Genomic DNA, 144179 nt, shown 5'->3' with positions numbered 1-144179 from the left:
CCATCACTCTGGTCTCCACAGATTCTCATTGGGATTAATGTCTGCCTGGACTCCGGCTGGGCCGCTCTCTATGTATGTAGCTCTGCGTTTCACATCATAGTATTGTTGGAAGGTCCAATGCAGCCCAAGGACACATTTTTCTGCAGACTGATATTTTCCTCCACGGTCTTAACGTCATCCTCTTTTGTCAGAATGCTGTTTACTTTGCTGGAGCTGCCTGATCCATCAGCTGCAAAACACCTGCAAAGTCTTACATTCTCACCACAATGAATGACTGTGGGGATGGTGCTTTTGGGGTTGGTAGTGCTTCTCCTTTCTTTTGTCAAATGAAAACCACATCTGTGTCCACACATTTCCATTTTTGTCACATCCAACCACAAAACAGGACTGATGCCCAAAAAAGTTAGTTGGCTATGTGAGCTTTTGTGCGTCAGTCTTGGAGAAGTGGAGTCTAGACTTGTTCAGTGTCTGCTATAGTGTCCATATTGAGATATTGGTGAACAGAACTGCTCAGACTCATAACAATGGTCTTGGTGGTGATTCTTGGATTTTCCTTGACCTCTCATACATCTATTCTGAGGTCACATTTGTCTTCCTAACCTGTTCTATCAGTGTTTTCTCAGTGTGGAACTCTTTGTCCTTTTTGATGATGCTTAGCACTGTGGCCACTGGCACTAGAAATCACCTGGATGTTACTTTAGAGCCTTTTGTGGTCTTGCAAGCTGTCACAATGTTCCACACTGTCTCAATACCTGTTTTATATTTACTACTACTGCATAAAAAAACAGCTGGTGTCACTAATTCTTCTTTCCGGTGCTCCAAACATTTACAGATGAAGGCTCAACCACATGACATCAGTCATTTATTAACTCAGACTTTGTTGTTCTTTATTTTCATGCCAATGTTGTCTTATGGAGTTGTCATGGTGATACTCATCAAAATATACTGTTATCCTTAAGTCTTAACAAATGGTAATTGTTTTCATATGAGATTTTAAAAATACTTTCTAAATCGTGCATTGTTTACATCCATGTTAACTGGCTAGCATGCATGTTTTTTACTGTCCTTATTTGTCCATTGTGTTATAGTGTGTTACCACCTTGACTGGTGTTACAGCATTAAACCAATGGCAGGTCTACATGCATTCTTCAACATGACAGAAGCAAAATGGAGAACCACTTATAAAAACACCATAGAGGTACTATAGCGACCAGAAACTGCTTTAGGACGTAGGGCTGGAAAACACTCTGCTTGCCACAAATCTGTATGTCTGATTTGGAAAAAAGGCAGAGAAACCAATCAGATAAAGGATATTATGTTTGGCCAAAAACATGTTTCACCGTGTTACTGTGGATAAACGTGCTCGAGTTAAAAGTGGACTCCTGACATGATGACAGCATCAGCCTACAAGCAATATATTGGTGCAGCTAAAGCAACATCTCAGACACTTATTATGTGTCCAGAGTGGAACAAGGTGTTGAGGTCTAGTTCTTCTTACCTCGGCTTCAACACAGTCAGCCAGAGCAGCTCTTTTTGTGCATTCATATTTAAATATATCACACGTAGTCATTTTTGATTGCTGAAGCGTTGAATGACTGTGTGCAGTATATGCACTGGTAAAGCGCTGAGCTTATGTTCTACACAGAGGTTTGGGGTAGTGTTAAGTTTTGATGACCTGCTGGCTGGATGAGTAATGGCCAGTGTAACGTTACACTCACAGAACATACAGCACATTGTGTTCTAATGCGTTCTTTTTCTTTCTGTCAATCTAATAGTTCGAGCTAATGCGTCCCCAATGACATAACAATATTAGCGTTATATTGTCTCCTCCAGGGACTTGTTAGCTCTCCAGTTAATATCTCTGGAAAACATTTACACAATGTTTCATGGGGTATCAGGTGACGAGAGGATTTCAGTCATATGTTGAATCAAGGTGGGCTCCAAAGTTGTGTATCTTATTAAAAACAACAACATACCAGATGGGTGAAGTCAGCTTACAAAAAAGCTTGTAGTTCTTTTGTTTTTTTACATTTCAAAGAGAGAACGTGAGCTCATTTCATGTTCGCCATCCATATGTGGTAATATATTTTCATCATTAGGACTTCTACAAATATAAACAAATGATCTGAGGGTACAGTGAGTGTGCAGCCAAATACTGTTCTTCTGTTTTCTTACCTCTGCAATTCCTCACTGTGATGCTGGAAGAGTCCAGAATAGAATCTGTTCTGTTTTTTATTTATTTCAGATGTTTAAACTACATCCAAAACAACAGGAACCCTGAACAGACTCTTACTGCACATTCTCTCTTAATTCAATCCAATAAATAAAAAAATAAAAACTACCCTACCTTGCTTTTCTCCTAGACATCCAGAATAACATCAAAACATTACGCTTCATTTAAGCTTCTCAATTCATTTTTTTCATGAGTACAGAGTAAATGTTTTCTTAAGGCTGTGAAGTGATGAAATGACATAATGTCTTGTTGTAATTTTACCCATTAAGAAACTAAATGTGTCCAAGCTAGCAAGACTGTTATATTAGCTTCACAGACTAACATTTGTTTAATGTTAACAAGCAGTTAGCATTCCCCGGTTGAGTTGGCTTTGTTAGCCTGAAGTAATGTGTATAGTATTAGCAATAGTATAGGCTGTAAGTCAAAGGATGCTTAAAATAAGAAGATAAAAATAATATTTAATGTGTGATTTTCAGAGACAGTTTTGCTACTTCATTGGTCATTCCACAACTGGAGGACATTTCACGTCCCACCCATCAAATTTCAAATAATCCATGTACAAAATACTAAAGCATGCAGTTGTTGTGTAAATGTTCTTGTCCTGAGACCAAATCTAAAAAAATTTAAAAAACTAGGAGAAAAAAATGTTTGAAGATGTTTTTAAAAATACAAAATAAGTCTGGAGTTCCTCCTAAAATGTCATTTTTCTCTTGTCCCACCCCCCTGATGACTAAACAGAATCTCAAATAAAACAGTCAACTTTAAATTTAAATCCCCCCTTTTTTGTATTATTTTTTCATTGATGTTTCTTCTAATTTTGAATAATAATTATTATGCATGGAATGTGTGTCCCACAACCCTGTTAGCATAACCTTTTTATCTGGTAGAAGAGAAGGTTGATTTTTCAAAAAATATGCAGCCCAAATGTCCTCCAATTCAGGACTGACCCTCATTTTGATTTTAGTTTTTGACACTGAGTATAAACAGTAATCTTCTGTATCTCTTATGGGGTGTCCACATTGTATTTCAAGCTGTATTTCATATGTTTAGCCAGGAATACCATACAAAATATTTTATTTGCTTTAAAATAAGACAGTCATGCTAGCACCAAACACTATTGTTGGCATGCTAAGTTTGCAAATTATTCATAAAAACTCGCATGAATTTTTCATATGGGGCCCATTAGGTGTTCATGCCATTCTGTCTAATACTTTCTGAGATATTTCAGTCGGGGCAGACTGACACAACAACAACCTTGTTGCTACCATGGCTAAAAGCTTTGCAGTTTTACTTGAATGTGTTGCCAAAAGTAATCTTTTGACCATTCATGGAGTGCTCTTCTCGTCTGCCTCAGAAAAGTTTTAGATTCTAACTGGTCGGGACACAGTAGCTACTTGACAGTTACACAACACATGAATGCCACAGTATGAGCAGCATGAAACCTAACAGGACCTCTCAGGGCAGCAGACTAAACATGTTGAGGCCCATGTTGCCTCATCATCCACAGAGTAGATCGGCCTGAAGGCAAACGACGCTTGTGTGTCTGCCTCATGTGTACTCAGGTAACCTACAAGGAGTTGTGCAGATTGAAAGTACTTTGTAAACTAGCAGTTTTAGAAGATATCTGCACTGTACTCAATAAGTCAACATGTGCAGTTTTTGAAAATGCTTGAGTAAAGTTTTGTTGTTGTTTGGAAGAGACCACACAGTGGGCCTGACTCAGTTTCTTCATCAGCGGTTTACAGTGGCATTACATTTCATTTCAAAGTACCTGTTTTTATTTCATTCAAAACAGTAGCTGTTTGTTTTCATGTCATTTATGTTTGTTGCAGCTCTTTGACATATGGCCATTATGTAACAGCAGCACTGACGTGCTTGTTTTACTTCACTGCTTATCACTTATCACTGCCTTGCTTAGAGACTGTCCAGATCTCGTCATCCTCTGGTCGGCTTCTTTCCTATTGAGGAAAACAGAGGTCTTCAGTAGCAGTAATGGGTGTCCAAATACACTGCTTAGATTTAGACCTTTAGGCAGGTCAGTATAGTTGCTCTGAAGATGATCGGTTGGTCTGTCAGTTGGTCCCCCACTTTGACCCAGTTTGTTCAGTTAAACATTAATTTCCCCCATGTGATGAATGAACAGGATAACAAGGATAATCTGTCCCAGGACTGTTTTATAGTGCCATCATCATAGCAAAATTTCGACATCATTGTTTATGACTTCTCTGCCACCAATTATTGATAAACAATCTCAGAAAAACATTGTTCCATAGCACTCCTAGAGGTCAAAACTCTACCAGCTATCTTAAAGGCCAGTTTGTGTGGCCTTTAAAAGTGGACAACAGACACGTATGCACTTCATCAACCAGCACAAAAAAGAAACCAAGATCTAACTAGAAAAGCACTCAGGAGAGCGCAGTACTCTGCCAAGGCTGAACAGTCATTGGATCATTTCTGACAGCTGAAATCTTTAAAAAAATTTGTGGATCCTTACTATAAGCCAAATCACTGTCAAAATCTAATCACTTGGTCCTTGTGTCATTTCTGATCTTCACTGAAATTCTTATCCAAATCTGTTCGACCATTTTTGAGTAATGTTACTAACAGATAGACAGACAAACCAACGCCAGTCCTCACATAACTCCACTGTGTTCCTTGGTGGAGTAATAAGCAGTTTGTCAAGGAATGTATTTATCACATTCATCCTCCTTTTCCCCTTTGGGACACTTCACCCCAGCCGGTCTTTAGTAAGATGTTCTAATAAGCAAACAAACATTTGCACAACACATTTATGATCCTAATGAGTCAGCCCTTTTAGATTTAATCAAATCCTGTGTGTTCTTGATTGCTAACTTCAGAGCAGCCCTCTGTGATTCACAACCAGGCTTAAAAGACTCATCAACAACAAGAAGACACAAAACAATCTTAAATAGAAGCACAACTACAAAGTCACACAAAATGGCAAGAAAGAGATGTCAAACTACTGTAAAAGACACAAAAAAACACAGACTTAAAACTATAAAAGCACTCAGAGAGCGCAGTACTTCGCCAAGACTGCTCAGTTGTATGATTTACGACAGATGAAATCATGTGATCGTCAGCAGGCAGCTGACTTAGTGTCCACTTGTTGTCCTAGTTACAGTGACACCTTGCCGCTATCTTGCAATGAAAAAGAAATTTTTCACAAATCCATGGATCCAGACTTTAAGCCGCATCACTACCAAAATCTAATCACTTGGTCCTTGTGTCATTTCTGACCTTCCCTGAAAATTTCATCCAAATCTGTTGGTCCGTTTTTGAGTCATGTTGCGAACAGACAGACTAACCAGCGCCGATCATCACATAACTCCGCCGCATTCCTTGGTGAAGTAACAGCTACAAACACGCACAGTGTTAAGAAGCAGATGTAAAACTACAGCATAAAGACAAAGCAAACACAACCTCAGAAAATGGCCAGAAGATGTAAAATTACTACAGAAAGACAGAAAACACTCTCTAGAAGGCACAAAACAACCTCAGAATGACATAACAACTACAGGGAAACACAAAGAAATCACAAAAGATACAAAACATAAACAGACACATATAAAACTACAAAAAGACACAAGCTGGCCACAAAGAGAAGCAAATACAACTGCACACATCTCTTAGTCTTTTGTCTCTGAGTGTGTGAGAGTAAGATGGGGATGAAAGAGACATAAATATGTCGTTTGAGGGACATTTTACATCTCTATGTCCAGGAGATCATTGTCACAATCTGTCCATACTGTGGTGTGTCCAAAACAAATGCAGGGCTCACTGACAGGAGGTCAGCCCTGATAGAGGGATAAGATCTCTGCAGTGGATGATGAGGTGATGTGAGGAAACTTCTTGGAGCTCTGCATCATCTCTGGTTTTGTTCAGTGATGTGACAGACCTTGAAAGCTCTCATGGAAAGAGAAGACACTGCAGATTCATATGGATAGATATCCTGCACTTTTTACAACTGTGTTTGATTCTATGAGCAATGGGAGATAGTGTGACATGAAATTACCTATTTCACAGTCCACTGCATGCATTGCACAATAGTTTCGGTGACTCTGAGCTCGTGGGCAAAAACAGAGAGATGAGTGAAAACCTTAGAATCACAGAAAAATACTGTAATTTCCTTTGGTATGACATCGCCAGGCGCCCGGATTGTTTCCCCTCTGAAGCTGTGAGTAAGTGGGCAGGTGAGTGCATGCATATGTGTGAACGGTTGATGTCCTGCACATATTGAATTCCCTGCAGCCCCCAGCCCTCCCCACCTCCTCCACCCGACAGTATCTGTCAGCAGACAGAGCCCTGTTCTCTGCCAGGCCTGCAGTCATCAGTACCCCCATGGTGGGTTACCATGGTACTGAGATACACTGGAGAGAAACACCGTTGTCGTTCCTACAGAGTCTGTGCTGTCTAGTGTTTGCACATTCCACATAGAACTTCATCTCAGGCTCAGGGTATTAACTGAGTCAATAGTGAAGAGAGGAAAAAAAAAACTAAACATCACATCTTGTTCTCACTAAGCTTTATTTGGTTTAAATTTCATCCCAAGGTAGTTCTTTGTCAAACAATACTCCTTTTACGGTTTTACTAGCATTACGTCAATGATGAAAATGCACAGGGGGTGAAATGTTGCACTAGGGGATACATGTGCAGGGCTTTTCTCCACTGTTCTCCTTTGATGGTAGTTAGCAAGGTAGTTATCAAATATTTGCACAGGCATTTTCTTCTAGGAAGTTCATTTTCTTAATGGGCTTTGGGCAGTCATTTAAAGTGCAGCAGGCCAGCTTCTACAGACACCACTACAACATGAGCACACATTGATATCATGCCACGAGGAAAGCTACATGAAAACAGCTTTGGAGATTTTTTTTTTTTCATTGATGCCATAAAATGTATGAAGTCCTGATTGGATCAAATGATGAGGGCGGCAGTTCTTGATGGTCACAGACAGTTTTTGACATTTGGTATATTTTAGTGATGATGTAAAGCTGTTTAAGTCTCTTTAAATGCACATGGTTGCTGGTCATCTACACAGTACCTTTAGATACAAGTAAATAGTTTTATTTAATGTTTTGCTGTGTGGATTAGGTTCTTTAGCAAGGTGTTTCCCAGTCCAGTCCGGTTCTTGTCTACAAACTGGTGCTTTGTTGGACTTCACAGATGTCATACAGGGGTGGGGGGGATACAGGTGTCTGTGTCCCATATCCTATCCAAATACAGACTTGTCTTGTGTCACTGTTAGTAGCATTAAATGTTTTTTTAAATGCTCATAATTTAGGAAACCCATACATATAACTGTGGCTACAGATAACAAGTGGCTATAATCATATGATGATTAGTATTCTGCCATTAGATCACATCAACCCAGGTTTGAAACCAGCTCCCAGCATGCCCTGCTGCTATGTTGCTGCTGAATGTGCTCCAGCCTCTGCTTCATTTTAAAATGACTGAAACTGAAGTCATATTGAACATATTTCCTGTGTGAGCCTCCTTATTTTCTGACTCAGCCAGTCAATCACTTTCTCAGCACTTGTTTAATAGCTTCAAGATCATAACTATTGTAGTACAATACTGTAAAAACAACGCTGTCACCTCAGTAGAGGATGTATAGAGCAAATAGTACAATGGATAACATATATGACTACAGATCAGAATGCTGTGGGTTTGACTCCTGGCTATCCTAAAATACGTACACCAAGTGCTGCATTACCAGTATTCCTTCTTTAATTAATGTTTATCTCCAGACAATAACACACATAAAAACAGCTTCTTCAAAATGTGTTAAAAAGTGCATGATCCCACCACCTTTCACCTTGCAGCTAGAAGATCCCCAGTTCATGTTCCAGCCTTCCCAGGAGTCTGTATGTTCTCCATGTGACTGTGTGGGTTTTCTCCAGGTTCTCCTGCTTCCTCCTGCAGTCCAAAAACATGCTGAGGTTAATTGGTGATTCTAAATTGTTCGTAGGTGTGAATGTGAGTGTGATTGTTTTTCCCTATATGTAGCCCTGTGATAGACTGGTGACCAGTCAGCTGGGATAGACTCCAGCCCCCCACGACCCTAATGTATCATATTATACCTACGGTAGTGTTAAATCAGCCATTCCTGAAGCTGGGCTGTCTTTTGTCACAGCTCATTTAGGAAACCAATGCGGACAATGGTATAAGTTTGATATTCAGAGTTCATAATTTGCCATCTCAACAACAAAGTGTTGAGTAAAACAAGGGGCCATATAGTGTAGTCGTTAGTACTGTGTGTTCTGCCCGCAGCAACCTTGGTTTGAACCAAGGCCTATAAAAATAACAGTTTCTTCTCAGCACATTGCTCTTCGTGACCAGCCGTTCTCAGTTGTAGATAATACAGAATTTCATCACCTTCCCAGCTTACTAGAGACCAAGTATGAGATTCCCAGCCACCACCGTATCACAGAACCTGTATTATCAAAGCTGCATGACTTCATCAAAAAGCACATCAACATCTTGTTGCAGGACATTTCAGCTCCATTATTTGGTATGTGGACTGACAGTGCCAGACTAACTCATTAGTTTAACTGTGTAGTGGACTGGTGATGGTTTTACTGTGCAGAGTTCTACATTGAAAGCAGCTTCAAAATTCCCATTAGCTGTAGCTAGTGATCACAGAACACCTCACTGTCACAACTGTGATGTTATAATTACGTTCTGAAATTGGTACTTGGTATCGACAAGTACCCAAATGTAAGTACTTGTGCATGGTCTGACAGGAAGTGGTATTAGTGCTGCCCTAAATGCTCAGCAGCTCGTCTCTGTCTGAGCTTAATGTCAAAAAATATTGTTTGTTTTTGCAGGAGGCCCCACAGAAAGGCTTCAGGCCAGAAAAGCAATGTGCTGAAAGAGGTTAACAAGCTGTTTACATTTCAGGGAAACCAAAAAGTTTTGTGATAGCAACCCTAACACCAAAGCCTAACCCCACGTCTTTGTAAATTACACATAATGATTTGGAACCCTGTTTAGCCTTGATTATACTCCCATGTGGATGTTCATATGCACAGCTGTTATTAAACTACATTCTAGTTCCCTTCAGGGCTTCTGAGAGGACTCAGAGCCATACATGTGTAGTAGGTTGCCTTTGTATATATTCTGTGCAAGTAAACTACTGCCTAGCAGGAGTACTACTGCCCTTGGAGAGCAGTCACTGTGCTAACAGTCTATGCTGCAGCAAATGTTGGGTTTCACACTGATTCCCCTGGATGGGTTCATGCAGACCCTCTCAGATTTGAGCAGATGACAAATATTACACAGACCCTAGTGAAATCTTTGAGTGCTTATGAATGCAGAGTAAAACAGTGGCAATAATGAGGCACCTGGCTCAGGTGATAGAAGAGATATCTCCTATTTGGATGCTTTGTTCCTCCTCAAGTGTTCTTGGGAAACAAACTGAACCCCAAGTTTCTCCTAGTGACAGGTGTGTGCCTTCTATACTGTGAGAGTATGTTTTTCTTTTTGTTATTATTTAGCATTTACTTAACCAGGTTAGTACCACTGGGATCAGAGATCTCCTTTACAAGGGAGGTCTGGCCAGGAGCAGCAGCATAGTCACATTAAAAACAGTAAACAGCACATAAAATTAACAATATTAAAACTTGCTCACATATAATACACAGACCAGGTAGACTGTGATGATTTCACCAGAGCTTTAAACTCATTCAGTTTAACAAGGGCTTGAAGTTCAGGTTGAGATTATAATTTATTCCAAGCATTAGCGGCAGAAAACATAAATGCTTTCTTGCTCAGTTCAGATCGTACTTTAGGGACAACAAATTGCAGAGTGTCCATAGATCGGAGATCGTGACTTCCATGTTTCCTTGTTAAAAGAGAAGATAAATAGGAAGGAACAACAAACAGGTGGTTCTGTATGTGTGAATGGGAATGTGAAAGATTGTAAAGTGCCTGTAAAGCGTAATAGTTTAAAAGATGCTATATAAAGTGAAGTCATCTAGTGCAAATTAGTGCAGTTTTAACTGGGATGATGATCGTTCCTTAACCTTTACAAAGAGCTTTGACATTAACAATGGAACTTCAATCTTGATGTAAATGCCATGAGTAATTATTGTTGGGAAATCAAATGAAATACTTTATAAATTATGTCACAAAATCATGTGTCTTCCAGTTAGTTAAATATATGTGTACATTTCAGGAAGCAGGCCTGTTGCTGGGGAGGATTTGTCCACTTTGGGTGTGTTGGCTCTCTTACTGAACACAGCCCTAGAGATGTGTCACCACCAAAAAATGCTCTTCCGTTTGCTGTGTTGCATACCTCTGGAATCCTACTGAGGAAGAAAAAAATGCACATAACTCAAAAGCATGCCTTTGTGCCAAAACAAAATATCAATCATTAATTACTGTCTGTCCTGGGGCATAGTAAGATATGACTGACTGTGAATTCTTCAATGCAAAGATATTGCTTTGTTCTTGATGTATTATGCCTGGGTGCCAAAAAAAAAAAGAAGAAAAGATTTGGACTAGGAGGGAGAACAGTTCAGAGCTGCCAGAAGGTGAAAAATGAGATATTTTGGAATACATTAAAGAGAACACACTCAACAGTTTGGCTGCATCTGTGCAAAGTTTAGCACTTTAATACTCATGTATGCCTGGACGCAATCGAACACACTGTCCATTTAACTCGTTCAGTGTTTGTAACACATCAACAAGTCCTTGTGCACTACTTGAATTAGTTTAAACAGCTTAAATGGAGCAATGAGGTGATGTTTCCTGAGTGATCAGCACAGAGTCGTGTAGAACAGCTGTAGCCTGATAGAGAGCGGAGAGGCAGCATCTGTAGCACGTATAACAGCACACTGCATCAGCCACATTCATGGTTTCAATTCAGCCATGAGAGTGGACTAAAGGAAATGATAATAAAACAAGACACAGAATGGTAGATCATCCAAACTAGCATCTAACATAACTTGCTTATGAAAATGAGTTTGCATTTATGTTGTGTATTTATTTCATGTAGTGGTGATATTTATATGAATACTTTCACTCACAAATTTATCATGCTTAGTACATTTTATTTTTATTATTAATAATGTCTAATGAAATGGATTAGATTGGAATGGAGTCAACTGATATCAGCTCATCACAGAGGAGATATAGAGGCATTGCCTTTACTGTATGAGGTCATTTGGTAACACCAAACTAATGTGATAAACTCAGCAAACATCACCATCAGAACATCAGAGAGAACAGTAAAATGTATTTTGGTCACATTTGCTTAAAGCTGCACTGATCAATGTTTTGATATTCGTATTTGATCAAATAATGTAATGTAATATCTGTACTAACGTCAAACACACATTTAGTGTCTAGCTGATGAAAATAGTGAAGCATTTAGAGCCAGATATTTTTCTCTGGTGTTGGTGGAGAGCAAAGCAGAAGTAGAAAGACAAAACATTATAGAAAAACAAAAAATTACACACAAATTTCTGGTTTGCTTCTGGAAAAGGTCAAATAAAACAGCAAGGAGTGGGAGTTTTTCATTCTAAAAGGAGACTGGACTTGTATTTGTCAAGTGAACATGTAAGTAACCACACATTAAAGATAATGTTGTTTAGTTTGTGCTGGAATTTTAAAGTAGTTTCATATGTTTTTCACTCATATGTAACAAATTCCTGTCACAATGTGTGTATTTATTTTTTTAATTTAACCTTTATTTAACCAGGTAAGTTAGTTGAGAACTGATTCTCATTTTCAATAACAACCTGGCCAAGAGGCGGCACACAAACAAGATGAGCAACAAAAACAGACTACATGTACAGCAAATCACACAATATTACAAAACAAATTCCTCAGTGACTTGTAATGTCTAACACTTCACATTGTGTTCAAAACTTGTTCTGCTTCCCCCGAGTTGCCAAAAATTATGCTGCTGCTTTAAGGAGTCAGCAAATATTTTGACTAAAATCTATTCACAACATCTATCTCACATAAAGAACCTGAAGAATAAATATATAAATCCTTCATTTTGGTTTCTAATTGACAGGAGCCCATGACTTGGAGAGGTTTGTGGATTTTGTTGTGACACATTGACTCATAACATGATTGTCAGCTGTTTTTCCCTACTTAAAGGTACTTACTACAACAACATTTGGACACCATCTAGAACAATATGTTCCAGTGCATGCTGACACAACAGCAAGTGTCATAAGCGGTTATATTAATACACACTGCAAGCACACAGAGACTGAATTCAATAATAAAGAGTATTGGCCTTGACAGGAATTGGCTCCTCTAGTCTGTAGAAGATGGATGATGTAATAGTCAAGCAGTTAACTGCTTCCTTATCACTTGTTTAGATGGTGTTATTCTGCATAAGATGAACAACTCATTAGGGAGCATCAAAAGCCAACAGACCTACATGGTCTGTACTTTTGACCCTGTGACCTGCTAATCAGCTTTTTATCCTCAGTACTAATAACTCAACTCCTCTCAAATCAGGAGGCAGCTCTCCTAAAGCAATCTTGTCTTAGTTTCCTTAGATCTACAGTCTTTGCTTTGTCTTTGTTCATTACCAGATGCATGTGATGTTCCACACCCAGGAATTATGGATAGTCTTCACTGTGCCCTCCGTCTGGGTGGGTCCAATTCTGCATCACATTTTGCACGTAAGATACACAATGCCCACTGGGAAACGAGACATGCTATAATACACAATAGGGGTTGCGTGGCACGCTAATGGTTAGTAATGGATGAAGCAAAGAGGAGTCATGATTCAGGTCTTTATTGTGGGAACATCACGAGGTCGTATGACCTGCGATCGTGCCTGGACATAATTCTCCTCTCATTTATGACTGTTTGAACTGTCAAGTTCAGCTTGGAAGAAACTTTGAGTAGCGTTCATCTGGCCAGTGTTGGGAGAAGGCAAATGCAAGCTTGACATTAAACCAACTAAAATGTAAAACATTTGGTTTATTATTTGTCAGAGGGCACAAGATTAACAGCACTTCAAAAAGATTCTTCTGGTATATATACACTAGCAATCAAAAGTTAGGACACATCTTCTCATTCAATGTTTTTTCTTTATTTTTACTACTTTCTACATTGTAGATTATTACTGAAGACATTAAAACTATGAAGCAAGATATATGGAATTATGTAGTAAACAAACAATTGTGAAATAAATCGAAATATGTTTTATATTTTAGATGCCTCAAAATAGCCACCCTTTGCTTTGATTACTGCTTTGCACACTCTTGGCATTCTCTGGATGAGCTTCATGAGGTAGTCACCTGAAATGGTTTTCACTTCACAGGTGTGGCTTGTCAAGGTTCATTTGTGGAATTTCTTGCCTTCTTAATGGGGTTGTGACCATCAGTTGTGTTGTGCAGAAGTGAGGTTGGTACACAGTTGACAGCCATATTTTATAACTGTTAGAATCCATATTATGGCAAAATTTTGACAGGTAGTGTACATATATATACACTCACTGGCCACTTTATAAGGTACACCTCACTAGTAAAAGGTTGGACCCCCTTTTGCCTTCAGAAGTGGCTTAATTCTTCATGGCATCAAGGTGTTGGAAACATTCCTCAGAGATTTTGGTCCATATTGACATGATAGCCTCACACAGTTGCTTTGTCAGCTACACAACAATGATGCAAAGCTCCCATTCCACCACATCCCAAAGGTTCTATTGGATTGAGATCTGGTGACTGTGGAGGCCATTGGAGTCCAGTGAACTCACTGTCATGTTCAAGAAACCAGTTTGAGATGATTTGAGCTTTGTGACATGGAGCATTATCCTGCTGGAAGTAGCATCAGAAGATAATACACTGTGGTCATGAAGGGATGGACGTGGTTAGCAACAGTACTCAGGAAGGCTGTGGTATTTAAACCATGCTCGGTTGGTACTAAGGGGCCCTAAGTGTGGCAAGAAAATATCCCCCACACCATTACACCAGCAGCAGCCTGAACCGCTGATGCAAGGCAGGATGGATCCATGCTCTCATGTTGTTTACACCAAGTTCTGACCATCTGAATGTTGCAGCTGGAGACTCATCAGACCAGGAAACATTTTCCAGTCTTCTATTGACTAGTTTTATTGAGTCTGTGTGAATTTTAGCCTCAGTTTCCTGTTCTTAGCTGACAGAAATGGCACCTGGTGTGGTCTTCTGCTGCTGTAGCCCATCTTCTCCAAGGTTGGACGTGTTGTGGTTCAGAGATGCTATTCTGCATTTCTTGGTTGTAACCAGTGGTTATTTGAGTTACTGTTGTCTTTCTATCATCTCCAACCAGTCTGCCCATTCTCCTCTGAACCTCTCACATCAAAAGACATTTTCGTTCACACAACTGCAGCTCCCTAGATATTTTCTCTTTTGCAAACCGTTCTCTGTAAACCCTGGAGATGGTTGAGTGTGAAAATCCCAGCAGATCAGCAGTTTCTGAAATACTCAGACCAGACCATCTGGCACCAACAACCATGCCACGTTCAAAGTCACTTAAATCCCCTTTTTACCCCATTGGGATGTTCGGTTTGAACTTCAGCAAGTTGTCTTGACCTTGTATGCATGCCTATATGCATCGAGCTGCGGCCATGTCATTCACTGATTAGACATTTGTGTTAACAAGCAAATGAGCAATTGTACATAATAAAGTGGCCAGTGAGAGTACACACACACACACACACACACACACACACACACACACACACACACATATAGCTATCAAGGGGTGCATCTGGCTGACAGCTCGAGGACAGCGATGTGACACAGCCGATATGTCAATCACAGGATTACCCTACCTTAAAACATAACCTACTTTACTATCAATTTTCCATTACACTTTTATACAATAAGACATCTTTAGCAACTGGATAAGTCGCCCCAATTAGAAATTTAGATTTAAAGTCTGCCATATTTGGCATCACTTTACAGACCCGTAACTGTCTGCAGAGAAATATTTTAACATATGCTTGTGTTTTAATAAAATGTAACAGTCCACGCAGACTCATACATACATAATGACAGATCAAGGCCTCCAGTTTCACCATGAGCTTGTCAATTTCACTAAGCAATTGTATGGCTGGTGACCATGACAAAGAAAGAAAAAACAATAAATACATCTTTTCTTCCTGTATACCACTCATGGAGCTTACTTGAAGAATTTGTTTTTGCTAAGATCTGCTGTCTCTCTGTACAACTTAAGACCCTGAAAACATTCTTTTTGCTATTTGAATTTATGAATTTATATCAAACCTGATGGTTTAAATTGCAGTAATACACAGGGTCATGTTTGTGGTGCTTGGTAAATTTTCATCACTCAACCATTTCTTTAGTAATAATTGCATTAGGGGGAAAAAGCATCCCTGACTTTTCCCTGATTAGTTCTGATCAGTGTATATTTTTATGTGAGTGTATCCAAAGCAAGCACAGAAAAAGGAATATTGCATCGGGCCAATTTGGATCTGATCTCAGCTGGCAGTGTGTGCTGCTGGACACAGTTGATTCAGGTAATAAAACAAGAGTTTGGATCTCAGGATCTTCTTGAGTTCTGCTCTGGGTTCATTCTGCTATTTTCTTGCAACAAAAGTCACTCAATCATTACATTCTACAACATCTCATATTATGTCCCTGCCAGTGATACAGAAAGTTTCCATTTTTTGTGGTTTAAATGTTTCAGCTGTTGAATGGATGGCCATAAACTTTGGTACACACATTAATGTCAAAATGAACTGTAATAACAGGTGATGTACTGTATGCCCTTTGTGTAGTACATTGGTTTATGACCAAATACATGCTAAGGGTTTGACATTCAGATGTGCTATAGCACGTTTCATGCTAATTACCAATGTTAGCATGCCAAAAGAGTTAAATGCAGGTGGCAAACAGTGTAAACATCATCTGCTCAAACACATCATGCCACTGTGAGCATTAGCATGCTGATGTTCACATTTAGTTCTACGCACTGCAGTGCTTCACAGGGCTGCTGGCATGACTGACGACTCTTGTACTGGGTTTGGACTATGAGGTATTTTTGCCTGATAAGATGAATAGATAATTATAAAGTCAGACATTTTTGCTGCGTCTCGGCCAAGAGACACATCAGTCACTGATCAACCATAGCCTGTTATCTTTCATGATTTGTGTGATGAATAGAAAGAGAAGGGGACAGCTTCTCAATACAAAAATGTAAAAGCAGCAGTATCCAAAGTCATGTGTAAGATACTGACTTGTTTTGAGAAAGCCTAAAAGAGAAGGAAAAAAAATGACAGTGGTCCCATCTTTGGGCTGCACAAAGAGGCCAGTATGTGTTTCCTATGTGTTAGCCTGCCATCTGCTTTACAATCTGGTATGGAGGAGTGCTCTGTGCTATTGGACAGCACCACCAACTTATCATCAACACACACTCACAAGTTCACATTTGTGTCTGGACATTGCAAGTTGTCCAAAATACAGTTTTGGTTTGCTGTGACACACAACCTGAAATGAAATTGTCAATTTTATGTATGGGCTGATATCATATAGTCTTAATCCAGTCCGCTGTAGCTCGTCTTTAGATACACTTTTGTCATATTGCAGTCTGTGAATCTATTTTGTATCTTAAAGTGAAATGTAGTAATTGTGATTGTAGTCTGACATTCTTTGCTTGTTACTAGTTTTTGCTTCCGTCACATTTTTCCTCACTGTGGGCTCATTTTCACTGCAAAATAAAATCCTTCACCTCAGTGGCACAACAGCACAAAAATGGCTAGAAGGAAAGAGAACTCAAAGATGTGCTTGTGCAATATAACAAATGTCAGAAAGTTGAAAATCCAATCATTCTGTGTGTACAATTTCTGGCTTATGAATGGTATAATTTTGGTAATTTATTTTAAGAAAGATGGCATGCCTTTCAAACCTGCTGGGAGGCTTTGGGGTTCAGAAGGTTAATGTTCTGCCTCCAACAGCTTTGAAAACTGAAGGAACCCTTCATCTCAAAAAGGCAATGCCAGACAAACAAGGTCATTAAAGTGAAAAATCAAACCTTCTCCAAATAAGGACAAGCTTGGCAGTTGGCAAAATGCTGGGTTTTAACATTTACACATTTTGTAGAGAGCACATGTCCTTACCACACATCTGATTTAGCGGGACATTTTGGATATGTGCTACTTGACACACACTAAAAAAGCACTTAGCTAAAGTTACATTCTCAGTTTTGGCAGATCATGCATCTTGATCATAGTAATAGTGGTCAGACTACTTGATATGGTAACTAAAGTGACATGTTCAAAAATAGTAACAGGAGAGGCAGATTCATCACTTACAGATGAGCAAAAAATTCTAGCACAGGCACTCTTTTATTTCCTCTGATGTGTAGTTACAAATTATTCAACGTGTCAATGAGCCCTCCAACTTTGGGCTTCATGCCACTGTAAATCAGAAAAAAAAAAGATCTACTTGGTGGATATGAAATCATAATCAGATTTACACGTGCCATATCATACAGTATTTGGTTGACTTTCAAAGCTTTGGTTATGCAATAACTGTTCCAGTGAGTCATTGAGCTGGCAGGAGATTATATTAGGGACTTTTTGGAATGGAAATCATCCCACTAGCTCAGAGAAAAGGTGATTAAACAAGTCCAGTTTACTTGAAGGCATATATTTACTCTCTACTATATGTTTATGGGTTGTTATGTGCTTCAATTAATCCTTTAGGATACGGCTAAATTGATGAGTTGCCAAATCCGTTCAGACTTAATTAGCACCAGATGTACTTACTGTAATCTGATGTCACATATAAACCAGTGGGTACACTGTAGAGGAATTTGTAGGTAAAGTGCAGGGCTGCTTTTGATTTTTAATGTTTACATGTGTGAATTAGTAGACACAGAACATGTGTGTAAATGTACAGTGTGTATATGTATCATGTAGCGTGCCGCTACACAAGCATACTACCTCATTTCTCCTATTTATGGAGGAATGTCGAGTGCCTGGCTTGGCAGCACCGAGGCATCATCTACTGCAGCTGTGAAAGTCTGTGCCAGTGGCTCTGCTACCCATCAGTCATGGAGTCAAAGCAGGCCAACAGCTGACCGAGCACCACACAAAGCACCATGGAGCTTATTCTCAACTACACGCACTTTAAAAAACTGACAAAACAGTGATGTCATTGTTTCTGACAGGACATAACAGCAGAACTAACCTGGTCATTCTCTGTGACTTATGGAAAATAATCCCAGCTATATAGAATCAGTAAATCCATGAGCCCCCACTTCCCCAGTCCACATGTTCTCTGGATGTTCTTTAGTTGGGACCAAATTTTACATGCATTTGATTAAATTCAGTTTCATTTATAGCACTAATTTACAACAAAGTTCAAACCAGGGCACATCACATAGTGAGGTGAAGACCTTACAACTTTATATTATAGAGAGAATCCCTACAAATCCAAATGATTCCCTTTGAGCAGCTCTTTGGCACTAATGAGAGGAAAACAGGAAGTGTGGACATCTGCCTCAATCAGTTAGTGTAAGAGTAAGGCCAGTGTTAAACTTTGTGCATCCAGAAGTACGCAAGGGTCTGCTTGTGTCCACATAAATCCCTTTACACACATATGCATACAGCCCACAAGTTGTGTCAGTATGGACAGTACATGCAGAGGCTACGAGGGTAGTAGTGTGCATGGAAGAAATACCTAGACATGAACTACTGCACATGTATGTAATGGAGTCTTCCAAGGGAATTTTTGCAGACTATAAAAGTAGGTTCATGGGTGTCTGCAACTGTCTGTGTGTGTCTCTGCAAGGGAGTGTAATGAAGGCTTAAAGGGAGAGAAAAACGGTTCGCATGCGTGTTTATGTGAAATCTAATTTAGTCAGGAGGCGATAAGAGAGAGAGAAGAAGTCAAGTGAGTGAGACAGATGCAACTCAGAAAAGCATAAGAAAGAATAAAACAGCACATCTTTTATGTAGTGAAGAACTAAGTGTGAGTTTTTGAGAACTTCTAATGTGTAGTGGGATATGAATATAAATGAATGTGTGGGTTTTCTCCGGCTTCCTCCCACAGTCCAAAAGCATTCTCAGGTGTGAAAGTGAGTGTGATTGTTTGTCTCTATATGTAGTCCTGTGATAGATTGGTGACTTGTCCAGGTGTCTCCTGCCTTCACCCTAAGTCAGCCGGAATAGACTCCAGCCCCCCATGACCCTAATGAGGATTAAACGGTGTATAGATGATGGATGGAGGGACTTAAAAGCATCTGCACTTCCAACAGATTTCTTTGTTTTTCTGTTACTGTTCAGTCCCTGCTGAACACACCAAGTCTTTCCCAATCTGACTGGTGTTGTTGTAGATGTAAGTCTACAGAGCTAACAAGTTGTCACTGGAAGGGCAACCCAATGGTTAAGTGGTTAGAGTGTTTACCACAAGGCTCAAAATGTCTTCATTCACGAGCTGAGACCGTGGTTTGACTCCCAGTCAGTCTTTACTTCATGTAATTTCCCTGCTCTCTTTGTCACATTTCCTGTCTGTCTTTACCCCAGCTGTCCACAGAGGTCAAAAAAATCCCTCACAAAAAAATATTTGGGTGTTATCAGCAGCTCACTTCTGAGTATTGCCTTTGGACCTACAGTCAGCTGCTACAGGCTCGTAAACCATCAGACTCTCAGCTCACAGGCACAGCAGCACTCTTCACTTTCCGAGCTTGTTGCAACTTACCCGATATACCACAGCTCAGACTGAGGTGATCAACAGGAACTGAGTTTCCATAAAGATGTCAAACAGCTCTGAAACGAACTTTTAAAATGCTCAAAAAATAAAAATTGTCCAAGTTTCACGCTGTCTGGAGGCCAAGACAATGAAAGAAGTGGAAACAGCTGGTCAGTCATGTGAGTTAAATGTTTGCTATGTAAGAACTTATTCGAAGAAAGGTGATTTTAAAATTCTCGAAATTTTTTCAAATTTTGGTGCATTAATGCCCGTAAGGCTCCAAACTAACATGGCCATTCAGGTCGTTTGATGCCCACGGGCACAGCAATTTTTTGCCATAGAAATGTTAAGTGCATTTTTCAGTATCCAATTTTTTAATACACCCATTACCTACAAATGCAAACTAACATAATGGCAATCATATAGTAAGAGTCTAAAAGTGAAGAAACATTCCATAAGTCATAGTCACCTCTAGCACTAATTCCTGTCTATTGATACTTACTGACATAATGCATTCCCTTGTCCACTATCTGTCCTATTGTCCTTAACCTTAATCACAACTCAATCCACAACCAAAACCTAACCAAGGTGATGGAATGTAACTTATTATATTTCTTCAAGTACTCTACACTGAATACAGTTGTGAGGCTTTTGTACTTTACTTTTTATTTTATGCCAGTTTCAACTTCCACTTGACTCAGTTTCTATTTCTATTTTACTTCTAATCCTATTTCATGTGTAAATATCCCAGTATGTCCTATGGTGTTTACTGGAAAGTAAAGATGGACTACATTTTCAAATGATGCAATGGCTGATTGGACATGCATGACTCTTAGAAAGGAGGACAGTACTCATTCACTGGAAAGCAAGGAAATTGGCTCAATAAAAAAGTGGTCACAGACCACATTACACAGTAAACTTAAAAGGTCCCTGAACTTCATTCAGGTCGTCTTGAACACGTCATATTTCTTTAAGATGTGCAATCTTATGGAGGTTTTTCTTACACTTTTTTTTGCTGTTTTTTTTGTTTTGGTTTTTTGTTCCTAAAGTATGCAGAATGATGGATTGATTGTCTTTGCTCTGTATGCTGTACGCTGGAACTACATGGAAATGATTTTGTATTGAAATGACAGTTGTCTGTTGGTAATACAACCTAAACTGTCAGTTGTAACTAGGCTTGCTCTGTGTTCTTTACTGAAAAGTATGTGCAGAATGGGGATAAGCTTGTGTGGGGTTCCCACATGTTTACCCCTCCTTTATAGCATGCACACTATGGAAAAAAACACACGATAAATCAATCCAAGGATGTGAAATTGTAAGAAAGTGAAATAAGTGTTATTAAATTTGCAGTGGCATTTCAAACTAGAATTGAAAGGATAATTCCTACACTGACAGGAAATATGCAAAGTTGAATTATCTTATTATCCTTTAAGTGTCCTGGCCTGTGAAAAGTAGCTCTCAACTGCAAAATGTCTTTCATATGACACAGAAAAGTTACTGCATTAAAATAATCGATTCAAAATGATTAAAAAGTAAACAAAAAAAAAAACATAACACTGCTGGCAGCTGTATGTTCCAGATGGGAGTTGTTCCTCAAACTTTGTGTACAGTACAGGTTGTGATGTAGCTTCATGTGCTTTCAGTTATATGTTTTGTGTACATGGAAAGACAGTGGATCTAGGCCAGTCTAGGCACATGTAACTTTTATTACTTTATTATTTCTCCAGCAGATTGTTTTGTTTGGAAGTGTCTTTAGCTTGAAAAGCAGGCAGGAAATGTAAAAGAATAGATGTGCTCACTGGTAACATGCACGCTGTGTGAACTCCAAATAAACTGTTCACCACATGAGAATCTTTACAGGGGCGATAACACAATGGCAATCACACACACACACACACACACACACACACACACACACACACACACACACACACACACACAGTTGTTAATATGGCTGGTAGTGCTAATGCATTCCAGTGCTGATGAAGACATCTTGATAGAAGCTCAGAGCACTTTTGTGACACTCGAGAGGAAAGGCCAATGAAACATCACTTGGAACTCGCTAAATGATTTTTTCAGATCCAGTGAAGAATCTTGATGACCAGCTCATCTCTTGGATGATCTGATGATGGTGTCAGTGTGCCGTGCCGGCCAGCTTCACTGACGTCAGTGTTTTCCACAGTTCTGCTCTGCAGTGAACTGACATCACATCAATTTCACCAGCGTAGAAGGTGCAGAAAGATTGCACCTACCTTTCCCACAGCTCATGTCCCTCCAGGACATCATTCTTCACCCTCACCTATCATTTATGAAGAGGATAGTTGCATGGTTTTAAAGTGACAAAGTGAAATGATGTGCTGTGGTTTTGATGGCACCCTCCTACTCAGGTAACCAATAGACTTGCTCTTGCCAGGGCCCTCATGTACAAAATGTTTGCTGATGCCAAATACCTCAGATTTATCTCTTCCTCTTTGGCAATGAGTCCTATGTGCTATGCATTTGTGTCTAACTGGTGATGTCATTACCTTCACACTCAACAAGCTGGCCAACACATTTTTTAAAAATTCAAAGGTAGTAGAAATGACACAGCTGTGAACAAAAGTTTACAAACTCTTGTAAAGACCATGCATATCATGGCAATCTTGAATTTCCAATGACTATTATAACACTGACTGATGTAAGTAAATGATTACAATTGACTACAGCTGTTGATTCCTCCGAACCAATTTCAAAAGGACCCATTTGATGCACTTTTTAAACTGTGCCACAAACACTACAATGGGGAAATCTAATCAGTGACTTGAACAAGTCAGGAAAGTCACTTGGAACCATTTCAAAGATGCTTCAGATCCCTAAAATCAACTGTGCAAACCATTGTTTTGTTGTGTCACCACCACAGTCAGGAAGAAAACACAAACTATCACCTGCTGCTGAGAGACAATGGGTCGGGATGGTCAAGAATCACCAAAAAGCAGGTCTGAATGAATTAAAAGCTGCTACAACACCGGTGTCAGTGCCCACAGTCAAGTGTGTTTTACATCACCATGAGCTGAGAGGCTGCCCTGTCAGAAGGAAGCCTTTATTGTAGAAGCTGCACCTTAAGATTCTACTGAAGTTTGCTGCTGATCACATCGACAAAGAAAAGGTCTTCTGGAGGAAATTTCTGTGGTCAGATGAAACAAAAATGTATCTATTTGGACACAATGACCAGACAGATGTTTGGAGGAGAGAAGGTGAGGCCTTTAACCCCAAGAACAGAAACCTACTGTCAAGCATGGTAGTGGTGGTATTATGCTGCGGGGCTGTTTTCCTGACAGTGGAACTGGTGTTTCACAGAAAGTAAATGTAATAATGTAGAAGAAGGATTAGCTCCACATCTTCAGGAAAGCATAAAATTATCAGCCAGATGGTTGGGTAGGATGTAGTCGGGTGTTCCAGCAAGACAGTGATTGTAAACACATGAACAGTGGCAAGGAAATGATTCAATCAGGCTGGAATGACGTTTTTAGACTGATCTCCCCAAAGTCCTTACTCTAACCCCACTGAGAACCTGTGAACTGTGATGAAGAAGCAGTTCTGTATCAGAAAGGAAACAAATTTAGTTGAATTGTACCAGTGCTATGGATAGGATAAGATGTGATGACAAGCTTGCAGATGGCTACCGAAAGCACCTAAATGAGGTAAAAATGGCCAAAGAAGATTCAACCCAAATGTATATTTTTGACCCAGCTGATTTTGTCATATTTTCAGAAACTTTGTAACATCTTTGAAGAACCAAAACAAATAATTGTTTTTTTTGTGTGTGACAAGATGCATCATTGAAAATGAAGAGTTGTATAACTGCCATGATATACATGGACTTCAGAAATGTGTGTAAACTTTTGTTCTTGACTGTAGATATGTACACTGAGATTTTTCTTTTCAGCACCAAAGTATCATAATTAAAAGGTGGCGTTCTATGTTTTTCTGATGGCCAACAAATCCAAAGAAAAGACAGAAGCATGAATTTATTAAATTACAAAGTATTGACCATTAAAGCTAAATCCCAATAGCACTTAGACATGCATTAAGGAATAACTGTACTGATCCCTGACATTGTGGTCCTGCTTGTAGCAGTGTATTAGTTTTTAAAGTCAATGGAGCTTTAGTAGTGATCCTTTTAATAAATATAAGCTGGTCTATATGGACAGTGCAGTTTGGCCACTGGAGCATTTTTAAACATGGCAACAAAGGACCTATTTATTTGCACCTATTTACCTTTTTATGGGCTGCAGAACAAGCTGTAAGAAGATTAAAGGTGCAGACCCTAAAACGAAAACAATCAGCTGAAGTGCTCCATGGTGCTAATGGTGACTGTAAACTTATGTACCATTTTTCTGTGAGGTTGTCGTCCCTATGAGTGGCACATTCCACATTATGCATTGTTATTTGGTTCGTTATTAATGTAAAATGATGAAGAGAGCAGCATTAAAGTTGGCACCCGAATCTCTAAGCAGGTATCTCTCTCTACATTTACGTCACTGTAGAGAGTGAAAGAAAGTCCTGGGCATAAATGTAAACTACAAATACATCAAGGTCAATAGTCCACTTCTCTATGATATGCAATGTTGCATATTAATCTGCACCAGATTTTATGGGTTCTTCGTTTGCCTATACTCAACCTCTTGGATGATAGTTTTGGCATAATACTGATGACAGACAGACAGACTTGAAGAAATAATAAGACCTGACAGTCATCAAACTGCCCCCTTAGTACATTTCTGTTACGGACCCATCTAGGGGGAAGGTGCGTAGCATAATATTTGTTAAAAAAGTAGAATATTTTCCCAGTCCCCAAAACAACTAACAGGATCTAAGAAAATTACAAAAGGTTTATTTACAGTATTTTAAAAATAAAACAGGCCACTCCATGGGCTATACATTCAAACAAAAAAACCCCCAAAAAACTGGACTCTCATCAGTCTGCGGTTGCTGTTGCCCATCTGTGCCAGGAACAGGAGGGGATTGTGTTCAGTAAAGACCAGAACGGACAGCGCGCTACACCCAACGTACACTTCAAAATGTTGCATGGCGAGCAACAACGACAGTGCCTCCTGTTTAGTGGTGCTATACTGGACTTGGTGTTTGATGAACTTTTTTGAAAAGTACGCAACAGGATGGTCAACACCTTTTTCATTCTCCTGCAGCAGCACTGCACCAGCACCATGAGCGCTGGCGTCGACCTCCAGTTTGAAGGGGTGCGCAAAATCAGGAACAGAGAGGACAGGTGTGCTGCAGAGGAGCGCTTTAGCGGACTCAAAAGATTTCTGGTTGTGAGACACTTGTCAGGCTAGTCAGAGGAGCAACAATGTCAGCAAAGTTCCTACAAAAACCTCGGTATTAGCCTGCCATTCCGAGGAAACGGCGGAGCTGGTGCCGGGTCTGAGGCACAGGGTAATCAAGGATGGCCTGGATTTTTGAGGAGAGAGCATGCACATGCCCCTGGCCTACTTCCTTCCCTAAATACATAACGGTGGCCCTACCAATTTCATATTTGGCCAGATTGAGGGTGAGATATGCTTTCTGCAGCCTGTCCAGGATAGCGTGAAGAGTTTTCACATGCTCATGCCATGCGTTGGAATAAGCAACAACATCATCTAAATAAACCTTACAGTTGCGAACACCGGACAGGACTTTGTGCATGAGCCGCTGAAAGGTGGCAGGAGCATTCCGCAGCCCAAAGGACATGACGGTGTACTGCAGGAAACTGTCGGGGTAACAAAAGCAGAGATCTCAGAGGCACAGGGAGTTAAAGGGACCTGCCAATAGCCCTTCCACAAATCAAGTTTTGTCATGAATTTGGCTGAACCAACGTGGTCAACACAGTCCTCCATGCTGGGCAGAGGATAGGAGTCAGGCTTTCTTACTGAATTAACTTTTCTGAAGTCCATGCAGAAATGAGGGGTTTTATCTGGCTTTGGCACAAGCAAGCAGGGAGAGTTCCACGCGCTGGAGCTAGGGACTGCCAAGCCATTTTCCAGCAGGTAAGTTACCTTCTGCTGAAACAGAGTGCGCTTAGTGGGGTTCACACGGTAGGCATGTTGTTTAATGGGCGCATGATCACCGACATCAATGTCATGAGACAGAACAGTAGTGCGGGAGGGAGTGTCTGAAAATAATGTCAGGTGGCTATTGATTAATGTGCAGATATCATTTATGGCGGTGTCACTCAAGTGGGAAAGGTGGGATTTTAAATCTGTCAAGATTTCTGAATTTTGGAGACGAGCACAAGGGTCAGCAACAGAGACACTTCACTCTCAGGGAAATACTGAGAGGGAGGCAGAGGGGCACTAGAAACGGAGAACACGGCTGGAGACAACGAAGTGACATCTGAGTCACGATCAAAATAAGCCCTTCTGCTTCTCGTTGCTTCTCACTTTGGGTTCTGAAATTCCCCTGTTCCGTGACACGTAAATTCTGATTTTACTATTCCCTCCTCCACCGAACTCTTGCCAGCTGTGCCATCTCTGCTTTTTTGGCCATAAAGGGCAAAGAAATATTAAACAAATTGGCAATCAGCAATAAATCTGCTTTGGTGCACCTGTTTAACTTTTCAAGGGTAGGATTTTGTGCAAACTCATCCAAGTCTACCTCCATTTTTACCTGCACACACAGAGAAAAACTGCCAACCAAACAGAATAACCATCAAAAAATTTGGAAAAAATACTCACCATGAACGCACGCTAAAAACAACAGAGAACAATGTCACATTTTAGGGTACCTCTAAATGCTGTAATGATGGCTGTATTCTGTGAAAATGTTCTTTAAAGATTTAGGTTTTACACAGAAGTGTAACACAAAACGCTTGTGTTGTTAAGACTTTCCTGGGGGTTTTCATTGACATGCTGGGCCTCTACATGCCTGAGTGACTTTAGATATGGCTTTTACTGGTTTGCAACCATTATGAGTGGTCACTCAATGAATCAGCCAGTTCACAGCTGTCTTAGCTTTGATGGGCAGCAAGAAACTGAAACCGTACAGTAGTTATTTTGTCCCTTGGCTCAGTAGGATGAAATCCTGGCATTTGACTGAAAGAGGAATGTTTAAGCCTGTCAGTAGGATCAGTCCACCTCCCCCCTCTCTCTGTCTAATTGTCAGCTCTGTGAAGTTTAATAATTGCTTTCCCTCAAGCTATGCTTTTTTCGCTGTTTTCTTCCCACCTATTGAGGACAGTGAAGCTACTGTTGCATTTATCTGGAAACACAAAGAACCTTTATTCACACAGGCTTCTTAACCCACCCAACCCCCCCCAATAAATATTCAGTCTGTAATTTGCTAAAGCTGTAGATGTCAAGTACGGCTTCTCCGTAGTTGCATGTTCACCACGCACCGTTTTCTCTGACATGGACTAATATTTGTGCCTCAAGCATGCAATGGGACATTTTCAGCACCTAAAAGAAAATCTAACACGAATGAACAACAAATGATGCCACCAATAGAACAGTTTCTTTTGTAGCAAACAAAGGTTTAGTCTTTGCTGATAGTTATTACATGTTTTCTCTGCTCTCTCAGCATCTTTGCACTATGCTCTCAGGTCTGTTATGGTATTCCAACAGATCTGAAAAACATAGTAGGTAATTTCTAGTTTCTCTCAGTCCAGGTCAGTCAGTGTCAGTCAGAGTCAAAGCCATGACGTCATGTCCGAGTTAGGTTCTGCCGCACAAGTTTGTGTAACTGAATGGAATATGTCTTCCAGCATTTCTTTCAATGGTCTTTCAGAACATGTGTCATCTGCACTTGGTTTAGACATCCATAAAACTCACCAGTGCTCTCCTCTAATGTTGTTTTTTCAACTTCTAGTCTAATCTCTGTCAAAGACACTGACACTGTTCAGTCCTCCTGCCCTGCCAGTTCAGACATGTCTGAACTAAGCTCGACCCGCCCACTGACTCACCTCCTCTGTCAAGCTGTCATGTTGAGCCTGTTAAAAACTGAAAGTTAAGGACCATACAAATGTAAATATTTCATAAACAACTGTACAAGATTGTTTTTCAAAAAAATATTGTCACCGTTGAGACATTTGAAGGGAGCCACACTGCATACTATATGAGAGCTTGACATAAAGGCTGTGTGTTTAGTCAGTAGGAGTTCCTGCAACAGTCCCTCATCTAGAATGTCTAGATCTATGAGCCCCGAATGCTCAGCCATGCTGTACTTTACTCATGATGTGTTTGTAGCATACAAAAACTCCATATGTACATGGTAACAAGGTAAAAAACATCACTGCTTCACCAGAGGAGGTCCTTAAATACTTATTTATGGTTTCTGCAACTAATAATCAATGATTCCAATGACTGAAGACAGATAAGCCAATCAGGATTGAACCAGGACAGTTTTTTTGATTGACAAATCTAAGAATGGAGGGAAACACTGTAGAAGCAAACATTCAAATAAATGTATTTATGACAAATTAGGCTTTTGTAGCTCAATGCATATACTTGCAATAAACCTTGTTCTGTGCTCACTGATGCACTAATACAATGCCATAAGTGTGTTGGTAAAACACACAAATGAACAAACTGACGTAATTTCCTAAATGGAAGGCGAATGTGTGATCCCATCACAACACATAAAAGCACATACAATGGCTGACATTTATATTACATCATGTCCCAAGGTGGAAATGACTGTCAGCGTGAGACAAGAGGCATAAAGAATGCAGAAATCAGTCATAGCAGCGCTACAAGTAAGCTCTCATTCTTCAGGCTAATAGTGTGATTGTAGAGCAGTCTACCTCTGGCCCGTAAGGGGCAGGTGTTCGTTGTAAAAATCCAACCGCTAAGCTCCCTCCTGCTGTTTACTAGTCCAGCAGGCCAGGCTGGGTGTGAGCCCTGTGCTAATTGAACATCAATGCTCAGCTCTACACCAGGTAATCTCTACCAGGTGCTGTCCTCTATGTGGACGTGTGCACACAGTACATAGAACAACCATGTACAACATAGTATATGACATGGTATGTAGAGGCTTTACACACACACACACACACACACACACAAACAGGCATGTTTGGATAAAGTCCAGGCACAGAGAATTCTTTTTAGTCTGGTCTGCATTTCAAGGAAGTTACACTCAGACACTAATTGTTAAAGATTTACAAGGAGCAATATAATTAATTGACTTAATTTAACACAGTGTGAATGGTCATTTCTCACTCACTCTGTAAAAGGTAGCTCCATGTGGATCAGGTGGCAGCTCTGGAGTCAGTGTAGTTAAAGCAGGTCTACAGAGAAAACAGATATGGTACCACTGTTATTCCGGGACTAAAGAGACCTATGAAGATTCACATTATACTGTATACGTTTAAGAACTTGTTGAAATAACACTGACTGGATCTAATAGTGATAGTACAAATAATTGTACAGTAAAAGTATTGTCTACTATAGAAGGTACACCTAGGCCAATGTTTAAAGGTACCTTAACCACCTGAAATTAACCACTCTTTGACCAAATTGGACTCAAAGCTCAGAAGTATTTAGCTTGTATACAGTGTGTGCAGTACGCAGTGATTCCACAAGTATGTGCTGCTACAGACAATAGAAAATGTATAAAATTACAGTTTTTCTGTATATGCACTTTTATGACCAAGTATCAGGAACTACTGTTAATATTGCGGTAGAAGTGTCTCCAAATGGTTTACACCATTTAACATATGTTTCCAAATGTTGTGTACGAATTGAATTAAGAATGGGCTGCTGCCTTTCAAAGTAAGGCTAAGTATCCATATCACATATTTTTTTGTGTGAGGTTTGTTACAGGTTGTATTTTATTGTTTTTCTGTGACCTTTTAATAAAAATATTCATGTACAGTGTTCCTGAGTATCTGCGAAAGCACTCTATAAATTAAATGTATTATTATTATTATCATCATCATTCTTGAGAATGTTCAGTCTGGGATGTGTAGGTTTACCTCCCACAAGGCTGAGGTCAAACACAGTATACCATAATGATCAATTGTAGGAGCTGCCTTGTTCACTCAGCATGTGTTACCCTGGGGACACATCGTGTACCACCAACATCTGCTTCCATAGTAACACGGATAATGTGCATTTAGAGGTGTATCTATAATTCAAATCTGTGAACCTTAGAAAGCATTCTTCATTGTGTAAGCTGCTTAGATGATGTAAAGGCCTGGATGTCCCACACATTGTTTAAGAAATGCCTCTGAGTCTTGATTGTTGGCCGACAACTCTTCAAAACAAATACACACCACACTTTATGTTTTCACTGACAAGTATTTCTAAAATTCCTTCTGTTCTGCCTTTTAGTTACATCGAAAGGATCAGATGTGCTTTTATGTCTGCCTTGATTAATGTAATTCATTGTATACTTGTAAGGCTGATGACCGGGGGCTATCAGGCCTTTGCTGTATTATTGTGGCGTGACCAGAATATTCTCGAGCATCGACACCACACTCACACTGGCTTTACGTCATCATTCTGCCGTAGTTTGAATTTCTTTAAACTGATCACAGTCATCTTGGGTGGATCTAAGAGAAGAATGCTGTGTTGGTGTTTAGTGAAAATACTGACAGGAAAGTTGATTTATTGGAACATTTGCATGCAAGAAGGCGAGAACTGCCATAAAAAAAACAAAAACAAACAGCAGGCCTGCCTTATAGCATGATTTGACAATACAGCAAAACTTGAAATTTTCAGTGTGTAGATAGCTGCCCAGAGGTTGTTGTTGTTCACTGTAATAAAGGAGATATTGAAATATGTAGACAGTGGAAGGGGAGGAGAAATCCATGCAAAATGTGCAGCCAATGAGAAGCTCAAACCCACAATCTACATGAGGTTAGTCAGCTGATTACTGCACTGACTGCTGACTGGCTCTGGATCAGTCTTCCACTTACCATCAGCTTGCCTGCCAGCTCTGACTTACCTTGAATGACAGTGTTTTCAATGTTGCCTGTGGTGCCCTGTGGAGTCTGCAGACCAGACCAGCAAAAGCAGCATACATGCCTACAGTGATGCCTCCCCCAAATGCCTTCCTATCTGTTTAAGAGATACGCTTCACCCTCACTTCCAATCATCACTTAGTGCAGACTTGTGAGCCAACAAAGGAGAACACCCAGTATTAAATCCAAATGTTTTTAAAATTATGTATAGGTTTAACAGCTTCCACGAGTTTATGATTAGGGAGAGGTCAGGATTACTGCAAATAAACTGTTCTTAAGGTACTGTAAAGAGAAACTTTAAAACGCTTGGTTAAGATGCACTAAAAGCTAATCTTAAAGGCAGATCTGTGACACAATATCTTGGTCACATTCACATTTTCACACACTGTAGGAACAAACTGATGAACCTGCGAGAGTATTAACACATACCAACACAGTTCTAACATTTCTGAGTAGCCACTAAGGCCAAAGTGTGTTGGAGTGCAACACTGTGACACAAATCTGGGAAATAAATTAAAGGCGAGACTGATTTGGGTGAACACCCACTTTGTTGGTTAAAGGAAAACTTTCACTCTGTGCCATTGTTTAGTTTGCAACAATCAGTCTTGTTATTAAGATCCTGACAGCCACAAGAACAGCACCAGCTGGGCTCTCACCTCCTCACAGCTATATTGCCTCATGTCTTGTGGAGTGACTCAACCACTATAAACCACAAAATAACAGACAGAAACTGGAGTTGAGGGAGGAGGGTGATGATGAGGGAGAAGTGTGGATGGAGACAGAGAGAGGGCTGCATGGACAAAGAGGAACAAACAGAGCAGTGGATGACGGTACCGCAGTAAAATAAGACAAGAGGAGCCATAACAGTGATTGCATCAGTGTATGTTTTTTTTCCCCCCACTTTTCCCAGAAACAGGTAAGGAGCAGATGCAACACAGACGGCCACATTTTCCTGCTTGTTTTTCTTGTTATATTTACACTGTACGACAAAGAAAAACAATTAAATAGAATTCAATTCAATCACCCTTTGACAAACAGAGACTAAAATTATACCTCAGACCTGGTAATAATGTTACAATTTGCAATGGAGCTCAAGCGCAGGAGACGAGCAGACACACTGGTGTAATGTTAAGGTGTTTATTTTCAGGACTGAGAGCAGACTACAAGTCAAAGTAGGAAAATAACAACCAGAATTAATCCTAGGAAAACTCAAGAAAGGCACTGCACTACAACTAGTGGCGAGGAGGACTAATTACAAAAACTAAGGGCGCTAACTCACGGTGGGTAAGACCCAGGCAAGAAAGGCTAATACTTTAACAATTCTAAGATTTCGAGACTCAAAACTACAATGAAACTATAAGCTCGCAAATTACTCAGGCAGCTATGATACGAACTATAACTTCAACTACTAAGGCTCTGAAACATTAATATGAAGCAACTCTATAACTATCAGAAACAAATTACAAAACAATTCAAATAACTGATGCTTGGACTGGGCTCCAACTGGAAACCTCTGGGTGCATATGATCCAAGGCAAATTGCAGCGGCTGATAGGTGATGGTGAGAATGCCAAGCGGTCTCGTCGGCTGCGGTGAGTGAATCTCTGGTGCTGAAGGAACCAAGAGAGGGAAGCGACGGAGAACCCAGGTGAGTCCAAGCAGGAGCAGGTGGATCTGGAGAGGCTGTGTCACCATCCGGCACTGGGAGGTGAGTGGCATCTGATTATATTGCAGAGTGTGTGAGGCTTGATTGGCAGCATTCCACCTGCTCCTGAACCGGCTGATAATAGTGATGATGCAGAACACCTGCTGCTGCAATTACTCCACGGATCACCTAAAAAGGTAGAAAGGGGAGGAGAGAGAGGGAGAGAGGGCGCTATCTGAGCCTGGCAGCTGCCAACCAATGAATGAATGAATGAATGGTTTTATTTCGGTTACAAAATTATAGTACAAAAACTTCATTTTATGCGTTCAAAAATAAAATATATATTATACATTCTTGCAAGAATTTCCTTCCCCCCCCACAAAAAAAGAAAGAGGATCAAAAAGAAAGGAAAAAGACCAAAAAACAGACAAAACAAAAACACAAAATAATCAAACAAAAAAAATATATGAATATATATATACAATAACATATATTCACATATCTATACATGTACACATACATACATACACACACATATATATACACATATATACATATATATATACATATATATATACATACATACATATACACATACACATATTCTTCCCTTTCCCACCGCCTTCTACTCCCCCCCCCTTCTTTTTACGAGTTCTGTAACCGAAACAAGGAATAGGCAGAAGCCAAGGCTTATTTTGCCTATCCTGTACAATCCATAGAATCCCCCAGCATATCAGTAATACATGAAATAAAAGACAAGAAGAAAAAAACAAAACAAGACTTTACTCTAAATTGTTCTTCTTGTCATTTCACGTCAGTCATTTTACATTGTAATCCTGGATTATTTAACCTTTCAGTGCTTTTTTGAAACTCACCAAAGATCTACACAGTTTCAACTCATCACTAAGTCCATTCCATAAAATAACCCCCAAATTTGAAACACATCTGTATTTAACATTAGTTCTTATATGACCTCTTTCAAAGATACCCTGTCCTCTTAAATTATAATTTTTTCTCTTAATTTAAAAAATTGTTGAATACAGGTAGGAAGACTTTTATTCTTTACATGAAATAGTATTTCTAATGTTCTTAAATATACAATATCTAAAAATTTCAAGGTGCAAGATTCTATAAATAGTTTATTAGTAGTTTCACAGTAGGAAGCTTTATTTATTATTCTAATAACTCTTTTCTGGAGTTTAATTATAGGGTCTATATATGTTCTATATGTATTTCCCCAAACCTCAACACAATATGTCATATATGGCATTATAAGCGAGAAATACAAAATACGCAGACCTTTCTTATTCAAAAAATCCCTAGTTTTATAAATAATACCAATACTTTTAGATAATTTCTGTTTTATATATTCTATATGTGGCTTCCAACTGAGTTTATAATCTAAAATTACTCCCAAGAATTTGGTTTCATATACTCTTTCAATTTTAACTCCATTTAGGATTAATTGAGTTTCACAATTAGCCCTAACACCACCAAATACCATAAATTTGGTTTTATTTTAGTTTAATGATAACTTATTGAGATTAAACCATTCCTTTAACCTGATCAACTCTTTTTCTACTGTTGTCAACAATTCCTTAATGTCTGGTCCTGAACTAACTAAATTTGTATCATCTGCAAATATAATAAATTTCAACTTATTAAGTACTGTACCAATATCATTCAAATAAAGTATAAATAACTTAGGTTCTAATACTGAACCCTGTGGAACGCCACAGGTTACTTTTCTAAAATGTGACACAGCATTGTTAAATTTTACATACTGAAACCTATTATTTAAGTAACTTCTTATCCAGTTTAGTGTAACACCTCTTATACCATAATGCTCCAATTTCTGCAGAAGTAAGGAATGATTAATTGTGTCAAACGCTTTACGCAAGTCCACAAAAACTCCTACAGCGTATTGTTTCTTGTCAATAGCTGTAGATATATTTTCTACTAATTCCATCACTGCTAAGGATGTTGATCGGTTACTCCTAAACCCATATTGATGGTCACTCAGTAACTCATATTTCTCCATGAAAGCATCCAGTCTATTTACAAACAGTTTCTCAAGTATTTTTGAAAACTGAGGCAGCAAAGACACGGGTCTGTAATTTGATAAAATGTGTTTGTCACCATTTTTATAGATTGGTACCACCTTAGCCATTTTCATCCTATCAGGAAAAATACCTGTTTGAAAGCATTTGTTGCATATATAAGTAAATGGTTTGAGTACACAGTCCATTACTTCCTTTATAAGTGACATATCAATAGAATTATCATCTGTACAGTGTGTTTTTCCGATGATCAGATCCTTGAGTTTTGATTTCTTTGTCAGTTTAATTTTTTTAAAAATGTGATCAAATTGGATCTTACTGAGAACTGGAGGACAGCATGCATGAAGATACAGTTGCTATCTGTCAATCACAAGCTAGCCCCACCCTAAAATCTACCATACTTTACATCTATTTTACTCTAAATGGGACCATAAATTACAAAATGAACTTCATGCCATGTTCAAAAAGTCTTGAAATTAGTGCTTGAGACCATAAACTCAGTTGGAAACTGTTTACTGAGGCAACAAATCAAGGGAGAAGTAGGCTCATTTTCTCAAAGACTTCTACACAAACAGACTTGTTTCTGCTGCCAGAGGAGTTGCAAAGTATAGTAGTCTGGACTGATGGTTGTGTTGCTGCAGAATTAAACCTGTGAGGGCTAAACATACCATGCTCATTTAACATATTGTTAAATCCACAAAACTTCATCATATTCTCTCTGTTGTACAAAGAATACAAAATTGAGGGAATCTGAGAGATAATCCATAACCTTTATCATATCTGTAACATTGGACACAGTATACACAGAGAGCCACGGGGTAAAAGCAGTGGCAAATACCCAACCTAATTTTTAATGACATTATTGTAATAATGTCAGTAAATAAATGCATGTCTCAATACCATGGTTACGTATCGACACAACACACATACCACAGGACTGCAGTGACATGCAGGTGTGCTTCCTCTGCTGCATATGATTTAATGTTTGTGACTCAGAGGTGCTATCATCAGTAATAATACCTTTGTGCTATTATTACACAGAACAGAAGCTCTGCTGCTTTTTACTCGGCTTTAATAAACGTCATGTTGTTCAGCACTTCACTGGTGTGTTTGTCAAAACTCTCCATTAACCCACATTTAGGTGTTCAAGATGTGACACGAACATAGAGAGCAGTTCAGATGGGATATCATTTGGAGGATAACAACAACAAACTTTGTGATTTTTGTGATTTGCCTGATCTGACAGTAGCTCAGAGTTCTTTCTCAACTCTTGTGAGTTTTATAGACACTACAAGAAGAAGGAATCACTGAAGTTTCACAATAAGAGATTGTATTTTTATATCTTATTCAAAGCTATCTTATTCAGATATATGATGTTTATATTACATAATATAGCAGAGTAACTAGATCAAACATGATACATTTACATTTCTTTACAGATTCAGATACTTATATGTACAGTATATGTAGAAGGTAGTAATAAAAATTACATAAGCTGACCATGTTTAAAGTATAGGCAGTAATTGTTTTTACTGTATTAGTTGGACTTTATGGTATTGTTTGCCAGATAGCAGGAAAGACTCAGCGATGGCTGTCTGTTTTCATACTATAAAGCTCTTTTGTAACATTTCTACATTTCTTGTCCAAAGTGTGGTTATGAGGTACAATACAGATTTTCAAAAAATACAAAAACAAGTTTTCTTGATCTTCTTAACTTTCGTCATTATCCAGTGTAGCTCTTACAAACTGAATAGTTACAGTTCTTAAGTTAATTCACATTATACCAAAGCAACATGTTTACATTAAAGTGAGAGCGCCCTGCTCATTATAATACATAAGAGTACATCTGGGGAGGAGGTTGAGGTGAAGAGCTAGATTAACAAAACATTTTTCCCTTTCTTGTATTTAGCCAATATAGTAAAAACATTTTTTTTTTGTATTTAAACATGAACACAATCATTCCACAACCTTATTCACATATTATTGTTGTAACTATAACAAAGGAAGATTTGCTAACCTTAACAAACTGAGCGCACTCATAGAAAGTCGGAGTCAATAGTCTGTTCTGAGGTGGAGATACAGTTGTGTTGCAGGAAATGTGGAGTCAGAAGTGAAGGGGAATTATAAGGAGTCATCTGTTTCAGACCACCTTTTTTCTCAGACTAAAGCCATTCAGTCTATATTGCAGAACCCTAATCATGCTACTCTTTCTTTATTCACTGCTCATAAATATTATACATACGCATACAGGCTTTGGCATGACCAAACATTCCTGTGTGCAAGAGTCAAAACCTGCTCCCTGCTTCAGATACAATCAGTTCTGGAAAATTTAGAAATTCATAAAACACACACACACATACACAAGCAAGACAACAAGCAAGATCTATGTGGGGCGACTGATGTTTTCAATGCCAGTTTCAGAATACAAAACAGATTCATGGATTGGCTAGTGGGTTTGTTAGATTTAACAATGCACTCTCAAACAGTCAGTAATAATTGCTGACAGCCCCAAATACCAGCTGTGAACTGATGCCTGATCAAAAGAGGGCTTCAATTGAATTCAGGTTATGTGAGTTAAATGATGCAGTGGATTTAAATGCTTATGTTCATAGCACAGAGATTTTCCAGAAGCTGAAACTTGCCAGAACATACTTTCATAAAAGTGCCATATTTTTCCATCTGGCTTCATCATCCTACAGTGAAGTTGTTGTCAGAACAGTCTCCAGATGTTTTTCTGACCTGTGACCGATTGAGACTACAACATGTAAAGGCTAAGGAAAGGTAGAAGAGAGCAGGACACCTGTACTTGTTTCTGTTGGGTGTAGATTTAATTAGAAATGTTGTGAAGTATGCAGGTGATTCATCAGAGGCTGTCGGAGCCAGGCCTCCCTCCCTCTCCTCCCTGCAGCTAACACATTCTACACATGGAATCTGAGGATGATAGATGGAGCTGGAAACTGTGAGGCAGTCAAACACCCCTGTCACGCCCACGTCTCTTAATCTCAGCTCCTCATAGCATCCTCACACCCCTGGTTTCTATCTTTCAACTGCTACACAAGGACAGCTGTTAGAGGGAGATTACACCGACTTTTTCTTTGTCTTATATAAACTTTAGTTTTTGTGTTCGGCTAATATTTGGATGTACATGGCAACAAATTGACAAAGGCAAAATGTTTACATTGTTGCGCCCATAACTTTCAACAGTGGGTGTATGCATTGCTCAGAGATATGATGTTGTGTTGTTTTCCACTCCAAAACCCTGAGAAAAATATTTTGGGATATTTCAACCTGCTGTATTTCCTCAAACTGGCTTTCCCTGTGAGACCGAGTTGCACAAAGGAACAGTTAACTCTCCCAAATTATGTGATGATTATACAGGCTTATGATACGACCACCAGCTTCAAATGTCACAACCTGGTTTCTGAGAAATCTTTTTTTTGCCAGTTGAGGACTGCTACTAGTACATTGCCCACGGCTCTCAGCTGCCTTTGGCAACGAATAGACATCAGAGAAATGTGAATCAGAGAATTAGCAAAGTTCGACGTGCTTTGTCACTGCAGAACTAAACACAGCACCAAAGTCGCTGAATTCAACAGCATTAAAAAAAAAAAGCATGTTCCACATCTTTATTTCACTTCGGTAATTGATTCTTTCCTGAAATAAACCCTGAAAGTCATAGTAAATGCTTGTTTTTAAATTTTGCATTCCCAAACTTCTACTTCAACATTTTGCCACATTTTCTACCTCCATCCATCCATCCATCCATCCATCCATCCATCCATCCATCCATCCATCCATCTTCTTCCACTTATCTGGGGATGAGTCGTAATGGCAGCAGACTAAGTAGGTAATTCCAGGTATTCCTCTCCCCAGCAATGGTTTCTAGTTCCTTCTTGGTAATTCCAAGGTATTCAAAGGCCACATGAGATATATAATTCCTTTAGTGACTTCTGGGTCTACCCCAGGGTTTTTCCCCAGTTTAATGTGGCCAAGAGTCATCCAACTCTGCCCAGATCATCCAAAAAGTAACAACTCTACTCTGAGCTACATCCAGATGTCGAGAACTTTGCCTTCAAAGAACCTACATCACTGCTGAGGCTGCAACAATCCTTCTGTCCATCTCATACTTCATTTTGCTGTCATTCGTAAACAAAATCCTGACATACTTCAACTCATTTGCTTGGAGCTGCAACTCACCCCTAACCCAGACGGAGCAATCTACTGGTTGTAGGCAGCATACCATGGCCTCAGACTAGGAGGTGCTGACTCTCACCTTGGTCACTTCACACCTGGTTGCAAACTGCCCCAGTGGAAAAGACAAATGGTTGCTGGTGGTCTTCATTGCAATTAATTTGGTAATCTGCCACTGAATTGATCTTTTTGGGTTTCTCTATAGGTGCAGTGAAAATCAGCCTCAGATGCATATATAGAGGTGATTAGGTCAGACAATAAGTTGCTTTTGACTTTGGTACTCATGCAGTTAGTCTTAACTGGCATTCCAAGCAGCTATTTAATGTCATTTGGAAATCTTGCACTTTCACAAATATATGCTTTTTTGCACAAGTCCTTGTTTCCAGAATTTCTACAGTGGAGGTAGAAAGTGCAAATTCAGCATACATAGAGCCTCAATAGGCACATTCAGGGAAAATCCAGCAGGGTTAAATATGCTGGATCTTCCCTTTAAGCAGCCACAGCTTGAAGGAGCTAACATTTCTTCTCTGCTAAAACTGCACTTACCATCTATCAAAGAGAAGAATTACTCCATGTACTATTCTAAGATTAGATTAGAGGCATCTATGTAATCACATGCCGCATTTAGACAGCCTTTGCTATAATAATGTAAAAGTAGCATTTCCAGGACCTCCTCCAGCTAGGCTTGAATCATTGCTCATGTCACAACAGCCCACAAGAAGTCTGACAAACTACTCCCAAGTGGCCTCGATGGAGGTATTTCCACATTACAGTCAGTGAAGCTGATGGATTAGAGGCTGGAAACTGTCGATGAAGGCCATCTGATGAATGTCGGAGTCTGCCACTTCTGCTGTTAAAGTGAGGTTCCAGTCTGGAAATGTAAATGGATCAGGCATCTTAATACATGAATGATGTGCAGTCAATAATCACTGCCGATGTGTGTCTGTGTTTTTGCTTCTTTGATGCAGCTGCTCATCTATAAATGTAATGTATCACCAACGACCAGTTAAACAGTAGGCCATTAGAGTATTGATTGTTTGACTATAAATAGGGGCCCTAACAGAGCTGATCATGGTAAATAAGCTTCAGAATGGAATTAATCATGATCACTGTAATGTTTGTACTGTCACTCTGTGTGATTTCACTGATGCTATCCTGGGTCCTGGGGGTAGAGTACGTAGGAAAGACTCCCACTTAGCAAAAGATGTTTGGACATAAGTCAATGAGTGATGTACGTAAAACTGACAATATTCTGTTTGATGTGAATGAAAGGCAGTTGTGCTTATGGTGCTTTATGTTGTGTCTTCTAGTAATGAGCTTTTCTTTTCATTGTATTATGACCAAAGTAATACAATCCTGCCACTACCTCTGTTAACCCAGTCTGGTCCATGTTCAGAAGATACTACAATGCAATCACCCCACAACCAAAACACACAGCACTGTAGGTGAATCAACTCGGATCAGAAAATCCACACCAATAGCACAGCACAGCTTTAAAGGCTCAATAACCAACAGCACAACAACTTGGAGGGACAACTCCAAAACGCAGGTGAGTCGAAACCATTTGTATTTAAAGGGGCACTAGTGGGTCACCTAATCTCCATCTAACACCATGTAGTGGCAGTCTCTAACTTCCTCTCTCTTTCCAGGTGGGCGTGAGCGTGGGGTGTGGCGTTGCAGACAGGTGCTACCAATCGGTGATTCTTGGGTGCACTAAATCCGTCACTTTATCTCATGGTCATGTTTACATTTCACTCAGTTCTGCTTTTCTTAGTTCTTAGTTGTTGCTCGGCTCTAATTTTGCTTCCTTTGTTCTTTTTTGCCCTTTAATATCTTATTTTCTAAGTCTTTATTTAATGTCAGACTCTTACAGCTGCGCTGTCACAGTGAGCGCTACAGGAGCACATTCATACCATACTCTATACAGCTGTACAATAACTCCCCACTCTGTGATAGATAACTCACTCATTTATGTCAATACTCGTGTGTAAACTGGCATTGCATTATAGCTACCTGTTCCATACTGTAAATTCCTAATATTATTCTTAATTCTTCTATTTTGTAATGTGTATATCCTACTATTGTATAATTCTATTGCTGTTCTGGTCTATTTAAGATTACCGTTCTGAGCTACTGTGACAACAAAATTTCCCTTGTGGATGAATAAAGTCTGTCTAAGTCTAAGTCTACTGTTGCACGAAGAGAGAGTAACGAAATTTCGATTCTTGGTATGTCATGTACATATTGAAGAATTGACAATAAAGCTGACTTTAACTTTGACTTTGACTTTGATCACAGGCAGATGGGAGTGATCAGCCACAACTAGTCTCTTCTGCCATATAAGTCAGATGCAGTTCACTACTCTTCACTGGACCGTTGAACAACGCAGTCAGTGTTCTGATTTTGGTTCAGTCTAGCTCCCTGGTTATCTTCTTGTGCTAACAATGTTTTTTCTGTAGTTCTGGATTCCCACCTGCCTGCTGTTCCTTCTCCAGTATCCTCCATCCGTCTCCTGTCGTCTGTCTGGATCAACCCTGGATCTCCACTCATTCATTCTCTCTGTCTGCAGCTCCTGTCTTGCCTCTGCCATGCACCATCACCTCACCTGGCTTACCTTGCTCTGTTTCCCCTCAGTCAGTTGACAGTTAAGTTCCCTGCTCAGTCTCCATAATCCAGTCTTAGCTTCCTGTTGTATAGTTTATCATTCGGTTTGCAGTCCGCTGTGTTGGCACGTAATCAGTTATTGTGATTTGGTGAGTGTATTCCTGGTTAGTGTTTGCCGGCCGCTTTCAGCCATTTTTCAGCCAACTGTGCTGTTTTGCCATTCGATTCCTCTGTAGTCCGTCGTGTCACTCTGTTTCACTTTCCTAACTCTGAAGTACTCTGTTCGGGGCAGTTTTCTAGTTTTTGCTATTTGTTGATCATGGTCTGGTAGTTTTGTTGATCATGTGGTATTTTTGCTGTGCAGCGCCAATCCTGTCAGGAGTTTTTTATTTCTCTGGGGGTTCTGCTTCTCAGTCTGCATTATCTGTAAATCATATTCTGTAAATACATCTTGTGTTTAAATTACTGTCTGTCATGTCTGTGTTGCCTGTACCTGAGTCTCTGCATTGGAGCCATAACAGCACAAGAATTCTCTGTAATTAAGTAGGGTTACTAAAATGCACAGTTCTACTCTAGTCTTGAAATCTAAAGTTTGGACAAGTGATGAAGACAATAACAAAACAGGGCATTACTTCTAACTCTCTCACAGAATAACACTGACTGGCTTGCCCCAGTCTGGAGACCCTCTGTGGGGCCTGAACATGAGGTCTCACGACAAAACAGGAAGCACAGAACCAGTGAAGTTCTTGGATATTACCAGCTGAGCAGCATAGGTTACTTCTGTCGGTGCAGCAATATGCAGTGATATACTGAGGTGCAATTAAACAAACTTTAACAGATTAATTGCCTGTCTCTCTCTGCCAAAAGGAGGCTTTTAACCTTCCCTCCTAACTCAGGGACAGGTCGCTTGTTCGACTGTCTCCACTGTCTTTACTTCAACACTAAAAGTTACAAACAGCTCCCGCAACCTAAATGCCAGAGCCACGACAAAAACATCTCAGTCTGATTTTCTGTTCATCTCAACAATGTGTTTCCTTCTTTCAACAATCTCCTCACATGATCAACAGTAGTTTACTGAGGTAACCATCCACTGTAATTTTTCTAAGTAGTAAACATTAAACACAAAAACAGAGGCTCCCCCTTTCCTCACCGCAATGCTGTTGGATAACGGGTGGCTGTGGCTCAGCTGGTACAGAATGCCGTCCACTATTTGCAAGGTTGGTCTTCATGCCCAAAGGCACTGAAAGTCGCTCACAGTGGCAGGAACACACCATCAGAGAAGCTCTGCTGTGCCAGAGAGTAATGCTCTGATTACTTGCAAGGTAAGGTAGAAAAGTATGGATGAGGGCAGACTAGTTACCTATGTAGCGGGAAAGACATTGTGTCGTAAGCAGTTATATTTACAACAATCTGATGCCAGCACTATCATTTCATTAACTTTAGGTCCACATTATGATTGAGAGCCCTCAGCTACATCCTACCCTGTTCCCCCTGAGAGCTTTTACCCTCACATGATGAGGAGGAGAGGAACAAGAGAGGACTACCCACAGGAGGAGCCTTCCACAAGATTCATGACAGACATAAATGGTTTTTTTTTTTGTTTGTTTGCTTGTTTGTTTATTCCAGATTAGAATAGAAAAGCCTGTTGGGTCTTTTTGTTGAATCTGCTCTTTGATTTGAGGATCCAGCATTTCAAACAGCAAAGGAGAATCCAAGGCACTTTTCCAATAAATTAAAAGACTTTAATTGAAATGGCATGTTAAAACCAGAGTTCAGCCAGCTTGTCTTTGTTTGAGAACAGTGAACACAATGCCAAACTATAATGTTTTGCATAAGAGTCTGTTTTTAAACTTGTTAGTTTGAACGTGACATTTTCAGTGAGGGCACTATACTTTGTTGGAGTAGTGTCTTAGATTCCCTGCTTTTTGAAGAAGCTCTGCATTAGCAGTACCATGCACTTTACCTCAGAATCCTGATGTTTGAAGTCTCTGTAGTGACAACTGAATTAAAGCTAATTTATACTTTCTGCATCCATGTACACTACTAGTCAAAAGTTGGGACACATCTTCTCATTTAATGGTTTTTCTTTATTTCGAGAGAATGCCAAGAGTGTGCAAAGCAGTAATCAAAGCAAAGGGTGGCTCTTTTGAAGAATCTAAAATATAAAACAGGTTTTGACTTATTTCACACTTTTTTGTTCACTACATAATTCCATATGTGTTCATTCATAGTTTTGATGCCTTCAATGAGAATCGACAATGTAAATAGTCATGAAAATAAAGAAAAACCATTAAATGAGAAGGTGTGTCCAAACTTTTAACTGGTAGTGTACATATATGCAAGGGTACATGTGAAACTAACTTTGTCATCCAGCCAAATCGACTGGGGTCCATGCAGACTGTCCATGTGTAGCCCAAAGACTGTGACCACATGGACTGGCCGCGCAACAAGAAGTGCTTAAAACAAGTGTTTGGTATGAGGAGTGAATGTGTGAAGGAGGTTCTTGGCCTTCCACACCTTTATAATTCATTATTAAATGAGTTGTAATTTCAGAAGTTGCTGTCGGAGTTTGGAGATGCTTTGATTTGTACATGCTTTCTATTAATTGAGCACTACACACAGCGGGAAGTCCTAAATTCTCCAGTAATCTTGTGCTATGTCCACCCACTGTGCTTGATGCACATCAAGAATATTCACTGACGAGGTGCAACAGCCCAATCTTTACGTAACTGCCATATCCTGTAAAAATTCCTGTGTGTGTTTTTCAGTTTGACATGAGGGGCAACATGACCGGCCTGGCACATCTGCAGTATGATCACAGCTGCTGTCTGCTTATCAACCTGCACACACAGACACAACAGCTTGAACCGAATCTGACAGATATCTCTCTTGTTTTGATCACTCAGAATGGCATTAGAGATATCTCTGATCAAAATTCAGATTAGTCACAGTGTAACTAAGACTATTCAAAACACTGTTGACAGCTACAGTTGTAATTTTGGATAGTCAAACTGAGCTATTAAAATGAAAACATCTAGTAATACGCAGCTGCTTGTTTGTGATCTGCGGTTACGAACCCACCAACCTGCCCAGTGTTTATTGCTCTCTTGTTTGTTGTGAATTGTTTCTCTCTGCTTTTCTTTCATCTCTGCTCCCTCCACTCATCCCAGACAGTCCATCCAGATGGAGGGATTTTCTTCCTGCTTTTGCCAAATTCTTGCTCAAGTGGAATCAATGACTTTCTCTCAATAATATTGTAAGGTCTTGACTTTAGTTCAGTATGTGAAGTGGCCTGGGATGACTGATGTTCTTAATAGGCACAGTGACTGAATAGAATTGAATTAAACGTTGGTGGATGATTTCAATGACTCGTATGTTCGTTGATGAGCAAGATTGCATTTAGTTGTTGCCCGCACATTTAACAGTGGCGGTTTGTTTTTATTGAGTTACACTTATATGGATGACTCTTGGATGAAATCATAAAAGTGAGCTGCGCCAGATGTTTAGCATGGCATTGCACAGGCATTTCTGTGGCTTTACTTCACACAGAACAAATAATAGTTCTGGTCTGGCTTTTGTCTCGACTGGTGAGGTGGGCAAGAGGTGGCTGATTTTAATCCTCGTCTCCTCTCCATCGTCTCACAGACCTCAAGCTGTGTCGCTTTCACCATTCACCTGGTATAAATGTGCAGGAGACTCCCAAATGTTTGTTCTGTTCTCCTCCAGTATCTTTCCTACGTTTTTGACTCTCAGATAGTTCAAGGGCTAGATCTCCTATTTTCACATGACAAAGGGTGTTTCATTTCGACAGGCAGCACCAATTTTCAAGAGAAATGCCTTCATTGGTCTGTGAGGTATTTTGGATGAAAGCCTGAAGAAACACTTCATGCTTTTCTCATTTTTGGCTTTTTTTTGTTTTGTTACTTTGGCAATGGAGCACAGATTCTAACATGTTTATAATATGCTTTTCAACACCGTATTTAATAAAACTGACATTTATGGCACAGTTACTTGCACTTGTATCAGGATGGCGGACATGATGAATGAAGCCTCACTGACCGGATACGGGTGTGAGAGAAGTTTCCAGACAGTGTCCTCCCCTTTTTGTTACAGAAAAAAGTCAGAGGAAGTTTGATTCTCACGGTGTGTTCCAGAGATGTTAGCCTTTTCATAACTGAGAGCCAGATGAGGAAAGTGTTAACAACTAAATCCAAACTGTGGTGTTTAACAGTGGAGACTATAAAGCTGACAGGAGGAAATAAAAACAAAGAGAATGAGGTGAATATACAAAAATATTGTATCTACACGCAAGAGTGAGTGGTGAGGTTTGTCAAACATTTGGTGTTAAGACACCCCTCACCCTGCGTGTTGTGATATTACTGCTGGTGCCGTCGTCACAAAGATCAGATTGCTTTCTGGTTTCCTTAGAGCTTCATGACTACCAACAACACAGGACACAAAACAATCAACACTTTTGTGCAATATGAGAGAAGAAACTAGCTCCTAGTTCTTGTTCTGGCTATTCATGGCTAATGCTAACAGCAAGGCTACTGGCCAAAGCAACAAACAAATATCCATCCATCCATCCATTATCTATACACCGCTTAATCCTCATTAGGGTCGCGGGGGGGGCTGGAGCCTATCCCAGCTGACTCGGGCGAAGGCAGGGGACACCCTAGACAGGTCGCCAGTCTGTCGCAGGGCTACATACAAAGACAAACAAGCACTCTCACATTCACACCTACGGGCAATTTAGAATAATCAATTAACCTCAGCATATTTTTGGACTGTGGGAGGAAGCCGGAGTACCCGGAGAAAACCCACGCATGCACAGGGAGAACATGCAAACTCCATGCAGAAAGATCCCGGGAAAGCCGGGACGCGAACCAGGGACCTTCTTGCTGCAAGGCGAAAGTGCTAACCACTACGCCACTATGCAGCCCAACAAACAAATATAAGAATGCTAATTTAAAATAGTCACCTCGCAGCTAGAAGATCCCTGGTTCGTGTCCTGGCCTGGGCCTGGGATTTTTCTGTGTGGAGTTTGCAAGTTCGCCCTGTGCATGCATGGGTTTTCTCTGGTTTCCTCCTACAGTCCAAAAACATGCTGACTGGTGATTCTAAGTTGTCTGTAGGTGTGAATGTGAATGTGATTGTTTGTCTCTATATGTAGTCCTGTGATAGACTGGTAACCTGTCCAGGGTGTCTCCTGCCTTCTCCCTAAGTCAGCTGGGATAGACTCCAGCCCTCCACACTTACCCTAGTGAGGATTAAGTGATGTATAGATAATGGATGGATGGAACTCCAACCTCAGTACATGATAAAACAGAGTTCCAGCATAGGCCAAAGAATCAACCATGTGTTACTGAACATTTTCAATTTACAATTGAATTTCCTTTTGGGGATTAATAAAGTTATTGTATTGTATTGTATTTTCACTGGTTGCACCTGACATTTATCAGGTCTGTCTGTGTGTGTCTCTGTTCAGCCAGCCCCGGTAGATAAAACCACTAAATCCAACAAGGAATCTATAATGATTTATTCTCATACAACTCAGTCACTACAGAACACCTGCTTGTGTTCTGCACTGAAGCACCTGCCCCTTTACTCCTTGATGCCCAAAGTGCCCTTTTGTCAAAGTTGTTCTTTTTAAATTTTATTTAATTTTTTAATGTATTTTTTTTATTTGCAAGTGTGTGTGTGTGTGTGTGTGTGTGTGTGTGTGTGTGTGTGTGTGTGTGTGTGTGTGTGTGTGTGTGTGTGTAAAAGTCTTTGAGGCCCAAAATAATAAATAAAACAAAAATAATAATAATTCTACCCTCTACCCTCGGTCGGTCACATGATCCACGTAGACGTCCCTCACTGCTCTGATGTGTCCAGACAGCCTGTAACTCAGCGCTAACGCTGCTAGTCTAGAAACCGGAGACTCGAGGGAGGATTTCAACAACTGATGGTCCTGATGGTGAGGAGGTTTTGCAGTGGTATGCGTTTGTGCACAGTGTATTTTTGCAAGATGACTGATGAAGTGAAGTGAGCATCCTGTATGTGTCTGACTCTGCACACACCTGTCATCAGTTATAGCCGCTAGTTAACCACACAGCGTACTGAGAGGATAAAGTCTGCCAGGCTTCTTTTTGTTTCTGTATGTTTCTTTTGTCATGGGCAAAGTGCATCAGAGAGATGTATTATTTTACTGTCAGTGAGTTGCAGTGTGTTTCCTGTGTTTCTAGAGGCAATGATGCATAAGTTATGTTATTTCACTGAAACTATGTACGTGCATTTTCACATAATTTTGGACTATTGCAGTATAAATACAATAACAATAATAATTAGAAGAATTTGAATTGGGATTTTCTCAACCTCATTTAAATATATCAGTACTTGTTTATAACATTTGTATGTATAAATGTAAATGTAACATGCATAAATATAAAATATATAACTTTTATAACTTTATTGTCTTGCGCAAAGTGGATAGTCAAACTGAATAAAAGCAAAAATACATTTAAATACATGATTTCTGTATCATTTATTTATTTACTTTATTATTAGCACCATGAATAATAAAGGGCAGATTACGAATCAGCACCATGGAGCAAACCTGTGGCTATACAGTATATGTCTTGAAAAGTTATAAAATTTAAAAGCAAGGACTCCAGGAAGAGTAGCCACAGTTAAACAGTCCAGTGTCTAATGATGATCTAAATTCAACTTCAAAATAATAATGATAATAATAATTTATTAGCATTGCTGAAGGGCCTAGTGGTGGCCACATCAGGGTTTGAACCACTGACATTTTGATCAGTAGTCCAAAGACTTAACCATTGCACCACTGCTTCCATGTTACCTGCTTCATGAATATGGGTTGCTACAATTCAGCCAGTTTTATTGTCAGGTATGTTCCTGTATGGTGTTTCAAATTCGTGCTCCATGTGCCCCCTTTTAACTTTGAGCACCTGCCCCTCCAAAGGTCTCTGCATGGCCCTGCTGTGCACAGTCACCTGTATGAGTCTTCCACTGTGTATGGGAACTGATAAAGCAGGTGGCATTTAAAATGTACTAAACGGATCCAAAGGGTGTTGTGAAAGATTTTGCCTGCACCTAAATTATGTGTACCATTTCAACCAATGAAAAACGTTAGTCTGGGGCCCTTTAAATTTTGAGTGTAAAAGCTGGTTGGATTATTAAATAGGCAGATGTTACTTACAGATCTGGTAGAAATAATGTCAACCAAATGTCTGTTTTGAATGCTGTCAAGTTCTGAAGGTCTCTCCAACAAGCCACCACCCATCCAAGGTTCTCTCCTCGGTGTCCGTCTCTCTCCATCTTCAAAGATATTACTTATTAGTGTAACCAATGGCAGCCAATGGCCCTGACAAATGCAGAGGTGCCAACATCTGCAGTTCCTCGAATTACCACTTGAGGTTGGGTCCAAAAGCAAGTTAATCCCCATGAACCCCATGTTAAACTGTCCAACTTTACAGCACAAATAAGCATGTTTTCACTGTTCATGGCATCTGTACAGGAGTAAATGTTCATATATCTCGCTGGTGGCTTAAAGTTGTGCATAATTTAGGGTAAGCAGTAGTGGCTAACACTGTCGCCTCACAGCTAGAAGGTCCTGGGTTCATATCTGACCAGACAGTTTTATGTAGAGTTTGAATCTTCTCCCTGTGCATGAAAATGCATGGTGAATCTAAATTGGCTATAAATGAGAGCATGCATGGCTGTATGTCTTTCTGTGTGGCCCTATGATGAACTGCCAGAATGTGTCCTCCACCCTTTGGCCTATATCAGCTGGGATAGGATCCAGCTCCCCAAGACCCTCCTCAGGGTAAAGCCTGTATAGAAAATGGTTGGATGAATGGATAATTAAGTGTGTGGCTGCTTTGAGTCACAGGTGGGTCTATGGCCCAGTGACTTTTGCATGGCCTGCCTCAGTGCCACTCACATGTTTGCCTCTTTGCTCATTTTTGAAGTAAGATAAGATAAGATAAAGATAAAGTTCTTTATTTCTTCCCACTCCAGGGGAAATTTACATTGTTACAGCAGCTTATGTAACAGTAGACGTAATGATAAGAATAAAATAATAATAGAACAATAGTAATAATATTTACAATATATACAAGGGTGACAGATGAGGGTAAAGTGGCTTAACAGAAAAAATAAAAATAAAGTTTAAAAGTGCAGAGATGTGCAGTGCAAGAATGACAGTGCAGATTTTATGGTTTGGGGTGGTAATGATATAGTCCAGTTTATGTTAACATCAGCCAGTGATGCTGATGTTGTAAAGTCTTATAGCAGATGGAATGAAGGACCTGTGATAGCGCTCTTTCTTGCAGGGTGGATGTCTCAGTCTGCTGCTGAAGGAGCTGCTTAAAGACCCCACAGAGTCATGCAGTGGGTGAGAGGGATTGTCCATGATGGATGTGAGCTTTGACAACATCCTCCTCTCACCCACCTCCTCTATGGAGTCCAGGGAACAGTCCAGGACAGAACCAGCCCTCCTGACCTTCTGTTTAGTCTCTTTCTGTCCCTTTCAGTGCTCCCTGCTCCCCAGCAGACCACTGCATAGAAAATAGCAGACGCTACCACAGGGTCATAAAATGTCCTGAGCAGAGTCCTGCACACTCCAAAGGACCTCAGTCTCCTCAGCAGGTGGAGACGACTTTGGCCCTTCTTGTACAGAACCTCTGTATTGTGTGTCCAGTCCAGTTTATTATTGAGGTGGACACCCAGGTGTTTGTATGTGTCCACCATGTCAATGTCCAAACCCTGGATGTTCACCGGTGCAGTCCGGGGTGTCCTCCTCCTGCTGAAGTCCATGATCATCTCCTTCGTCTTACTGGCGTTAGTTAGCGTTAGTAGGAGTTAAAAGAATTCAAGCACTGCCAAGGTGCCAGAGCCACCACCCTGAGCTTCAAAACTGCTCTCTATGAAACCAGTGGGTGACATCACAGAGGGTTCATCCATCTTTATTTGCAGTCTATGAGTGTAGCATGTGGTTTATGTCAAATATATTTGCATGTGTTTTCAACAACCTCCTATCAGTCAAATTCTGGCTGACAGTACTAATAGAGTATGACTTTCCATATTCAAGGTTTTGCCTTTTGGCAATCCTTTAGTTCCTCTCCAGCCAGAAAACCATCCCTCAGAAGTTACATCTTCTCATTAATGTCCACGCACAATATGTTGTCAAATATGCATCTCAGAAATTTCTGGCAAACAGGATTGGACAAGCGGTTGGATGTGAATGTAGATGGCCACCTGTAAGTTATTAACTTCCCTGGAGAACGTAATATATGCATAACCTTCACAAAGAAATGCACAGACTTTGTATTTGAGGGTCTTTCCCAAAATGTGTGCAGTGTGTGCAAGTTTGCACTTCTTTTTAATTATCTGTTGAAAGCTCTGAAGTCACTGCCAAGCCTCAAGTTCTTCATTAGTTAATGATGCTTCATTTTGAGTGCACAATAAACATTACAGTGAAGAAATGAATTCCCACATGTGAACATTTACAGTTAGTCCTTTGGAGCTCAGGCTGAACATGAAGTCAATCTGTACCATGGCACGTTCAGTGGTCATGTCAGTCAATCGGTCCAACACTTCAAAAATGTTGCTTTCTCAACAGCTTATTTTGTGCAACCTTTCATGGCTCCCAACGGATGACTCCTACTGACGGTGGTGTTCCTGACTTTATCTGGCTCTCTATCAACAAGCCTGTTTTTCAGAGCTTTTAGTAAAATATCAACTGTTGGATGGATTTTCATGACAATTATTATGTAATTTCATGATTCACAGAGGATACACTAATGATTTTAGTGACCTGGTGAGTTTTAAATTTACCTGTTATGTATCTAAAAATCTAATGAACAGCTCAAAGTTTTGCACAGATATTAATAGTGCCCAGAGAGTTGATTCTAATGATTTCAGTGATCTCTTCACTTTTCCTTTAGCACCAACAGCAGGTTGACATTTGTGGTTTCGAGTGATATTTCCTTGAAAATACACAAACTGCTGTGAAAATTGGCACATATGTCCATGTTCCCCTCAGGATAAATCACAATGACTGTCGTGATTCTTTGGTTTTTTTTTTTCTGGTGTCATCATCAAGTTTTGAATTGGTCCAGTACTTTGGTTTATGACTTATTACTTTGCCTGCAAAGCTAATGAATTCTTATCAGCTTCAGCTTCAATTTGTGTTTATTGCTAATTAGCAAATAATAGCACCATTCACATAAACATATTCAACTAAAATGGTAGTTGTGGTAAACAGTAAACCTGCTTGGTTTCTCTAAGCCTCTAAGCAGGATTAAGATGCGTGCATTTAGATTTAAGCTGCATTTTGCCTCAGTGCAACCTCACAGAGAGCATGGCTATAGACTCTGTAGTGTGGTTCTAAGTTTAACTGCACTACAATCATTGCTTTTGGTAGATACGGTAATGAAAATGGACATCAGACATCAGAATGAAAATAAATTTGTTGTCAGTGAACAACCAGCAGATACTATATGGAAAACATTTAGCATTTTTACAAATACATTAAATATCCTTCAAAATGTATTTGCTGTTGCAGGTATGGTACACTTTTCAGTTCAAACCTTAAATAATATTAAAGTCTCCACTATGAACTTTCCTCTGTGTTTTAGTAATGATCCGTCAGTTTTGTGCTCCAGGGTCAAGGATGATTGTTAACTCCCATAACTCAGGGCCCCTAGTGAAACTATGAAATCACTGCCAGGCTTCAATTACTTCTTCATTTGTGAATAATGTCCTTGGATTGCACAACAACCATTGCAAAGAAGGAATGTATTTCCATAACACATTAATGATGTTGGCTGTCAGATGTAGTGTGAACTTAGGACATGGGCTGATTGTTGTCCTAAATTACCAGAAGGACTACAACAGGGATTGCTGTGAGCAAAATATGAAGACAAAAAGAAAAGCTTTTCCAGGACAATACCTTCCTGTGTGGGATCCCCAGGTTCACTGTGGAAGTGATGACAGAGTGACCCAACTGAAAAATCCACACCTAAAAATGCAATACACAGTTTGTGCAATGGTTATTACTCACTTAGATCAGAACAACTTATTGCATTGAAAATTTGTTTCACTTATTCAAATGTGCCAAATGTATAATTGTATGACTGTTTATGTAGATAATGTGATCCATACAAGATAAAACTACACAAAATACATGTTTCATTGAGCCATTGTAATTTGAAACATGGGTAGGAATTCAGACAGTAAGGCAAATAACAAACATCCAGCATCTACTACATAACAAATAACTTGTCCTCCATTTATTTCAACAGTGCAGCTTTTTATCATGATATCTTTGAACACAGTCCATGCTATCATGTTCAAGTGGGTCCTGTCAGACTAAACTATTTGGAACGGGGCTACATTTGCCGTGACAGTGATGCATTGCAGAATGCGGTGGAATGATGAGGGGGTAACTTGAGATTTCCCACACACATACAGACAGAGGTGTGTTCACATGCACCGTTTTTGCTCACACAAACACACAAACCCGTGACTAACACCATGTTTAATTCCAGGAACATTGAGTAATTCTGTGTGCCAGGCCTCGGCAGGGATACTGCGGTTAACTTTAATGTTGCTCAGCAAGCTTATTGACACCCTGACAGTCAGAGAAAAAAAAGCACAAAGTGAGGTTGGAGGCTCATAACCTCCTTTCGCTGTCAATTAGAGCAGATACAGTTCAGAGTGGACAGTTGTGTTGTAAAGAACTGTGCTGAGGTTTCTATGTAGGGATATGTGGAGGGAGGAGAGCATCCTGTTGACAGCCATGACCTCATCCTTTAGTGTTGCCCAGTCTGGAGCTCCAGTCAGCGTGAACAATCTTGGAGAAGGAACTGTTTTTAACTGCAGGTCCTTAGGAATGCAGTGATATTGAGCTCATCCAAAGTTGATTTTAAAAAATGAAAAAAAGAAGAGTTGTATATGTTTCTGCCGATTCTAGTTCTAAAAGTCTCCTTTTTTGGACTTGGTCTTGTATCCTGTTGTACATCGGTTGCAGTGGTCTCAGCTACAGTTTAAAGTTGGCTTGTTCCATGCTTCTATTTATTGTAGCGCTAAATAGCTTATTGCTGTCAGTCAGGAGGCAAAGCACCACTGGTCAACCCTTACTCTAGTACCCAACTTCTGCCACATCTCTGCCCTTCTTGTTTTAGCCTTTTTTTTACCCCCACATTCCTTCTTGAGATAGAAATAGTGTGAACATCAGCCAGCCCAGATGTCAGAAGCGACAAATCCACGAAAGAATCTTTTTCCCCACTAATCTAGTTACTTGTAATCTGTAGTCAAATTAATACCTCATAAATGTGGGTTCCTCAGTTCCAGTGCAATGATAGCTTCTCCAGACAGATTTAGTACTTCTCTATTGAATGCTTTTCTGCTGGATGTGAAAATATCTCAGATTTTTCAGTTTTTTTTCTGTGATTGGACCTTTTTAGGCCTGCTCCTATTTGTAAATTGAGTGGTCGTGCCTGCAAATGGAGATTAAATTCACCAAGGTGATCTCTACTACAAAAAAAAAGCTCTAAAGCCCCATTCAGACAGGATTAGCATGACGGGGAGGAGAGAGAGACAATGATCCCTGTGGTTTCTGGTAATTTAACTTATTGTCCTGGATTGGATTTTTAATTTGTCCAAATTGCAGGACAAATTCTGTGATAGACTTGGAAATTCTGCAGGAAAGTTGTGTAAACCTTTATGCTTGTAACTGGTGAAGGGATTCAGTCATGGCATCCTCCATGGAGATGAACAAAAGAAGAAACTGGATACGAGAAAAAACTGTTTGGTGAGAACCACCGATTCAATATTAGTTTGAAACGAAAATACAAGGATATAAAGTTTCGGAATCGAATACTTACCCTGTCCGTTCTTTCATTGTTTGATGCATCTAAATGTAGGAAGTGCACTGATTATCTCAAGTGCATGTGTAGCATATAAAGTACAACTAAATCTTGGTGATGATCCACTGTCCATTCGATTTCACACAAAAGCCATGTTTCACACAGATCTGATGATATGAAGGAGAAGGAAAGAAGAGCTTAAGGTGAAAATAACTTACTTTAAAGTACAATGACATGGTTGAGGACAACATTTGAATTGAAGAAGGCACAGCAAGATTTCTGCATATATTAACATCTTTCAGGCTCAGACAGAGTTCTGGCAGCCAGTTCTGCAGATTCAGACCAAGTCTAAGAGGTATGTCTAGAAGCACAGCATTAGAACTGAGAAATGAACATCTCAACATCATTGTTTTAAACAAACAAGAAACTTTATATACCTCCACACTTCACAAACCTCACTGTCAACCCAAAACTTACTCTTGTAAGAAAGAACCTTTTAAAGTGCTTCTGTTGCTGCAGCTATGCCCCCATATGGAATCTGAGTCCTGTAGTGGTTGCAGGGTTGGTTTCCAGTGATTTGGACCCCCAACTGTTGCCACTTTTTTTAGAGCCAGAACCACTTGTTCCTGTGTTCACTTCTGCTTCAGAAGTTGTCTTTGTGGCTCGCCATAATCCCTGACCACAAATCCCCAGACCCATGAATAAACTGATGCTGAAATTTTGCTGTAATATGTCAAATCTCTCTAAGACATATCTGCGCTGAGCTTTGCCTCAGTGTGTTAAGCTTTCTCTAATATGTCATGCACCATGTCTGCTAACAACAGTCCAACCAAACAAACCCAACATGTTCTTAGATGGCATTAGAGTCACTGTTTGATGATTTAGCTTTGATCAGCAATTTGTTGATAATCCTGGAGTGGATCCAGATGCTTGTTCATGCGCTTTCTTTCTCATACACACACACGCACGCACGCACGCACGCACACACACACACACACACACACACACACATTCATGCTCTCTTGATGTAGTTTGGCACTTCAGAGGTGGACTGTAGAAGAACATGCTATATAGATTCCCAAGAGCTGAGAACCTTTAAACAAGGAAACCTAACATAAAAGGAAGACCCTGCTGATTGGTTCCAGCACCTGTGGAGCCATGCACAGTTCACAGCTTACAAAAATGTCTCACAAAAATCTTTTCACATGCAGCTTTCAAGTATGAAGACAAGTATAAAGTGTAGTTTTTCCCACAAAGAATCTGGCCTGAGATGTGTGTAGAATGTAGTCAACCCTAATGCTGCCACACATAAAGGTGATTCAGTGTTGGTTTGTACAGTTTGCATTGCCATTATTAGTGTCATTTAGAAAGTGTAACCGATTTTGATCAAGATACCTTCCAAGTATCCAGAAGTTCCAGAAGTGATGTGGCTTATAGTCTGGATCCATGGATTTGATAAATATTTCTGTTTAATTGATGGATAGCGGCACGGCAACAAGTGAACACTATGTCAGCTGCCTGCTGATGATCACATGATTGTGATTCTACTACAAATCCACCGCTGCGGACTTATCGGGACTTATCCGCCGGAAATGATACAAAGAACAATTGATTAAATTGTGGGGGTGTTTCCGAACATGTTCAGGTCACGCAATTCAGTATCCGTACATAACGTAAACATGCATAACACATGCCAGTGCTCAGTGCAATGTCTTTTTGTTTGTAGGAATATCTATATTAAATGGCCACATACTATGTTGCCGATTTCTGCCATGAATTTTTTCAAGATTTCAGCATTCAGAATTCATACAATGACTGAGCAGCCTTGGCGGAGTACAGCGTTGTCTGAGTGCTTTCCTTGCTCTGGTATTTAACCTGCTGTATTTCTTATTAGCATGGCTGTTGTGCCGATGGGTCTTACTAACTTCCTACTCTCCAGCTCTGTAAGGATTTGAAAAAACAAGAAATCTAACAAACAGCTTCCAAACAGGGCAACAAGCACAAGATCCATGGAGTGACACATTGTTACCTGAAGGAGGAGGGGCTGACACGCAAAATACTTCTTCATCTTTGCTATTCCGCAAAGCATCAAATGCTGTTCAGCGAGTGCTGAACACATTTCTGTGCTGTATTATTACAGCCTGTCAGGTCTTCAGCTGTGCATTCTTGCTCCGACAAAGGATACTTTAATAAATGCTGCATTGTTTGGAGCTCAGTGCCATATTTACAGTTCACATCTTGATTATCGTTCAAATATCCTCATTTGTGGAGCGACACCGAGCTGCCAGTCCTCAGTTGGCTGAAGCATTTCCACTCCGTCCATCTGTGCTCTGCTCCAGCTGGAAGCTCTTCACTGGAGTAGAGTGTCATCGATGAGGCTGGTGAGAGACTTGAAACTCTTTCCTCCCACATTGTGACTCTCATACTCGCTGAAGTAGATATTGGAAGCTCTTCAGGAACCTCTTCCAGATAGTTAGCTGCTGGTTGTTGACGATAGGGTGTAACTTGTCTTCAACTTAATGCTCACGCTCCTGGTAACACATCGTCTGATATCAGGAGGGGCTATATCTGCCAGAATATACAGGCTATCTGTTGGTGTTGGGCATAGACATCCTGTAAGATGGTGCCAGCAGACATTGAGTGCAAAATAGTTTACCAAGAGCTTATAAGTGCATGTTTTCTGTGAGACATTACAGACATCATTAATGTATGATTAATATGAAGCTAATTTAACTTAACAGCATTTTATTCTTGAGAGAAAAGTTTAGTGCAAATAAAAGAACTATGTCATGCTACAATATTGTACAAGGCATTTTTTTTTTACAATTAAAGGTATTTTTTAAAATAACTGAGCATACAAGAGCTAAAATATCATGTAAATACACATCCCTGCATTGATTTGTATTTAATTTTGCAGAATTGTCAAAACTTAAAACATTTGTTCAACAAATGAGGAGAAACAGATTAAAAGCTACACCTGCCATGAAGTTGCTGTATATGGTTTTGCTTTGGACCTCATCCTGTCGGACTAAGCGGTCCAGTGTGTGTTATAAGACTGCTTTGAAGACGTCAGTGATTAATGGTCCTCTGCTGTGCTGGTTACGTCACACTCTGTTTCTCTTTCCCTCTCTTCAACATGACACCTGATAGCTTGTCAAACCAAGAGGATCATGTCACCAGTCTCAGAGTGCAATGTTTCGTATATTGTAGTATGGTGGTCTTTGATCCAGTGCTGTCACATTGAAAACAGACACATAGGATAGCATGAGAACACTGGCCATAAAAAGAGCCTTTTTACTGCTTGTGCGTATGCTGGCTTGACCGCATGTTTTCTTCACTCCACTGTGTTGTTAAAATGCTATGGCACACACACCCACACACACACACCCACACACACACACACACACACACACACAGACACACACACACACACATACACCCACACATACACACATCTGTGTGCGCATACACATGTATCAAGCCAGGCCTGTCGCCCTGAACTCGCCAACAGTGGCCCAGTGTTTCTGGTTATTTTGATGAAACAAAAATCATATACAACATTTTTTAAGGCCTTTTTCATAATATAAATGCAAATATGCATTTCACAAAAAAAAAAAAAAAGCAGCCAAGAGCAGAACAGCAGCCTCTGACATCTCCACACCTTCATAGCTTGCAATGGCACTGTGTGTGTGTCTGTTTGTGTGTTAATGCAAATGACTTGGTGCTATGTCTTTAAAAAGTGTTACTCGAAAGTTGTAAAAGCAGCTGACTTAGGGTGAAATCAGGGGATATCCTGGACAGGTCACCAGTCTATCACAGGACTACATATAGAGTCAAACAATCACACTCGCATTCACACCTACAAACAATTTAGAATCACCAATTAACCTCAGCATGTTTTTGGACTGTGGGAAGTACCTGGAGAAAATGCATGCATGCACAGGGAGAACATGCAAACTGTACACAGAAAGATCCCGGGAAGGCGGGGATGTGAACTGGGGATCTTCAAGGCATAAGTGTGAACCACTGAGCCACTGCACAGCCCCATGCCAATCAGCAGAGCCTGACATATGGAGCTTCAGGGGAACCTGAAAAGGTAAAAGAAGACAAGTCAAAAGAAGCACTATGTTACAGGCAAACAATATTTTTTTCTGTCTGAGCACACATAATTACTGTACAAGACTGTTTAATGTGGGACATTCAGAACAAACTCACAAACTACTTACTCAGACATTTATGCATGAGTAGATGGTTACAAGTACAGAAACATAAATGCATGAATGATCTTTCAAATCTTAACAGACACATATAGTAGAAACACACAGAACAAAAACACTCCTTGAGACAGAATTCAACCAGCAACCTTTAGGAGAACTTTCATCATACAGTGCATATTAATGGACCTTTTGAGTTCTTTTATGAATGCAGAAACTTCACACCAAAGTTAAACCCTTGACCCATGAGTACCTGCCATTATAAACATCCTTCCAGTCTGAACAAACACTTACAAAAAGCTCATCCTTCAAGTCGGAGCTGAAACAGCGACCTAAGGATAACTGTCATTGTCTATCTACAGTCCTCCGTTCTGCCAACTAAGCTATCAAAGGACATATCTCCTATCTTCAAACTGTTTTATAGATGCAATAAATAGTTTGTGAGTTCACCATGAATCTCCCACATGAAACAGGCAGACAGTAATCCAGGAAACTGTTTGTCATGTTTAAGTCCTTTTTAGTTACTGAGTTTTTCAGAATCCGCCATTAAGAATTAATTTCTGCATCCATGCAAAAGCTCAACAGTTGCATAGCTCTTACAACGTACCAACAATAGCTCAGTTGGTAGAGTGGAGGACTGTAGGTGTGAGGTGACAGTTATCCTTAGGTCACTGGTTCAACGGTGGTTCAAAGGAAGAGCTTTATATGTGTGGCTATTTAGACTGTAATTATATAAAGTTGTATTTAACAGGCAAAACTGTTTCTTCATTTATGGAAGATCACAACAGACAACTCAACATCAGAGGAACTTCAACCTGACAGGCAGCTGACTGTATTTGTATGGCCGCTGTATTAGTCTTTATAATGTGAGTCCTTCATGACAAACTGACACATGAGGCTATGCCTACATCTTTGATTTGCAAAAACTAAACATTACAGGGATTTCATATGACCATCAGCTGCATCTACATCTTGAGAACTACTTAGCATGTTTTTATTATATGAAAAGCACATGCCTTGAGCGAGAGTTGAACCAGTGACCTAAAGATAACTATCAGCTCCACCCAAAGTCCTCTGCTCTGCTACGCTGGTCAAAGCTGTGGAACATCTGACAGCTGAACATGTTTTAAATACATACTTAATATTCCTGCTGTTTTCTACCTGATGCTTTTCTACTACTTTGTTGTGATATCTGTCACTAGAAGATACTGTGAACTAGATGAATTCCTTGTATGCAGAAGCACACTTGGCAATTAGAGTTCCAACACAAAGAAGAGACATGACACACCAATATATTCTTTAAAGAACAGAAAGTATTTTAATGCACAGGCTACAATAGAACAACAACACAGAGTTCCAACTTGCAGCCTCCCAATCTACAAAACAATACACATTTATACAGCTATATTAATGAAGGAAAAAGAAGGAAAACTCAGATTTCATGGTAGTGCAGTGGTTAGCACAGCTGCCTCACAGCCAGAAGGTCCTGGTTCAAGTTCAGCCAGTAGGGATAGGGGATAGAGGGTAGAGGACTAGATGTCCTTTGTGATGTTGCACCAAAACTGATTTCCAGGTCACTGACAGGAGGATGAAAGACACAGGAGAAAAGGAGACTGAAATTAGTGAAATGACACATGGCTTCTGGCTATCTCTTTCTCTCTGGGTGTGGTTGCAGCTTGCTGTGAGAATTAATTAAAGCAGTGAAGACAGCTACGCAGCAGGCTGGATCACCTAATGTCAAAGACCACCTCCTGCTATAGAAGAACCAGTGCCTACACTCTCTGCCTGCACCTAGCTCAGGCCCCTCTGCAGATCCTGCCAGTTTGTACATCCTTGTTTCCTTTCCTTGACTCCTCTCCTTACGTGATGCAAGATGTCAGTGGAGGAGGTGAGGAAGAGACGAGAGGAGTGAAGACAAGCGTTTTACAAAACGCAAAATCTTTGTTTTAAAGTGATGTCAAACAAATATGGTGTGTGATTATAGTTCCATTTTAGTCAACAAAAACTGAAGACATTTTAGCTTAGTTTTATCAGTGTCATCTTACACATCTATTTGTTATTTTACTTTTGTCTTCTGCATGCAGTAGGACTGCAGCTGCTGCCAGTCCTCAATAAATCCAACCAATGTTATCATTTCTTAGTGACTCATGCTCACCAAATCTTAGCATTAGCGCCACAGCAGCAATTCTCAGCACTGACGAGAAGAAACACTCTCAGAAGATAATTCACCCACGTGTGCATTGTTTATATTGCAGTGATATTTCTTTAGCAACCCTCTATAGAAAACTTTTGATTGAGTGCTGTCATTAATCTCAAGAGTATCTCAGTCCTTCTGCCAACATGATATATTCATGTTGGCAGATATTCAACTAAAATATCCATTTACAAATGTCACCTGTTGCCTGCATGTTTGCAGTTTGCCACAGTTGCTTTCTTGATGCTTCTTGTATAGTAGGGAATTCATGGGATTTGGAAAACACCCCCATAATTTAATCAATTGTTCCCTGTATGATTTCCAGCGGATAAGTCCTGATAAGTCCGCAGTGGTGGATTTGTAGTGAGGTCATAATCATGTGATCATCAGCAGGCAGCTGACATAGTGTTCACTTGTTGTCATAGTTACAGTGATACTTTGCCTCTATCTCGCAATGATACAGAAAGCTTTATCAAATCTGTGGATCCAGACTATAAGCTGCATCACTGCTAAACTCTGATCCCTTGGTCCTTGTGTCATTTCTGACCTTCCCTGAAAATGTCATCCAAATCCATCAGTCCATTTTTGAGCAATGTCGCTAACAGACAGATTTACAGACAACCCAACGCCGATCATCACATAACTCCACCGCATTCCTTGGCAGAGTAATAAATAGCAAAAAATAATTACTTTAGACAAAATTGCTGTTCAATGACTGGACAGACACCGTCCACAGTATTAGACACAGCAAATGAGCAGCAGTCTTCCAAGGTAAACAACTTGGAATGTTGTTAAACTCTTTACAACAATTAAATATTAGAGTAATCCTCATAGCTGATCTACATGATGGTGTGACTTGTTGACTCTGAACATCACTGATGCATTTCATCACTTTAGTTTGAATGTTATTGGAAGCATTTAGTCACAATCCTGCTGCTCCTTAATGTTAGCAGTGTTAGCAGCTACAACTGCTCTCAGCTGACAGACACTCAGTACCTGTGTCCATGTTTGAAAATCCTAGTTTAGCATTAGCATGAATCTCAGGTAGGTTGCTAAACCAGACAGCCTTCAGACACCTTTTACACCTTGATGCTACAGAGTTCCCCTGTTAGCAGTAAGACAGGAGGAAGGTGCACTTGTTTTATGGACCCATATGGACGGAGGATGGAGGTATGAACACACCTGTAACTCCAGCTCAGAAAACAGTAGGAGGCTTCACCTGTGGGAGCAACCAAGTACTACAGCAAATGTACAATATATTTTTTGACATGCATGTTCTTCATCTTCTGCCCTATTTGATATATAGTTAATATATTTTAAGTCAACTGAATTAATATTGTGGGGCTGCACAGTGGCTTGGTGGTTAGAACTTTTTCCTTGCGGCTAGAAGATCCCCTGTTCACATCCCAGCTGAGCCTGGGATCTTTCTGCATGGATTTCTATGTTCTCCCAGTGCAGTGTGGGTTTTCTCTGGGTTCTCCAGCTTCCTCCCACAGTCCAAAAACATGCTGAGGTTATCTAGTGATTCTAAATTGTCTGCTCAGTGGTTCGCACTTATGCCTTGAAGATCCCCAGTTCGCATCCCCGCCTTCCCGGGATCTTTCTGTGTACAGTTTGTATGTTCTCCCTGTGCATGCGTGGGTTTTCTCCAGGTACTTCCCACAGTCCAAAAACATGCTGAGGTTAATTGGTGATTCTAAATTGTCCGTAGGTGTGAATGTGAGTGTGATTGTTTGTCTCTATATGTAGTCCTGTGATAGACTGGTGACCTGTCCAGGGTGTCCCCTGCCTTCACCCTAAGTCAGCTGGGATAGACTCCAGCCTCCTGCAATTCTAATGAGGATTAAGCGGTGTATAGATGATGGATGGATCAATAGATTAATAATAAATCATTAAAATCCCCATTACACACATACACACAATGTTATTAAATATAGGGAGCTCCTTATTAACAGCAGCACTGAAGGTCCAACAGATAAATCTACCTCTGAAGGAGAGATACTTTGAGAGATACATGTACCCATGCAGCCAGTAGAAGTGAGGCATCTTTGTGATGAGGTGTTTGAAACTAACTGAAAGCTTCCCACCAGAAAAAATGAGCCAAAGTAGTGTCGCTGGTAGTTTTGAAATCTCCTGTTTTTCTCCATGCGCTGCGACTCCCCTCAAGTAATACACTGAACCACGGCAGAGAACAACACAAACTGCCTCCTGTCCAAAAGAGTCTTAAGTGAGATGGTGCTCAGTGAAGGGTCACTTAAATTGTCAGACATTATTGAAGAAGAATTGCACAGAAAGGAAGAAAAGAAACTGCATAGCTTTATGTTGGTCAGTGTTATTCTGAGTGCGTGTGCATTAGATGTCCTCCAGATTGCTTCTACTCCGCCTGACTGACTCTCAGTGAGACCATCCTCTGAACCGTTGCCTCCCCTCAGAAAGGCTCATCAGTGTTGGCCGAGGCGAACGGCTCTAGTGTAAACTTGTAAAGCAAACACAGCATGCTGTGATTAAAACCATGCTGTCCCGCTGCACGTCTTCACAGGATGATAGTCAGCATTATTACAGCTAAGGAACAACTCTCTGTCTCCTGATTGTTCCTTCTCTTTTTCCCTCTTATCGCTTTTGCTAATTTCTCCCTCTTTTCCTCTTCATCCTGTTGTAAGTCCACTTCACAGTTTGAACATATGGCTGTTGGCCAAAGCAGAGCAGAGGCCGCTCTGTGGGATCAAAGCCTACTGGCATCTTCAGCGGATTCCTGCCATCCATCGGTTCCATCTCCTTCAGATGACAAAAGGCGTTTTTGTTGTGCGAGGGCAAGCAAGCGTTTAAAATGCGCAAAGTCTCTGCAGGGCAAGTGAATTACTCATTGTTGGTATCTTTAGCAGGACAGCAGGCTGAATCCCAAAGGTGCTGCTCTCTGTTTTTCATTAACTTGACCTTTTCTAGCAGCAAGATTCAGTGTGGCTTCTCTAAATATACGACTTTGTCACAATCTGTGGAGCACATACTATTTCAGAAAAGCTTGTTAAATTCATCAAGACATATAGACTTAAACATGGCAGAGTGTAAACACATTTGTAAAACTATTATTACAGTCATGAAAACCATAAAACTAAGATGACAGATGCTATAAAGACCTGGTGACACTGCCGTATTTTTTTAATTTTTTTTTAGCGTGCTGCTTTTCATTACAGCCAAGATGATTGCTGAAACATTAGGAGAGCAGTTAACTAACCCAGCCCTTATTTTGCAAGGTCTCCATGGCAACTTAAATCTATGTAGGCGCTGGAAAAACCCCAATTTAGTCCTCATGAAGTTTTTTTCCCTCATGTGGGGAGCAGAGAAGAGGAAGAAGTGAGGGACTAATGCCTCTTTATGTTACCATGACGGTGGATCACTGTGGATAGTCAGATGCTGTGTTGAACAGTGTGTACGTTGTTTCTGGTAACACGGAAATAGCTTACAGATTCTCAAGTGTGTGTGAAACACTATCAGTGATTTCCAGCCGTCACTTGTGATTAGAGACGCAGTGGAATGAAACATATGCAACTGGTATTTGGACAGTTACACTGCCATTCAAAAGTCTGGGGTCACCCAGACAATTTCACGTTTTCCATGAAAACTCACACTTTTATTCATGTGCTAACATAACTGCACAAAGGTTTTCTAATCATCAATGAGCCTTTCAACACCATTAGCTAACACAATGTAGCATTAGAACACAGGAGTGATGGTTGCTGGAAATGTTCCTCTGTACCTCTATGTAGATATTCCATTAAAAATCAGCCGTTTCCAGCTACAATAGTCATTTACCACATTAACAATGTCTAAAGTGGATTTCTGATTTATTTAATGTTATCTTCATTGATAAAAAAATACTTTTCTTTCAAAAATCAGGACATTTGTAATCGACCTCAAACTTTTGAACGGTGGTGTATGTAACTGGTATCTGGACAGTTACATGTTTATTTCTTGCAGGCTGTGTGCATCAGCACTTTCAGTTTGAAATAAAATAATAAATAAAGTCTCAGCATTGATTTGCCAATATTTACATCAATAAAGGAATACCTGTGTGGGAGATGCAACCCTTCAGATCAGACAGTGAGCTGATCCCTGCTGTACTGAGACACTGTCATGTAGATTATAAGCAAAATCAACTGACTTTCAGAATATAACTGAAGGAAAAAAATGAACCAATTTTTCATCTATTTTGTGGCATTTCTGTCTTGTGGCTTGCTAACTAAAAAAACAGGTAAGTCACGGGGAAACTGTAAGTACAGCCCTACATTTATCACACCATCAACTTAGAACTGGGAATTCAAGATTAGTTGGCAATGATTAAAACATTCTGAGACAGTGACAGGTGGAATATGTCATACGGTATTTAAACCTATAGACTCTGCTGTTCTCTGTAGTGTCATCATGCCGAGACCGAATGACTTTTCTAAGGCATTCTGGAAAAAGGTTGTGGATCCTAGCAAGAAATTTTTAAAGATCTTTGAACTCATAAAATCATCTACAAGTAAGGTAGATTTCGAGTGAATGCCACTTTGTTCAAAACTGGCTACCAAGCATACTTAACACAAGAACAGACTGTTAGATGTAAATTGAATCAGTAAGAACACAAAAAAATGTCATCACAAGATCTGCAGGTAACTCTGCAGCCGCTGGAGTCAATCTGCTGCAACCGCAATCAGACAGAGACACTAATTTAACCTGCAGAGGAGGTTTGACAGGAAAAGCGGTCGCTGTGCATAAAGAACAGTAGAGCAAAAATCAATTTTGCCACTGAAGATAGTGGAAAAGAACAGGCCTTTTGGAATAATGTGCTCTAGTAAACCAAAGACAGAGTTGTTTGGCCACGGTAATAGCAGACATGTTTACTGAAGACAAATGACAGTTCTTAGGAGAAGAGGTTTTTTACCAACTGTGCATAATGCTTCATTATCAGCATAATGATACTCAACACACAAGCAAATCCAGAAAAGAATGTCTGACCAAGAAAAAATGTAAGGTTATGGAATGGTTTTGCCATCAGGAAAAAGTCCATTAAAATGTTTTGATTGTAAGTTAAAATGGATAAAAGCTAAAATATCTCCTGTTCAGGTGTCTTGTGATGTTTCGAGCACAGGACTCTTCAGAGTTGTCATCTTAAATGTACACAACACATATTACAAAGGACGTGACATATAGCTGTGAAAAACTGCAATCAGTCAAACTGTGATTAAAAAGTACAGTTAATACTAGGCATATATACAGACAAAAACAAAACAGTAACATATCTATAATTTTTACACAGAGAAAAATAACAGTATGCCACAGTAAGATCATCAAGCCTAAATATTTAATGATGATGTGCTGACTGTAATAAGATTTAATTAAAAACACACTGCTGAAATCACATGTGGTTGTGGTCTGAGAGTATATTACAGTATCTCATCACCAGCTGAATACCCTCAGTCCTTCAGTTTAAAAGAAGATTGGTGCAGGGGACATGACACCACCAATAAATTCTTGTGGCTCAAGTCTTTACTGTTAACCCTGCATTCACAGCCCTGATCCTTCAGATTTATTGAGTCAAACCACAGCCTCGCTTCCTCCAGAGGAAGGACTTCTGTCTGACCCGAGCCAAGATTTAGATACGATGACACAGGCGCCAGTGAAATGAGCTGAAGCTGTTTGTGTTGACTCTGAAACTCAGCTGCGGGGCCTGTTGTATCACATAATGTTCTAATAAGCAGAGAGATAAATCACAGCAAATTTCCAAGCATTGCTTCAGGTGGAACATCAAATCTCTTAATCTCCTCAAACGTATGGCTGTTGTACCACATAATGACTGAGAGGTAATACCTGCCACCATTAACCATGAGACCTGTGACCCCATTTACACTGAAGTGGAAATTATGCTTTTGTGGAATTACTGTGGATCTCCATGGGCCATTTTCCACTGCAGGTACTTGTTGGTTGTTTCAGAGCAGCATGAACCTTTGTGCAACTGCAAGAACTGGCCCTGGGGAGCCTTTTTCAGGTATGTTTTTGGGCAACTGCTCTAGGGATAGGTACTGCAGTGTGGCCTGGAAAAACTGCTATGATGGACTGATGGGTTAAACTCACAATGTCCTCATTGTCTATCAGTTTTCTCCTGTCTAACAGCACCATTAACGGTGTAAAATTCACCTTATAGATGAGTAACAGCATTACTCTACAGTATTTCCTATGTGCTCGTAGAACTGTCCAGTAACCACTTTATGTTGTTGTTTCAACAAACTCAGAGTTAACATCGCTGTCAGAACTGTCGGATCCTATACAATGATCTTACAGGCCCCAAATTTCAGTAGTGGAAAGTCTCCTGAGCCTGGCTCTGCAGGAGATCTCCTCCTGTTAAAGGGTGTGCTTCCTCTCCACTGTTGTCAGTTTGTTGCTCTTAGGAAATTTTTGGAGTCATTGTGTTTTCCCTGTATAATATTGTATAATCTTGACTGTAGTTTTAATTTAGTTAGATAAATGGAAGCCATTGTGAACCCCTGTGGTCTCAGCGAGGCAAAGAAAATCCTGTCTGACCTCTCACACCCTGGCTGGGGGCTCTTCAGCCTTCTGCCGTCTGACAGGAGGTACAGAAACACTGCATGCCAGACAAACCGGCTGGGGAATAGTTTTTATCTGTGGGCAATTAAACTTTTAAACTCATAGGAGTAACCCCCACGGATACTTCTGGACATTTTTCTTGGTCAAACGTGGGACAGAGCAATATGAGTGTGTGCACATTAGGACTTTTATTGTTCTTTCTATTTATGACTCTTATTATGTCATCATGTTGCATGTTTGTATTTTTAAGTGTACTATGGGGAGATACTCCCACCAATTTTGTTGTCCAATTTTTGGTGTACAATGACAACAAAGCTATTCTATTCTATTCTATTCTATTCTATTCTATTCTATTCTATTGTATTCTATTGTATTGTATTGTATTGTATTGTATTCTATTCTATTCTAAATGTACATAATTAATAATATCGTCTCTATGTTAGTATTTTTCTTATTAGGTAAATTTGAAATGCCAATCTCATTTTTTCTACAGGAAACGACTTTTACTCGTTGGCTGTTGCTTTAAATCTGCTATATAAGTAAGATTGACTTGACTTGACTATAGGTTACACCTCCCAAGTTTAAAAACCAGTTTTGTAGGGGAGGTTATACTTTTGTGAGCTGATTTGCTATTCAACTCCTGTCTGAAGGGGGTTAAAAATGGAAGAAAAAAAAAGTGAGAGATCACATGTCTTACCTGGCCTGGGAATGTCTTGGGATCCCCCCAGGAGAAACTGGAAAGCATTGCCAGATAAAGGGAGGTCTGGAATGCCCTGCTTAGCCTGCTGTCACCCTGACCCAACCCTATGTAAGCAAAAGAAAACAGATGTTAAAATTGTCACTGTAAACAAGTTTTAGTTCAAAGCACCACTTTGCCTAAGTACAAACTAAGGTTAACTAAGTGGGTTCTCTGTTGTTACAGATTAACTTCATGTGCATTACCACCCTGTAGACTCGAGTGAGGCTTGCATTGGTTTGCATGTAGCCTTAGTAAACCAAGATGGACGCAGTCAGATCTGCATCATTGCCAAGTAAGATGTGTATAACACATGCAGGTGATGCAAGTAAACAGAAGTGTTTTGAATTGTGTCAAAATTTAAATCAGTATTTATATTTCCCTTGGCATATACATTGGCATTGTTTATTAAATACAAACTGGACATATGTTGCTGAGACTGAACCTGAGATTTAGCAGGCACACTACAGGACAGCCTCCGTGATTTCACATGTGCTACATACTTCCATTTGTCAGAATAACACATTATCATGAAAGACCCGACTCCCTGAAAGGTCCAACTTTTCCCATTCCCAGCATGGAAAAATCTGTCTCTGCCTGTAATGGAATATCTTTAAGGCAAGGGCAGTTGTTAACAGGAACTACAGATCCTGTGAGAATGTACAGAATCATTTGTCACCCGAGAGATCCTCTCAAAGACCTCCACCATAGCTGCTTACCCTAAAATGGTGTTGTTAGAAAGGCTGGGGTCAACTACATACCTTTGAGGAGGGAGACTGAACCAAACGGAGAAAAATGCATGTTTGAACTTTTTAGGTTGGAAAGAAAGAGTCAAGTGAGCAGTGAAGACATAGACAACATTAGTGCCAGCAAGCAGAATTCAGACAAATCAGGGAAGTAGAAGAGCCAGGTCATAGACCAGGGTCCTTCTCTCGGCTGCTGAAACCAGAGAGTCCAGCTCTGTGTCCACTACTGAGCCAGCTCTCCTCACCAGTCTGTCCAGTCGTCCAGCATCCCTCTTTTTAATGCTCCCTCACCAACAAACTACAACATAATAAGAACACTGGACACGACAGGCTGATAAAACATCAGCAGCAGTTTCTTCTAGATGTTTAAGGACTCCAGTCTCCTCAGCACATCTATTTTGCATGTAAGAGAATACAAAATAGATGAGACACGTGCTTGTCTTATTCTATTTACCCAATAAAAACTCTAGGGCAACAGTTTCATAACTGGGGTTTGTGTTGTAATTTATCCTATTTTGTGCAATGGTAAATTAAAGGCAACAGCAATGTTACTCACTTGTTTAATGTAGGAGAAACTGACATTTACAGAATGAATTCTCAGAACCTCTTTATGCAACACTGATAGTTAACAAATGTATATCAGTCAACAAAAACGTGATCAAATTGGAATAATTTGATTTTGAACTCTCAAAACTCAATCAAGTCTGGAGATCTCTGCCAGCTCTATTTCACAATCACATTGATTACAAGTTTAATAGTAATATTGTTTGGGATAAAACCCTCACATGGCCAGACTAATTGACAAAACAACAGACTTCAGTTGTTATTGTAACTCTGATACTATTGTTGTTTTAAAGGCTGTATATACTAGAACTGGAACATTAACATAACTTCAATAAAGCAGCAACCAACTGTCTGCTATGTAAAGATGTAGTAGAGTAATAGAGTCCTAAGCAGAGAGTGAAGTCGCATTCCTTATGTGTGTGTTGTAATCTAAACTTCTGTGTTTCATGTTTTGGCAACCAGTCCAGCTGTGTGTGCTTGTTAGTGCATGTGAGTTCCTCCCTTTGAAACTGTTGGCCCTCCTTGCACTTATAAACAAACCAAGGTGGCCTCTCATAGCGCACTATAAAGCAAGAGTGATGTATTTTATATCTGTTTATTTACCTGATTTATGTGCTCTCTGCTTCTCTTTTGCTCTGTTATGACTGTTTGGTTCTGATCCATGAGTGTCTGTTCTATTGTGATGGTCCATGACAGACATCAGAGGAAACACAGCGGTAAGACAGACACTCATAGACTGAAGAGAATCGATGGAGAGACAGGTCAAGTGAGGTTAGCGTTACTATTACTACTATTACTACTTACTACCATCCAATGTATTTTACACTGCTCGTGTACACCAGTGGTTTGTAAAACGTTTTGTTGGCTGTTGTGTACAACCTTTCTGGTTGTAAATGAAAGTGAAGGGAAGGGAGCTGTGGTTGACGTACCCGTTTTGGTCTAAAAATACTGGTGCTATAGCAACATCCAGTTGTTTTGAATGACGTATACAGACTTTACCTTTAAGCCAAACCCAGTTTTTGCCTGAAAATGACCAAGCAGTTTATGTGGCTAAAACAAACCAACCAAGACAAACCTGTGTTTTATTTCCTGCCTCTTATAGGGGAAGGAGATGTTCTTATGGGTGGTTTGTATCAGAGGGTATGGACAAACTATCAGCAAAGTTGTTCAAACTGAGGAACTTTACGGCCCCTTCCTTATACTAAATCACAATTTAACCCAAACACATTATATATATTTATATATTTTAAGTTCAAAAAGCCATGCCTGCCTGTGTTACCGTTCAGTATCATGTTTTACAGGGAGATGAATATGATAAAAATGTGTTTTGAGTGGAATATGAGCAAAGTAAACTTTGTCACACCTTATAATTTCTTATACTGCATATTTAAGAGCAGGGCAGTGATTTTCAGTAATTGCTTGAATTCAGTGTATTCCCCTTTACAAAGAGACTCTGTTAAACCAGTGCTGATCTTGATGTATTTCCCTGACGCCTTGGCTTAGCAAATGAACTTCACAGCCAGTTGTTTACAGCTCTCCACATGCATTTAATTCTGCAACGCTGGTCATTCTGACTTTGCGGTTCAGTCAATGTAAAGAAAGGCCAACTTAAAGCCTCAGCGGTTCCCATGGACTGTTAAACATTAACCCTTCATGCTCATTAGCCACGTGAGCAGGGTCTGAATAGGTGGACAGGCCCCCGTTTTAAGAAGAGGAGGGGAAACTCTACCCAGTTCTTGGCACAAACTCGTGTTAACTGCTGTGTTGTTGTGTCAAGCAGATAATGTGATTTCCGGACAAGAATTCTCTTCACACCTCTCTGCAGCAACAGCCCACTGTGAGGTAAAACTGCTTAAGATGAACTCCAAGAGCGTGATTTTCTAAATACACTGGACTAAAGCTGACATTCAATAGTGCCCTGATCCATTCAGGATGCTACAGGCAATGTCTACGTCCATGAAAGCCTCAAACAGTAAAGACACAGGAAGACACTGCAGGTCTCTGCTCCTTTACTTTTCAATCCAGCGAGGTTTGAGGAATGAAATGGGTGGAGGAGCTGTGAGTGAGGAGCCAGTGGAACAGAGTAGTAATAGCTGAGTTCAGTGAATTGATCTAATGTCTAGACACATTCGAATCAAAGGCATATTAATGTAGTGTCAATGTATGCCTGTCCATAAAGTAGGCCAGATCACACACACTAATTGTTTTTATTATTAGGACTACTGATGTGACTCATGACTATACGTTACCTGCTGTGCCCTGCCCTGCCTGTCATTATAAGCATGTTGCTGGGCTAAACTTTGATCATGTTCACTGTTGTATTCAGTTTAAACATTCTGTTTGATAACCTAAATGAACAGGTTAGGCAGATAAAAAAACATTTCAGTTTAAATTTCAAACAAGTTCATACAAACCTGAGAGCAACAAATGTTTTTTAAAGCTGGATTGATCAATACTTCTTTTAGTTTTCCAAAGTGTTTTAGCATCTTTCAGCACATTGTTTCGGTTACAACCCCACGGCTTATGGTGTTTTTACACTTACGAGTTTTACTGCAGTTAGATCACACACAAATTAATTTTCTCCTTTGGTATGAGCACAGCAATCAAATGCAGGCATGAACCAAAAAAGCTGCAGCAAGGACTGGGTCTGGGTCTGGTCTGGTCTGTAGTGATTTGTTTGTGGTGAGAACACGATCTGTCCTCGAACCCAACTATCAGGTATACTCCACACATTTGGAAAAAATGGCTCCTGTAGCTAGGTGAGCTTTCTGGGATGCAGCAGAGCAAGTCAACTGCAACAGATCATGTAACAACAGCAGCAGAGAGCCGCAGAATGAAAGGTGGTCTCACTGGCAATGCTTCTCTCACAGATATACTGTATGCACTAGTCCTAAACACAGAACCTTCTTTCTGTATTCACCTTGCACACATCTGATCGTTAATCACAGAGAACATTCCAATATATTTTTTGTTTCCTTACTTGGATTCTACTCTGCATAAAAAGATAACCTGCCCCAAGTCATCAACAGATTCAGACAAGAGCAAAAGCATGAAAATGCCATTAGTGTTTTAGTACATTTTTGTTGCATCCTGCAGCAGCAGGCAGATAGTTTCTGTGGGGAAAAATTCTGTATTGTGCCAACAGTTGAGCACTGTTGATTTCTTTTAATCATGACAGCAAACCTTGATACAGTAATTTTGCTTTTACCTAATGAAAACTAAGTGTGTTTTGCCAGGTAAACTAAACCAAACCTTAACCACAGTCACTTTTTTGAGCTGCTCTTGGAATTGTCAGATGATCTGATTCGGAAGATACTGACAAGCAATGTACACCACCTGACCAAAAAAAAGTCACTACCTGGATTTAACTAAGCAAACAGGTAGGAGCCTTCCATTGGATAACTGCTGCAGTGATGAATATGTTTCAGCTGCAACAACTTATTTAACCCCGGCTGATGCAGTGAGGAGCTTCTCATTTCTTAAACAACCATGTTGGAAGACATATCCTGCGGTCATGGAAAGGATGTTAATCTGTCTCAGAAGGGTGAAATTATTGGCCTGCATCAAGCAAAGAAAACAACTGAGGAGATTTCTTTTTTTAAAGTATTATTTTTGGGGCATTTTTGCCTTTATTTGGTAGGACAGTGGGAGAGAGACAGGAAACATGGGTGGAAGAGTGGGGGAATGACATACAGTAAATTGCCATGAGCTGGACTTGACCTCATGACCGCTGCAACAGGGAATGTAGCCCCTGTTCATGGGTCGCCTGCCCAGCTAGCTGATCTATCCGGGCGCCCAACTAAGGAGATTTCTGAAACTACTAAAATCAGGTTAAGAACCGTCCAACACATCATTAAAACCTGAAGGATAGTGGTGAACCATCATCTTCGAGGAACAAATGTGGCTGATCATGTGGTCTCATGAGTCCAGATTTACCCTGTACCAGAGTGATGGGGGCATCAGGGTAAGAAAAGAGGTGGATGAAGTGATGCACTCATAATGGCTAGTGCCTACCAGCCTGTGGGGGTTAGGGTTATGATCTGGGGTTGGTCAGGTTCAGCAACGTCATGTTCCCAAAGAATGAGGTCAGCTGACTACCTGAAGATACTGAATGACCAGGTCTTTCCATCAATGGAGTTTTTCTTCCCTGATGTCATGGACATGTTCCAAGATGACGATGCCAGGATTCATGAGGCTCACACTGAGAATGATTGGTTCAGTAAGCATGAGGCATCATTTTCACACATAGATTGTCCTCCACAGAGTCCAGACCTCAGCCCCACTGGGAATCTTTGGGATGTGCTGGAGAAGACTTTGTGCAGTGGTCCAACTCTCCCATCATCAATATAAGATCTTGACAGAAAATTATACCAACGATGGACAGAAATCAATGCTGTGACATTGCAGAAGCTTATCGAAATGATGCCACAGTGAATAAATGTCATTCTTAGAGCCAAAGGCAGTCCAACAAATATTAGAGTGTGCGACTTTTTTTTTTTGTCTGAAAGTGTATTTTGTCGTTGAGATATGCAACTTGTTAAGAGAGCCTACACACCCATCCAAGGCATTTTCAGCCTGGTTTTACTGATCTCCATCCATCCCCTCCCTGCTGGTTTAACCAGTCCACCCGACACACCATTATGTAACTTCATCTTACCAACATCCTCCAGAGATTCTCTTTACTGCATAACCAGGAGTTCTAAAATGTGACATTTAACTGAATACAGATACTCTTGCTCATATTTACCAACCCAGCCTGTCTGCACTGCTTCATACCAGAAGACCCCAAAGGGACATCAAAAGATGTGATGTCATTTTGGCATTTTGTGTTCTCGTCTAAAAGGTTTACTGTCTGTGGGTGGACCACACATAAAATTCCTTCTATATCCATAGCTATTAAATGTAGTAGAGAGATTGGTGGCTCTTCTCTTTTGCATTTTTTTTTCGCTGATGACTGTTTTGCATAATTATGGAGAGGAACCTGGCTGAAGACCTCCACTGTACGGACACTTCAGGTGGAGATTCCTCTCTGGTGTTCAGTGTTTTTTAGGCAAATAGTGTCTTAAAATCTGCCAAAATTGATGAAAATCAAATATTATCTGTTATAAACAATGCAATTGAATTTGTAGTCATTAACTACTGTATTATTTTCCATCACTGTTTTAAAAATAATAGATAAATAATGAAAAAATAGGTTTTATGTAACTTTGTAGTAGTATGGACGGTATGCCAGGTTAAAGTGCCTTACTGGACTGTAAACCAATTAAACAGGCTACCATGCTCTGCTTTCAGGACAGCTGTACTGTGAGGCCAGAAAATAAGAGCTAGAATTGCCCCTGATTTAAATGGTTAATGAAGATGTGGCAGGTTGTAGTTACCACACATCGCTGACAATGGTAAGTGGCTAAATTGGGCTATTTGAAACACACTGGCTGTTGTACTCTGTACTAATTGTTCTGTATAAATTACCAGTGCTATCATTTTAAATATAGATTAGTGTAACTAACCACTGTGCAGGGCTGCACAATGGCTTGGTGGTTAGCACTTTCGCCTTGCAGCTAGAAGATCCCCGGTTCGCTTTCCAGTATCTTTCTGCATGGAGTTTGCATGTTGTCCTTGTGCATGTGTGGGTTTTCCCCGGGTTCTCCAGTTTCCTCCCACAGTCCAAAAATGCTGAGGTTAATTGATAATTCTAAATTGTCCATAGGTGTAAATGTGAGTGTGATTATTTGTCTCTATATGTAGCTCTGTGATAGACTGGTGACCTGTCCAGGGTGTCCTCTGCCTTCACCCTAAGTCAGCTGGGATAGACTCCAGTCTCCGCTGACCCTAGTGAGGATTAAGTGGCGTTTAGATGATGGATGGACGGATGGATTATATAATTCAGCTAAAAAGAAGTAGTAGTGAACAAACTAGATGCTGTCTGCAAAGTTGTGCTAATAACACTGGAGTGCCACTAACTCTGCAGCTTAGCCAGACTTCAGTTTGATGATCTTGCTGTTTTAATGAACACTGATATAGTTTAGTAGCTAGCTAGCCAGTGAGGTCATTGTGTTTAGCTTTCACAAACTAGCTCAGACAATTAGCAGACATCTATTAACGGCAAGCAAATTAGTCTGGTTCTGTCTTCCCTGGTGAACTAAAAACATCTTTTAATATGGCTCTGATGTTGTTACTGATGAAGCACCATTCATCAACATTAACAATGGGTCAGTTGGTAGCTTTTCTTGGTTGGTTCATTGATTTATTAGAGCATAAAAGGAACAATGCTCTAGATGGAAATGTAATGGGAAGTCCACTTTTGTATGGTTTTTACCATTTATGCAGTCCTTCTTTTGTCAGGATCCTCTGTCAATCGTTTATCATGTTTTTTGTTGTTCTCACAGGAAGCAATTATTTGTTTTAGAATTCATCGCAGCAACGTTGCTGTTAAAAAGTATGCTTCCTCTGTGTTAATCCTCCTTGATTCTCTCATATTCATTACTCAGCTGTAATGTGTTTACCGACTGTTATACTTTGTATACATTTTCAGGTCAGTGTCAAGATGCATGACTGATTTTACACCAAACCACTTGCAACCATTAAAACGTCCATACTTGGAGGTCTACACACGAAAATGGATGTTCACCGTGTGTGTGGACAGTTGTATGTTAGGCTGAGAGATTAGTGTGCAGCAGAGCGAAGCCAAGACTCCACAAAGGACTGTCTGTCTTCAGTCTGACACCATGCTGACTGTAATGCACAGGCTGGTAGTCTGCCATCCGAAGAGGAGGAAGAAGGAGGAGAAGAAGAGATGAAATCATTCTGGCAATTCATTATGGATGCATATATATATATATATATATATATATATATATATGTATATATATATATATATATATATATATATATATATATATATATATATATATATATATATATATATATATATATATATATATATATATATATTAGAGTAACTTGAGGACAATAATTGAATTTTTCACACATCAACAGCAACAGCATGTTAACATTTATCAGCTGTGTGAAGAGTGAAGATAGTGTATTTTGAATTGGAATGAATGTAGCCAGGGCTAAAGTTTTTAACAGTTTGTGTTTGTCGTAGATGCATCACTTTATTCCTGTACTAGTGCACCTGCAGCTGACAGTGAAGCAATGCACAACACACTGCAGCAGCTGCTGGCATTTACCAGCCCTTAGTAAGTCCTGTGAGCAATGATTTATGCACATTGCTATATGATACTAAGACGAGACTACACAAAACCTAGGATCCTTTACAAAATCACAGAACAGGGAGGCTTGCATTTGTCATGACATTGCCAGTGTTGTGCAGATATACCACATGTTTATTTTGTTCAAATTTAGGCTCATCCACACTAATACATTTGTTTTAAAATACATAATTTCTGCCACGTTTACGCCTAGCTGCCACACTAAAGCAAAGACTTTTGGTAACGCTTCTGACCTTGTTTTAGTCTTAAAACGGTGTTGTTTGTTGTCTGGATGGGCAGAAAAAGAGATTAGGAAACGATGACACCTATGTTTGCTTCACTTTCACCCACATGTCTAGTGTATGTGGCCATGTGATAGGTCTTCAGGTATGTAGATATGCAGATTACTCCTGAAGCCACCTAAAACACTTGTCTGGACCAAGACTGTTCATTTTAAAATGGCATTTTATCAGTGAAACTGTCCTACCAATGGTGTCTCCACCAGAAATGTCCCTTCAGTGGAGGTCTGCAGCCAGGCTGCCCTGGGCAACTTTACAAGACAGTTTGGGAATCATGTTTGTGCTTTTAGCAAACTTACAGACAGACTAAACATTCTACATTAGATATTGTCCATAAAAGTAGAAACACAAAGCACATCTGGTTTACTGGCTCAGAGGTTTGAGTTTTTCTGGTCAGATCTAGAGGAATTCAGAGCATGTGGATATTTGGTTTAGTTGAACATTTATGGGGGAGGACACCTGGTTGAACACGAAGACTCTTTTCTAAGAAAACAATGAGTCCAGGCCCCACTTTAGCAATCCTCCATGTCTACTTCAATTAACGTCAAACTCACGTGGTGATAAATATTTACAGAGAGAGTGAATCTCAGGCAAGATAGAGCCTCCTGTAAATAAAAGGTAAAGCTGATGATATTCAGAACTGTTAAAAAAAAAATAAAAAAATAAAAAAATAAAATATATATATATATATATATATATATATATATATATATATATATATATATATATATATATATATATATATATATATATATATATATATACAATTAGCAAATTCAGTCTTACTAAAGCTTTGGCCACACAGATAATGCTTGTCAGTGGGTGGTCTTCTGATGGGATTTGTTGGCATTAAGACAAACATACAATATAAATTCTGTCAGAACTGAAATAAATGGCATGAAAATTACAAAGAGCAAAATGTCTGTCACATATACAGTATATGCAGTAAAAGCCAGACCACAATTTGTAAATCTAGGGTTTGCTGAAGTCTAGAATCACATCAGCTCTTGAGAAAAACAGCAATTTTCTGGCCTCTGCACTTTGACTGCTTCATATAATCCATGCAGTGTGTGTGCTGTCGACCAAATGAAGTGTATTAGATGATGCCAAGATTTGTGATATAATTATTGTGTTTCTACAAGGCTGGAAAGAGTCTTCCAACCCAAGTCGCTTGCCAGTGCAATGCAACTATGGGTCAAAAAAAGTTGCTACACGAACTATCTATAGGGTTGTTTTTGATGTGAGGAATCTTAAAACAGTTGCACAAAAGCAGACTGCAATCCTAGTTTAAACCAGAACAGAGAATAAAAAATTTAATGACATTTTACATAGTTATTTTAAAATTGAAATGATATTTGTCCCACTAACTATGATAAAGTTCTGTTTCTATTGTGAATACGAGGCATTAATAGGGAGGTATAGGAAGCACTCTGTTATTCTCCTGGGTCATGAGGTGAAACTGCTGGTGAAACATCCATGCCAATCAGTAGAGCCTAATACATGGAGCTTGAGGGGAACCTGTTGAAAACTGACCTGATCGAATATTAAGATGTACACTGGCTTAGTTGAGGTACATTTCTGGCATAGAGTAGCAAAGGTATGCACACATGAAATAACTGGATGTGATCGGACTGATAAATACAAAAACAAACAAAATTTTCTAAATAGAAACAATTCCAATGTATACATGTAACCAACTATATAAATATATATAAAATACACACACACACACACACACACACACACACACACACACACACACACACACACACACACACACACCTGTAAACATACACATCCTCATATATTTCTTTTACAGTGAAGATGTGGCATCAGTATTGCACGTACATTGTAAAAAGTAGCAGCAGTTGTATTTCACAGTGACCATGGTTGCCCCTGCCCAGAAGGATTATTGTGAGTTCAAGAGTCTGACGGCTTGGGGGATGAAACCATTACAGAACCTGGCTGTTCTCGTTCTGTCCATGGTGGTGGGTGTGTGGAGTCTTTGATAATGTTGCAGGCTCTGCTGAGACAGCACTTGTGTGCAACATCCTAGATGGATGGAAGAGAGGTCCTGATGATCTTCTCTGTCGTCCTCACCACCCTCTGCAGCGACTTCCTATCTGAGGCCCTGGAGCCGCCAAACCAGATGGAGATGCAGCTGGTCAGCAGCTCTCTATGCTGCTGATGTAGAAGGTGGTCAGGACGAGAGGGGACAGCTGTGCTCTCTTCATCCATCGCAGGAAGTGCAGACGTTGCTGAGCCCGTTTGACCAGAGATGATGTGTGCAATGAACAGTCCAGTCTGTCCATGATGTGCACCCCCAGAAATTTGGTGCTGCTGACCACCTCCACAGCTTTATTGTCAATGATGAGAGGTGAATGGCTGGACTTCTTCCTCTGAAGTCGATGATCAACTCCTTGGTCTTCTTGACATTCAGAAGCAGATTGTTCATGCTGCATCAGTCCACCAGCCGCTTCACCTCCTCTCTGCAGGACAGAAGAAGAAGAAGAAGAAATGATCTGCAGGAGCTGACTGAAATGCATTGTGATGATACTCAGAAATGTCCACCAGCAGCTCCAACTGTCCTATAGGGGTTTGGAGAAGTCCAAAGAAGGTGTCAACAATGCTCAGTTCCTTTAAATACAGCACATATGTGAGCAAACATCCTGTCTAATGACATTGAACAGAAGCAGACTGAGGATCCAGATAACTGACAGTCACCTCTGTGATGTACTTTGAGTCTCCAATATAAGACTTGTACCAGACTTTACTGTGTTTCATCTCACCAAGATCCAGTTTCACTGTGTTGTTCAGGACTGATAATTACTGATGAACTTCAAGTGTTCTGCACTAAGAGCTTCAAACACATTTTAAATGGAAAAGACTTTTGGCCAGTCAATATACTTTTTCTTTATGTGGCTCCTGGGATAAAAGGCTTGAAGGCCCCTGATTAAAAATGTAAATATTATCACCTGGGGGGATGCCCTTGGACCCTCCTACAGGGGTTTATTATCAGTGTCACCTGAGTTACAGACTTTACCAGTTTAACAGAAAATTTGTCAGTAAAGCACTTAGGTAATGATGTTGTACAAAATTCATAACTAACAGTGTAGATACATGGCCTGCATTTCACTGCTAATCAATTGCCCCTTGTGGACAATAAAGGTAAAGGAGCACTGCACCAGTTTTACCAGTTACAGTTAGTAATCCTCAGCCTGACTCAAGGGTCAGTCCAGCAGCACAGCCCACCCCTGTCCCCTTTTGCTGTTCTGTCTTCCCTCTTTCATCAGCTCCCAGCTATCCCATAGTTCTTAACTACATGTATCAAAAAAGCCGGATATGTCGCCACTGCTCAGCACTGCATCTAGAACCTAGTGGTCAGTCTTGGTATTGCAACCAACAGTCCAGTATGGTCTAAAAAGTTTTTTTCCCTAAGAATCTCCATTTTAAAACAGAAAACATATGGAAGCAAACCTGGACACTACAAGTCTTTTTTAGTTCATGCACCACTAGAATATTTTTAATTCACGTGAGCCGGTACCCTCTTTCATGCTTCTTTCAAGTTGTTGTAATTCAGCTAGAGTTCTTAAACATTAGTATCATTGTACACCTTAAAGTTTTTATGAGACCTTACCAAACCTTTTAACACATCTGTTTTTACATAATGTGCATAAACGTAACTTTGAATCAGCCATCCACGTCTTCTAAAGTATTGATATCAGCATGGTCTGTTAAATCCTCAGATCCTTGGAGTCTGAGAGACGTCTGTCCAACAATGCATTAAGCTTGCTGGGCAGGCACTGGCCAAGCCGGGTGTGTTATTACAGTACAGCCAGTACAACGAGGCTTGAATCAGCAGAATACCAAAGTGAATTAATGTGTTTTCATCTTCAGTCATGCTTCAGTTGGGGAAAAGCTTAGGTATCAAGATCGTCTCGTGTGATGGAAGACTGCATGACGCAGCAGAAATGTGATGTAACAGATACTGCTGGAGCAAGAGGAGATGCTCAAGAGCCGTCCACCCAAAGATGGAGGATCAATTTACAGGAGTGAAGTAATATTTCCTTATTGACTTCATGTACAGTATCTGTGTAATACCTGAAAACCCGCCACTTCAATCATAGGTCAACACATGGTTTTACTGTTTTTTATATATATACATATATATATATATATACTTTATTTTATACAGCTAGATGAATGTATACATAGTATACAATACTAAAGACAAATGATAAAATTAACATCTGTACATGATGTGAAAGAAAAAAAAAGTAACTCTACATTACCACCTTTTAGATGGTATAACTGGTCCCTCTGAACCAAAATACAAAGTGAAATGAATGTTCTGTTAAAGGGGATGTAGGGACTGTATCTATTAAGGACAATGCAACTTTTGGATACATTAATATTCTGTAATGTTTGACTCATTTGTCTGACTTCTGAAATTGTGTAACAATGAGTCCAGACAAATGCGCCTGCATTTCAAACTTCAGATTGTAACAACAAAACTGGACCTTCCTCTCAAATATTTTACATTGTGTGTCAAGTTCATGTTAAACTACACCTACTAAAACTGAATGGAACACCAGGATGGAAAGTACACCTATAGCCATTTGGGGATACACATTTTAGGGTGGATTTTCCCTTTAATTTCACCATGGATGAAAAACCATATAAATTTTGGCTGACATTATAACGACAGGCTGACATGATGCATAAGCTTGGAAGAAAAAATACACAATGTAAGCATTATGTGTTCTCATTAAGGGCTAGAGGTGATGGAGCAGCCATGCAGGCGGACAGAAGCATGACGGCTGAGGAAATGCCACTAGTCAACAAGCATTTTACCCAGAGCAACACAGCTAATCTGAACTTTTTTAGACTACTGAAGTCCAGCTGAAATAATTTCTTTCGAAAAACACATCTTTGGAGCACAATACGCCCCCTGTATTCATGGGGCTTTGAGGAGGGTTATGGCCATACTGTACAGAATTCATCAGACAGACTCCTGACCCTGAGCAGTGTTTGTCACATATCACCGTAATCATGGCCTCATTGCACTGATTGCCAGTATCTTCAAGGAATTCATTTTAATGAACTATAAATAACGATACATATGAGGCCTTGTATGGTGTGGAGCAATCTAACCTTTGTCTTTCGGCTCAGCTAAAGCAGTTTTTCAGTGCTGTATGGCCTCTCAATAACCAATTCATTTCCTTTTTTTCACTTCTGGGATGGCCTTCTCTACAAATTATTTTTGCTACTTGAAAATGTTCTCATCCTTTCAATATTTTCCCGTGCTTTTCTGTATCTTTGTATTTTTGCTATTTCAACTGTTAAAGTATAATTGTTTTTTCTGGTTGTTACCTCTCCAGCTGTTTTAATGCTACTCATGTCCTGCTTTTGGCTTTTATCTCCGTAACTCGGGTCATAGAGGTATACCCAGCTCAGCATATAGATATTCAGTAGAGTGACAGTTTATACTGCAGGGATGAGCTGCGTTTCCATCACAGGAACTTTCCTGGAGACTACAGGCCAATCATGGTTTCCACATTCTTGTGTCCAAAAGGGTCTATAGAGGCCTGCGTGATGTGAACTGCGTCATCAGCGAATGCCCAGATCACTCTGCGGATGTTTGTATTCCAATTCAAGAATACGGACCGTCTGCACAGCAGGACACTTTTCTCTTCCACCATATGTATGTCATGATGTACTATAGTCTACATTTGTGTTAAGCGATTGCACATGAAGTTTTTTGGCTTTGTCTTCTGGCCGTAAACAAAGTAGCTCCTCTTCCTTCCTGTCAGGAGGTTGCCATCATATTTTGGAATGTGTGTTCACCAGTATTCTCAATTCAATAGGCATGCCATTCTACTGTTGGGGTTTGAGGCTGCAAATGTCTCTGGACATGGATATGGAAACCATGAACTGGTCTGTAGAATCTTCTGAGGAACCAGAGTCTAACAGAAGTTTCAAGAAGGCCTTCCAAAAGTAGAGGAATTTTTGGGGAGGGGCTTGAGACCAAAACATTGCAATTCAATCTAATCTTATTTATTCATCTAAGGGCAATTGCATTCAGCAGCTCGGCACCCATTGTGTTTCGTCACAACCAAATGAAGCTACAGAAGAGTTCCTGTGGTGGAGTAAGCAGTTATGAAGCCCAGGCCTAGACCATTTCTGCAGAGGAAAGACAGTGAAAAATTTAAGGCTGCGATCCACAATAGGAGTCTACCTTAAAAGTCTGTTATGGCAGTCACTGTTTTGTATTGATGCATACAAAAATAACAAAATAAAACAGGTTAGCTGACAAGCTTGTCTAATAAGAGCTTTGGATTGCAGAGAAGTAAAGGAAAAAGGAAAACCTTTTAATTCCAGTGAGCACACCAACCAGTATGCTTTATGCTCTCTGCATCGGTCAGGCAGACACCATGACCTGGCCTGAACTGTTTCAACCTCTTATGTCCTGATTTTAAGCCTCCTAAGGTGAGGGTTTGTCATTGAGAAGATAACTTTAAGATGACAACAGAAACTATGAAGGTTCTTTGACCAAGCCATGCTTCTGTCCAGCTCATGCACTGAGGTGTCTGTCACTGGACTAAGGCTTTGTGGAAGGTTTGAACTCTTTGGCAACACAGAACAAACAGCTGAGCGTTGGTCGGTTTGCTTTACATAGAACTGACACACACACATTACAACTGCACCGTACAAGCAGACTACATTCACTGTAAAGAATATGCTTAGCATGAACTACACTATTTTTCCTATTATTAAAAATATTTTTTAGTTTTTGGTCATTATTACAGGAATTCTTTGATTTGAACCTAATCTGTAAAGATTGTATCATGTGCGTAGAATATATTGTTGACAGAGAGAGATATAAAGCTGATCTGACTGGTTTGGTCACTGAGTTCTAACACCACAGAAGCAAGGAAAATAGATAAAAGAAAAGAGATGTAGAAACTGCATGGACCAATCAGGCCTTAAATGTGACAGATACAGTACTGTGTTTCACATTTTGATTAGTTTGTCAGTGACATGAGAAGAATGTTGGTTCACAGGTGAAATATCTGCACAGCACAAGTACTGAGATTGAATCTCACAAACGTTCATGTCCTTGCCTTGAAATTTCATCCTTTGTGGTTATACATAAACCTTATGGATGTGTGATCACTGTCTCTGCAGCTTTCTCCTCTGTTACTCCCTAACTCCTTTCAGACAATAATCCCTTTTCATTCTGAAGGTAAATGAAATGTTTCGGTCATATCTGGATGAACACTAGAATGAGATAACCAGGCAGCTTAACAGAACCGTGGGGGTCTCATACACTAAACATAACATCCTGTACTGTCTAGTCTTGTGTGTTGCATGCTAAATCTGGTGTGCATGTTAGTGTGGCTGTTTCCATAACAGTCTTGACATGTCTGAATAAAGCTGTAAGAAACATTTTTTGAAGGTTGTCACTGTAACAGCCTGATGAAGCAGCTATGTTGTGTATCTCATGTCTGAAAAGGGCTGTTGTGTATTTACACAGGCATCGTCATCAGTCCTGGTAGAGGTAGACAAGGCAAACCTGCCACAGATAGTTTGACACTTCACAAGAAGACTGTTTTCCTTCTTTTGTTTTATGTAAGCAGATATCTGTCCTTTCAGACAACAGGGGAAGACCCTCTCTGTCTCCCTCTTTCAGTGTCACAGAAACCCCTTCAGACCCCGTCAGGCTGTGTGTGAGTATTTGCACCCAACACAGCTGTTGGTATCTTTAAGGTTCATGTCAAATGTTCACTTCCACTACCGTCTGTGTCTTTTCTGCTCTAACATGGTTTCAGGTTGCACAGGTCCAGCTCCTGAGGCTTCCTCCTTCCAGAGCAATGGTCTCTAGGCAGAGTCAGACCATTTTCAGTCATACAGCGCACCGGCCGCCTTTTAAAGCCCCTTCCACAGGACTTGGAGCAGTGAGACCAGGTCCCAACATCCCACATGGGACAGGGGTCCCCACATGCTCTCACTGCCACAGGCCTGTCAGCACTGTTACAGTCTGCTGCAGGACGTCCCTCCATGCTCTGACACTGTACCAGCCTCTTCTGCAGACCATTCCCACAAGTCACTGTGCACGAATCCCATCCTCCTGTCACCCAGTGACTGACAGGCCTCTTACCCATCGCCTGCTTCTTAGCCTCTATTTTATTGCTATCAGCCAAGACACTGTTCTGTGCTTTGTGACTTTTCTCCTCTTTCCGCAGAGTCTTTTCTTCCTTGCTTTCCTTAGAGATGTAGAAGGAGTAGCGTACCCTGGGAGGGGTCATTTTCCCGACAGACAGCACCTCTACAGTCAGAGGCTCCTGCAGGGGTCTGGTGGCCTGAAGGATCTCCACAGATGTGGAAGTACCACTGTACCGCAGCAGGCTGCCCTTCACCAGCAGGTCCCGCTCCACAGCTGACACCACGTAGTTTCCATTCAGGAGGTACATGCCATGACGATTCTTCACGGCTAAGTAGTTTTCATCACTGACCATTCCTCGGTAGCCACGCTGACGGATGTCAATGTTGGAAGCTCCAACAGGCAGCATCACCACGAAGTTGTAGCCATGACTGGAGAGGAAGAGTCAAATCAGATATTACTGATGCTATCCAATCATTTTTAACAACAGGCTTTAAAGGCACTTTAGTAGCATTATTGAAACATCATCAATACAAAGCTGCTTCCACTTGTTCTGTTTCCAGTACATGATATAAAACTGACTGGATACAGCTTGGACTATTCAAGAGGCAAGATTGGCTTAAATTTTTCTCTGCCTATAATTTATTTAAAGCATTTCAGAATAAGAAGATTCATTTTGAAATTAACTTAACATGTTATATTTGAGGACTAGACAAGTATGTTTTCACATCAGATATTGTTTTTGAAGGGAGAGAACACCAGTGTAACGGCAAGATACTAAGAGAGTTGCATTATGTTTTTTTTTTTTTGCAGTTGTAATGTTGCTCGACCAGGAAGTGTTCTCAGTACATTTGTAGTGACTCTTTCGGAATCAGTCTCAAAATATTTGGTTTAGCCTGCAGGAGCTTGTGGAAGCTTTTGCTATGTGTTTTGCTGCTAGAGAGGAAATAAATTTATGATGACTGAAAATGAGTTCAAGGCCTCTTTTACTGCAACAAGGAAACAGTGAGAAGACGGCTCCAACAACCAAGAAATACAGCTGCCACAGATGATGATCTCAAAAAGACAGTCTGAAAACTGCTAACAGTCAGAGAAAGTGGTTAGTGTTTCCTCTCTTCAAAACGTATATTTCTGAAACACACACTGACAAAAGGGGGAGTCGACTCATAATCAGGTGATCTTATATTTGGGCCAATGAGGTAACTTGGAATTGTCCTGTTTAGAATGATACCCCAAAGGGTTAAACACTAGCTTGACCTGAAATCATAAAACTGTCGGTGCCTGAATTTATGTTCAGTATGATACCAAAATTAAAGACTATAAAATATAGAACTAAGGCAATTTTGTATGAAGCTTTTATTAGCATTTTACACCGTCACAGTGCCATCTCCTGATAGGTGCTTTATATGGCAATTTTGTGTTGATTATTCTTATGATTAAATCTCATAAATGCTAAACCTCCTCATGAACAGGTGGCATCATATCAGGTGGAGACTTGTGATTCAGGACAAGTTTGTCTTGGTAGGAAAGTTCAGTGAATCACACTTAAACAGTTGTGCTAGCAAACACTACATTAAAAACACGTTTAGGATAAGAATATGAGGATGTTCTTGTGTGATGCCCATTGTGTCAAAAAAGGATATTAATATTGTATATGGTTCCAAAACTTTTATCTGTTCCTTCAGTTGATCCTGTTTTTGCCGGGACCTGACTGATTTCAGCCCTGTGGTTGTCTTGACGTGATGATATCCAGACTGGTTCATTAAATATAACACTAAAGACTTGTATATGTGGACCCACTTACATAGGCTTGGTGAACATTCCTGAGACCTTCTTGCAGCCCTGGTTGTCTCCGCCACACATGCCACACTTGTCAAACTTCTTGTTAGAGTCCAGCTTGCCATCACAGCCTGCCTTAATGCATTTTCCCTGAACGCACACAGCGGAGGTGTCAGGAGAACATGGTGTCCCATCCACAACCTGCCGGATTCAGAGCATACAGACATTACATCACATGCATCACGTTTATCTGGTCTACTGGTCTTGACAAAACAAACATAATGTACCAAAGAGCTACATCAATAGAAAACCAGAAATAGCATCAGAAGGACTGTGCAGTGTCCTTCAGTGTAAATGAGATGTTGGCTTGTCTTTCTGTTACAAGCTTGTTTCCTTGCTGATTGCATAAACAGTTGCTGACAAGCCACAGCTGTGAAGTGATACTGTCCCTGCAAGTTTCCTCTCTCACCCTTCCATCCATCCTCTGCTGCCACCATCATATCACCTCACACTGCTGGGCTGTCGATGGAACTAGCTGTTACTTCTTGCATTATGGATAAAGGCCAAACCATGCCAGGCAAACAGTTCTGCACCAACCACTGAAACTTTTTTTTATGACCAGAGAGCTTCCCGTTATTTCTACCTAAATGTTTCAACTGCACCTCCCATTAGGTTTGACTCATGAGGTGCTCAGGGGTGAGCTGCTCATTAAGAAGTACAATAGTTGAAACCCATTAAGCTCAGAATATTAACAGAATTCCCTGGTGCCATTCCTCAACTTTTTAGACAGATCCAAGTGTGGCAGGACTTTGATTGTTATTCACAGCAGCATAATGGGAGCTGACAGCATTGCTCTATGTACCGTGTCCAGGCTGCAATACCATTTTCACCACAGCCAGCAATTATCATGCAAACCACCATCCAGATGGTTGGGTAATTACGTTTTGTTGGTAATGTGAAATAAGTCAATATGTCATTTGCCTAGAACTTTTCAGAACTTACTGGTGTTTCGCTACATCATTAACACTGCGTACCCACAGGGCTTTCTAATAAATATAATCTATGTTCTTGAACTATGCTTTTTTTCAGTAATGAGAAAAAGTTGATTAAAACAGATCAATCAGACTTTCAGTGTGTTTGCTGGGAGGAATGGTAAAGTGAACATAATAAATTATATGCATACCTTTGGAGCCAAGACATAGAAGTATCCAGTCCCATTGGCACGGCAGATGAGCTTGCATTTGTCCTTGGGAGAGATGCCTGAATATTTGGGAACCCAAACCACGGAGGAGCCCAGCCTGTTGGTGTTCAGGTTTAAGCCATTGAATGCCTCACACTGTTCCTCGCGGAAACTCTTACCTGGAGACAGCAAAATAGTCACAGATTAATATACTACAACATGGAAAATTAGATTATTCAGTTCAGATCTAGGTAGATAAATACAGTATTTTCATTTCTAGCAGGCAATCGTTGATTTCATCAGAATAAGAGAAGGGACAGCTCACTGGCAGACTTTGTCAGCTGGAGTTAACTATACAGTGAAACTAACATTAAGTCAGTGGTTGGTCCATTGATTGAAAACATCTCCGGCAGACATTTAATGTAAAATACTTAGAATACATACAAGCTTGTATTTTCAAAGACTATGTTTCACATGTAAGAGAAAACATTTAAGATGACGAAAAACAGTTGTGTTTGGTAAACTGTGCCTGGGGTTCATGTACTGTAAATTAGCACAACAGAGCAGGAAAAGCTTCCACAAAGGGCTTAATACTAAAGAGTGGATGTGCTAATCAGAAATATCTGACTTTACACTGAACTCTTGGCCCTATGTAACATTGAGTTAATCACTACTGTAGGTTGTAAGCTAGTTAGTCAGCTATGCTAACAATTTCTAGCTGTTGCTTTCTTTAGAACAGACACCCATACTGTTTTTTACTTTTTGTACATTTACGTTCCCATGTTTTTGGTTCTGTGAAGGCTTCAACACCACCCAGATTCTAAATATACTGATTTTTTTTTCTGCATCTCAATACCTACTACTTTACCATTCAGAGATAGACAAAGCTTAACAAACCTACGCAATGTTGCAACTATTCAGCCAGGCTTGGTGACTTTAAATCCTCATTTAAAAAAAGAAAAAAAATTAAATGGCAACGAAAAGTGCTTATGTTTAGTTTATGTTTCAAAAGTTTGCATATGCAAATTACATTATGCTGTCACTAACATGCAAAACAGCATTTGACATAATCTAGTGACTTTTCTAATCAGACTTTATTGACCTTTCGTTAAAATTAGGTATAAACCCTGGACTAACATGCCTAATAGCATATCTAAGTATGGTATATATAAGGTATATTTGGAACAGCCGTTCTATGGTGATGTTTAGTTGTCAGTTGCATTCCTCAGTGTGTGTGTTGGGGACTAGTGTACCTGTTTCAGAACAAGGGTTGAGGTTACATGAGCGATATTTGATGCGTAGGCCGTAGCAGTATTTGCCTCCGTTCTCAGGGATGGGGTTGTTACACTCTCTCTTGGCCAGCTGAACTCCACCACCACAACTTCTAGAACAGTCTCCAAACGCACCCCACTTCCCCCATCGGCCATCCACCTGAGACAACAGAAAATGAGCATACCGGTTCATCAGCCGCTGATAAAAATGACTGAGCAGGATGGGACAGTGGTTTCCATATTATCTCACCTTGATGTGCGCGGTGCTGTTCTTATCAACACAAGCACCTCTGTAGCAGACCTTGCTGTTGCCACAGCTTGTGCCATCTGCCCAGGGGAAGTGTCGGGTTTGGCAGACCAGCTGTCCGCGGGCTTTCCCGGTGCACCACAGCTTGGAGCACGGCTGCATGTAGGGGCAGGGCTTGGATCCGGATCCAAAGGCGAGCTCGCACTGACGGTGCAGACTGTAGCTGGAGCCGGGCAGGTTGTCAGGGAGAGACAGCTGCTTCTGAGGCTGGTCCAAAAGACAGTCTCCTACAGAAACAAACCAACAGTACTGCATGTAGTCAGGCTGCTGCTGGGGAAGCCAACATGGTGGAGCTGTACTGAGTTCCTGCTGATCAGCCTACATAAACAACTAAACTTGAACTTAAAGCTGCACACATCAGTATTTTTTACATCTACTACTTGCAATGTAAGTGGCGTGGTTTGACAACTGCTTTGAAAGTTTAAAGTTTTGATTCAGTCTCCAGGGGCTGCACAGTTGCTTGGCGGTTAGCACTGTTGCCTTGCAGCTAGAAGATCCCCAGTTCGCTTCCCAACCTGGGTGGGCCTGGTATCTTTCTGCATGGAGTTTGCATGTTCTCCTTGTGCATGTGTGGGTTTTCTCCAAATACTCCAGCTTCCTCCCACAGTCCAAAAACATGCTGAGGTTAATTGGTGATTCTAAATTGTCCGTAGGTTTGACTGTGAGTGTGATTGTTTGTCTCTATATGTAGTCCTGTGATAGACTGGTGACCTGTCTAGGGTGTCCCCTGCCTTCACCCTAAGTCAGCTGGGATCCAATCCAGCCCCCCGTGACCCTAATGAGGATTAAGTGGTGTATAGATAATGGATGGATGGGTTCAGTCTCCATGCTCTCCTCTATCTCATTTCCAGCAGCAACGGGCAGCATCCTTTTTCATTATTAATCCCCAAGTACCTACCCAGTACCCCCTCTACCTACCCAGCCACTACCAACATTAAACAAAGGTAGCAACTAGCTGGTGAACATATTGCAGGTAAAAAGTCGAACAGGGTCAGGACCAGGATGTGATGGAGACCAACCATGCAGCAGGTGAAAGAAAGGTGAATAGTGGGCTTAGTTGTGGACAGAAACTCTAAATTAATACAATGTTGCTCTTCGTTAGCTGAATGCATGAAAAGGAAATTACAAATGCATTTACCATCTGAATTTACCAAGAAGGTTAATTAGCTTCAATTATGGCAAACTGAGGACAAATGAAAAATCTGATCCAAGTAATGAAATTTGAGCTGATGGGGCACCTGGATAGCTCAACTGGTTAAGCGGGCGACCCATGTACAAGGGCTGGTCCCCGATGCAGTGACCTGGGTTAGATTCCTGCTCACGGCCCTTTACTGCATGTCTTCTCCCGACTTTCCTGTCTATAACTGTACCTATCAAATAAGGCCAAAAAAAATTTTAAAAAAAGAAATTTCAACTGACAACATTTTACTGCTAAACTGACCGATGCGGTAAAAATAGTCCTTTTTTTTTATTTTGCAAAATTGTGAACCTCCTCTTGCATGTACTCCAATAACTGGGATGTTCTGTATTATGTTGTGTCACTTAAAACCTATAGCTTAGGGTATAGAGGGAAGTTTTAAAAGCAAATCAACCATTCCACATTATAATGGACACATACTATTTAAACAAAAAGAAAATAATGTGTGTATAAATAATGTGTGAATGAGCTTGAAGCAGTTTAAGCAGTAATACTGCATGTTCAATAAGTGTCTTCAGTCTGTACAAACACAGAGGTGGATCTACATGAGGCAGTGCAGCTGCCTCAGTATTTAGATTAAAGCAAATCAGTCACACAGAAAAGACAGCAGTGTTGAACTTGGACGGTTCAAAGTACATGTTCATTTGCTTGCTAAAGTAAGTGGGCTGGTTGTGGAAGGTAATACATTTTTGCAATGAATTATGTCTGTTACACAGAACTCACTTACAGTCACTTAAGGAGTTTACATGCTGACAGAAAGACTTGGCATGAGGAGGCACACTGAGGAGAAAAAGCTGAATGATATATTAATGCACTTCTGAATGGTGTATTGAACGTGGATAGAATCAGCATTGGACAGTTTAGAATCAACAACCTCAGCATGTCTTTGGACTGTGGGAGGAAGCTGGAGTACCCGGTGAGAACCCACACAGGTATAGAGAGAACATGTATGCTTGGTGATTCTAAATTGTCTGTAGGTGTGAATGTGAGTGTGATTGTTTATCTCTATATGTAGTCCTGTGATAGACTGGTGACCTGTCCAGGTGTCCCCTGCCTTCACCCTAAGTCAGCTGGGATAGACTCCAGCCCCCAGAGACCCCACAGAGGATAAAGTGGTATATGGATATATGATTATGTTTAGAGGTAGGCCAGAGTAGTTAGGGAACTTTGGATTTGTTGGGTTCTCTGTTTAAAATTCTTAACGTCTTCACCTCATTATGTGATGTTCTATGAGATGACAGACATGAATTAGCACTGTATAAATAAAATGGCATTGAATTGAATAGATCTGGAATTATTAAATGATAGATTAGAAGTCTCACATTGTTTTATTTTATTATATTCTTTGTTTTGAGTAGCACTCATTGACCTTTGGTTCGCTTCTTTTATCCTGCTATTTTTGCCATACATACATAGTGTTCTTTAATATACTGTATGTCATTCTGCTCATTAAAAAGCTACAATTTTGATATCAGTTGTTGTCAGCTGGTTTATATGTTACTCTACTTTTCACACTAATAAGCTGTGGCATGACCCAGAGTGCCAAAATTCTTATTTCATTAAGGACAGTTTATCATAAGTTAAAAATTTACACTAAGGGGAACTCCAGAGTCCAGTGATAATTCTCTGTGTTTGTTAATACGAAATTTTCTGTTCCACACAGTCCATTGACCCACTGCCTATATTAAAATGTTAATAGTTACAGCTTTAAGACAGCTTTTTAAAATTTACTTAAGCCTTTGTCTTTTTGATTGACTTGTCAGTTTACACATGGTATTAATGTCATCTTGCTATTGAATTTAATGGTGCTTTTTTTGCTGAAGTTTATTCAAAAGTATGTTTCTTTAGATAAACTACTTTGACATCTTTAATCACATCAAGATGCTTATGAGGAAGACCATAGTGTAGTTATTTTATCCAAACAGACATATCAGTGAAACAAATAGAATAGATATATCGCTTGCCTTTAAGTACAACTGAATAATAAGTTTATCTGTGACAGCACAGAGCCAAAGTCTGTTTTCTGGGGGTACAATTAGATTGCTACCAGCTGAGAGCTGGATGATGAAGCCTGGACAGAATTAGTGGTCCATCTGAGTCCAGAAACATATACAGGAAGTGTTTACTAACCATGACCTCTGTCCAGGAACTCGGTAATGATGGCTGCGCTGCACACAGACCAGGGTCGGCTCCTGTCTATCTGAATCAGCGTGGGAGACATCATGTGGTTCTCCTTTAGTTTCCCAAATACCTCCTCACATGCCTTCACATTGTCGTGGGGCATGTTGAAGACGTGGCCTGGGGGGAGAGGGTGGGAACAGAGACACAGTGGTCACGTCTTTGGTTGATTCAAGTGGTTTTGTTTTCACTAAAACATGATTGGTGAACAGATTAGATGCAGAGCAGCTGTGTTGATGAAGATGGATAAATTAATATAACATACTGGCACAAATTTATACCAAAAATCACATTACCCATAAGGCAAAATGAGCTCAACTGATGTGAAGCTGATGTCATAGCAGACAGGAATGCAGCTGCGCATGGGAATATATGCTATGGCATACGTCCATGTACTAAAGCAGGCCTGACAGGGGAATTTAGTTCCCAAGGTAATCATTTCATTCCCCAATACGAACATGCAGTACTTTCCAAAGGAAAAAAAACCTAAAGTATGGTTTTAACGTCTTCAATCATGAGCCTGGATCGCTTTCAGCGGGAAATTGTGTTATTACTTAACATATATGAGGACAGTGTAAACCAATGCCTCTCTTGGGCCTCAGGAGTTACTTGTGCATCTGGTTTCAGGCATGAGTACTACTTTTTTAACAGCCCTCTCAACTGCTGATTATTGAAAATGCATAAAAAACTGTCGCTTATACAGACTTGGAGTGTGTGCTGTTTAATACCATCCATTAAACAGCATCTTAAAAGCAGGTAGGGCAGAGTAAGCAGTGTTTGATTGCAGTTGTTTTTTCTTGTGACGGATTTAAATAGGTAATTTAGCCGCAGTTAGAAGGATTGTTTTGGTAAAATTATACCCATAATATCTGCCTTAATCACAAATTCTGGATGAGTTGAGACAACAAAACATCTTTCATATATGCTGACTTTTGCCTCATTAGCTTTGCTTTACAATTTCACTTCTACTAAAAAGTGAAAAATATATAATAAAACTTTAAGCTCAAATTAGCAAGACTTGATAAATGTAATTTGGGTTTTGACAAAATGCTAATCAAAGCTGAAGTTTAGTTTGTTGCTGCAGCTGTTTCCACTCATCTTTCCTTTGAGTTTATTAAATACCTGCAGCATCAGGTGGCAGTAGGATCCATGAACGTCTCAAAAGTGAGAGAGTTGCACACATTTACACACAAGGAACAACAGCAGCAACTTCATTATTTGAGTTTCAGGTAAATTATCAGTAAGTCTTGAGCTCTATCACAGCAGTTTTTATTATTCTGTAAAAGTCTGATCAGATTTTCCTGCTTCACAGTCTTGCAGTTGTGACATTATTTCATAGTTTTGGTTGTGTTCCCACAACTATATACATAAAAAGTAACCTCACTAGTCATTACAGTAATGACCAAAGTATGGTAACAGACAGCCAAGCAACAATGTAAACACATTTTATTGTATTACAGGTTAGTGTAGTTAGATAAATCATCATCACACATGGATGGAATTTTCTGCATGAGATAATAAATGAACTCATAAAAATGTGTTTTGTTTTTCCAGCTAACAGCAGATTTGGGCTGATTATTATCACTTATTTATTTGGCATATGATTGTCTTATGGGACTTTTTGGGCTGACATTTTTGATCATTTACACTACCGTTCAAAAGTTTGGGGTCACTTATAAATGTCCTGATTTTTGAAAGAAAAGCAATTTGTTTCAATGAAAATAACATTAAATGAATGATAAATACAGTCTAGACATTGTTAATGTGGTAAATGACTATTCTAGCTGGAAACAGCTGATTTTTAATGGAATATCTCCATAGAGGTACAGAGGAACATTTCCAGCAACCATCACTCCTGTGTTCTAATGGTACATTGTGTTAGCTAATGGTGTTGAAAGGCTAATTGATGATTAGAAAACCCTTGTGCAATTATGTTAGCACATGAATAAAAGTGTGAGTTTTCATGGAAAACATGAAATTGTCTGGGTGACCCCAAACTTTTGAACAGTATAAAGCAACCTCACTAGTCATTATAGTAATAACCAAAATATGGCTATGGGTAGCCAAATAACAATGAAAACATATTTTATTGCATTACAGGTTAATGTAGTTAGATACATCATCATCACACATGGATGGAATTTTCTGTATGAATTAATAAGTGAACTTATAAAAAATATTTTTCCAGCTAACAGCAGATTTTGGCTGATTAGTATCATTTATTTATTTAGTGTATGAGTGTATTATGGGACTTTGTGGGTAAACATTGCTGATTTAGTGTCACCCAAATTACTCATATATTAAATTACTATGAAAAATCTAATTTAGCATTAATGACTTTGTATCTATCCATTGTTAGAAATGCCAGATTAGAGTCTGTGCTCAGAATGGCAGATCCTCTGCATTGAGATATGCTGGATGTGATAAGTGTCTTCTCATCAGCAAAGAATGAATGAACATGCCAGTATTATTTCCTTACTTACGTTCATCTTTTCTGTTGGCGTAAACCATCACAGATAAGCTGGACTGTCTACGTGTATGACATCATGTGAATAGTTCCGATTTTTCAGTTATCTCTCACTTGCCGTATGCAGCTGTTGGTGTGCAAAGTTACACAGCTGTGATGTTGAACATGCACAGATCTCAGCCTTGCTCTATGAGACACACAGACCTGCTGGCTTTCATTCCACCCACCTACAGCAATTAGGGAGACTGATTTTCAGATGTAACATCAGGTGAATGCAATTAAATAGCTGGTAGGCCTAAAACCCTGCCGTCTCCTCGGACTCTGAGAATCACAGCCGCACACATCAACATGAAAGTTGCAAAGCCCTCAGGCTAGGCCAGTTTCCATGCTGATTATGCACATATAAGTCTGTCAAACCCAGCTGCAAAATTCCTTTGGCATTTTAAGCTAAGGTTATATGCTGCTCTTGCCTTGAGTATGTCTCATTCTGTGTCCAAGTGTGCATTAGCATAAATCTGAAATGGATAATGCAACTGTTCAGTCTCGGCAACGCAACAACTTTCTTACCAAGTTCGTGCGCAGTAGTGAAAGCAGAAGGTAAACCATCGTCCTCAATGACAGAGCAGCTCCTCTTCGGGTCACACATGGTGCCAACGTCGGCCATCCCCAGAGTATCACAGGTTGTGGCGCCACAAAGGTCCTGGTGAACAGACAAATGTATTACTTGTGAAGAGCCCATTTCTTTCTTCTTATAGGAAGCTTGAAAAATCAGATTGGACTCAAGCTATGTTTCAAACATGTTTAGTGTGGCTGGGCCTAGCTACAGAATGAAAAGACCATGAAAAGAACTAATTCAAAGCATATGGGATTGTGGTTTGCTTATTCTCTGTAACTGAGAATGTATTGAGGCAGAGGGTCAAGGGAGATAGGCCGCCTCCTGTGTTTCTTTAAGGAGGTAAGAATATACCTGCAGCACACAGCCCTGGGTAAAATAAATCCATGTCAACTCCAATAGTGTCTTCTTATGAGGTAATCACTAACTTTTTGCTATCTCCTCTTCTCTCTGGTGTATTTCCATTTATCCAGTGATCAATAATCCAACAAATAAAAGGAAATTGTTTGAATTACCTGCATTAAAACATCTCATTGGATGTTACACCACTCTTCTTTATCCTTCCTGTAGCATTTATCATGGCTACAAGTAAACAAGAATGAAGAATGAACCACTGTCTAAGTATCTTTACTGTCTGCACTGGTCAGTATCTTGCTAAATTGTGATGTAATTTCTCTGACTTATCAACAGCAGATTCTGTAATTTCAGTTTACTTGTTATTTTCTGCCTTGAAGCCAGAAGCAGCATCAATATATGGGTCTTGAGCACCTAAGTATACATTCACGTGTCACCAAGTACTAGATAAGTGTTACCTAAAAATATTACCAAAAACATGAAGGAAATTTAATCCACATTTGATCCACACTTATCCTGATACTGCTTCAAAATCATCCTCAGTGGTATCCCATAATTCAATGACAACGATTGTGCTAGTTCAGTCCAGTTGTTGGTGGCAATGCATCTATGAGATGGTGTAAGAAAACTTGATTTAATTACATCATTAATCCCAACACTGGGCTGCACAGTGGCTTGGTGGTTCATGCTGTTGCCTTGCAGCTACAAGATCCCCGGTTCATGTCCCGGCCTGGGCCTGGGATCTTTCTGCATGGAGTTTGCATGTTTTCTCTGCGTACTCCGGCCTCCTCCCACAGTCCAAAAACATGCTGAGGTTAATTAGTAACTCTGAATTGACTGTAGGTGTGAATGTGAGTGTGATTGTTTGTCTCTATATGTAGTCCTGTGATAGACTGGTGACCTGTCCAGGGTGTCCCCTGCCTTCACCCTAAGTCAGCTGGGATAGAATCTAGCCCCCAGAGACCCTAAGGGGGATTAAGTGGTATACAGATAATGGATGGATGAATGGATGGAGGTTTTATAAAGCCTTAAAATATATATTAACAAGAAAAACACTCAGAAAGGGTAATACTCCGCAAAGACTGTTTATTCACTGACCTTGCGCTGAACACAGGCATGTGTTAATCACGTGTGCGTGAATCGCCTGACCTAAATATGTAGCGGGCGGCAGGAATTGATGGGACTCAGAAACACCCCACAATTTAATCAATCAATCAATTGTTCCTTGTATCAATTCCGATAAGTCGGCAACGATGGATTTGCAACAAGATCCCATGATCGTCAGCAGGGAGCTGAGGCAGCGTTCACTTGTTGTCATGGTTACAGTGACGCCGTGCCGACTGCTATATCTTGCAATGGGGAACCCTTAACAAATCCGTAGATCCAGACTATAAGCTGCATCACTGTGAAAATCTAATCACTTGGTCCTTGTGTAATTTCTGACCTTCCCAGAAAATTCCATCCAAATCCGTTAGTCTGTTTGTGAGTAATGTTGTACACGACAGACAGATTTACAGAGAAATGCTGATCGTCACATAACTCCACAGCATTCCTTGGCGGAGTAAAAATAAAATAAATATTGTAGCATCGGTTTTGTGTTTGTGTTCATTTGCATTTACTTTATTTTGTTTATTCTTTTGGTGTTTATTTATGTTGTACCTTGGATCTTATTTGGTCAGATATTTCATTGTTTTGTGTTTGCTTATTGCCCTGCTCGGTGTCCCAGATGTTGGTTCCGCGTTCTTATTGTTTTTGGTACAGCTGATTTAATTGTGGTACAGCAGGAGAGCCGGAAAGAGCGCGATCCATGTTTGTTGTGCTGAGCAGGGAATAAAACCTGCAGAAAACTGTCCTGTCATGCTGGGGCTGTTTAGCATGGAAGACAGCAAAAGATGTGACCATAAAAATGCAAAATAACTGTGACCGGTCTGACCTACACCCCTGGAGACGGGTGAGTCGACCAATATTTAAGGGTTACAATATGGTCGCTACTTCGCAGATTTTCATCTATCACGGGAGGGTCTGGAACGTAACCCCCGCGATATACAAGGAACCATTTTACTTCATCTTCATACCTCATCTGACTAACTGTAACACTGCATTAAACCTACTTAATAATAAGGAAATTGTAGAAATGTTCTGAGCTTGATAGACAATCCTACATTCTGTAAGTCTCACATCTTGATTATACATACTTGCAGATGCACACATGGACAGCTGCAGACAACATGGACATGTAGTTGTTAATACATTACTTTCTAGCCCACTGGAGTCTTCTTGGAGGACTTTGTGCTATACATGTGCAGTAGATTGCATCCACATATTCTGCACATACACACTTGTGCTGTCCTTGTGCACTATTGCCCTTGTAGCATAGCTGCTGCACACAATTTTGTGCTGCACATGGACATCTAAGGACTTTGGGAAATGACAAAATTTATGCAATGTGGACCTTCACATACTTGCGGGTGCGGAAAGTGCAACACTGGCCTTAGGTGGCCCACGGGCACTTCAACACAAGGAAAAATTTGACTCCTGTCAGATACCACAAGTGTGGGTAATGGGATGGATCAGACTACCAAAACAAGGCTTCCCCTCAAAGTCAGTGTGTAATGTAACTGTGTAATGATCTTTCAGCCTGGCAAGCTTTGTTGCTTGTTATGTCACCACTTGGATCCAAACTGAGATATATCAAGAGTGTTGTATGGGTTGCCATGAAATTTTGCTCAGTCATTCCTAATCCCCAGAAGATGAATCTGTTGGATTTTGGTGCTTTCCTGAATTTTCCACTAATGTTAGCATGCAGTTGTTTTCAGTTCTGAATAAAATGTGTTGATAGGTATTGGATGGGTTACACTGAAATTTGTTAGACATGTTCATGTCCCATTCAGGAAGAACTGCAATAACTCGGCAGGTCACTTCAGGCTAGAGCTTGGGACTTGTACATATAAATAAACATTTGTTACTATCAATCCAAACAAGTTGACACAGGGTTGATTAAGCATTTCAATACCAAGCAAATATCTCTGTATTTTACAGTATATTGAAGTTTGGAATCTGATTTCTGCAGTGACATTCCTGAGCACCAAAAGTGATGACGTGAACCAGCAGTGATGGTTTCACCAGAGCTGTAGAGGGGAGAAACTGCAGGAATAAATGGAAATGGAGCCGGCTAAAGCAATTAAAACTACGGTGGAGCCTATAGGGAAAAGCATAGAGAGCGTTCAAGAAATGTTTGTAATGTTCCTGACAAAAATCTCAACCACAACTTTACTTTGTGTTTGTTGCTAATTCGCAAATTATACCAAGTTACACCACACACCAGATTAACATGGTGAGCATAGGAACATTACACCTGCTTATGCATGTTCAAACTTCAAGAACCGCTGCTGTAGAACCTCGGGCATGGCGGATTTTTGGGATAAAAAAGTACTGAAAAGGGTACTTTTGAGCAAACCCGCAAAGCTGCTTAAACTCAGAAGGAACAACAAGCACTATTTTTCTGTCCTCTCAATGTCCTTATTAAATGGCAGTCTTCTCTCTAACGTCATCATCAATGATGTTCAATTCACCATATACCATTACAAACCTTGCATTGTTCTATTTCCTATGTGCTAATACATCTGGAGTACAGTAACTAATATTAGCTGACGTTTCGGTTGAAGCTGTTGATGGTGATCCTCTACCACAATAAAAACAGAGAGGAGGACAGTGCCAGTTACGAGGCCACTCCTCTAAATGTTCACGCACCATGTGTCTGCATCTTCGTCTTGCAGTGGAAAGCTGCCTATTGTTATTTTGGGCATGTTCACATTCTGGCATTAGCATTTAACTCAGAGCATTGCCACTGTACACTCTTATCTTGGCATTCACAATTACAGGAAAACTTACGAGCGCATTCCCAATGGAAAAGTTCATTGGAATAATGGCCATGACTCACTGATTATCAGTGGGATTGTTGCCCTCAGACTTACTGGAAAGGTTCCTGTGTTTAAAAATGATTTAGTCTCTTCAGTATTTCTGGTCAGGAATTATATACAATCAAAGTGCCTCTCCTGTGCTTTTGTAGTGATCAAAGCAAATATGAACACATTCGATGATGAACTTGTTAACCCAGTGTTACAGTGAGGCCCAGCAATGCCAGAAGCTCCCTCTGCCAGCCATGTGTATTCCACACCACTCGCTTTCCATAACCTATTACAAGATTCTTTCCAGTGCAGCAGCTGCAATCATTGTGCCCTACAAGGACAACAATACCGGACCTGGATTTTCCTATATATCATGACCTTGGCGGTAAATTAGGGATCTTTCCCGGCACCGGGATGACTCTTCATTCATTTTGACCTTGAAGTGTTTTGTATGTTGCTATGCAGTGGAGGAGAGAGGCTGTGTATCAGAGGGTCAGCCAGAGCCAAAGTGGACCTAATGGAAAGCAGGCAGCAATGACGACCAGGCATCAGAGAGGGAGAGACAGTGAGAAGTTAGTAACTACAGAGAAAGATTTACTAGCCAGTGTTCACAGCTCGGGTGGCCACATGGGATTATTGGACAGCTGCGAGCAGGCTGAATGCTTTAGATAGTGTCAGCTTACATCAGCTTGAATGAATGAGGGAGTGATTTGAATTTTATATGGATTCTTATTCAATTTTCTGATCATTTGAAGGTGGCTAACATAGGCAGATAGTGACCCAGTTCTTATTCATTAGAAGCAGACAGAGGTGAGGTCTTTCATGGAAAGAACTGGCTCAGTTGGTCTTTTCCTGTGAGTCACTGCAGCAGCCAACACACAAGTAAAGTAAGGGACTTGCAGAGTTGTGCAGATGACAAGTTGCACCAACACACATGATCACTGATTAATTCAGTGGACTGACTCCTGGGCTAAAGCCTGTGTATAAGGTGAGATTTAAGAATGGAGAGATACTAAGCCAAAATAAAGAGATGCAGAATAACCAAAGCAAAATTAAACAACCACAGCAACACAAAGGGACTCAAAAGAGACACAAAGTGAACACAAAGAGACAGAAAACAACTACAAAGAGACACAAAATGGCCACAAACTCTCCACAAAGGGCTGCAGAATGAACAAAAAGAGGTGCAAAATGTGTGCAAGGTAATGCAAAACAACCATGACAATGCCAAACAACTATAATGGGACACAAAGTGATTACACAGAGACATAAAACCACTACAAACAGGCAGGCAATGAACACTAATAGGTGCAAAAATGCTACAAGGAGACACAAAACGAGCAAAAAAGTAAACAAGACACAAAACAGCTATGAAGACATGCACATTGACAACAAAGATGATTAAAATGACCAAAACCAACTACAAAGAGACACAATATGAACAAAAAGAGACATAAAATGACCACAAAGAGACACAAAACACCTTGAAGGTAATGCAAAATGACGACAGACACACAATAAACATAACAAGACACAAAACCACTACAAAGACACATAAAAAACTCCAAAAGGACACAAAAACGTGATTGTGTCTGAGAGTTCAGGTTCACCTTCAAAAACAAAACAAACAAAAAACTCTAAATTTTGTGTCTTTTTCAGTGTAGTTGTCTAAGAGGGTTGGGGGCCTTTATATGTTTGTGCCCTAATCTTTCCCTGAGTGCAGCATTTTAATTGTATTCCTTGCAACACCAAATGTGATGCACAACTGCTGGGGTTAATGCAGCTCACTCATCCTGCTTACCTGTTTGGTGAACAGTATTGCAGTGTCCCAGTACTCAGGGTGCTTGTCACTGTGTTTATTCAACTTCTTCTGCCAGGAGCAGAAGTTGCGCAGAGTCAGGGCAGCATTGCTGGAAACCTTAGGTCCCTTGTCGGCTTCATTTATCACCATGAAGCCCACCACCACTATGTTTATGGAGTTGAGAATGCTGGGGTGCTTGTAAAGCCTGGCTGCGACTGACATCAAGGTCAGGAGGTAATGCTTCAGGTCATCCCCGTGAAATTTAGCCATAGATTCATCTGCCACCACCAGCACCTCCACAAACCTGGGGATGGAAGCAAACCGTTTGGACCTCCCCAAGGATTTCAACACAGTTTCAGTTAAGCCATCAATCTCCAAATCGCTCATGTACTTGTATTTCTCCAGAGAAATGGTGAAGTTGGTGTCAGGTGTAACTCCACACCTGCTGGTGAAGTTGCCGCCTGAGTGCGCAGCGCGTCTCCGGCGACGGATAACGTGCGTCCTATCGAAAGAGTTTCCATATCTAGGCGCATCTTCATTCCTGCTCTGACTGATGAAATACTCCATGCCGTTATAGGAGAAGCCTCCCTGCAGACCTTTGCACAGGCTGAGAGCGGCGAAGGAGTCCGGGTCTGCGTTGACATCACCAGAGTAGAAGCATTCCCTGAGGTCAGCGGCTGCAGAGGCGTTGGATGCTGTGGAGTCGCTCTCAGGAAGCATGCTGCCAGCTGCAAGGAAACTAGAATCTGGCATGAGGCGAAGGTAAAATTCCTGTTTAAATGCACTGAGTCTAAAAACAACCTGCCTTTCATTCATCTGCTCCGTGCGTCGGTGCACATGCTTTTCATGCTTTTGATGGTCCACGCGAACAGGTATGCAGAAATCCACCTCAAAGCAACATGTCGCCTTCAAATAAAGTAGGAATTGTGTAAAAACAACCAAAGAACTAATATGTGCAGCCATCTCTGCTCCTGCTCAGGAGAGTCCACTGTGTAAATCAGCTGCGGTGCGTTTGCATGCACTTAAGAAGCTGTGCGCACTGGCACAGAGCTCCGCGTCCTCAGAAAAAATAAAAACTATGCACCCGCGCTTCCTTCCACCTTCTTTCCCATCTTGCACCGTTTCCACTCTGGTCACCAACTTCTCTGAGCTGCTGAGCTTTAAAGTCGCGCATAAACACCGACGATCACTGTCAACTGAAATCTGAGTACATGCGCAAGAGAGAGCTCATTGGTCACGCTTCTCGGTTTGTGCTGCAGACCGCAGCCACTTGTAACTCTCCAAATATTATTGTTGCTTTACAGCATGTGCGACACGAGCTGGAGCATCCTCCTCCTCCCACCGCTCAGTCAAGCTCACAAGAAACAAAAGGCTTTTGGACGTTTACTTTAAAATGCAGTAGCTACATTCGTCACCTACCTATTTACACCAGCGAAATGTTAATTTAATAATGTGCATATTTTAAAACACTTTCAACTCCTAAACTTTTTCTGTTATTCCATTTCTTTCCGTTTTCCATAACATGTAAAAAAAAACAAACAAAAAAAAACTTAAATAGGTTTAAATTAAAAATGAAAACACCGAACAGCAAACATAAGAAAGCTCGATATATCCTGTTTCTGATGGCAAAGTTCAAGCGCAAATACAAAATTAAATGCAGGCAAACAGCGACACCTGCTTGTACCTGAAGTTTGGAAAAGTGTCAGCTCAGGATGCGGTTCTCTGTGCTGTGGCTCCATCTGCCGGTAGGTTCTTAACCTGCAGCTCCGGTATCATTTTATCGTTATAGTTCGGGCATTCTTCTGGCACTGAGGCTCAATAAAGTGATGTCCATGGTGTCTGGCAGAACACGTGTTCAGTCCGGTAATACAGCAGAAGCCTTGCTTAGGAACTCCTATACAGCACAATGAAGAAAATGCTTTTATATTTACTCTTTATGAAGCGTGAAAGAAACATCATAGAAAGACGTTCCAAATCTGCAGCACTGTGTCATTTTAAAATTCGATAAACTAGGCATTTTTCAGTTATTTGACGTTTGTTTTTTCTTTATAATCATGAAAACACTTTAGACTGAACATATATGGCTTTAAAGCATATAGCTATAGAGAATATTCTTGTGATGGCTCCACTAATGTGATTAGACATTCTCCAGTGTTGGAGGCGGCGGTCAGCTCCAGGCACACACTGCGCCTTTCTGCGTCCAGCGGTGGTCTTTTGTGCCGGGGATAAAGCAGCTCGGCCTTGCGGGGGCCTCTGGGCTCTGTGGGGGCCTGTCACTCACACAGCGCTCCGAAATAACTCGAGTAGCGGACTTTCAGCTATGCGTAGTATAGATGTCCTGCCGCTGCCATATAGCACGCTGGGTTAATAATAGGAGCGCGGTTGTCAAGCTATTTCAGAAGGGGGGAGTGTCGGCCTATTCTCATTGGATCCGTTTTATCCGCGAGTTTCTCATGAAGTGCGAGTGGGAGGAGAATTTCCAGCAACGGAGGATATCAAAAATAAACCCCCTCATGTCCAGGGAAGAGCAGAAAGTATAAATACCTCCGATATGTCCAGACTGCAGCGGTGCTGGTGAGGGATACAAGAGGACTTTGCTTGCTTAGAGAAGTAGAAACGACAGCTCAGACAGACTGAAATTAAATAGCAGACACACTTTGACCAAGACTGGCTCCACAGCACTGGAAAATCACTTTTGTGAAGATATCCTTCCTTCTGGAGAAGGCGCGACATTTACCAAAGATAAAGGAAATATATTTTATAAAAGTCTTTCTTTTTACAACTCTTGAGTGCAGCTTCTTCTGCAGAAGATGTGTGCCACTGTGCGTTTTGTCTTTTCACTCCTGTGCGTCAACGCGGCACGAGCCACTCCATTTGAATCAGAGGATGTTGTACCTGTTCGGATAAATGGAAGAATCAGCGGCCGCTTTTGGAAAAGAAGCGAGGAGCAACCGAGGTTTGTCCTCAGTGCATTTGGCAAGGACTTGACTCTAAACCTCATACCAGATACCAGCTTTATCGCGCCGTCCTTCACCATACAGCGCATCAAATCCAAGGATGTTGGCGCTTTACGCAGCGTCTCAGGTGCCCAATCTGCCCTGGCCGAGGGTCTCCGGGAACTTATGAACCAGACAGTGGAGAGTGAAGGGCAGCTGAGGAGCTGCTTTTACTCGGGGAATGTGGATCAAGATCAGAACTCCGTTGTGGCTGTCAGTTTGTGCTCCGGCATATTTGGCTCCTTCATTACTGAAGGCAAAGAGTATTTAATTGAGCCCAAACTTCGCGGCGGTCTGGGGCCAGACTCTGCCGAGCAGCTGCATGTCATCAAGAGGAGGACATTCACGAAAAGCCACGGTGTTCCACTCCTGTTTGATCAAGCGGCGGCGGACAGCCGAGCCGAGAAGCGCAATGGGGAAAGTTTTACGCACGGCCACAGTGACGCACAGAGGGAACCTCGCCGGAGACGGTTCGTTTCCGCGCCACGGTTCATAGAAACGCTGGTGGTGGCAGACTCAACCATGACCCACTTCTATGGAGATGAAACACAGGTCAGACACCGTGAACTCATTCTTTCCTGCACACACACACACACACACACACACACACACACACACACACACACACACACACACACACTCGATAGAAACCTAAACAAACCTTTAGTTTAATTTCGCAGTTTAGACTGTCCCATAAACAAGCTGCTGAAGACGTCATCCAATTTTCCCTTTATTTTCCCGTCCTGTCTGCTCAGTCAGAAATCATAACCTAGTGGCAGGGGAAATGTTCTTGTCTGCTTCTTCATAAAACATGTTTTGGCAATGAGGGAGCAAATCGGTGGGCTCCCTGTTTTCCACAGACTGACAAAGAGGTCAGGCAACAGAAATGCAAGCAATGCTGGAGCACATTCCTCAGGAGTTGGTCACGATTTGGCAGCAAAGCCCCAGCATCATCTGGGAAGATTCACAGCACTTACAGCATTTATTCCATTCTGCTTTACTTAGTATTGTAAATACATAGAAATCGACTTTTCCTTTCCCTTTCCTTTCTTGCTGCATAACGGCCCCTAAATTTGAATTTAACTAAATTTAATGGATGATGTCTTTTTTTTAATCATCCTCCATAACTAATATCAATCAAGGTTCTAACCAGAGACAATCCAAAAATCTACTTTAAAAAGTAGGGCAATCCACAATCCTGCCACAGTCTGCACCTGCCATTCTCCTCTCTTTGTATTTCACACACTGCCTGGCTGCTAAATCACTGCAGTATTCCCCAGTAGCACTCAGGCAACCAGGCATCAGGGTCAGACGGACAAAGGTTAGACTGATGAGCTGCACGCAGGTTTATTTTCATTTTAGTCCACTGGTTTTCTCTTAGCCAAGATTATTTTTGTGATATGGTCGCCTGAGGAAAAAATCAGCATGTGGTTCCGTGGGTGTGCGTACAGCACATGTGGAAAAATTTCATTGTGGGAACGTCATCCCACCCTAGAAAAAGTGATTTCAGCATGGATACACATCATGGTGAAGTCTCCCACGCTCAGAGTGATTTCTGTGGAAATCCCTGCCCATCTCTACCTCCCATGACACAATCATCACTAGTGAACTAATAATGATGCTTTTAGTGTGCTGCAACTGGTTGCAAGCTTTAAGTGTGAATAGAAGTGAGTCTGTCTGTAATTTTAAAACTCAGAAAGTGAAGTGGATCAATACTAGTTTTGACTTTCATAACAACAAATCACATCTGCTTCTTTCATCCCATTTAAGGGAAGCTGATAGTTTATTGGGACAGGAGGAGACTCTAGGTTAACTTCTTGGAGGTTCTTCTGCAACAGCAAAATAGATATATTAATTCCTACAATCCCAGACTAAACAGGATTGTCATGTAGTCTGCATGCTTTAGATGGCCAATAATGTTCCCTTTTGAATTCATTTTTATTTTAGGAGATAGCTAGTGTAAGCAATATTTGAGTAATCTAAGTAATAATGTGCACAAATGTGTTTTGGAAGACAATTTTATCTGTGCCCTTTGGCTACAATTATAGGATACATTATGATTATGGGATTGGAAAACAGACACTGAGGTGTTTTTATGTGATTTTGGATGGACTCTGTATGTGCCTCAGTCAACTAAAGCCATGAAAATTAGTCGTTGCATTTGAATAAGCCTAAGAGGCAGTGTGTGACATTATCATAGATATGCAGTGTTGGCCAGTGAGTCGGAAATCGCACTACAATTATTGCAATAATTTTAAAATACCGGAACATAGCTTGACCAGCAGAGGGAACTCATAAGTTTATTGTTAATGCGTAAAATGTCCTGCTTAGTATATCCTATTTTTAATACCCAATTTTAGGGGACTGTTCAAAAACAGTATTGGCCATATCTTAATAAATGTCTTAAGTAATAATATTAATCTCAAAAATCTATTTTTGGTTGGGCGCTAGTTGATGCAGACAAAGACACGAGTGCAAGTCCATGCAAAAAGGATACCTGCATTGTGTCATTCAGCTTAGCAGAAAGAATGAAAACAGAGGAAGGCAGCCTGGCTCTGTTCAACTGGAAATTATTCAAGCCTTTTAAATGTCCTCTCTTTCTTCACAGCACTACATTCTCACCCTCATGTCGATGGCTGCCCAGCTTTACAAACACCCCAGCATAAAGAACTCAGTGAACATGGTAGTGGTGAAGATGCTGACGGTGGAGGACGAGGAGGTCGGACCGGAGGTCTCCAGTAACGGAGGTGTGGCTCTGAGAAACTTCTGCTCTTGGCAGCAACTCTTCAACCCACCGAGCCAGAGGCATCCAGAGCACTACGACACTGCCATGCTGTTCACTAGAGAGGTGAGGACCAAGCATAGATCTGCTTTAGTTCATTAACACAACCAAGGAGGCTGTTGAGGTCTCTCTAATAAAGGATTCCATCATCTGCATTAAAGATCTTAAACATGTGGTGTGAAACATTTGGCAGAAATTGGGTATACAAGTTTTACATCTTGGCATGATAAAGATAATATTAATGTGATACTAATCTTAACACCGGTTTCACTTACAAGCGTTTTGGACCTTTTGAATACATCTTGTAGTCCTCATTGGCAGAGTTTGCTTAGTTTTTGCTATATTGATGACATGACGAACAAAGACCCAGACAAGACATCTGTGACCCAAGAATTGATCCTTGGGGAACACCAAATGTAATTTTTACAGCAGGAATAGGTTTTACCTGCAGAAAATGCTGAAATTGAAACAGAAATTGTAACTTAAATATGCAATAATTCATATTTTTATTAAAACCAATTGGCCAAATGCCCATTGTTTTGTGAAATGCATCAGTCATAGCGAGGAACCCAGAAAATGATCACCCAAATATTTGGTTACCTTCAGTACTACATGGCATTTTAGCATCTTGCTCCCCAATGTGTTGCTTTTAGTCATCAGTGTTGTTTCCAACAGAAGAAAAACATTTAAAGTAAAAAAAATGGTGTATCACCTGCCATCACCAAAAGGTAAAAGTAGCGCGCTAATGCTAAAGCTTCTAAGTGATGACTGAATGTGTCCGCAGTCAGTTTTGTTTGGCTAAAATGTTAGCTACAAGAAAAAGAAGAAAATGAAAAGCAACCTAAAAACTATTTAGTATTAGCACCGCATATCCCCAAACTGCAGGCTTTAACACTCACACTGATCATGACAGATGATGAAAGTCAAGCTTGTCTTCAAAATGCGGTTTGGTGAATGACACAACTAATGAAGTGAGTGCTCCACAGTGAGTTATTGGAATGGATGGTCCCTCCACTTATAATAGTCTGGTATATTTTCTTCTCCATTCATAATGCAATAACCCACTAAGGATGATTCATGAAAGAAGCCCTGGAGGAATTCAGGATCAGGCCAGCTGTGGTGCACATTGTGGTTTCAGATGCAGCACATTCGACCACACAGCAATTATCTGAATTCAAAATGTCATGCAGTGACACACGCAGGTGCATTGTAGACCCAGTTTTAGTTAATGGTACAGAGTTGCAGCTGAAAAACAGCCCCTCACTTTAGAGCAGTTATTGCCATATCTTCAAGTACCCCAGTGTGAGAACAGAAAAAAGATGATCAAGATGAGGATAGAAAGGAAAGTCTTTTTAGTTTTTCGGGTAAATTAAGGATGCTGAAGACAGTAGAAGTGGAATAGCTGTAATCTTTTCCAAGCTGGGGGGATGTCAACACAGAGCAAACAATCTGTGCTTTATGGATGCTTCGACAAGAAATAAGTTTGCTGGTCCCTAGGGTTTGAGTTGTGATTGGCTTGTTTTGCAGTATTTGGCTGCCGTCTTCCATCTGGTATGTGCTTGCTGACAAGGTGTTAGCAGACAATACATTAGGTGGGTAACTTCTCTATTATTACATTTTTATAGCTAAGTGCCCTGGTTTGCGGCTTGATTTGATGACAGGCTTGGCATTCGTTCTCCTACCGAATGACGTAAGCATGTACATCTGACCTCGGATCACGTAAATGATGAATAGAACATATGGGTTTTTGCAGTCTTGTGTTGGATTTGGTGAAGCAGCTTTCCTTCAGGGGAAACCATCATTCACGCAAACCCAGTTTGTGTTTGTTTTTCCATTTCCGCGGAGATATGCTTTGAAACATAGTGAACGGAAGGCTCCTCGTGGATGAGCTAACTTTAGTGCCACCACAAATCAGCCCTGACACGATGAAGCCACTTAAAATGGTCAGGGCTTGAGTGTGCGGTCGGGTTGGGGTTGAAAGTATGTGCCATGCATCCCACAGTCATAAGAGAAGGCTGCTACTACTGGCTGTTGTGAAACTCAAACCTTACACTCCTTTTCACTGCTTGACTGTAGTGAAAATATTTTTCTCAGGCATTTTTTGTGGCCCTGTGTATCTGTAGTCTGACTACACTATCTGAAAAGGCAACACCATGGCTGGAACTGGGACCGCATACATCTTGCTTTGCATTTGCATGTCTGCATACAGGAGTGATGGTTGCTGTTGTGGAACAAGGTGTACAAACACACGCTGAGCTGTGTTCAAGCTGCAGCTCCCGGTCCAGATGTCTTTTGAATCACAGAGAGTTCTGTCTTGTGATTTCTTCTGTCTCCATTCTACGTCGCCAGACGTCTTCTTGGGTAGGGAAGGATTTCTGATACACCGCACTGTTAATTTTCCCACATCACAGCTCTGGAATGGCTGAATGTTGAGGATATTTATCTAGCTTTTTATGATGGAAACATGGAGCAACATGTTTTTGATTTGTAAATAGATAGCCAAAGTTTTCCATCCCATGTGATTAATATGGCACTGACCCAGGGCTGTCCATACACTGTATTTACGATAGATAAACGAAGCAGGATAGGACCTTTAACTCTTTAATAGTCCTTAAAATGCAGTCACAAACTGTGATATATTTAGATATATATTGTATATATACACCGATCAGGCATAACATTGTGAACACCTTCCTAATACTGTGTTGGTCTCCTTTATGCTGCTAAAACTCCTCTAACCCAGTGGTTCATGGAACCAGAACCTCTGGGGATGTCCTGTGGCATCGGGATGGTGGCAGTGAATTCTGTGGGTCCTGTGGGTTGCAGGGTGGGACCTACCAAGATCAGGCTTATCCTGGCACATCCCACAGATGCTCAAGAAGACTTGGATGTGGGGAGTGTAGAACCCGGGTGAACACCTTAGCTCTGTCGTGTTCCCCGGGCCACTCCTCAGTAGTTTTTGTGGTGTGTTGGGGTGCATTGTTCTGCGGAGGGTGGCAGCTGGCATCAAGGACTGCTGTTGCCATGAGGGTGGGGGACTAGGGGGATTGTTTGACCTGCAATGTTTAGGTGCGTGGTACATGTCAAATGTATATTAATAATGCATTGGCATGTATTGAACATGAGATCTAGATGCCGTTAAATTAAATATTCACTAAGCTGTTGTTACAAATAACAGGGGTTGCACATAACTACAGTCTATGACAATAGCTTGAGTTGGAATGAATGAAATACTTTGAATCTCATACAAGAATGTATTTTTGTAAAGTGTTGGTGGAAAATTTTAGTGTTCCATGACACTGAAGCAGTTTAAGCAGCAGCAGTGAGATGAAAAAGTAGCTGCTGGTATACAGTTCTTATTCTAATAGCTGGTGTTGATTCTGAGTGTTTTGTTACTTGTGGTTTTTGCCACTGCTGTTCTACTGACTTGTGGCACTTACAAATGGCATGTTACGTATGTTCTGCTGGCAAATACCACCCAGTGGTACATATTGATTCTGACATACTGTGTGCTACTGCTTTGCCGGTTTGTATGTGTGCATGACTTAAATATTCTACATTGTTTAGTCAAGACAAGTCACCTTTACTTATATAGCATGTTTAAAATAACAGAAGTTGTCACAAAGTGCTTTCCATTCAAAACAAAGGCTTGACAATGCAAATTTACGTGACAAAGTAGGATATACATGGTGTATGTAGTGCTCCTCACTGGCATATGGTGATTTTGTCTTCCAGACAGTAGATACATATAACTTAGGTAATTATTACATTGAATAGAAAAAAATAGCTACATGTTGTTCCCTATTGACTTATAGGCATAGTTCTTTTATTTTTTTATTTATTTATTTTTTTAATTCAAAGCAACGCTCACTGTGCTAATATAGAGCTACCCCTAATAGCTTAGCTAAAACAAAATAAAATGAAATTTCAAGACTGGTTATCTTCCAGTACAGGGCTTTCCAACAGGGGTAGCTGAAAGAATGGCAAATAGGTGCAACTAATTAATTGCTTAATTATAACTAATGGATAAATATTTTAATAAGCCACTGAAGTGGATGACTGATACAGTTGTATTAGCTAATTAAATGCAACATAAATTACTAGTGGATAAACAAATAAACACAAATAAACTAATTAGCTCAAAGAAACTGGTGGAGCAGTTATATAAAAGTAACGTAAAATGTTACACAGTTAGCTGAAAGTAACATAGTTGACAAAAATCTGTTAAAAGTAATCAGTTATAATAGACTGCTAAAGTGAAATAAACAGTTAGTTAGCTAAAAGAAATAGGTGGGCTAATAGTACTAGTACCACAGAGAAAATACAGAATATGTTTCTGGGGAAGCACAATAGGTCAAAATGTACAAAACAGTAGTCATATGTTTGTATGAGCCCAGTGTTCCAGTTTCAGTGTTTTTCCTGTGTTTGTGTTGCAGGACATCTGTGGACAGAAGAGCTGCGACACGCTGGGCGTGGCCGATGTTGGGACGATGTGCGACCCTAAGAGAAGCTGTTCAGTTATTGAGGACAACGGCTTGCAAGCTGCCTTCACAGCTGCACACGAGCTCGGTTAGGTCACACTTGCTGTTTTACGGGTGGGCTGGTGTGTGTGTAGTCAGCTTTTGAAATTTAGCATAATAGGCAAGTCCTGTTATTTATAGATGTCAGACATTCCTAATCACACTTCGAAACCTCTAAATGTCACATTCTTGTTGTTGCATCCTCTCCTCCGGCAGGTCATGTGTTGAGTATGCCTCATGATGACTCCAAGACATGTGAGAGGCTGTTTGGGGATCTGGGAGGACATTACCTGATGGCTCCTCTGTTTGTCAGCCTCAACAAGACTGCTCCTTGGTCTCCCTGCAGCGCTCTCTACGTCACTGAATTCTTTGACAATGGGCATGGTAGGGAAGATTTCACTTTTGCTCCAGTGTGTCAAAACTTAATGTAGAGACATCTGCCATGAGACTGTGACTCTGTTATTAGGGCTGATTCAGACATGAATAAAAAATACTGTTCCTCTCATCTTCTCGTGAACCTCTTTCCTGCTTAAACATGCTGCTCCCCTCAAATAATGGGTTGTAGGGATAGTTTATCTTGCTGCAGATATCCACATCCTGTTCTCCTCACTCATCTCCCTTTCTGTTTTTTTGCCTTCGCCTTGCCTCACCTCCGTTGCCTCCTGTCCCTCATCTCATGTTGTGCATCTTGTATTGTTTGTATCCTTGCTAGACCGATCACTGAACCTTCTTTTCCACTGAGTCATACTATGGACTTCTTCCTGTTCTCCACCTCCTCAGCCAAGAGCAACAGCTGGTGTCAGCAAAATATGTTCTTTATCAGTTGGAAAATGTCTATGACGAAAACTCATGTGGCTGAGAATGTTCATTCCAAACATTGAATGTCATTGACAACTCCAGACAAAAACTTATTGGAAGTAATAAAGATCATTAGAGGCATAATGATTAAATTCAGCATTAGTTTTGCCGGCAAATGTCCAGGGTCAGAGCATTAGTCTGGCTATAAAAATGAGCTGCACTAGTTGGTTTATTCATTTTTATAGTCAAGACACAACTTGCCCTAAATATTTTTCCACTGTTGTCATACCACACACAAAGAGCAACACATTTACAATTGTCACTGTGCCGCAAAGCCCATAATCTCCATAAACCTCAATATAATCAGTCTCATACAGTGTTGCTTTGTACTGAAACCACAGGAGACTGCCTGCTGGATGTCCCAGAGAGCACCATGCCTTTACCAAGAGAACTGCCAGGCACCAAGTACAGTCTGGACCAACAGTGCCAGCAGATTTTTGGAGAAGAGTTCATCCACTGCCCCAACACCTCAGACAGTGATATCTGCAGCCAGCTGTGGTGTCATGAGGATGGGACGCCACAGTGCTCCACCAAGAACGGCAGCTTGCCCTGGGCTGATGGTACTCCCTGCAGCCCCAATGGGACCTGCCTTAATGGAGCATGCATGTCAACCCTGGAGGTGATGCAGCCATTGGTAAGCCACTATCTTTGTCTTTATCAGTAAAGCAGCAGTTTATTTCAGCAGAGAAAATGTGTTAATTTGAAACAAATCATCTTCTTACAAATGAAGAGTTGAATTCCCGCCCAAAATGCTCAGTTTAATGCCAGCAGTTTATAGTAGCAAACATTGGCAAATGTTAGCACTATTTACAACAGCTATTTGTTGACTTAGAACTATTAGTTCTACCAGTTACCATTATACTGTAATTAACTGTTCACACCATGGCCAACTTTAAACAAGAGCATTTTTAGCTTTAGCTGAACTAATTAATATTTTTATATGCACAAAGGGTTAAATTACCGTGTGCAATATGAACACTGCTCTTTGACAGTCACTGACATCTATCTAATCATCTTGCAATACCCATGTGTGTTACAGCACATTTGGCATCTTTCAGCTCGTTTTGGTAGCATAGCCCAACTTAATGTTTGTTGTTGCTCTCCTCTCTGTCACATTTAAGCCACAGCAGGCAGCTATTCTCAGCCAAGCTCTGATAAGAAGACTGACCATTACACAATCAGCACCAAATGGCAGACAGTCAAAAAGAGCAACTAGCTGGTGAACATATTGGAACATTTTGCAGCTAATGACCTGGATATTTTATTCAGGAGTTGGTGAAAAACAAAAAAAGGGCCAGACGTGTAAACAGACATCTGTTTCCTAACATATTAGCTATATCAGCCTTGAAGGCCTTATTGTGATTGGGCTTGCTGTGGTTGTGCCCCTGCACCAGGAAGGTTCACATTTTGGTCTCCCTGCTGTCAGTATTTTTTTTTCTGAATCATTTGAGCTATCAGTACCCTGTCGCACCCTTTGGACCTCCTTTACATCTTGTTGCATGCTGATAACTGCTGCTGAGAACTGCTCTCAGGTTTTGATGAGTCACTTCTTTAGGACAGCACTACTCATGTACTGAATACAACCAGAAGTCATAAAACTTGAGCCAATATCCTCATTTGATTTCTTACACAGGGATCGTTGATAAACCAAGAAAATATGTTGCCATCTGTTTCCCAGTTCATTCTTCCACAGAAATACAACTAATATCTTAAATTAATGTTCTGTCTATCAGCTTCAGATGTACTGATCTGCCTGATTTGTAACTGGTTCTCCCTGACCAACAATGTCGTAAAATTTCAAGCATCAAAGTAAGTTCTTTCAGCGTGTGATTTGATCCAAAGCCCCAGAATAGCTCTTACATGGGCATGGAGGTGAGGTTGTTTTATATATTGCTGTTTCCAAAGTCTAGAATAAACTAGACAGTTTGACCTTTTAAGCAAGCATGTTAGAGAACTCCTTAAAGTACTTGGAAACAAAATATATTCTGCTGATGAAAGGTCTCCACCAGTTATCATGAGGTTTGTTGGATTCCAACTTTATTTTCCTGTTTTATCAACCACCCAATACAAAAGCTCTGTTGGAACTCTGCTGTTTGAGTTTAAAGTGTGAAGTTAGTGGAGGTTTGTCTCTTTTCCAGTATTGCAGCTGCATGAGTTTTAAGCAGAATACATGAATGAAAAGTAAAGGGCTAAAAGTACAGATTATGACATTTCTTTGAATATAGCTGAGTATCTGCTTCATGATGCCTTTTTATATTTCCTTAAAGTACATTTATACCTCTCAGTGTTTCATTTCAGCTTGGTTGCCCTGATATCTTCTCCTTGTGTTATAAGCACACATCTGCTTATGAATCCAGACGTGCTGGCAGTTGAGATGTTAGCTGGTCCAAACTCATAAAACTTCTGGAGAGGACATCCACGCTACCAAACACATACATACACACACACACACACACACACTCAGCCTTTTAATTTTGCTGTACAAAGTTGCAGCATGGCAGGTTCCACTAGCGGTGAGTGACACATGTGGCAGGAATGTGGGTAGAGGCAGACAGCAGGCGCGTGCCGAACTTCAACACAGATTTAGCCTTGCGTTGCAGCACGCCAACACACTGTGCGGCCTCAAACCCAGAAGCCCAGACTGTGGTTTAGGCTGCACAGCTGAGATTGCTTTTGGCTCTGAGCTCTAACCAACTACTCTGGCTGCTTTTTTTTTCTGTGTTACCACAGATGGTTGTGGACGGCGGCTGGAGCTCCTGGGGTCCATGGCAGCAGTGCTCCAGGAGTTGTGGAGGTGGGGTGGAGTTCTCCTATAGGGAGTGCACTGACCCTGTGCCTCAGAACGGAGGGAAGTACTGTGAAGGACAGAGGGTTCAGTACCAGTCCTGCAACATAGAGCCGTGTGACAACAATGAAGGTGAGAATCAACTCCATGCGGGGTTCAAAATCCAACACTTGAAACTGCTGATAGTGAGGATTATAAAATGTGCCAGTGATGAATGTGAATTTTACTATTTGATTTAATATATACTTCGCTTTGTTCAGGTCACAAATATAGCAAACCCTTTTGTTGTGCATATGGAATACTAGGTTTCCAAGTTTATTATTTCAAAGGCTTAAGTTCAGTGTCAATTTCAATACTAATTTCATTAATAAACAGCGAGCTGTTTAATCTATTTTGATCAGTAGTAGCCATAAAACCTTTTTCCAGATTGAATGATGGCTTATTTTTTATCAAAATAGTTCTTACTTTATCTTATACTATAAAATACGAGTCACCTGCAAACAAAACATACCACAAAACCCCCAAAACTAGGTCCTGAAAGACTTCACATTGAGTCATCAAGCACTACTCCTCTAACGCTATATCTCTGTAATTTAGACATTCGGACAGTACGTTCTATGGTCTTGGATCCTTTTTTTAAACTTGAAAATACTCTTGTTGTGTCATGGCTTCCATTATTTTAATTTCCATTAATTCTGAGGATACTGGTGTATTTATCCCCACATCATCTCACTCAGCAATTTATTCTTTTCAGTGAAAATAATGTTTTTGGACAATTTTAAGCACGTAGTGGGAGCTGATGCCCTTCCCAGCGGACATAGGACGTAAGACAGAGTGCACCCTGGATGGGTCGCCAGTCCATCACAGAGCTAACACACAGAGACAAACAACAATGCTCACTATAACACTATAAGACCAATTAATAATTACCATTTAACCTACTAGTTATGCCTACCACCCCCCAGTATTTCTATATCAATACCCTTATCAATAAGGGTTTTGTAGGGTATCTTTATCAATAGTTTTGTTTTTTACCTTCAGGTAAAAGTTTCAGAGAGGAGCAGTGTGAGAAATACAACAGCCCCAACTACCTGGACCACAATGGGAACATAAAACAGTGGATACCGAAGTATGCTGGTGTTTCTCCCAGAGACAGGTGTAAGCTGTTCTGCAGAGCCAGAGGCAGCAGTGAATTCAAGGTGTTTGAATCCAAGGTACAGTGTTTGCTCATACACTTTTAGTTTTAGCTTGTTTATCTTCCCATTACAGATAAATTGAATTTTGTGACAATATATGAACAGGACACTGCAGTGAGTGGAAACCCAAATATTAGAAAATATTTGGTTGCCTCATTAAATAACATGCACTTAAGCAACTTCTTCTGTGGTAAAAACTTAGGTAAAGGTTTTTAGGTCAAAAGTTGTCACTGCATTGGAACTGAGGAATGATTAGGAAATCTTCATCTGAATGTGACCATTGGATTTCACCTGTAATGACACCTGTATGAACGCTGCAGGTGACTGATGGGACGACCTGTGGTCCTGACACCACATCAGTGTGTGTCCAAGGCCAGTGTGTGAAGGCCGGCTGCGACCAGGTGATCGGATCCAACAAGAGGGTGGATAAGTGTGGAGTGTGTGGAGGAAATGGACTCACCTGCAGAAAGATCACTGGCTCCTACAACAAAGCAACGTAAGTCCTCCAGAAAACAGTCCTCACCTATGAAAATTCTAATAAGATTTGATGTATATGTGGTCACAATGAAGCTTTTCCTTGTAGGTTGATGATTGCTAATCAAGCACAATGAGCAAGAGTAGCTATCATGACCATCTGATCGGGGGGGAGGGGCCGTTCAGCTGGTTGCAATCTGCAATCTCACCACTAGATGTTGCTAAATCCTGCACACTATCCTTTTAAATATATAGTTAAACAAACCATGCTTATTCTTGTCATTTCCGGGAGTTCGATGAGAAGCTCAGTGCCAGTTATGTGCCTGCGAGCTTGAAGCTTCACAGCTACGTTTGGTTGCTTGCAAACCTCAATGTCTGGAAACTAGATTCTATCATATGACCCAAAATGTTAAATTGTTGTATTAAGTAGTGAATAGTTTAGATTCGACCACATTAGGTTAGATTAGTAGTTTTACATGTAGGGTGATTTTTGTATGTTGAAGAGAACCAGTCAGCAATTTTCCCCTGCTTACATTTTTATGATAAGCTAAGCTAATTTCCTATAAGCCGAGTTCTGTACTTAGCATATGAGAGGTGTCAATCCTGTCCTCTTAACTTAGAGGAAGAAACAAAAAAGTCTATACTTAAACTGTTGAATTATTTCTATCAAGTGAGTGAACAAACCATGTACAAAGTGTCAGTTATCTAAATCTGGTTCTTTGATTTGTTTTCTCTACCAGCTTTGGATACAATGATATTGTCACAATTCCCATTGGTGCGACTAACATTGACATCAAACAGCGGAGCCACAGAGGAATCAAACATGATGGGAACTACCTGGCTATAAAGAGAGAGAGTGGTAGCTACATCCTCAATGGTAACTTCTCTGTATCCACGGTGGAGCAAGACATTCCAGTGCTGGGTGCTATCCTGAAGTATAGCGGCTCCTCCACCACGTTAGAGAGAATCCAGAGCTTCAGGCAGCTGAAGGAGGCCATCACCATCCAACTCCTGGCCACTGCAGGGGATGACAACCCTCCCAAAGTCAAATATACCTTTTTCATCCCCAGAGATGTGACCTTCAACAAATCAAAGGAGAAGAAGGGCTTATCTCTGTCGTTGCATATGATCCATCAGTTTGATGTGCCTGACTGGGTACTAGGAGAGTGGTCTGAGTGCTCCAAGAGCTGTGGCTCCGGGTGGTCCAGGAGGAATGTTGAATGCCGAGACAACGAAGGATTTCTCTCCAGCCTGTGCGACAAAGATCTGAAGCCCATGGACATCAGGCCTTGCGGGGATCTGCCATGCCCCATATGGCAGATGGGACCGTGGTCAGCCTGCTCACGAACTTGTGGCCAGGGAGAGCGCCGCCGCAGCATCTTCTGCATAGACTACACTGGGAAGACTGTTGAACCAGAGAAGTGTGATCCGAACAAAGTCCCAGAGCCAGTCTCTGGAGAATGTTTCAACCAGGACTGCTTATGAAGAACATGAGTACAGTGAACTTTCACTTTTTGGTCTGTGTGCACTTACCAGGCATGGATGGATTACTGAATGGGTACACCAGGTTTGGACCCAAGGGCAAAATATCTACAGAAAACAAGCAAACAAACTACAAAAAAAGCACACAAAAAGGTGCAAAATAATTACAACACTCTAAAGACTACAAAGAGGTGCCAAGTCATCACAACGTCATACAAAATTACCAGGCGACACAAAATTACTCAATTCTGTGTCTCAACAATTCTTAAAATTGTAGTTTATCTGCAAAATGTAATGTAGCACATCTCAGTGGTCTTTTTGTGCCCACTGTGAGATGGGGTCTTTTATATGTCTGTTTCCCAGGACCCTTTTTCTCATAATCCATCCATGTTGCCATCTGGTTGCATCAAGTCACATTAAGGGCTTTTGCCGGAATATTGCTTTGTCATCTTTTGTTGACATTTGACAACCACTATTGAGATTTGAAACAAAGAAAATCTACCTCAGAATGTACACGTGATGTTATGTATACATGCTAGATGAAGGTGCGGTGAATGTTTTCTCCAGAATGAGAAGCTTTCGAGTCCCACTTAAATAGAATCTAACTTTTTGGATGAAATTTGATATAATCTGCACTTCCTGAGTTAGCAGTCACTTATTGTGGGTCTAGAACAATGGCATTAAATCTGCTGTCAAACACCAGCACAGTGTATATATACCTCTAACTGTCCTCCACAGAACTCAACCCTCTATAAAGCTTTGATCGAGCCATTTACCTATTATTGAGGTAAGTACTTACGATTGAGGCATCGGGATTTTAAGCCTCAGAGAAATGTGCTCCTGTCCTGTGTGACTGCTTCTCCTTTCCACACATATACTAATGTGATTTGCATTAAATGCTTGTGATAACAATGTCATGCTTTTATCATGGAGATTGGCATTGTTAAGCTGTGGGCAAACCATTCACTGACACTTTGTTTGGCAATATTTAAACTTTATATTGTGGCAAACAGATTGTTTCAATACTGCACTACACGTAGAATTTAAAGAATCTTACAGAATTTGAGTTTACACATTGTGTAAAATTGTTTAGCCTAGATAATGACTGGTCATTCCTGGCCAGAAAAACCCATGACAGAAAATTCCCCTCTGCCCTGTAGATTGATTTTAGCCTTTTCTGAGGTGCATTACAATGCAGTTGAGATTATCAGTGGTGCAAACAACACGTTTGCTTGGAGATATTACTAAGTTAAATGATAAGCATATTATCTATCTTGTATATGAAAATAACAATAATTTTATTCATTTTCAGACTTTTTTGTTAAAGCATCATATGCAAACGCTCACAATGGTTTTCAGACTCTTGTATGTATATTTGATTTCTTCATTCCTGTTGTTAATTTACAGTATGTTATAAAACAAGAGATGGAGCATTAGGCCTATATCCCTTCAGTGAAGGACCATACTATTTTATTATTGCAGCTTCCTTTTTAAGCTATTTATTTTTGTAAAGTTTTTACCTTGGACATGTAATTAACATGGCAGATGCTGCTGTCTTTGAGATTTTTGTCTATAAAACGGTCAAATAAACACATTTATGTCAATACATGGTTCTCTGTGACTGCAGCCTATCATCCATGACAATCAAAAGGACAACATTTCTACAAAGACATGTATCCAAATCAGTGTGAAACCCCCTATACTCAGTCTTTTGGCTCTATTGTACGCCAAAGCATCATTACTTCAAGGGCTCTTTTGTCCACACTTGTGAGCACACACCAGCACATGTGCCACTATCAGGTGAAGCCACACTTCAAAATGAGCCATAAATGCTTTCAGACTACCGTTGGACATTAAAACTCTCAGTGGAAGGCCAGACTAATGGAATTTTTTAGGTGTGTCAGTAGCTTTTAAAAGCAGGGCGAGGCAGATTTCACTGCTGGTTTTACAAACTGAAACCCCTTATGGTGGTCAGTAAAAATGTTCCCATATAGGAATACCTTTTCTGCTCAGACATCTGAAATAAAGATAGCTATATTAAAAAATGCTCAGTAGCTGTGGCTTGGAGATGAATGATGATTTAAGAGGCAACAACAGTGACTTAACAATATCTTATTTTTAATGCCTGACTCTACAGGATGTCCCTAAAGTCTGGACACATAGGAAATCTCATTAACTATATATTTTTTGCCTCCACAGATTAAATATGGTTTTGTCGAAAAACGAAAGAATTGAACTGGTACTTCTCAGTGGACATGAAGGATGAACATATGGAAAGATAGGGCTAGAGTTAGGGTTATGGTTTGGGATGTGATTTTTGGGGCTAGCATGAATTTTAGCCATGACCAATTCTTTAGTTTGGGCTGATACATTTAGTCGTCCAGAACAGGGTTTGTCCATGACACTGGCCATTTCTTTAAACTTTTTAACCACCTTCACCACCATGGAAAAGCCAAGTGGAATCCTCCTTGGATGACGTGCATTAAATTCATCTGCTATCTTTCCATGTGTCCATCCTTCACATCCACTGAGAAGTACCAGATCAACTCTTTCTTCTTTCAACAAAGCCATATTTAATCTGTGGAGGCAAAAAGAATACAGTTAATGAGATTTCCTGTGTGTCCAGACTTTTGGGACACCCTGTACAATCACAGCAGGCTGAGTTTGGTTGAAGAAATAAACCATAATCCATTAGCTATAACCACTTTATCCTGCATAGGGTCATGGTAAGATTGGACACAGTGGACAGCCCATCATACGAACTAACACAAAGAGAATAAGACAGGCAATTTAGAATCACTAATTAACTAACCATACAGAGAAAACTTCCACAGGCACAGTCACAGCATGCATAAAAACTCCACACAGAAAGACGACCAGCAGGTTCAGTCCCAGGATGTTCTTTCTGTAAGGCAACAGTGCTAACCACTACTCCACCATGCCACCCATGAAAATTATAATGCGTGACAAAAACCCACATAGCATAAAACCCACATAGCATATGCACAGTTTGGTTTGGTTTAGGTTTTCATTGCTCTCTAATGTTTCTATTAGTCTCGTTCATCCAAGCTATTCTGTAGAACACAATGGTCTGGCAGCACCACATGATCATTCTGCTATGGGGGGAAAATGCACTGTATTGTTTGTATCTGTTTAAATCAATCACAGTCATGAGTGGGGCTATCAATCCAAGTCTTGTGCAAAATTTTCACTTTTCAGTTTCAGTTTAATTTCCAGTGGAGTAGGTCGTTGCCTGGAGGTTGTTGTTGTTTCCAGGGGAGAAGAAAACGGTGACAAATAACAAGTGACAACAAAAAGACACGAAACGACAGCAAGTAAGATACAGAGAGACACAAAATTAGAATAAATAAACGCGACATTACAACAGACGTGAAAGTCAACAAAGAGACATGAAGTGACAACAAAAAGACACAAAATGACAAGAAAGAAATTTTGAATTACTACAAAGAGACACAAAATGGCAACTAAGAGATACAAAACAACAGGAAGACATACAATGACAACAGACATGAAAGACAAGATGGAGACCTCCAATGCAACAAAGAGACATGACTTGACAACAAAGAGACACAAAATGACATCAAAGACATGAATGACAACAAAAAAGTCACAAAATGGCAACAAGTAAGACACAGAGAGACACAAAATAAGACTAAAGAAACACAAATTGACAACAGATGTAAAAGTCATCAAAGAGACATTAGATGACAACAGACACAAAATAATAAGAAAGAAACTTGAAATAAATACAAAGAGACACAAAATGACAGTAAAGACACACAAGGTGAGAATATATAGACTGCTATGCACACCAGTTTTTATGGTCCTATTAATTATTCCACATCACCATTTTGTCAAAATAGCAAAATATTGGAACTTTGATTTGCCATACTCACCACTTACAAATTATACAGATGTTAGAGGCCTCAAAAGTTGGTGAAATGTCAACTAAAGACTGTATTTCAGTAACAAATGTGGAAATTTTCACTATGCATTTACAGGGATTTTATGAGGTCCAGATACCACCCGTGTCTAAAAATGTTAGACTTTCCCTTATTGTTATGATTCATTAATGAAATATTTGGCCTCTGCTGCAGCTGTTCGACCATTTAGATGTGCTAGAAACAACATTGTATTTTTTATTTATTTATTTTTTTTACCGATTTGTTGGTTCTGGGAGTTACATTTCTGGAGATGCTGGGCCACAATATTTTGCTGAACTTAGTTTAGGGTTCCAAAAAGCAAGCTCTAAATCTGAGATGGCGAGCGGCAGCGCTATCTAAAATGAAAGGGACACCAGATTTGCGGTTGTTCTGATTAGACAAACGGCTCTATGGAGGCCAAGCAAAGTGCATGAAACAAGAGAAACCGCAGGGATTCCTGAGCAGCATCTGAGCGGTTCATGTCGCTGAATGTGACACTTCCTGTTTCTTACAGTACTGTACAGTGAGAGATGCGCGTTGCATTGTGGGGGTACAAACACAGCGCAGAAAGGACAGCGGGGAGCACAAAGGAATGAAAACAGCACCTCGACAACTTTTACCACCTGCCTGTTGTGATGTGAATCCATGTGAACGTTAATTAAACAGTGATTTTTGGCGGCTGGCAGGTTGACAACCGCCTGAGAGGAGCGGGGAATGTGAGAGAGCGGAGCGGAGCGGCAGGACGCACCGCTGTCTCCGACTGCTTTTTGCCAGCTGAGCTGTTTGCATCCCGAGGCCCAGCCGTTATCAGAGGCCTCATCACCAAGGTAAATCTCCTCCCCACAGTATGTCTGGATAACGATAACCCAGTTGTGTGTACTCTTATCCGGCTCCTTTGTTGTGTTAGCATTAACAAGAGCTAATGGACCAGCTAAGAGCGCCGTGTTGTCAGCTAACGCTAGCTGGGTAGCTAACGGTAGTTAGCTTATGTGCAGCAGCTGCGTCAAGTCAGGCAGGTTATCCACGGACACAACGGAGCTGTGGACACTTGTGCTTCACAATAAATCAGGTAAATTGAATCGCTCATTTTTGTTATTTGGCTCTTGAAAAGTTGTGTAAGAACATGTGTGTGTGTGTGTGGGGGGAAATCTAGACTGTAATATAGTACACACAGAAAGGAATAATACGGGTTTGTCGACTAAGAATTTTCAGACAGTCTGATAACAGTAATTTATTTATTGATGTCTCACAAGTATTGGTCACACACAGACATACACGCAGACACACACACATAATGTAGTAACAGCAGCAATTATAGTACAGTGACATCTTTCGTTTCAAATGATATACTAAAAGCATTGCAGTATCGAGCTGTCTTTTATTTTGACTGTTACAATCGGACGTACTTTTCATCTCCTGGCTGACTTGACGTATCAGCTTGACACTATTAGGCAGGTCTTGCTAAGCTGTGATTGTTGTAAACATGTTTTGTCAGCATGTTGTCCGCCAGATACTGTGTCCCATGCCTTAGACACACACCGCCTCTGTGCTTCCTGTGTGCTCTGTGACTGTCAGCTGTCTGTGTGTGGTTCACTTACAGCGCTTGTGGTCACTTGTTGTTGCGTGATGTAAACAAATGGGCGGAGGCCACGCCTCCACTGTCTATCGCTATCATAAGGATTTTTGTGAGCTGGCTAGGTTTTTAGGCTGGGCTGAGTCTTAGCTATGGGTCTTTCCATATTAAATCAGCTATATCTGAAAATCACCTGACCTCTTCAGGATCAACAGATTTTTAAAATGTGTTTACTAACTTCAGTATATTTAATAAAGCTCTTCGATATTTGAACATATTACTATTTATACTATCATTTTTCTGCGTTAGACACCATTGAAGTACGTTTAGGTGATTGAAAGTAGTGTTGTACTTTTTTTACTTAGCGCATTTCTGAGCTCACATAACTGGTTGACACTGCAACGTCTGGACTCGTTTTCAAGCCATTACTTTTTTTCTGTGTTAAAATTCCTTTCTAATTAAGGAATGTTTTGACTCGTGCAAAATGTAAAATTTAAGATTTACTAAGGGAATTAAAACTAGGGCTGCAACTAACGATTATTTTAATAATCGATTAATCGGTGGATTATTTTTTCAATTAATCGATGAATCGGATAAAAAAACCCCACATTTTTAATTTCCGCCGCTTTATTCAGAAAGAGAAGATTTGGACTGACAGAGCAAAAAAGATCATTTTAGTGAAGTATTCGTCTTCAACCATCGACAGAGGCCTCGTGTCAGTGACCATCATGTTGAGGATGCTCTCAGTCAGGACAGCTGCTTGCTGTGGTGGACATGATGTCTTTCTCATCATGAAGCCTGTCATTGTTTGCTGTTCATGAAATGAGAAAGATAGTATAGTATGAATATGTGTTACAGCACAATTTAAAACAACTCAGTAGTTATCTTGTTTTATTGGCAGAATTAGGTTAAGGCAAGTAAGTAGTCCAAAGAGCAAAACACAAAGCACACACACACACACACACACACACACACACACACACACACACATATATATGTATATATATGTATATATACATATATATATACATATATATGTATATATATATATATATATATATATATATATATATATATATATATATATATATACATATATATATATATATATATATATATATATATATATATATATATATATATATATATATATAGTACAGGCACCATAAACAATACTTCATAACATAAATTGAGATGTAAGAAGTTACTTTAACCCCTGTTTGGTCTAAATGCAGTTCATCCTGCCTCACTCCAACACAGACCAGTGTCTTCGCTCAGACTTTGTCAGAAAATTAAAACTTGAAGCTTAATCTTTAAATTATTATCGCCATTGTGTGCAAGTTATGTTTACTTATCAATCATATTCAAACCCTGCTTAAGCTGATTAAAATAAAATAAAAAGTATCTCACACACACACACACACACACACACACACACACACACACACACACACACACACACACACACACACACACACACACGTGCCTTATCACTGTCATTAATCAGCTAACAAACAAACACTAGCATCGGGAGAGCTACCAGACAGACTAAGGTTATGTTTCCTCACTGTATAACGGAACAAACGTAGGATAATGTAGTGACTTACCTGCTGTTGAGCTCCTTCATCCTCATCGGCGACTCCAATGTGTTTCCGTTTCAGGTGCTCTATCATCATCGTGGTGCTCCCCCGCCATCTCATATTACTTTTGCAAAGATTGCATGTTATGCATGTTTTTTGTTTTGTGAAGCGTGAAATGCTCCCACACTTTTGAGGACTTCGGTCAAACTGTTTTCTCCGTGTCAGTCAGGTTTTGTTGAATTTACTTTTCCTTTGAAAATACCGCCTCTGCTCTGCATCCACCTTGCTCTGTTCAACTCGCTCTGCAGGTGGAGTTTATTTAATTTTTTTAAACAGAACTTTATTTCGGTCAGCCAGCATTGATTAAAAAAAAACCCAAAACTTTATTTCTGTCAGCCAGCATTGACAAAGCTCTGCAGGTGAAGTAGACAGCTCCACGAGGTGGCGAGTGGCGCATGAATCACGCGACACAACGAATCGAGAACGAAATTCGTTGCCAACACTTTTAATAATCGATTTTTATCGATTTTATCGATTCGTTGTTGCAGCCCTAATTAAAACCATAATAATTCCTGCACTATCACTTTCCTGTCCCCGTAGAAAAGACAAATGTTTGATACCAACATTACACATCATCACTGCAGTCATAATGTGAGACTGAATGGTCTGGCTGCTCTTCAGTACCATTCTGCTGTAAAGGGTAAGAAAATGCTCTAGTGAGGAGTCCTGTCACTGAAATGTATAACTCACTGAACAGACTACCATGGCTGCCTTACTGCTCAATACAGACCTTCAGAAAAACTTGAAATTTTCAGTGTGGTGGGCTGTTGCCCAGAGTTTGTTGTTGTTTGGTTCCTTTAGCACAGAAAATGGTAACACACAGACAGTGGAAGGGAAGTGCAAAGTGAAATGAAGGTCCAATGGCAGACTTGTACCTGCATCCTTCATCCTGTAAGTCAGACAACAGAAACAGGACTTGAAAGACTCAAATAAGCTCTAGACACTCCAAACCTGTTTGATCAATGTGATTTGCTTAAACTGTATTCTCTATTTCCCAGCCATTAGCTACATTACAAGCGTTAAAAAATTCTCTTATTAGAAAACCATTTTGACATAAAAGGAGTCATGGATGGAAGATGAGCCAGATACCCAAATGTAGATAAAAATGAGACCTTTCATTGGCGGTACCTTGTTTTGACCAACCACCTGTCCCACATGATATGATATGAGCCTTGAACATTTACACAAAATGCACTTTTTACAGTTTTCTCTGTTGAAGAATTAGAAAACAGACAATACATCCAGTATACCGATGCTTGTTTCTATGTCTATTTGTCATAAACATTAAACTGGTGCAGTGCTGCTATTGAAACTATGATATATCCCATAATAATAATGCTTAAAGTGGGTTAATCAATAAATCATGCTGAACAAGAACAAGATTTGGCTTTAGATTATTATGCCTGGAGTGGATGTAAAATTGATCTGATTGCAGTCTTCACTAGAACTTAAATGTATTTCTCAGCTCTGAAAATTTCAGGTGTCCATTTCCTGTATTTATGTAGTTATGAGGGCTAAAAATGCTGGGAAAAACAACGCAAATTAAAAAGTGCAAGGTTTTTGACCTGCCCCTATGTATGTTAAGGACCTGAAAATATTCATAATGCAGTGTTTCCTCTACATTCATTTAGATCCTAGCCGCCGATCCTTCAAATTTCTTTTTTTTTGCTTTTTTTTAATTGTCGCAAATACACCCCCGTCGCATGTCTCCATCTTCACGGCAGAGTCTTGTACTGTGTCGAGTACCAAGGTAACATATAGATAACTGAATCTACTCTTTGATACGTCGGGTTAATATGACGTTAATTACTCGTGAGAGCGCAACCTTGAAAGTGACGTCATGTCAAGCAATGAGGCAACAGGTCAGTCAGAGGAGTGTCGTCTTGGAAAATAGGGCAGCGACTTACTGGAGAAGAGTTATGAGCTCAAGATATCTCATAATAGATTTTACAAGTTAAACACATTCACAAAATATTGATGGCCAGCTAACGTTACGTAACATATCGGTAGCTTCAGCTAATTGGGCCCGGTGCCAACTCAGTGCCGCTAACGTGAGTAAACTATTGATAGCATTAAGCTAACATCTACATACTGTGATGTAACTGCTGACTGCGTTTTCAGATGAGGTTGTTCAGATTTTTTTTTATTATTATTTTTTTTTTTTTTTTTACAATCAGCCTTTAAAAAGCTATTTTCAACTGGCCATTCAATAAATACATTGTAAAAGTAAAATCTGCAGTCAAATGTCATTTGTTTACGCCACCATGGCTCCCGAAGAGCCTGCCGCCGCTGCTGAAAAAAATCCTAGAGGAAACACTGTAGTGTGAAAGTAAACTTTTGCATGGCTTCATAAAATCTACTAAAGTTATTGAACATCAAAACCGCACTGATTCTGAGGGGGTCAGACAAGAGTCACTGACTGTTTATTTTTTTTTTTTTTCATGGAATGATGCTTGTATAGTCATTATTAATGGGTTTATCTCTAAGTTTTTACAGTCTTTGTAACTAATAAGAAATAACTATTTGATATCTCCAAATACATTTGTTTAGTTTGACCAAATTTGATAAGGTACCCACTGTTGAACTGCATTGCATTTAAAATTCGCTTTAACTTAAAGGACCAGTGTGTAGGATTTTGGCGTATCGGGGTTTGAGGTTGCAGATGGCCACCAACTGAATACACTTTACTTTTCAAGCATGTTGGGAAACCTACACAGGAAACCCTCTCTGGAGTCAGTGTTTTATTTGTCCATTTTGGGTTACTGTAGAAACATGATGGGCATGGTGAACAATCTTCCTGTTTTGATATGAGGGGCTAAGCTCACAGCAACACAATGATTTGTAGCAAGAGGGAATAATACACTAATGAAAACCTAATGTGGATGCCATATTCCATTTGTGGTGTCAGATTTTCCTGAATGCTACACATTAGACCATTAAACATAAGACCTAGGGAATAAACAAGAAGATATGAGATTAACGTAGAGGAAAAGATAAAGAAAAATGTATTTGTTTTTACATTTTCCTAATGATTTTTGTAATTAGATGTATCCGTTTTGATAAAGATGCCAGATTGTGTCTTGTTTTTCATTTGTATACAACACTGTTCCCTTAAGTTCATATATACTAAAAAACCTTCCTTTTTTGCCAGGAAGAACTTAATAGAGATCAAGTAGCCAAATAATTTTCTGACAGAGATATTATAGTTATGTGAAAACCCCATGGTAGAATTAAAGCTCTTTTCTATTAGCTCTTTTTGCTGGTTCAGACTAGGCACTCTCCTGTTGCACCACCGCAGCCCAGGTCTATAATTCACTTTGCCTTTACTGGGCCAACATAGCCCAAGAGTATTTTCCTTTGGTCCGTGTGTGTGAAGGGGAGCGTGCTCTCCCTGCGAGAGCCCCTTCACTTGAGCTTTTGTTTGATGGAAAATCTCATGCCTCAGAGAATCCACATGTCTCACAGACAGCTGCTGAGCGTCCTGTAGTGCACTGGCCTCCACATGGGTCTGGCTCGCATCGCTGCGCATCTGTTTGATTGTTGTTACATAACTTGGCATTTTGTCCTCTGTGCTCCCTACCCTGCTTTCAACCCCTCCTTACCTTGCCTTTCCCTCAGAGAGCACCTTTGTAGTTCTTTGTGCCTACACCCACCGCCTTTCACACAGCACTTTCATCCGGTCTTTACTCTGGAGCTGGTGTTTTGCAGTGATATTAGACAGCTCATTTTGACACCATCCTTTTACATTTTTAATGGAGTGGTTCAGTGAGACTCTGTGACATCTGTGATTTCACACCTGATTCTTCGAATGCTGGGTCTGGGCTTAGTTTAGTTAGGTAATCAATGGACACTGACGTTGCCTTACACAAACAAAAATGATGTAATGTGCTTCACACAGAAGAATAACAAATCCTAGCAAAAATATTTTCAATAACAGTGATCTCACTTTTTGTATTTTCCTACTAGACGTGGATCATGACTCCTGAGATACATCTTATGTGTTTTAACTTTTGTGAACTGAAGTGATTTGTTTGTGTTTCTTCCCATCTCTCCACAGGGCACATTTCCTGTACACAGTCAGAAAGGGACTCCAACATGGGGGTCAAAACCTTCACCCACAGCTCAACCTCCCACAGCCAGGAGATGCTTGAGAAGCTCAATGCTTTGCGCAATGAGGGTCACTTATGTGACGTCACCATCCGGGTCCAGGACAAGCTCTTCCTGGCCCACAAAGTTGTCCTGGCCTGTTGCAGTGAATTTTTTCGCACCAAACTAGTGGGACGGCCAGAGGAGGAGGACAAATTTGTGTTGGACCTTCATCACGTGACAGTTAGCGGTTTCGCTCCGCTGTTGGAATATGCCTACACATCTACCCTCTCCATCAGCACAGAGAATATCATTGACGTCCTGGCAGCTGCAAGCTACATGCAGATGTTTGCTGTGGCAAGCACATGTTCGGAGTTCATGAAGTCAAGTATTCTGTGGAGCCCGGGTAACAACAACAACAGCAACAACATGGCAGCAGACAAACCACATGAATCAGCACCAGAGAGCGCCTCATCAAACTGTGCCCTGACGCCTCTGGATGGTAGCGTGTCACCTGTGTCATCTGACTGCAGCGTGATGGAGAGAAATGTTCCCATATGCCGCGAATCACGACGGAAACGCAAAAGCTTTGTAACAATGGCATCACCTGAGAGCCCGCTCAAATGCACTACACAGATGGTCACCACCTCCCCTCAGATCCCTAACCCGTCCCCCTCTTTCTCAGACAGCACAGCCCAGCCTGTCGAGTCCTCCCTGGCCTTTCCATGGACATTCCCGTTCGGTATTGACCGGAGGTTCCACTCGGACAAATCAAAGCTCCCAGAGAGCCCTCGTTGTTTAGAGCAGGGCACTCCAGGGACCTCTGAGGTAGTGGTCGGTCGTCGCCTTAGTGATTTCCTGACATGTGAGAGCTCCAAGGTGGTGTCGTCGCCTGTGGCAGCAGAGGAGGAAGATGTAAGGGTGAAGGTGGAGCGTCTCAGCGATGAGGAGGTCCAGGAGGCGTCGTCACAGCCGGTCAGTGCCTCTCAGAGCTCGCTGAGTGACCAGCAGACAGTGCCAGGGAGTGAACAGGTCCAGGAGGAGCTGCTCATCAGTCCACAGTCCTCCTCTATAGGTGAGGCTACTTTCCTTACTTGTCACCTCCACAGCATTTTAAAGTACTTCTACATGTCTAATGTTGGCTTACAGTTACTTTAGTCTTACATTGATCTATTTGTTAAAAAAATATGGTGAAATCACATGTCAGTGTGCCAGTGTTGCCGAGTCTGTCACCGTTATAATAGAAGCTGTGTCCTGACCCACCTAACACAGTGTTGCTTTGTAAAATGTGCAATCAAACCTGCCTCACCCTGCCCTCAGAGCTGTTTAAACACCCACAAGATTTTTATTTGTATTGGTCTCAGTGGAAACTTTTATTGTCCAGTGGCCCAAATGCTTTTTGAAAGGCTTTTCTGCACTGCCATAAATAAAAAGAAAATGGAAACATTCGTCAGTTTTTCCTAAACTGTTGAATAGCACAGTGCATTGTTATCCAGCATCATCAATCTTTAAATGGGGGATTAGCCTTCAAAGAACTAAAGTATATGAGTGTAACCCTGTCCAAGATGACATGCTTTAGTCAGAAAATCAGGAGACCGCCACCCTGAGTACATTTTTTTCTTTGTTTTTCCAGGGTCGATGGATGAGGGAGTGTCAGAGGGCTTGCCGTCAATGCAGAGCACCTCAAACGCTGGAGGACATGCAGAAGATGATGAGAGGTATCACAATTTGTTACAACTTGCACCGAACAAGTCATACGCAATAAAGGACATATAGGCATGAATCCCATGACTGGCTGTCTGTGCCACACCTGCTTTAGATAATAAATTTGGACGTCATGTTGAAATGATGCACTGTGATATAAAGAATGCAGGTTGTATATTGGTAAGGCCTCAAGCCACAAACATGGATGATACATTTTATATGAAAGCCAGCGTAACCTCTAACGGGAAATTGATTAATGTCAACCAATCTGACGCATATCATTATCATCACTGGTCACACAGTCAGTTGTTCCACAATGTCTTAAAGCTTGATGTAATTCAGGAGGAATTATTAGGACACAAGGAGACTCTGGAACAGTAACTTTACTGGCATGTCAAAGTGGATGCTTTGTACCCTTCATACGGGGATAGATGTATTTGTCCATGTAAGCATATACAAGCTTGATTCTCACTTTGATTTTTCCTCTCTTTGTATTTCAGGCTGGAAGGTATTCAGTATCCATACCACCTCTATATTAGCCCGTCAGCCCGACCCGGCACCAACGGCCCTGACCGGCCATTTCAGTGTCCAACATGTGGAGTCAGATTTACACGCATTCAAAACCTGAAACAGCACATGCTCATACACTCCGGTAGGTAAAATGGAAAAAAATGAAAACTACATGCCATTGTACACCATTGTATTGCCATCAGAGACTACCGTGACGGGTAATATTGAACCTCAGAGAGAGTACTGTTGTAAATACTGTGGCACATCAGCTGGGATGATGGTAGTACTATAGAATTAAACACACGCTACCATTCATACTACTAGTAGTATGATGGGGAAACCATAATAATACTACTTCAAATTACAATACAGTACTTTAGTGGGAGTCGTATTATGTTATATGGTATATATGTTGTTTAGTACTGTATAGTAGTGCTGAGGTATAATAAGGCAGTACTGACCTTTGGACACTTTTACAGCACTGAATTGTATTGAGTCACAGCTGATATAATTAAGTTCTTCTGAGACTTTGACACTCAACTGTCAAATTGTTCTTCCTTTTGGATAGTGGCAAGCATTGATGTTTAGTAAAGTACTCAGCTATTTAACACTGAGCTCCTGGAACATCGCTGGAATCATGATGAACGGAAAAAAAGTATTTGAATCCATGCATCAAAAATAGAGATTTTCTTCATTCTATGCCAAAGACAGTGCGACTTGACTCCTGACAGTGCAGTCTGATATTGAGAGCTGTTATGCTAGAAGTGGATAGTGTGGCTTCTGACCTCAAGCATGGATAAAGAGACGCCTACAGCGGTCACTTCTTTCTAACTCTACTTTTTTTTTTTAAAATTTATAAGCTTGTATTGTTCAGCACAAACCAACGCTGACTGACGTGACATCAGTTGAAAACATTTATCAGGATTCACACAGCTCCTTCTGGAGACACTGAGGACTTTAAGCTGGGGTTACACTTTTGACATCATATGCAGAAGTCTGCTAGAGTCAGCAGAGACGCCTGTGTGGACATCTACATTGCAGCCCCAAATTTGTGTGTATTACACTACAAGGGCAGGGATGTGCATGTGCAGAGTACATAGACACTGATGTACTGCACATGTATTTAACAGGGTCCCTGAAGTGGACCAGAAAGTAGCATAATAGCAACATCTATGCCACAGTGATGAGGGTGTATAATCAAGACCTGATACAACTTGCAGTAGTTATCTGTAACACCTGGAAACATACTTAAATCCCCATGAGGTGCATTATAGTAGAAGTTTTTCAGGTTTTCTATTTGTTTAGATCTATTCCACAAACATTTGTTTTTACTGTGATTTTTTTTTTGTTTACTATTGTAAAAAAAAAAAAGCCAAAATTCCATCCACTGTGACTCAATGTTTTGAACAAGTAAAGTGTCAATTTCAGTGTGGTTAAAGGAATTTATAGGCCGTTTGTTTCACGTTTTAGTATATTCTGTCCTCGCTTATTTTTAAACCTTGGAGAAATTGTACAAATTCCATTGTTAGTGGTCTTTACACATATTGTTGTTGCTCTTTACACATAGTACTGCACTGATGGATTTAATGTTGCATTTGACGTGTTTACTTGCAACAAAGTGAGATTGTAAAACAGTGCCATAAACAGTATTTGTAGCGTGGATGGTGTCGTGGAGCAGAAAGGGTCCAAAATCAAAACCTGCTCAGTTAATGTGAGTCACTCAATGTGGCTGTGATTAGCTGATGCAATGACAAGCCTGCAGAATATACACCTCTGTTTGGGGTCACTTAGAAGTCTCCTTATTTGTGAAAGAAAAGCTTTTTTTTTTTTTTTTTTTTTTTTAAATGAAGATAACTTTAAATGAATCATGAATCCAGTCTAGACATTGTTAATGTGGTAAATGACTATTCTAGCTGGAAACAGCTGATTTTTAATGGAATATCTACATAGAGGTACAGAGGAACATTTCCAGCAGCCATCACTCCTGTGTTCTAATGCTACATTGTGTTAGCTAATGGTGTTGAAAGGATAATTGATGATTAGAAAACCCTTGTGCAATTATGTTAGTACATGAATAAAAGTGTGAGTTTTCATGGAAAACATGAAATTGTCTGGGTGACCCCAAACTTTTGAACAGTATTGTATTTACTTTAAATGTATCTCTCATTGACTTGATTTTATTATGTAGGTTGAGGAAGAAACAACTTTTTATGTCGTTACCAAATAACATTTTAGAGCTAAAATTAGAGACATTAAAGACAAATAATTCAATTTTTTGCCAGATAGATTGTAGGTTAGCTACTAAGCAAACTGACAACCCACACATTTTTTTCTTTGTCTTTGCAGAAAAGGGTGAACGGCTTAACATTTAGACAAGTGATTTGTTAGACTTGGAGTGTAACAAATATGTGTTTATTACCCCTTTGGAACTGGATTAAAACATGACCTGGAATTCTTTGAAAGTCTGAAGAGTGCAGTTGCTAAAGGAAACTTTGTAAAGGTGAAATGATAGTTGGTTGTTGTGCATCGCTGCATCTTGTATAGACCTTAAGGATGAGTAGTAAGGCATTTTTGTTGTAGACATACTGGAATACATTGATAAAGAAAGTAGTTGGCAGACTTTGTGATTACATTAACCCTCCACCTCACTTCACCCACACATAGTTACTGACTTTTGTGTGATGCTAATGTTCAGATCAGCGAGCAATGGTTTTGTCTTCCTCCTCCAGGCATTAAACCTTTCCAGTGTGACCGCTGTGGGAAAAAGTTCACACGGGCCTACTCCCTAAAGATGCATCGGCTGAAGCACGAAGGTAAACGCTGTTTCCGGTGCCAGATTTGTAGCGCCACATTCACGTCCTTCGGTGAATATAAGCATCACATGAGGGTCTCCCGACACATAATCCGCAAGCCGCGGATTTATGAGTGCAAAACGTGCGGCGCCATGTTCACCAACTCTGGCAATTTAATTGTACACCTGAGGAGTCTGAACCATGAGGCATCCGAACTAGCAAACTACTTCCAGAGCAGGTGAGGAGTTTGGGGGCGTCGACCCCCATCATTTACTCAGATCTCACCTGGATCAGAAAATAACTTCAGTTTAGATTTTAATACCTGAATTTTATTGGATCGTTGTCGTGGCTTTGGTTGTGTAGAATTGTTTTTGAGATGATTGCAACTGATCTGAATGCTCCAATCAAATGTACCTGAAGTATTTGACTGTATTTATTGTGGAATTTTAATTTCACGTGTTTAGAACAATCATTTGACATTTGGGGAAGTAGGCTTTTTAAATTTCTTATAATGGTTGAATGAAAAAACAATACCACCCTCATGTCTATATGGTAAATATAAAGCTACTGCCAGCAGCTATTACATTTAGCTTACCATAAAGAATGAATGTTTTGGTAAACGGCTACGGTGACTCTCACCAAAGGTAGCAAAATCCACCTAATGACACCTCCAAAGCTCCTAAATGAAAATGTTTCTGGTTTGTTTTTTCTGCACAAACATGATGTAGAAACAATTACTTGTCTTTTACAGGAGGTTATGCTGTGGACTATTTCTTGCCTGGATACAGTTCTGGATTATTCGGCTGTTGCCTTGCCACAGGCCCCAGCCAAAGAATCATAAGGAACATAACAACCCATAAAGCTGCAAAATGACAGCTTAATGGCTACAGTTTTAGTAGAGATCAAATAAATGACACATGATTTGTTAATTGATGATGTTTTAAAGTGCTGCCAGGTGGATTTCACTACTTTTGGCAAAGCAGCTGCTGGGTGTAGCTTCTTAATGTGTACATGAGTGATATTGATCTTCTCATTTAAGTCTCAGAAAGAAACCAACTCATTGTATCTCCCAAAATGCCAAGCTAGTTCTTTAGCCTTCATCACTGAGAGACTTCAAATACCTTAAGTCTGTTTGGGCTTCAACAGACAAAATTCCTTAAGATGTGAGGATGAAGTAGATTATCTAGTATACGAAATTATTATTACATTGACAAACTGCCAAAATTATGATTCAACTGTACAGTGTTTAAACACCTGGGATCACTTCAGCCTTGTATAAACCACTCATCACATAGTCCTACTCTTTGGTTATAAGATACAGTTGCACCTTAAAAACATCACCAAGTGCTAGTGGTCCAACAATCAATACAGAATACAACTTTCATCATTTTGTAATGTCTGTGTGTTCCTATATGAAAGACTTTTCCTGAACCACGTAGACGGGGTTGTTTATTTTTATCAGCAGCTCAGGCCATAAAGCTGCATGAAAGTCAGAACACGGTGTCTTTATAAAGTCCAAGTGTGTTTTTATTTCCCAGACTTTTCCACTCCTTAATCAACTCAAGCCCTCACAGGTCGGCAGGACTCAAATGGTCCATTGACTCCTCAAACGTTTTATAGTAGAAGGTCTACTTCTGAGATCATAACAGAGTGGAAAATTCTCTGGCAAGTCACTCAGACTCTTAACTCCCATCCTCAGTCTTCACATAAAAAGATATGTTAACTACACTGTACTCTTTTTCTAAGTTGCTGATTTCCAGACTAGTTTGTCAGATTCAGCTGTCGTCTGTGCCACAAATGAGTTGCACTTGACCATCCCTATTTATTCTGGATTCTGAGCTCTGATCTCTACAGTTCTATAGTCTGTACATGTAACGCTGTGGGACTGTGGCGTCTGTTAAATCCAGTTCACGATCATTCTCACACTGTGTACTTCCACATTTTAATGGGCCTCTGTTGTAGAAATTCAAATGTGCTTTTTTAAAGTACTATCATGATATAAAAACCAAGACAGTCCTGTCTCGGCTTAGACGACCATCAGTTACTGTATATTTCTTTTAATTGTTTCTGTTATATTTTGAGCATTTGTATTGGCACTAAGCACTTCATCTCAAATCCACATGTCCCAACACACTTACAAGCCCTCACCTTAGATTGTTGAATGAGTTCTGTTGTTTATTACACTGATTACGCTACAACCACTGGAGTGTATTAGAGGTGAATTATATGTGTGGATGGTGGGAGTGGATACACATCACTTGGCATATTAGAAGCAAGCTTATTATGCCAAGACCACAGAAATCATAGGGAAACATTATGTTGGATGTTGCATTAGTTGCTGCTTTAGACCAAAACGCAATACAGCCACTAGACATCTAATGTTTTTTAGTAAGGCTAAGTCATTGTTACCTGATCCTAAGCTGCAGAGGATGGATGGATGGATGGATGAATGGATGGATGGATGGATGAATGGATGCCATGATTAATTGATTAGTTATAAACTAGCAAGTTAATTGCAAACTTTTTTTGGTAATCAATTTTAAAAAGCCTCAAGTCTCTGAATTATCTGATTGCAGCGTCTTTCCTTCACTGACAGTAAAAGCAATTTTTTTTGGTTGTGGGCAAAACAAGACATTTTAGGACGTCACCAAAAAGATAATCAACTGATTATTTGATAAAGAAAATAATTGTTGTCTGCAGCCTGCATGGATGGATGGAATGAGGGATATATAGATGATAATTACATGTATTTTGACAGCTGAACTTTTGAAGCAGTTTTGAGTGCTCAGAACATATTACACTCTTTTTCTTGTTGCTGTTAAAGCATATTCTGGCAAATGTAATCTTTTACTGATGCAATATATAGGTCCACACTCTAAAGCATAAGATAAGGAAAAGCACCAATGTTATTTGAACTATTTAGTAATTAGCAGATCAGTCGTTTCGACTTTAGAGCAAACCTCTGTCCAATTAAATAGTTCTGAGAAAAAAAAAGATAAATGTCAAACTTGAATTATCACATATTTGTCAGGTCTGTCTTTGTACAAGTTGTCGTAGAATTTCCATATACTCTTGTGCTATCATGCTAACTGACAAGCATAATAACAGGGAATACAACACCACCTTGTAAGTGGTGCCAGATCACACTGAACATCACAGATTTACTGTGTGATGATGAGAGACCAGATGTTTTATATGGACTCAAAACTCAGTGAGGATGTACCGTAAAAATGTGTTTTTCTGTCCTCATCCTGAGACTTTGTGTATTTCTGATACTGTAACAAATGAAAAGATGGTGACCTCAACAAGTTCTCTTGGTCCTTGCAGTGATTTCCTCGTGCCCGACTACCTGAGCCAGGTACAGGAGGAGGAGGAGGCGCTGGGAGTCCAGTATGAGCTGGAGGAGTCCCAACATCACCCGGTCTACCCGGGCAGCACCTCCACCTCCACCACCACTGCCGCCTCGTCCTCCTCCTCAGTCCAGATGCCTGTCATCTCCCAGGTCTCTTCCTCCACCCAGAATTGTGAGAGTTCCTCCGGCTTTCTTTCACCTGAGCCCCTGGATCCCCTGGAAGCCCCAGCCTCCCTCAAGATGGACGCCGACGAGACGGCAGCCATGACAGAGGAGACCAAGATGGACAACAGTGTAGGAGGCAGTTCCCCAGAGGTGTTTGAAGAAGAGCAGCAGCAGCATGCTCAGGCCAAGGAGGTGGCTTCCATTACCATTGAGTGATTCAAGTCTTCTACTTGCCCATCATGTCTTATTTTGCAGTCATGTCATATGGGAATATCAGTTGAAGTGATCTGACGGCTGAAAGGGACGACTTGAACATGTGCACATGCTGACACCTCATCATATGAAGTCATCAAGACGCCGCGATCGAAGTTTCCTGAAGACTTCAGCTGGCTTGATGGCACTTTTCTACACACAACACAGATGCACTTATTTGAGTGTATGTTCTACACCAAACCAAATCCAACAAAGTAAATGATAATTGTCATTGTTTTCTTAATATAAATTCCTAAACTTTACTGATATATGAGATTTCAGCACGTAAGAAGATTTTTTCCATGTGGAAATGCCAGTAAACAGTATTTTTTAAGAGTCATTTGAAATAATAGGGTTGTTTTTTTTCCCATATGACGTGAATGCAGCACTAGCTAAAGTCATTTCTGTCTTAGCCAATTTGAGGTCTGTTAAATCCAAGCCTTGCTCTACTTTTGGAAAGTGCCTGAGAGTTCCCATTTTAACACAGTAACATGTAGAGGAAGAAAAGGTCTTGACTTTGCCAACAGTGACAAATCAAGTGTTTGCAAACTGAGCTAAAGAAAAAAAATCCTTGTATTTCATTTGTAGTGGTAATGCTAGTTTGTATGGGCAGAGACTGTGTTATTCCTTCAGTGCCGTCGCTATAGGCAAACTGTTAAATGTCAATATTATCTATACTGCAATAGCTTGTACTGTAGTTTTACTATTTGAATGCTGTGTATGTTGGGTGTTGTGAAATATGACATGTCTGGTGTGTGTATGTGCATTTCTTTGATCAATATGAACACAGTACATTTCGTTTTAAATGTTGAAAACTTGAAATATATTGACAAAGTATTCCCTAAAGACATTTGTGCAGTATGGAATTTTCCTGACCTATTTTTTATTCTTATTTATAATGAACACTGTTGTTAAGTCAGCCTTTGTGTCTCCAAAAAGTGAAACATTGGATCAGCTTTGGTCAGCACTGATCTTTTTGTTTTAAACCAAATAAAATACAAAATAAGGCATGAATTGATGTTTAACATAAAAAAATATATAAAATTGGAGTTGCCAGGTTGTCTGTAAACTGCAGTGTTACATTCCAAAATGGTCTCTAAGATGGTAATGTAGCATTTCATCCCAACTGAAGGTTAGCCTACTTGTCAAATGGCAGTTCATTTAACTGTAGGGTTAATTTGTTTTACAGATATTGATTTCTCACATGGCTTTCAAAGTTGCCAACAGGTATACTGCAGATATTTTACAATATTGCATGACTGTCGAAGTGATGTTTCACTTAGGTACAACTTGATTGTCTTTTTTAAACTTTTAGCCTTGTGTGAATTTGAGGTGAACCAGCATTCAGTTGTTTTTTTTGTCTTCATCTGAGTTGTCAGAAAGGGAAAAACTACATTGTCAAAGTTTCCCTGACGATCATTTACACTCAGTGAGCACTTTAATAGGAATACCATGTGATGTAGTTTAACCCAAAACAACAGCTCTGCCATAAATTCTGCTTTTTAACATGGAATATGAGGGGAAATATTCAGGATCTTTTTCAGTATAACATGTCTCCACTACCTGCTACAGCCTCTATAATAAACAGGAAGTAGAATTATCACCTTTCTGACAGGGTACACAAAAAATATAAATGTATATATATATTTTAAAACTAGAACTTATGGCAAAGCTGTTGTGTTGGATTGCACTGGTGTTACTGCTAAGGTGCTTGGTGAGTCTGTATTTACTGTGTATGTGCAGCCTAGGCAGCAGGAAGAGATGCAACTAGATGACTGTTTATAGGATAGCATTGCTTTGGAAGCAACATGAGCAGGCTAATGTGTGAATGCAAATGCTGTGAGTTGAATCCTTCTAAATGATAAAAGTGCGTTAAACAAGAGCCAATCAGCACAGTTTGGCAGTAGGCTGTCTTTGATGTTACTAGTTTCACTTCCTTTTTTAAAGCTGATTCTGGATCATACCTCCGACTCTTGTTACCTGCGTTGTGCCAACATGGTTTTAATTCTGTAGTTAGACATTGCTGTGCCTGTATTTTAGGAAGATAATGACACCCGTGGTGATAATCCATGAGTTGAATGCTACTGACTGTGACTGGGTTTCTTGTTCCGTTTTATTTTTCGCCCCCTAAAAGTAGTACAAACAGGCGACATTTAGCATTACCCCAGCAGGATGTAAGAGCTCACATACAGGGTTGATTGTAAATGTGAAGATGAATATTGCTGTGATGAGGACATGAGTTTTCCCATGTCCTGATCACTGAAATCCAATGAGAGCTGTCTTAATAAAAGCTGATGTCACCCTGTGCCATCCTTTCAGTCGCTTTCTAAATGTTGTGCCATTTGCCCTTTTTATCTGGGTACAAATCAAGCTTTTTCCTACAGGACCAAATGTTCTCTCTCTCATTGGGGATTTGCCATGGCAATCAGTAATTGCACATAATAAAAGAAAGAGATAATCATTCGAAGTGGTCCATGCTATTTAGCAAAGGGGTCCTGCTGTTCGAGCCCCTTAAAACACTGTATGATGTTGTGCATTTAAGAGGCTAGCCTTAGTAAATGGACCTATTAACTCTAGTTGCACAATGTCAGAATTTGAAAAAAAAAAAGTTTTCTATTCTCCATTTGTATGTCATGCTTTTCATCTGTTGTGTTCAGTGTCTGTATTCAAACAACTTTTTTATAATGAAATGCTGCTGTTTGTTGAAACGCAAAAGTGCCCAAAATATTTTTGTGAACCAATGGTGTGCAATAAATGGACCGGTGTTGTTTCAAAAGTTTTCATTTTGTCTTTGGAATGGTAGATCATATATATAATTATATACATATATATATTAAAAAAGAATGTATCATTTTGTTTTAATCAAATGTGACTGAAGGTGTATCCAATAGGCAAGGACCCCATTTGATCTGTGAAACAAGGAACAAGGCTTTGATATCAAACGACTGGTTCTATTCAGCTCCTTTCTGTTTGTTTCTGAAGTTGCATGTTCATATCGTTCTGTGAAGTGAAAGAGAGCATGTCTTGAGTTGGCGGTGCGTTCTGTCAAGGCCTTATTTGTTGATGACTTTTCATTCAGCGTAGCTCTGATCTGTTGTTCAGCATGCCCTCTTCTTTTCTGTACGTTATCCCTTTTTATGTGCAATGTTCTAAAATATCTTGATTATATACAGGACATGCCTTTGCAATGTACACTTGATGTTGTATACGTTTTCCAGTCCATATGGTTTATTTAAAAGTAGGAAAATATAAGAAAAAAAACCTGGTAGCTCTTCATAATGCATATATATTTTTGGTGATTTTTGTATTATGGTTGCTGTTTCATGGCATCTTTGGATATTCTTGTTAAATGTGAATAGAACAGCTTAGTCTGGGAGTATGGGAGGCCTTGGTAGTGTTCACTTTGTGACCGTCTGCAGTGTGTGTATATATATAAATATACAGTATATACACTCATACTATGTTGCATATTCTTTATACTGTAGGCTACTTGATTACAACCTGCTTTGAGACAGATGTTGTATTTTGTGTCTTTGATACTGTATTTAAACTGTAGTTTGAAGAAACTGTACAAAAAACATCCCAGATAGTAACACAACCTGCACACTGTATACGGAGAACTGACGTTGGTGGTGTTGAGTGTTTTAACTGGATCATATTCCACAGTTGGCTGTTAAAAACTGACAAGACCACTCTGTATTTAAGAGTTTATGGTTGTTCTGAATCTTTGCTAGTGTTCTGGCTTTGCAGTCCTGTTGTTCTTAAAAAGAGTTGTTTTTGTAAAAGTATAAAATGTAAATAAAAAAACTTAAGTCAGAGTAAGTGAATAAACTTGTCTGAGAATTTATTTATTTACCAAAGCAATAGCTTATCTTGTTACATTAAAATGCTAATATACTGATCAGGTATAACATAATGACCACCTTCCTAGCGTTGTATTGGTCCCTTTATGCTGCTAAAACTCTTCTGACCCAGTGGGGCATGAACACAGGGTGGGATCTACCTAGATCAGGCTTATCCTGGTACATCCAATATGATGGTTGTAGCCTCCAGTTCTGAAAAGCGTGGTTCCTTAAACCTGCAATCTTTCTAACAACCAACAGGGGGTGACTGCTCTGGTTGCAGACTGAAATTTGATCTATGAGAAAATAATCCAAATTCTTACTTGATATGCTGCCTCAGTAAGCATTTTCCTAACAACTTTATGGTCTCAATCACTGGTTTCATATTTCCATAATACAGCAGAGTGTTCATTATGTGAAATATGGTCCAATTTACACTAAAATAGCCAATATATTTATCAATATCAAAACAGTGGCAGATGATAAATGGTGGTTACATCCATCTTTTATTTATAGTCTTTGGTTAAATCAGCCTCCCTAGCAAGAAACCTGCGTCTGGGTAAATTTAATCTCTCGTAAACAGGACTCTCTATAATTTATCTATTCTTGCATTCTACTGACAAGGCAGTTCCACTTTATTTCTACAATTCTATATTTTCATTTAGCAAACGTTTTTATCCAAAGCAACGTGCATCTGAGAGTAGATGCAACGCAAGCAAGGATCTAGTCAGGAGAAAACAGCCTGGATAAGTGCCATAAAATAAGTTCAAGAATTATAATAGGACCGTGGTGTCTACAGGCAGTGTGGATGCAATAGAATTTTTATGTATTTATTTTATTTTATTTTTATTTTATTGCAGTCTGTTGAGTGCAAAGGTGTTCAGTAAAGAGCTGGGTTTTTAGTCTTTCCTTAAAGACTGAGAGAGACTGCAGATCCTGTTTATTTCCCATTAATGTTGCTATTGTGTCACTATGGGACATGCTAGCTTTGCATTCTTCACCTGTTGTAGAGACTGGAACTAAACAGTGGCATACAATGCCTTACTATAAAATTTTATCTTGTGTCTTAGAAACCTCTCCAGCATGAATACAGACTAAATGTAACACTATCCATAGCCTCACACATGTAAACAAACCGTGGTGCTGGTGTGCACATGAATATGTGGGGTTGAATAGGTCAGCTGGTAAGTTGGTCCAGATGGAGTCCCATAATACAGGGAGTGTATT

At 40.2% G+C, this 144179-nt stretch overlaps 3 protein-coding genes across 5 annotated transcripts; 2 read left to right on the top strand and 1 right to left on the bottom strand.

The window, feature by feature from the left end:
* Positions 1-80918: 80918 nt before the first annotated feature.
* LOC111571466 (A disintegrin and metalloproteinase with thrombospondin motifs 15) lies at positions 80919-103290 on the bottom strand. The gene is made up of 8 exons (XM_023274635.3): positions 102000-103290; positions 95891-96023; positions 92809-92976; positions 89424-89707; positions 89156-89333; positions 87906-88081; positions 86748-86923; positions 80919-85374 (listed from the first exon to the last, which is right to left on the bottom strand). The coding sequence occupies exons 1-8, from the start codon at positions 102960-102962 to the stop codon at positions 84597-84599; spliced, it is 2856 nt and encodes a 951-aa protein (XP_023130403.2). The 5' UTR covers positions 102963-103290; the 3' UTR covers positions 80919-84596.
* A 1185-nt stretch (positions 103291-104475) lies between these two features.
* On the top strand, positions 104476-120696 carry LOC111571472 (A disintegrin and metalloproteinase with thrombospondin motifs 8). The gene is made up of 9 exons (XM_023274650.3): positions 104476-105547; positions 107604-107843; positions 112214-112346; positions 112514-112681; positions 113497-113789; positions 115886-116072; positions 116982-117154; positions 117457-117632; positions 118351-120696. The coding sequence occupies exons 1-9, from the start codon at positions 104810-104812 to the stop codon at positions 119093-119095; spliced, it is 2853 nt and encodes a 950-aa protein (XP_023130418.2). The 5' UTR covers positions 104476-104809; the 3' UTR covers positions 119096-120696.
* A 2869-nt stretch (positions 120697-123565) lies between these two features.
* zbtb44 (zinc finger and BTB domain containing 44) lies at positions 123566-142566 on the top strand. 3 transcript variants are annotated; one of them, XM_023274661.3, is made up of 6 exons: positions 123566-123863; positions 130307-131410; positions 131969-132053; positions 132540-132691; positions 135279-135579; positions 138669-142566. In XM_023274661.3, exons 2-6 carry the CDS (start codon positions 130345-130347, stop codon positions 139072-139074), a joined length of 2010 nt encoding a protein of 669 aa, XP_023130429.2. In that variant the 5' UTR covers positions 123566-123863; positions 130307-130344; the 3' UTR covers positions 139075-142566. The 3 variants fall into 3 exon arrangements, with proteins under 3 accessions (XP_023130429.2, XP_023130428.2, XP_023130430.1); XM_023274660.3 differs by lacking the exon at positions 123566-123863 and adding an exon at positions 123903-124105; XM_023274662.3 differs by lacking the exon at positions 123566-123863 and adding an exon at positions 123907-124105 and having other exon boundaries at positions 135279-135362; positions 138669-138843.
* Positions 142567-144179: the final 1613 nt, after the last annotated feature.

This window comes from Amphiprion ocellaris, chromosome 7 (assembly GCF_022539595.1).
Source record: "Amphiprion ocellaris isolate individual 3 ecotype Okinawa chromosome 7, ASM2253959v1, whole genome shotgun sequence".
In the NCBI taxonomy this organism is placed as follows: domain Eukaryota; kingdom Metazoa; phylum Chordata; class Actinopteri; family Pomacentridae; genus Amphiprion; species Amphiprion ocellaris.
This window is presented reverse-complemented; position numbering and strand designations above follow the sequence as displayed.

What these genes read in the sequence shown, in the direction of transcription:
- LOC111571466 (XM_023274635.3), bottom strand. Translation starts at nt 102,962, where the DNA reads ATGGCTGCACATATTAGTTCTTTGGTTGTTTTTACACAATTCCTACTT. An exon ending in CAATACTGTTCACCAAACAG is followed by an intron (nt 96,024 to 101,999) that starts GTAAGCAGGATG and finishes TCTGTTCACCAG; the next exon opens with GACCTTTGTGGCGCCACAAC. An exon ending in ACAGCACCGCGCACATCAAG is followed by an intron (nt 89,334 to 89,423) that starts GTGAGATAATAT and finishes CTGTTGTCTCAG; the next exon opens with GTGGATGGCCGATGGGGGAA.
- LOC111571472 (XM_023274650.3), top strand. Translation starts at nt 104,810, where the DNA reads ATGTGTGCCACTGTGCGTTTTGTCTTTTCACTCCTGTGCGTCAACGCG. An exon ending in TCTATGGAGATGAAACACAG is followed by an intron (nt 105,548 to 107,603) that starts GTCAGACACCGT and finishes CTTTCTTCACAG; the next exon opens with CACTACATTCTCACCCTCAT. An exon ending in GGCTCCTACAACAAAGCAAC is followed by an intron (nt 117,633 to 118,350) that starts GTAAGTCCTCCA and finishes TTTCTCTACCAG; the next exon opens with CTTTGGATACAATGATATTG.
- zbtb44 (XM_023274660.3), top strand. Translation starts at nt 124,024, where the DNA reads ATGTGCAGCAGCTGCGTCAAGTCAGGCAGGTTATCCACGGACACAACG. An exon ending in CATGCAGAAGATGATGAGAG is followed by an intron (nt 132,054 to 132,539) that starts GTATCACAATTT and finishes TTTGTATTTCAG; the next exon opens with GCTGGAAGGTATTCAGTATC. An exon ending in GCACATGCTCATACACTCCG is followed by an intron (nt 132,692 to 135,278) that starts GTAGGTAAAATG and finishes TTCCTCCTCCAG; the next exon opens with GCATTAAACCTTTCCAGTGT.